Below are 144,179 nucleotides of genomic sequence, written 5' to 3'. Positions count from 1 at the left end.
TTGATGAGATCTCAGTTTCTTAACGAGCACTATGGCACCATTATTGTCGCAGAAGAGTGAAACGACATTTGATGGTATCGCATCCAGCTCTGTAATGAACTTCTTGAATTAGAATCCTTTCTTAGTAGTCTTCGATGCGGCAATGTACTCTGTCTCCACGATGGAATCTATAATAATCGGTTGCTTGAAACTCTTTCAGCTAACCGTACTACCGTTACACAGGAATAGAAAATCTGATGTAGACTTTCTATCATCAATATCATATATAAAGTCTGAGTCTGTATCTCTATGCTCGTAAATCTCTTCTTCTAAAGATCAAGAAGAGATCCTTAGTCCTTCTCAAGTACTTAAGGATATTCTTCACAGCAATTTAGTGCTCATCATCTGAATTCGACTGATATCTACTTGTGACATTCACAGTAAGAGCAATATCAGATCGAGTACATAATATAGCATACATGAGATTTTCTATAGTAGAAGCATAAGGGATATTGCTCATATGCTGAATCTCCTCAGGTGTGGCACATCTTTTTGGAGATATGAATTCCATACCTGAAGAATAATAGATCATTCTTGGAGTTTTCCATGCTGAACCGCTTTAGCACTTTCTTTATGTATAGTTGTTGTGACAAATCTAGCATCTTCTTAGATCTATCTCTATAAATTTTTATTCCTAAAATATGGACAATCAAATTTTCACAGAAGTCATCATGGGAATTTTATTCTCAATTAAGAGGATGTCATCCATGTATAATGCAAGGAATGTAATAGGCCTTCCACTGACCTTCTTGAACACGCATAGTTTCTCATCCTTCTTGATGAAATCAAATGATTTGATCGTATCATTGAATCGAGTATTCCAATTTTTTTTTGTTGTACAACCGTACGATCATACCGGTTTGTTGGGAGTACAGTTCAAAAAATCAGCATATAAAATATCACACAAAAAGGCAACAAATGAAGCAACCTAATTCATGGCGCCATTCGTCTTCTGGAAGATATGTCGAATGGTCATCACAATGAGATGATTGAGGGATCTTCAGATGTCTTGGAGTAGAAGATGAACTTTTAGATGCTTCATCTCATCTCGAATCCAGCCAATAATAATAATAGAGTCATCCTCAATGAATATGCTCTCCACCCCCTAACATCTATCATGCGCAGATGATGTCCGTTCAGATAGTACGGAGCACTGCTCCAAGAACCGACAACTCCAGCGGGGGTGAACCCCCGGCAGCCAATTGTCTGGAATCTGTGCCCCAGAGAAGAATCTGACTTCATCTAAACTACTTTTTAGTGATACCGGCGTACAAAGTTGGGTAAACTCAGATTACTATGCCAGGTTATTACTTGGTTTAGAAACAACTTGATGCTGAATTGGGCTGGCGAACTTGACCCAACTCGTCTCAGGTGCATCTTTCTAAGGATTGCATCCGGTCTGGGATCACTCTTTATCAAACAATTAAGCTATAAAAAAAAAAAAAAATCTTGCAATACTAATTAAGCACACGTCCCATTTGTATATTGGATTGCTCTATTTCCGTGTTTAGTACAAAAAGTCAAATAAGCAAACCAAACTGCTCATATTAAGGTAGCACTTTCTCTTCAATAGCCTTTAATGTTCCAATTGATAATGCCATTAATGAAGGTTGGTTGACCCGCAACCACCTTACGGTCCTTACCAATTGGTGGTCACCTGCCTCTCCCTTATCTGATGTTTGGTTGAAGTCATGGGAGAAAGGATGGATGCCCCCATCTACCATGGGACTAAAATTATTTTAAAAAGCATGGGTGAGAAGGAGAGATTGCTTATTCATTATTGTACACTAATATATATTGCTCAATTTAGAAGGATATAAAGATGAGTAGAGCATATAAAAGATGAATTTTTATATTGACAAAGATAAAATTATATTTCATTAATTTTTTTTGACAAAATTCTAATACTTTTTCACTCTTTATCAGGCCATAGCCCACCTCATTATTGAACTATTTAAATTAAATTATAAATTAATTAATTATTTATATAATAAATATATAATAAATTAATTCATATATAATTAATTTATGAAATTATTTATTTAATTAAATAAATTAAAATTAAGTATTTAAATATTTTTTATATAAATAATAAATTATAAAGATTATAAGTTTATATCTTGTTCCAATTTTTTAGTACGAAAGAATAGTTTATAAAAATATTAAATAAATTAGATCTGTCAACGGGTCGGATTCGGATCTAAACCTGGATATTCAGACTTGGATCCGATCTTGGTTACTGGTATCGGATCCAGACCCGAATATCCGACGGGTCTAGCTTTGAAGTACCACATCTGGATCCTAATGGGTCCCGAATATCCGGACCCAGTTTCGAGATCTGAAACTCATATTTAAAGTCTAAAAAAAATCTAAAAATTATATAATAACTTAAAAAAATCTAAAAATTATACAATCATATGATCATACAAATAAAAATATAAAAATTATTTAAATTCAACAAGTAAAACTTCAATTAAAACATCCAAAAATATAATAACAAACAATTATAATATATATATATATAATTCGGGTTTCGGATCTATCGGGTCTGGGTATTAAATATCTAAATTCTATCCGTTTACATGATGGTTTATCGGATCCGAATTCAGATTCGGATCCGGGTAAACGGATCCAATATTAATACCAGATCCGGATCCGTCGGATAAATATCTATGGGTTTTGGATCTGGATCCGATCTATTGACAGCTCTAAAACAAATATCATTCATCCATCTCTTCATTCTTTCTATACTAAACAAAAAAAGGAATCCTTGATATACATTCTTCTATATTTCATCAAATACATAAAGAGAATATATGGAAGATTCATTTGCTGCGGCTCAAGACCTGACTTGATAGGGTAGAAGGATAGGTTGCTCTATTGGGTAGAGATGCAGGAAAATAGCACGATGTTGGGATGGATCGGCAACTATAGAAAATAGTTAGAGGTTCATCGGAGCGAAAACTGTTTGATGCTTAAGTTAGAATTTTAGAAGAAAACAGAAAATTTGAAAGAGAAAGAAATATTGTATGTGGGAGTTTTTTCGTCATATGTGAAGGTCCCTTGTTTCTGGTATTCATAGAGATGAATTAAGGATCTTTATGATTGAGATCACAAGATTATCAGACGAGTTGTTGAGCTTTTTCATTGTCTGTTAATTGGGACAATGGAGACATGTCTTATCTGCTAATTGCGAAACTTTATGTGTGTGTATGTGTATAAATGTATATTGAAATTAGTAGTACCGATTCGCCAATTGGTTATCAAGCATTTCTTTGGTCAAGTCCTGGTTGTCAGATCCACGCATCAGGCTTTCTTACCAAACGAGTGACCGTGGACTTGGTGACGAAATGCATTGACAAGCCCTTTCTGGCATTGGGCTGCCGAATGGACCTAATGGCTTCAGCTCAGCACCAGGAGAGCTAAACAAAACCAACCTCGAACTAGCAGAACATATTCAAAATTAATTTCAGCCGAGAGAAAAATTAACTTGGTCCAATCTGACTCAATCACATAAGATTTTAAAATATTTATATTATACATATTCTATTATATATCATATATTGTGTCTGTTATATAAAGGACCATTACGTTCAAGTTTTAAATGGTTTTTCCTTTCTTTTGTTCTTTGAATCTATCGCAAGTTAATTCAGGCTTAAACCAAGCTTGAAATCAAGAATCAAGTTTCCGTTCGAGCTCAAATTGAGCTTAATTCAAGCATGAACTGGTCTCATGTAGAATTATAATTATTTAGCTAATTAATTAGGTTGATGTTCCCCTTGACTCAAAATTAAGCTCCAAATAATGGTACAAGTAAAAGAAAAATAAAGTTCAAGCTCAAAATTAATTCCAAACGAAGTTTGATTGGACCAAGGCTCAATCATGCCTGGCTTAATAATACACCTATTGCAGGGAATATTGAACCCAACTTTTATTTGACATGCCTCCGCTCTTATCTATTGCTATATTTTTCTGTGCTAAGATATTTATCTGTTACTGTCTTTCTCCAGACAAAGCTAAGAGAACCATTATTTTTTACTACTATATTTCTCTGGACAAGTTTTTTTGGAGAAATAGGAACAAAGGTCACCCACTGTGCCAGTTGGCTTAGTTATTAAAATCATTGTATATTGATGCCAGTAATCTAACAAATTTTTCAGTTGGCCAGGCTTCCTCTCTGTTCCTTAAAAGGCCCAATGGTCCCCCGATGTTGTTGGTTCCTGGACCTTTAGGACTAAATAAATGCTTGGTGGTAGATTCAGAAATTTGCATTAAATACACCAAAATGTTGAAGGAATTAAATATTAAATAACGATTAATGCTAAAGCCTGCAGCTTGCACCGGCAGTAATTACTGTTAAGGATAGGCTGCCTTACCGCCAACCCTCACTCAAGCATTACAAACAGGAATTGAAACCGAACTGGCCACATACAAAATATACTAAGAACCGGTCCAAAAAAATTCGATTCGATTTGGTTCATCCGATCAAATTGACATTCCAGTAGTTGGGCTAAATGGATTGGACCAACTCTAAACACCAAAATTCTATTTTATACCGGATTGATGTCTAACAGACTTGACTAAATAGATTGGACAATATTCAAATATAAAATTTCTACTTCATATATAAAAAAAATTTTAAAAATTATAATATATGTATACATGTGCATATCTAAGTTGGGTCGGACTGGTTTGAATCCAGTGTCTAAAAATTTGAACTGGAACTGTGATGAACTTTTTTGGTACAGGACTTTCTCAGACCAACACCAAATTAAACTATTATAAAAAAAATAAAAAAAAAACCCGTAATCCAAACAGACCGGTTCGGGTTGGATTTGCAGTACGGTTGATTCTTTGCACACTTCTGACTGACCGCCGTCTGAGCTTCTTATTTTCTGTTGTTGAGGTAGCTCATAATAGTTATATTGTATGAGTGTCTATCTGTAAATAAAATATATATTTTTGGACGGACAGCAAACTTTGCCTACGTTGTTATACTCTTTTGTAAATGCGTAACGTGGGTGGCGAATGGCATGCCGGCTTTGTGGACTTTAGTTTATTTCTAATATTTACATTTTAAGAGGGTTACGTGTCGATATATGTTTTTGTTATCGTAAGTTGACAAAGTTTAATTATAATATTTATATGTTATAAGGAGTTATGTGTAAATATATAATATTTCGTTGGCAATCAAACTAATGACTTTCCCAACCTAAGTTGGGTTGCAATATTGACATTAGATGAGGGGTTTTGTATAAATGTATAATTTTCCATCTAAAGCCAATAATCTTGTTGCCGCCGACTTTGCCAACTTTGTTTTACTATAATATTCAAACTTGATGAGGGGCTATTTGTAAATATGTAACATCTTCAGAATTTGCAGATTATTGCTGGATTCGGTTCGAATAAATCAAATTAAATAGACATGCTGAATTGAATCAAAAATTAATTATAATTAAAAAAATTTTAAATTTTTTTTTGAACTTCAACTTAGTATGATAAAATTATTTAATTTTTAAATTTATTTAATCAGATTCTGCCTATAAATTTTTGGCTGTTGCGATGAAATTGTGACGGAAGAGATGATGTAAAAAATGATATTATATGATAATTTCGTCAAAATAATTAGAGAAAATCTATTGTCAATGTCCGACCTAAATGAATTTATAAGCCGAATCATGCGGTTGTATTAAATTGAGCTTGATGATAAAATTGGAAACTTCACATGATTTAGAATTTTCTGCATAATTAATCCTTAAATCAATGCGATATTAATTAAGTTCGTCTCGAACTTAAACCCAAATTCCCGACATTTGATCAGTTTTAGTACGGAGTTTAAAGTCCCTTCCCGCTTTCTCCTCCCCACTGTCCCTCGTTCGTCCTTGCTCTCTTTCTATCTATGACTTTGGGGAGAATCCATCTCTACTCGGCTCTCAAACCCTCCCTAAATCGAAACCCTGGCATTAAACCCACCATCAATCTCTCCATCCTTGAATCCCACCTTCAAAAATGCCGGAATCCCAGAGAATTCCTCCAAATCCATGCCCAAATGACCATCACCGGCTTCATCAAGGACACCTTCGCCGCCAGCCGTTTCCTTCGTTTCTCCACCAACTCCCCCTTCTTCGATCTCGACTACTCTCGCAGGCTTCTCCACCAGATTGAGAACCCCAATGGGTTCATCTGGAACGCCCTTATGAGAGCCTACGTGCAGAGGAATTCGCCCCAAGACTGCCTCCAATTGTACAAGTTGATGCTGAGGAGCGATTCAATACCTGATAATTATACTCACCCGATTCTAATCCAAGCTTCGGCTATCCGATTATCGGAATTTGAGGGAAAGCAGATCCATTGCCATGTTTCAAAATTTGGTTTTGATTCAGATATCTACGTGTTAAACACATTGATCAACATGTACTCGGTCTGTGGGAATTTGTGTGATTCTCGACTCGTGTTTGATAAAAGTCTCATCTTGGATTCTGTTTCTTGGAACTCGATTCTTGCAGCATATGTCCAGGCTGGTGATGTTGAGGAAGCGGTTCAAATATTTAATCAGATGCCAGAGCAGAACACAATTGCTGCGAATTCTATGATTGCTTTGTATGGTAAATGTAATAGGGTGGATGATGCTCGTAAGTTGTTCGATGGAATGGATGCAAGAGACGTTGTCACATGGACTGCTATGATTTCTAGTTATGAGCAGAATGGGATGTTTACTCAGGCATTGAAGATGTTTGCTGAAATGAATAGCTATGAAATTTTGGTGGATGAGGTTGTGATAGTGACTGTTCTATCAGCTTGTTCACAGTCAGAGGCAGTTAAAGAAGGAGAAGTGATTCATGGGCTGATTGTTAAAATTGGGCTTGACTCTTATGTTAATGTTCAGAATGCTTTGATTCACATGTATTCAAGCTGTGAAAATATTAATGCAGCGCGACGATTGTTTGAGTTGGGTGATTACTTGGACCAAATATCTTGGAATTCTATGATATCTGGCTATTTGAAGTGTGGGCTTGTGGAGGAGGCTAGGGGATTCTTTGATGCAATGCCTCAGAAGGATGTGGTCTCCTGGAGCACTATGATTTCAGGTTATGCTCAACATGATCAATTCTCGGAGACACTGGAACTTTTCAATGAGATGCAAGTTAGAGCAATTAGGCCAGATGAGACTACTTTGGTGAGCATCATTTCAGCTTGTGCTCGTTTATCTGCTCTTGAGCAAGGAAAATGGGTTCATGCATATATAAAGAAGAATGGATTTAGGATTAATGTGTTTATTGGGACAACTCTTATAGACATGTATATGAAATGTGGATGTCTGGAAACTGCATTGGAGGTTTTCAATGAGATGGAGAAAAGGGGCACTTCTACTTGGAATGCAGTTATATTGGGGCTTGCTATGAATGGGCTTGTTAAAGAATCTCTGGAGAAATTCTCAGAAATGGAAAGGTGTGGAGTGGTGCCAAATGAAATTACTTTTGTTGGACTTTTGGGAGCTTGCCGGCATGCAGGCTTAGTACATGAGGGGCGGAGGTATTTTAAATCAATGCAACAAATTTACAAAATAATACCCAATATTAAGCACTATGGATGCATGGTTGATCTCCTTGGCCGTGCAGGCTTGCTTACTGAGGCTGAGGAGCTGATCGAGACCATGCCTATGTCTCCTGATGTAGCCACTTGGGGTGCTTTGCTTGGTGCTTGCAAGAAGCATGGTGACACTGAGATAGGAGAGAGAGTTGGAAAAAAGCTTATTGAACTCGAACCTCAGCATGATGGTTTCCATGTTCTCTTATCTAATATATATGCTTCCAGAGGGAGGTGGGACAATGTCATGGAGCTCAGGGGCATGATGAAGCAACGAAGGGTCATAAAAACACCAGGCTGCAGCATGATAGAATCCAATGGTGTTGTTCATGAATTCTTAGCAGGCGATAGATCTCACCCACAAATAAAGGAGATTGATGAGATGCTTGATGAGATGGCTAGGAGATTGAAGAAGGAAGGATATCAACCAGACACTACAGACGTGGCCTTTGACATTGAAGAAGAAGAGAAGGAAACTACTCTTTATAGGCATAGCGAGAAGCTTGCCATTGCCTTTGGGCTTATCAGCACATGTCCATCAATCCCAATTAGGATAATGAAAAATTTAAGGATCTGCAATGATTGTCATGCTGCAGCTAAGATCGTATCCAGAACTTTTCGACGTGAGATTGTGGTGAGGGATCGCCAACGCTTTCACCACTTCAAACAAGGTGTATGCTCATGCTCAGATTATTGGTAGTATGTAATTATTTGAGATGCATATTTGAGGAGGCAACAAATTGGTCTTCAAGACAAGCATGCTAATCATGCAAGAGAGAAAATCAATGATATATTCAGTCCATTCATGGTAAAAATGAAAGAAAGTCTTCCATTTTTTTTGGTAGGACAGGATTAAGTTATCCAGAATGGCAATGTGCGCAGTAAATTGACTGCTGGAGCAGGGGTTACTGTTCTTTGAGCAACTGCTGTCAGAGTTGCATAACTGCTTGAAAGTTCACAGTGCTCCTGAGTTTCACCTTTTCAGTGCCACCAAATCTCACCGTGTATTCTGAGACTCAAAAAGTGGGATGCCTTCCCAAATTTGAGATGCTCAAGGAGAAATGATGTGGTGCATTTTCTTCGGATGCTCATGGCCTATTGATGCTCACAAAGAGCATCGGAGAGATGCTTTACAGCACAACATTGTCTGGCTTTCAACAACTCCAGTTAGAAAAATTTGATCCAATGAGAAGAAATTTTTTCTCTAAATAATGCAGGGAATTTTGCTAAATATTTGCAGCAGAATGTACCGAAAGGAGTGTCCTACAGTGTAGCAAGCAGTTATTGAAGTGTATAACATGGTGTAAAGAAGAACTAAGGCTTGTCAAAATTGGTTGGACAACTCATGGAAGGGAAAAGAGAGAATTCCAATTTGTTTTGTGGTCATTCTGGGGCGGCTATTTTCTATGTTGACATTCAGAGGTTGCTAAACTACTGTAACAACTAGCCCGGTAATAATTGAAGTTGAATCGTTGGCTCTCTGAAGATGCACTAACTTCTGCTAAATTTCTCTCAAAACCTAGTTGTTGAACATGATATTGTTTCATGGATAAGTAACCGGGAATGTGTGAATGATATGATGATAAATGGGCACGTGACCATTTTCTGTGCTAGCGAACAAAAGAAAGATGTGAAGCCTTGTTTGCTCTGCTTCCAGGGAGAACTAGAAAAGAGGATAACCTGGGAAGCCTTGATGAGCTGACAAATTTTGGCTGTCCCTTTACCCTTGATTTGTTCATAATGGAAAAGTTAACCTGTTTGCATGTACAAAGTACAAACCTTATTATGTAACAGGTGCTAAAGCAAATTCTCTTCATTCGATTAGATAAGAAATTATATGTCCCTCTTTCCTATTCAAATTGACCTCATTCACTCTCCATCATTGTTTCTTTATTATATGTAATTTCTGCTCCTTGATTACATATCTGTCTATCTATCTAGCAGCAAAGGCTTTATTGAGACTTTAAAAAAGGGAGCTTCAAAAGTATGCACCCTGAGTTGGAAGGACTTCAAATGCACGTGATCTGCTGGGGAAGAGAAGCAATGCAAGATAGTCAGCTACCTGACTTCCTTCTCGAAACCACATGCTTGTGTGAAAAAAAATGGAGCAATCAATAGAATTGATTTGAGATTTCTTTTGATGTAAACAATCTATGCTGTTATTTATCCAGGAGGCTACTGTAGCTGAATCTCTTTCAAGAATAATGCCATTTAAATGAACTAAATTGATTGCTTTCTGAACTGCTTGGCATGCCACTACTAATTTTGCATGTGGAACATAGTGGGAATGAGAAAGTCTTTGTGCACCACATGCGGTGCAATAAAATTAATGTGGAGTGCACCATCCAATCATATTGGAGTACGTAGCCACCGCTTTTCAATGCGCATTTAGTGACTGCAGTTCTGCTTTTTCATTTAAAATTTTGAATGACAAAAATGCTCCATATATTCTGAAAAAATTATGACATTTTGTGATCATATTATGACATCCTGCGGTCAAATTATAACTTCCTAACACAGAAAATCATAATTCTTTTTAAAAGTCGTGAAGAAGGTAGGATATTTCGTCATTGAAAATTTATGAAATTTTTAAATGACGAAAATATCCCTTCTTTTCTTATGACATCTTGCAGTCAAATTATGAATAGAAAGTCATAATTTGACTGCAGGATGTCATAATATGGTCACAGGATATCATAGTTTTTTCAAAAAATGAGGGATACTTTCGTCATTCAAAATTTTAAACGAAAAAATGGAACTGCAGGCATTAAATACACGTTGAAAAATGATGACTACGTGGCCCAATCAGATGCGGTGGTGCATTTTTTCTACACCGCATGCGGTGTTGAAATAATTATTCTAGTGGGAATATAAAAAAGCATATAAGGTGTGTAGTCCCAAATTACATATCCTCCCCCTGCACCATCTTGCCCTCCCACATTTGAAGGATATGTGGCACCATCTTGCCCTCCCACATTTGAAGGATATGTGGTCTTGTATTATAATCAGCTGTTAAAATTCTGGAAGCTAATTACCTACCGTTCCATTTTTAAGGAAAAAAAAAAGGATGGATGAAAGTGGCACATAATAATGTTAAGGATGAGAATTGTACCAGTTCAGCTAGTTAGAACCGTCCGGATACTCATGAATTCTGATATTTGAAGCAAAAAGATGTTCAAAAATAAACTTTTAAAAGGAAAAAGGTGTGGTCCAAGCTTGTTATTGTTGTTTGCACATTTTACATGACCTCCTAGAAAAGCCATAATCAAGCACATTGGGTGCTTGGTAAGTCTATTCAGACTATTAAGATGGCAAAGTATAGCTAGCTTGCTGTAGTTTAAATTATCATCTGACTGAGTCACAAGAAAGATGGCTCACAATAAATTTACCAAATTCAACTCAAAGGTTATTATCTAAGATATTATCTATGCTACATTTGAAGGTCTTTGGTTTAAGTTCATGAATTTATCTTTTCCTTGATTCAGATTTTATTTGAATTTGAGAATTAGATTTTTCTAATTGTTTGGAAACTAAAAGGAAAAGTAAGGATATAAATATGAAAATCAAGAAAGTAGGAATTTCCCTATTGGCATGAAGAACTTCAGAAATTTTATAAGAATAAAATTCCTAATTCCGTAATTGCAAAAATTTCATCGATATTTGATGCATAACCAAATGGCCACTCATATGAAATATCTACTCAAAGTGCTTAAACAGTCATAAAATATTAGGTTATTTTAGTACATAGAAATGCATCCTTATTATTTTAATGTGTTAAAAAAAATAAACCACCAATTTCTTCATTGTTATGTCACAAATTAAAAATTCAACATGACATATTTAATTTAGAAATTTATGTAAAACAGTTTTATAATTTGATTTGCTTTAATATGCACTAAGATACCAGGGGAAATCATTTACAAATGAGGTTGTCCGTTTATGGTCACCAAAAACAATTGGGCTTCTTCTTCAGTTCATGTGTCGACTAAGCATTTTGATGCATTTGGATGAATGGGTAACTAAAAGAATATAGAAAGAGGTGAAATAAGTGTTTAAAGAGAGACAAAATACTGGATCAAACCAACCGCTGCCCATGATACACATACTTTCTTTGAAAACCAACGGCATATTTTTTTTTATATTATTTTATGGTAATGTTTATATCAAAAAAATTGAAAAGCAGAGTTTATTCAGCAAGCATTTTAATACTGAATACCTGAAAAGGTATATGATTTTTTTTTTTTTTTTTTTACTGATATATTTTTTTTCATTTGTAAACAATAACTTATGCTCTTCATTGATTTTGATTGGCGAAAAAAATGAAGTAACATGCGAGAAAGCAAGATGTCATATACGAATAAAAAAATAATATTTAAATTGTAAGGTTAGATTTATCATTTAATTAATTAAAAATCGTAAGATATTTTATATCAACGATATAAAATTACTTTCAAAAAGCAGAGGACATATAGCTTTACATTTATTTCAAACATTCTTGTTTATAACTCAATTATCATTCACCATACCGTGTTAAGATAGAACTAAAAATTATTAGAGATCTCACCATATGGATTCCAAAGGAATAGTCGAGATCATGGATTCTCGATGAGCTCTTCCATCCTCCATGCCAAATTTCCAACGAGACCGAACCCTCCTTTGTGAGTTCTACCAATGCTCCATCACTACTCCTGATCAGCAGCTGCTGCTTTGCCTCTCTCTCTCGCCCCCCTCCTATTTTTCCATTTCTCCCATCTCTGATTAGTTGCCTTTGAGCTCAAACTCTGAGATTAACAAATGATAATTAGCACTTCATTCACAATGACAGCTAGTCTATGGGGTTGATGTCCTCTTCCTCGAGGAAAAGCAACCAGAGGAAATTTTCTCTTTCCAAGTCTATTATAATGACGTGGTAGTCCCCGACTACTTCCATTTCCATCTAAAAGAACTGGAGCTATCTAAACCTTGCAGGATTGAAACAGAGCTTACATCAAACCTCAAAAATCCAGCACATCCTACAGTCCTCCATACTTGCAACAACGCATTATTTTTCACTTAATATTGGACTACTTGTTCTCTGTTACAAGAGTATCAGCTACTACTTTCAACCACCTTGACAAATTAATCAAGAATGGCACGTATATAAAATAACATGTGGCAGTCCAACTGATTAACCCCTGCAAGTAGTGGAAATCCCTTATTTCAGTCCTTGTGCAAATCAATTGTAAGACCAGTCTTCCAGAAACTTGGCATCTGTTACTGATTACAAGATTGCTTACCTCTCCGAATAGTTGGATGTCAGCGCTGGGGTAATTCCAGAGATGAAACAACCTATTAAAATCCAAAGATTTAGAAACACCAGTCAGTACCAACATGATCTGCAGCAGTCTTTTATTGAGAGAAAAGGGAAAAACAAATGGGATTTGAGCATGTTGTTAGAAATGTAGGCCTCACTTGATTAATGGGACCTCAGCAAGAGGGCATGCAAGACCAACAAAGCAAGCCGAAGCAAAACCTTGCCAAGTGCCATCCAGGAATAACCATATAAACTCTGCCAGGGCAAACAAAACATAGGCTTCGATGTTGCTGGGTACTCCACCTTTGTACATTTCAGCACTCAATTCAATGAATACCACAAGTATTCTGATCATCAAAGAACAGTTAATTGAATAGACCATGCTCAATGTTTTGGTTCTTCAAAAACTCCTAGAAGAGGGCAAAAAAAGAAAAAAAAAAAAAACTAAACACATACATCAGAGAAAGTGCAGTTCTCTCCAGGCTCCCCACTGCAGCCTTTGATCTGGAAGGGAACCTCTCATCCAGAAAGAGTTGCAACAGGCCAACAGTGCAGTAAAAGGCTCCAAGCAAAGGAGGAACCTAGTCAACTAGATGAATAAGTGAATAGAGGAGAATTAATGGTAGAATAGTACAGAAGAATTTCTTACCCAGATGTTGGTATGCAGAGGGCCTATATCAATTGCTCCATTTTGGTAATTACAAGCTTCACCCTTGAATGGAGTCCATCAATAAGAGGACCCAAGATGAAACCTGATGCGAACAATGAGATAGAAATGGAGGGCCAGGTGTCTTTAAGGCCCTTCTTGTCCACCTTCCTCAGACTGCACAGGGTATTGTGGAGAGAGCAGGACTTGAAATGGTGAAAGCAACGGAGTGGGAAAGTACGATGGGAGGTCAAGGCTCCAAAGGATTGCATTCTTCTCTTCTCTCAAAACCTCGGGCATCTCAAGATCTTGAGCCAAAAAAATACAAGAGCTGGCCTGAGCTCTTTGGCTGTTATTCAGGAAGTCCAAAATATCTAACTAATTACAGGGGAAAGAAGATAAACGAGAGGCTGTTGTTCTCCTTGAGCATATCTTGTGTGGTGACTACCCCATGTCCACTTTGAGCTTGAGTTCAGAACCAAACTTAACTGAGTAGGAATCAACAGAGTCGACTCAGACTTGGGGAATACGTTACTGATTGACTACCTCATTATAGTTTGTTTCTCCCAGACCTACATCAACCACTCCTTATATTTACATGACGGAAGGCTTGAGTTGCTTCTTTCTCCATATTGGTTTCTAATATATGATCATAACAAGATACAAGCCCCCTCTTCTAAGTCAACAACATATATCACTCCGTGATCTACTCCACACCCCTTCAAAATTCCACCTGACCCCCAAAAGACCACCTCCTATCCCTTCAGATATATCTACACCACCTCTAACTCTCAGCCACCCCATCCTATCCACACTGGAGGCCTGCCCAAACCTGTGCCAGTTCGACCCAATCCATGCCCATGTCATCGATTCACCTATGGCTTGTTCCACAACGTCATTGCCGCAAGCCATTTGCTTAAGTTCTCTACTGCCTCCCTGAGTCCCACAGACCTCCAACTCACTAATCTTCTCTTCTCCAAATCGGATCAATTCTTACCGTTACAACTTGGTCTTAAAGGCTCTCATGGGATGGGCTTACGGAACTACATGCCCATCTTAACAAGCATTGGCTACACACCACCACCATCTCTAGCACTTCACTCATCCACATAGTGGGAAGGTGCTTAAGTTGTCCCGGGAGATGCGGAGTGTGGGTGTTGATCCCCGTAATGCGACAATAGTTAGCGTACTTGGTGCTGTGCCGAGCTAGGGGACTTGGTTAGCGGCCTATCCGTGCATGGCCACGTTGCCTAGGTTATCTTGCCAAATATGAAGCATTATGGGTGCAAGGTTGATCTTTATGGTCGATAGGGAGGGCAGAGGAGGCCTCATGCAGGACTCATGGCCATAAAGAGTTTTTTTTTTTTTTTTGGGTAGACATGGCTATAAAGGGTTGGGAGAACCATTGGCAGCATAAATTATGAAGATGGCACCTTATCATACATGTGGATATCTACTGCTGTCTGAAATGTATGCATTGAATAGGCGTTGGGATGATGTAGTTGGTGTGAGAGTCAACTGTATCAGAGCAAGGGGATTCAAAATCGCTAGGCTATTAATTGGATAAGAGGAGAAATAATTGCAGAATTCATGAGCTGTAAATCTCTAATCTTGGCGAAATTTATATAATATCGATCACTAAGTTTTGCATTGGACAGAAAAACATTAAATTAAGCTTAAGCCTGAATGTAGCTGAAATTATGCATGGAATTGCTACAGAGTTCTGTAATTTAGCAGACTTGTTAAATGGATCGGTCCTCTTGGAACATTCAGTTTTACTTCAGATGTTCTTCTTACTTGGGCTGTGTGGTGCATGAGAATCATTATCTCAGCTAAACACCTCATCAGATTAAACCGATAATGATACATCTCAACAATCATCAGAAAGTGGCAGGTAGAGGGAGTAGATTTACATCATATCTTTAACATGAGTAAACATAAACATTGTTAAATGGTATCATACAGCAGATCATTGTGCACATTTGTATGCTTGACATAATAATAATAATTATCTCCTATTAATCAAAAGAAAATACAGCATGTTAAAGAATAGATAAACAAATTTAACATGTTTTCATGTTATCAAGCCCGACAATGCGCTTGAAAGAATGAACTGCAGAAAGAATGAATAATTCTCCATCACTCTTTTTCATCAGTAGCATCTAAGTATCCTCTCTATTACATGAAAATCTCATGATCAGCAGCTTTCTTTTTGCCAATTCATAAAAGTGTTGTTTTTGTGAAATCACACAGTCCTTCTCTTGGTGACAATATGCCATTGTTCACATTGTCATGTCAGTTCTTCCAAATCATGCAGCAACCCATCTGAATTGTAGTCACATTCAACTTCAGTCATGTGCTGAACCAGCATTTCTAATATCTCATAAACCAGATCAACATACGGATTGCTTCTATCACCAGCAACAAAGCTACATACCTTATTCCTCACTTCAATCCAACTCATTCCTGCCTCCTTACTCCCCATCCCTCTCAGTAACCTCCTAGTCTCTGCAAACTCGCCCCATTCACTTCCAGCAGCATATATGTTTGAGAGTAAGACATAAGTCTTTGCTTCCTTTGGCTTCAAATCCATTATCTTCCGAGCAGCCAACCTACCCAAATCCACATTATTGTGCATCCTGCTGGCCCCGAGCAAAGCACCCCAAATTGATTCATCAGCTTCAAAAGGCATTTCTTTTATCAACTCATAAGCCTCCACAAGCCTTCCTGCTCGGCCTAGAAGATCGATAATGCACCCATAAACCTCGCTATTTGGACGAATATTGTATTCAGTATGCATCATATCAAAGTATTTCAAGCCTTCATCTAGTAATCCAGCATGGCTGCAAGCACTTATAACAACCATAAACACTACATGGTCTGGTTGGATTCCTAAATTAATCATCTCATCGAAAAGTTCCATTGCCTCCTTCCCATATCCATTTATTCCATATCCTATCATCATAGAAGTCCAGGAGATCAAATCCTTCTGATTATCTCGGTGAAAATCTTTCTTGAGTCAGTTATGCTTCCACACTTCGCATACATATCTACAAGGGCATTAGCTATTTGGAGGTTCCCACTGAATCCTCTTCTAACTATAGCTCCATGGACTTGCTGCCCACAATGTAGAACTGCCAGATTTGTGCAAGATGATAGAATGGTAGTAAAAGTAAAGCAATTTGGTTGCAGATCTTCTGAACCTATCTCGAGAAATAGTTGCAGGGCTTCCTGTGAATTGTATCGCTCCAGCCCGGCAATCATTGCATTCCAGGTGATCAAGTCCCTTTGTGGCATTTCATTGAAGTACCTCCTAGCTTCTCCAAGGCTCATGCATCTGCAGTACATGTCCACCAAAGAATTGGCAACGGGAAGATTGAAGCCATGACCAGACTTCTCTACCATGACATGAAGTTGCCTCCCGAGTGTTAGGCTGCCAATTGAAGCACAAGCCCGAATTGCAATAGAACAAGTGAATGGATGCACCTCCCCACCCTCCTGGTTTCAGTAGGAAATTTCATGTTAGACTGAACTTTAGCATCTTGTCAACACTAGCAACTCTAAGTAGTGATTTTAAAAGTAAAAAATAAAAAATTCCAGTAAACGTTGAGTGACAGAATCCATTTGAATCTTAATAGTTAAACTCTAGGTGCTTATGTTCATTGTTTACTTTGTTTTAATTGGGTTCATGATGAGCTTAGAGTAGGATAAGAAATTTGTTCAAGTGATTTATATATTTAGGATGCATTTGCTTCCGATTTGAGTTGGGAATTGGCACTGAAATCGAAATGGGATTAGAATATTAGAAAAGAGTCGGGATTGAGTTTTGGGGGATTGGGACATTTCCATTTCCTTCTGAGATAGGAATATAAATGGTACTTCCCCTAACTAAATGGCTAGAATGGGTCACTAGTTTCCAATGTTTTTTTTTTTTTTTTGGAAGATACTAATTTTCAGTCTCATTCCAAAGCTTAACTTTCTTCAACCAAACACCCTTGATTCTTCTGAAGTTTGCCAATAATAAAGAACTCATCAAGAGGCATGAAATAAATAATTAAGAGCACCGCCATTGATCACCCGTCAGATCACCACTCACTTCACTAGGCTGACATGGTAGTCGACGATATGACAGTGCACATCGGAAGTCTACTGCTCAGCCAATCATCAATTTCTATATCTGACCGGTGAACTGAATGGTGATCTGGTGGGTGATGTTTTGACATTTTCCAAGAGTTACATATTCTAAGAGGAGAAAGACTGAATCAAATAATGTTTAAGCCTTGTTATGAAGCGCTTGATGTCAAAATTTTAACTCGCCCATATCGTCATAATAACTCTTCACCTGGACCATTCGGCGGAACACCAGAACACCGGTGCACCCGTCTCCTCTGTGGGTGCATCCAGCGATCATTGTAGTCCACGAGACCGCCGTCCTCTCTGCCAACCCCTCGAACACCTTCCATGCCTCGCCCATTCCGTCGCCATCACCGCCGCCTTTTCCGCATGATGCGTAGACGTCGAGCAGCGCATTCTCCACGTACGTTCCCCGGTCCACGCCCAGACGCACCGCTACGGCGTGAACCGCCGCCCCGCCGCGGCGCCATCCCAGGCCCCTGCACGCCGTTAAAATGCTGGACACGGTATACGCGTTGGGGCCCACGCCGTTGGCCGTCATCCGGCGGAAGGTCTGCCACGCGTCCTCGTGGCGGCCGTTGGATGCGTAGCCCGAGATCATGGCCGTCCACGCGACGACGTCTCGGTCGGGCATTTCGTCGAACATCCGGCGGGCCAGCGTGGGCGACCCTTGCGCGCAGAGGGACTTGATGAGGTTGGTGGCGGCAACCGGTGAGAGGGTTGATGGGGTGGTGGACTTGGGCTTGGCAGAGCTGTAATGGGCCTTCCTGAGTGGGCATATTGTTCTTTGATTTAGAGAGAATGGTAAGGTCTGGAAGGAAAGTTTGGTCATTTCGTGGTTACTTTTGAGTAATGCGTGGAGGGATTGCAAGTTGAGGTATAGATACGAGTACGACCTTCTATTAGCCTCTAAATTCCATAGTCGGTTCTCTGGTAGATCAGGCCATCGATAACAAAGGGAAAGTGGGATGGTGAGTAGTTCGGAGCTGGAAATCTACTTATAGTGTTCATATCCCAGTTTAGCTTTATAAAGGTTTTGCATGCGCACATATCCATGCTTCTACAAAATTTGACATAACTCGAATTTATCGTTCCAAAAATCTCGTCTGAAGATACTTAGCATAACATGTATCCAGTGAAATTAATGGCCAATCAAATCTTTGAACCATCAGCAAAAATTATAACTTAGCATAATTTCAATCCATCTAAAGATACATATCGTAGCTAGATAGCATATAAAAAAAATCACTCAAATCATAGCGGCATCCAAAAGCAATATCCTCACCATCCCGATTTACAATATGAAAAGAGCTCAATTGCTTGTCCACAATTCTTGACCTCAATCATGTAGATTTGCATCCTCAACTCTATATATATTAGGCACAAGGGATCTAAGTTATGAGCAAAAAAATTTCTACACTATACTATCGAGCTTCTTTTTTTTTTGATCTTTCTTATTTTCTTTCGGAAGTCTGTCCAACTTAAGCATCCAAAGATCCATAGGCCACATCCCAATAATTCCTTGATTGTTTTATTGTTGCAGATCCATTCTTGTGCGGTGCCACATTCCTCAAACTCCAAAGAGTAAATAGCTTATTGGTCCACTTATCAGGCCAAGTTTTGAGTGACAATGTAAGTATTTTAAGGAAATAAGGAAAAAAAAAAAATAAAAGGGTAAAAGGTTCAACAAAGCTTGGGTTGAGTACAATGGAATCAAAGCCAATGGTATCCAATACCAAACGACATTGCTCACCCAACCAATTTGGACCTTCAAATCTAGATAAAATTATATGTACACATAGAATGCTCTTTTATTTTGACTTCTTCATGGGGTATTGAGAGTACCAATGTGGTTGGCTTCACAAGGAGCATCTTTTTGCTTGTTGCATATCATGCATTATTAAAACTAATTAGTTCAAATCATAAGCAATTGTATACGAATCTTGAGGCATGCTAGATGACATCCAGCAAGAAGAGTCAGCATGCCCTACAGAATCTTGACACTAATGCGAAACAGCCTAGCTATCTTAACATTCAAAGCCATCTAAAGTTATGACTGTCAAATTAAATGTTATCGAGTTATTATATCCTTTCGCTATTGTTGTCAGAGAGCCAGAGTGATGCCTGGCTCGTAGTGCCGTTCTATTCCCCACCAAAGAGATCGTTCATAATTCTCTCTTTTCCACTTATTTACTATTACATCTCCTAACCGTTCAGCTAACTTCTGGCCTTTATTTTGACCACCGTTTAACAGTTAGTTCCTGTTGACAATTTTATTCCCAATCTCTATTTTTTGAAAGCCAATGAATCATTAGCGCGTGATAAATAAAACGTAAGTGTGTCCAAAACACGCAGAATTATATACCAAAAAAACTCAGAATTAAATTCAAAAGAAAAACGGTTGGATCGTAATTGCTAAATGACAATCAAATTAAAAGTTAAGAATTAATATTCAGTAGATTTTTTGGATTTTCTTTTTTTTTTTGATAGAAGGACATTCTTTCTCTTGAATAGAAGATGAAGATTAAAGAAACCAAAAAAATTTGAAGCCTTCTGGATTTCATGAAATAATACCCAACCTGCAGCCTTCTATAATATTCTACGGAATTTTTTAATTCAAAAATAAAATGAAGCAAACCAGATTTAAGCAATTGTCAAAATAGATGCAATCAGACATGTACCGATGCAATTTTAAACTTAAATTAATACAAATTAAAAAAAACTATATTACATACAATGGGTTGTTGTGAGAGAAATTTAATAAGAAAAATGTTATCATACTGAGATGGAAATTTTAGTCTGCAAAACACCCACAATCAAAACTCAAATTTGAATATCGAGTAATTTTGAATGGTTTAATTTATTGGTGTCAGAAGAGATGAACGCATCAAGTAAACAAAATAGGAAAAAAAAATAGAGGAGTAAGAGTGATATGCTCTCTTGTTTATTTTTTTAAATAAAGAAACTATTTGCTAATTTCTCAATTAAGTTTTTGTCTGAGCTATGACTCAATTAAGATTGTATTTCCAAAATCATCTGAAATGCTTAGGTTCCGATCTGGAATTTTGACTAATTAATGAACTAATCAGATTCAGATTAACAAATTTTTTGATCTATTTGCAAGTGAGAAATTTTGTCATTTTCCTCAGGACAACAGACATCAATCCAGCCAAGGTCTGGCGACCAATGTGGCTTCATGAATAAATGGTTATTCAGAATTAAAGCAATTTGAAGTACTCTTCGTTCTGGTTGAGGTATCAGAGAGCAAGTATATATTTTATTTAATTCATTCTAATTTGCTGATTCAACAGTATTTTATTTTATCTTGCTTATTTCGTTTAATGACTACTCAGCAGTATCTGTAGCCTAAGATTATGTTGATGGAACGGTAGATCACTCGATCCTTTACCAAATATGCAGATGATTGGGAAATCCAGACAGGCTCTGGTTCGCTACTCAGAAAGATTTTATGTGCACCATTCGAGCAGCTTGAAAGGAGTGAAAACAGTAGCAAATTATTGAATATGTTGTACCAAAAAAAAAACAAATTATTGAATATGTTCAGATATTGCCGGAGTCGTACATGGAACTGCAACAGGCATTGGCACCTTGCTGCATATATTAACTGATTTGTAATCATAAATCTAGGTAAAAAGTGAATTGAAAGTACGAAATTTCTCTCTCCTCCTCTCCTAACCATTATCACCTACGACATCAAATTATTGTAAATCCCTCTCCATTATTCTTAGCTACCATTACAATCTTAAGCTGTGGCATCTAAAATGCAGTTAGTATTTCAACGAGGAATGATACACTACAAGAACGTTTGATTCATGGGAATTTTTTTTTTCATTACAATTTTTTTTTTAGAAAGTTAATTCTAATTTTAACATATTTGATTGACTATAAAAAATAATATTTTTCAGAATATCTTAGATTTGATTATCTAATTTTTGAAAAAATTTTACAAGATACCTATTATATCTTTAATAAAGAAAAAGATCTTACCTATGCTATTCATGGTTTGAAGATATTTTAATTTGAAAAAAAAAATCTTAATCTATTTTTTGAAAAAAATCAAAAACTTATGTTTCATATACATTTTTTTCCATCAAATATAAAAAATATGTTAATGAAAATACTATTTTTCAATCTTTTTTCTAAAAAAATTTAATCAATTTTTTTTATCATATTTTTCCTCCTCCTATTCCCATCAATCAAATAAGTATACTCATTTTAAAAATATAGAAACTGGTCCTGGTACCTCCTTTAAATTCTTCTAACCATTACGTGGTGCAGGTGGAGTCTGATTACGTTTAACGAGTCATACCAATCTTGGCTAATGCATGCAGCGAGAGGTACAAAAGTAATGAAAAAGCTGAGTTTGACCTGAGAAGAAGAGCAGAGGGATGGCAGGAATGGTTCAAAAGGTGCCAAGGTGTGGGGGAGAAAAGAGAGTACCGGAAGGCCGACCGCGTTTGAGTGTGCGTCCACATAATTGACCTCTGTTTCGACACGTCCACGTCACTACGCCAACCTCAACGTATACCTCCCCTGGCATCACCGGTTTAACCATCCAGATTGGTGTCATGGAAAATTGGAAAACCATGGAGTTTTGAGCTCTTTGCTGGATTTGCTGCCACCATATTAAGGTGCATGAATGCACGATCAAACGCCAGCTTATGCACGTCTCGTGCTGGCAAAACGCACACTCTTCTAGCTAGGTGTGCGTCTGACATCGTCCTTTAAATGTTAAACTCTGTGAACCATGTCATAAGACATGTATAAGAGCATTTTTCATGCTTGAGAGCTGCAATACATTTATTGTAATCAACGACGAGTTGCATGGGACAGGAGTTCGGTCCATAAGATATTATCTATTTTGATCCATGAGCTCAGAATCGATGTGGTACCGATTGATATCCTCTACGTTATTAGAACCACAACAGAGTTTCTCAATCAAGAAAGATTTCGATGTGTACAGTCCGAAAAATCTTACAGTCAGTCGAGACGGACTTCAATCCCAAAAATTCGAGACGGATCTCGATACATACGGTACCATTATTGTGGATAAAAACTCGATCCGCCACGTGAGGTGTTGTCCGCTCTAGTCTATGGTCTTACGATTTTATTCTTTAAAAGACGTTTCACGTGAAAAAGATTTTTTTTTCTTTATAAGTACGAGTCTCTCTTGACTCACAATCGATGGAGACTATTGGTGTCCTCCATATTATTAGCACCATAATACAATGAATATAATATATTTGATCTCGATCATAAATATTATATATAATAAAAATTGTTATGTCCATTTTTAATTCTTATTGCTGTGCTTTGTCACTTCGTTTTTCTCTTATGATAGAGTTACAAGACTCATGGATCGGCAGTTTAAGATGACGTTGGTTGTGATTGAAAATAATAGTGATAGGTGTCCTTTGAGATCTTAATGCTGGCTTACAGACTCAAGGCTCATGAGAGGATGGATCGATGAGATCTAATGGCATGTCATCATACGGTGATTGTGTGGTACAACTATTTTTGGATGTTACCACTAGTTTTTGGATCGGTGCCCCGTGATCACTCGACGAGCGTGGTGATGGCATATCTATCCGAAAAAAAAAAAAAAAAAAAAGGGGTGTCTAGCTCGTGATAAGTCTAGCTGGAGAATTATTAATCAGGTGCCCTTCAACAAGATCGCAGTCAGTACAGTTTAAACGAGAGACCATCCCATGGTACGTGCTGTCCGTGGGGACCTGGCCTTGAAAAGTCTCGTGACCAAATAGCAATTTGGCACAAAGGGACCAGGGGTACATTAAAGGAGTTGGTCCTAATTCTGACGAAAGGTCCCCGTCAACCTGCCTACTTAGCCCAGGATGTGCATACGTGAGAGAAGAGAACAACAAAAAATAGCAGACTTGCCAAAAAGATGATAGAATCCTCGGGAAGAGAGAATTAAAACAGAGAGAGAGAGAGGGTGCGTTGAGGCGGTGAAGAGCAAAATTTTGCGAGAGAAGGAAAGCACTCGGTCTTCGGGAAGAGAGAATTAAACCGAGAGAGAGAGAGAGAGAGAGGGTGCATGCAATACGGAGGCGTGTGCATGGGGGTGCTGAAGAGTAAAATTTTGCGAGAGAAATGAAAGCACTTGGTCTCGACCTTTAAATAAAAGGCAGCAATGAAGTACCATTAACTCTTATCCAACTTGAAGTGTGAATGCTAATTAGTCATTTAATGGTTTTTGTTTCTTGGCGCAGTACCATATATATCATTGAAGTCAAGGGTTTGAAAGATGCTCACTTGGTCTTTATAATCTTAAGTGGGGCCTTCGAATTATTTTATTGCATGCAACTAATGAACTGTTACATAAGTATGTGCTGTTAGAATCAGCTTATATGAGTGCAACCGAATGTTGTTTGCCACTAAACAAAAACTGGGTGGTTTTTGGCCTCCCTTATCATCGAAATAAAAAAAATAAAAAAAAAAATTTGTTTGGCTGCATTCATCATGTGTGATTTAATGGTTTGAACCAAGCCTTTGCTATCAGTTTGAATCATCTGAAAACCAGCCAGTGGAATTTTCTCACAATTTGGATACTTGGAGGCCCTTATCATGACTTTGCATACTTCTTATAGCGGATATACTGAGTATTGGAGGCAAACCTATTTGCGACGCCACTAAATATACAGTATCCCCTCTCAAAACTTGCCATATAACTGAACAGACGGGAATTTCTATAGTTTGGGATACAAAGGATTCACAGACTTTACGAATTAAATTTGTTTACAACAAAAATATTTCCAAATGACTCACAAGTCCTTAATAAATTTGTTTGGAAAAAAGAGTAGTTATTCAGTTTCCCTGCAATGCGGAATTGGCGGGAGACTTGAGAGTCAAAGCGTAGGAAAGCAATGCGAAGCTTAGCCATATACCAACAAAGATTATGGTGGAGCCAAGCGACGGGGAAACCATTTTCTTTTGTTTCTTATGGCAGCTTTCGTGTGGTTCTTATTATCTTTCCAGATCTCACACGTGCTCACACATGCGTGTGTGCATATTCGGATGACTATTCTTTAAATTCTTAATCATTCAAAAAGAGAATTTCAACTCTTCAGAAATAGTTGCCCTTGAACAAATTAAGCATTTATTTTTATTTTTTTTGGTTTTAAGAAAAGAATAATTATTCTTGTTAAATATTTGAGAAATATGAAGATGTTCCCGTTTAAGTCTTGAATGGTGCATCCTCAGATACATGGACAAGGATAATTATCAAATATATATTAAATTATATTTCGTGACCCATAATGATACTTTATCAAAATGACGACATTTTGATCCAAAATCTCCTTGGACATGGAGTGCTCTAATTTCATTTTTGGAAAAAATTTTCAGTTATTTACATAGAACGAGTCGGAGCACGGTGTCTACTGCAGCACTTGTCACTATATGCCTTGGCCAGTAAAATAATCCATAGCATATACGCTCTGTCGAGAAGTAATTAATATGCTTTTAAAAGTTTCTAGTTACCACAAAAAATATCAAACACACGGCGAGGGGAAGATCGTGCCAAGAATAAGTCAGGCATCAACAAGAATCCTTCATGGTAGCCCAGTGTTAAACTAAAAATTATTCATCTCTGAACAATAAATGCACTAGATTCACACTTGCAACAACTGTATGGTGTTCACCCACCGAGTTCATATCATGACTTGTTAAGTTGGTGGGTTTTTTGGGATCACTTTCACCTTTCTCTTCTTCTTTCCTAACTTTTCCACAGTCGTATATAAAGCTTGGGGAAGGGTGACATGAACGCTCCGATCTCATTCTCGTCGCAGCCAGGTTGTGCAATCGTACCACGTGGTCCTCTTCGCAGATCTTACGTGATTGGGGCAAGGTACGGGCCCCCGGGGCCGGCCGAGAAGGTCAACCGTGCCGCCGTTGCCTCGTCGGCGCTCGCGGGTGTCGTAAAGGGAAGGAAGGTGGGCCCGCCTTCTCTTTGACTGGTCCCGTTCTGGAAGACCGCGTCCTCCGCGCCTGCTCAACGCGTGCCCGCATGGAGAGAGTATATAAACCTATTAATTTTTGGTGTTAGCCCACGTGTATGTCTACGTCTGGTTGAGTTGTTCAAAATCTGCGTGGCACGGCACCCATGATCCTTGTGCTTAGAACCATGTTTCTGAAAGCAACGAGGCCGGAGTGACAGCCCTTAACATGATGCACCTGATTTATCACCAAATCTTATAGTTTGGATGGCACCGACTTTGCCCTTAAATAAGAGGTGGATTCTGAGTGGCTTTATCTTTGGGTCCCAAAATTATTCCCCCGAGGATCTAGGTCGAGCAAGGGTTGTAGCTTTCACTTGAATCCACCGTTAGATCATGCAACGATAGCTTCAAGACCTGCATAGATGGTTGAATGAACAAGTTCGGATGCTTGAGATCGATCTAAATAGGATGCGATCCTATAGTTGACACTGTGAAAGAACGATCATGTAAAAGATGCAACTAGAACCCATCTAGGCTTCAGTATAGATGGAGGGGGGGTGTGGATTCAGGATAGGGTATAGGGTTAGAATCCCTCATCGTTCCAGGAGAAAAATATCAATTTAGAGTTAACTAGATCATTTTTCCACAACTAAGCATGATATATACTTTGTATGCATTAAAATATTTAACATTTTAATGACAAAGGTTAAAATGTTAGATGAGACTTCGTCCTCAATAAAATCTTAGCTTAGGCCTGCATCTTACCATACCTTAGCTCTGTCGACACAATCTATATAGATAGAGAATTAATATATGAAGATGTGGCTATTGGTTATATGCTAGTAGATAAGTATGAGGTTGACTCTTCCATTGTCATCAGATGCAAATTTTGTTCATAATAACAAATCTCTGTAGGTTCTAAACCATATTATATTACTAGGAAACATGCTTTGTAGAGCTTTGATCTTTGCCAAATCAGCTATCAAGGTTTCCATCTACGAACCCATACACATGTAATGATCAACCAATATAGGAGATGATATATAGATCAAATTTTTATCATCCTATAACATGATGCAAATTCTTTGACCAGCAAGATTTGCTCCTCTTCATCGCTGTGACAGAAAGCAATTCTCCACTTAGTATATCAAATCTTATCATATACTTCATCCTTTTATCTATGGTCAGACAACTTTAATGCTTCACTGAACACAATCATCTAATGCTAGTTCTCAGTATTAAATTTAATTAATCTAGTTAAGGGAATTAAACAATTCAGAAATCTGTTAAAATCAAGAAAAAAAAATAAAAAAATGAAGGCAATGCTCTAATAAAAGCAGCATCCGAAACATAGCCTTCGGTAGTCATTTCAGACTCTAGTTAAAAAGCGGTGGCCTTTTATTGGGCCTCCCTGGAATTTTCCGAAGAACAAGCGAAATCTTCTTTTGTGCGTGAAAAGCACACGCTCACCGGTGGCCGCGAAGCACGTGGCAGCTACGACACGTGTCAGCCGATCCTTAGCTTCTTCGCACGGGCCAAGGGGCCTGGCGGGCAACCCGGTCAGTGCGAAACCGCGTACGAGCACCCTCCTCCTCAACGATACTTGTTAGGCATCAGCAGTAACATTCCCTGCCTTCCTAACCTTGACATATGGCGATCCAGGTACATCCCCGGGCACTCAGTCACTGCCCCAACCCCAACCCTAACCCTTAGTACACCCCAACCCTTGTTGTAGCTCTTCAAAAGCCCCAGCCATCAAGGTCTCCCTGGATGGCCTTATAGCTCCTCTCTTTATTAATACTCTATGTAAGCTAGCCCACCCCACTCACCAAGGCCAGGACTCTCTCTCTCTCTCTCTCTCTTTCTGAGATTTCTAACTACATATCTTCTAGTTGTTACCATTCCTCCGTTCTCTAGCTCTTTCCATCTCTTTTGCTACCATCTCCCTTTCAGCAAGGTGAGGAAGCTATCAAAAAAACAAAAACAAGGTGAGAAAAGCTTGTGGGTAAGTAGTCTTGTTTTCCATCTACATCATATATATGCCTTGAAGACTGGGTATACAACGAACCTTGTTGCTGCTCTAATATTGTTTTCCATATAAGCTAGGAGTCATGCAGGAGATTGAGATTTGTGTGCGTGTTGTCTGGCTTCCATCATCTTAACACTTAACCGGTCCCTTCCTCTTTTTCTCTCTTGCAGGTCCTTCAAATTTGTTCCATGGAGCATGTAAAATCCCATCAACTCCTCTTTCTAACCTGTAGTCCTCACTTGGTAAGGAACAAATGCAAAGAAAAACATCCTTTCTTCACCCTTCCTGTAAATAAACTTCGAATAATTCTCTCTCTCCTTCAAGAAAAAAAAAAAAAATTGTGCATTAAATCGTATATATGTTCATTGCAGCAATTATTCTACTCCAGGCTCACTACAATGAGCAAGGTCAACCACGATACCAAAGTTGCCATGACAAATTTTGCGAGAATTGGGGTATATGGTAGTGGGATGCTCGACTTCCTCGGTGACTTCATCCATGGAAGCAGAAAGTTTTCAATAAAACCAGCCGAGGTTCCTTGTTACTAATGCCTTAAAAGGTGCTATCCTACCTGTGCTTTTCCGTCGACGTCCACATCTACCCTTATTCTTCTTCAAACACTCCTCTCGCAACCTTGCAAGTTTGGGGTTTTCTTGACCTTGTAAGACCTTTTCTTGACCTTGTAAGACCCTACTCTCGGTTGGTTATTCTCTTCTCCTTCTCTACCACGAGCCACCTCCTTGCCCTCATTGACCAATTCTAGATCTCTATATTCCTCCCTTCTCCGCCACCTCTTGCTCTCCTTTCCTGTCTATCCCTTCTGAGCTGAGCTGTTAAGAATAAAAATATGGGAATGCAATATTCACCTGGCAATATGTAATATATATACAGTACAAAGCAATATATAAATATGATCTCATGATTTATTGGAATGTATATGGTATGCCATCCCAACGTGATCCCATGATTAATTGATGTATGACACTACATGGTATGTGATCTCACAATATTCCATGATTGACTGGATGTGTGTGGTATATGATCCAACAAATATTTAGACAATTGGTAGGATTGGGTTGTATATATATATATATATATATATATATATAGCATCCATCCTAATTAGTCATGATTTTCCAGGAGCCTAGATATCAAGAACGCCAAAGTAGCCCTTTAAAAAATTGAAATTGGATTATATCCAAAGATTTTATAAAGATGTCTGCCAATTGATGAGAGGTGGAAATATGTGTACGATATAATCGACTCTATAATTAGTGCCGAATAACATGATACTTGATCTTGATGTATTTTGTGCATTTATGAAACATTTTGTTGGTAGCAATGTGCAAGGCAATTTGGTTATCACAAAAAATGTAGAATAGGTATTGAGTGGTGGTATATATCAAAATCAGCCAAATTAATTAACTAACATGTCGTCACAGGGTAGGGAATAGTCATAGAGTGCCATGTCATAGGATAACTAGCTCAATCAAAGTCATCATGCTCACAATTGTTAGGGATTCTCAGTAGATAGCAAAATACCTTGGCTAGGAGAACCCTTTAAATTAGCATCCATATATGCTTCTCAAGGTCGATTCATGAATCTTCTAAATATATTAACTATATGAACCATACTAGGCAGAGTAATAGAAAGGTAAATCAAACAGCTAAACAAGTGTTAATAACGTGAAGGATTTTAGATGAGTTCATCATCAATGTTGTTCAATGTATTTGCCGTTCTATAGTAGTTTTGATTATTCAATCCACAGTAAGATCGGCATCTTCATGGTTATCAACGGTATATTTCTGTTGGCTAAGATATGTCACTTGTATACATTTAGCAACTTCGTGCCATGGAAATATTCGACTTGCCCAAGATCTTTTATGTGAAAACTAATGATGGAGAAAGAACTTAATAGTGGAGATGGAAGATGGATCATCGTCAATAATAACACTGTCATCTACATACATGGAGACAAAAATGGAAGGAATAATCAAACTTTGATTGTGTGAAATTAGTATCTCAAAGAGTAGTCGAATTTGGAGTAGTTGTATCATGTTTTCTTAAGACTATAAAGAAATTTGTCAAGGCAAATAATTAACATTCTCCCTCTTATTGCTATATCCATGTAGAAGGATCAGATAGACGTCTTAATTCAGGTCATCATGCAAGAAGGCATTATATACACCAAGTTGGCTTAATGACCAATAGTTAGTAGCTATAATAGCATGAGCAATTATATATAAGCTTCACTGCTAGAGCAAATATTTCATGATAGTTGATGTCTTCAATTTGAATATGGTTTTTAGCTATGAGATAAGCCTTATAATGGTTGATAGACCCATCGGAATGTCTTTTAATTTTAAAAAGTTAAAACTCACCTACAATCGATGAGCTTCTTTCTGGTGGACAATGGAATGAGAGATCAAGTAGTGTTAACTTCAAGTACTTTAATTTCAACATTCGTAGCATCTATCCTCATTAATTAGTCATGATTTTTCCAATATGAAGATGGTAGATTTGGCGTTTCCACGAAAGAAGAAAAGAAGTTCCATGGAAAATAACATCCCTACTAGTGTAAATTTTTTGAGATTAACAATGAAAATCCCTGGGTTGGCATAATGATCAAATTTATATTGGACATTGGTGTTATGATCATAACACAAGCAACCATGTGAAGATGACTATAAGATGGAGTTTGGTGAAATAACAATCCATATAAAGTTTTGCCATTTAACAGTTTTGTAGGATATACACCAATTTATAAGATAAGCAACCTTGAGAAAACATGCTTCTCAAAAATCTAAAGGTTGGTGAAGGTCATGAAATCAATTCGCCAAGATTGATAGGAATTAATATAAATGGTGTGCCATCGCAACGTGATCCCATGATTGATGGGAACTTATTATGTACCCCAAAAGATTTATGGGCTATAAATGGTATGTGATCTCCCAAGATTCCATGATTGACGGGACGCATATGGTATGTAATCCTATAAGATTGTGTAGATATCTATGGTGGGCTTGGATTACAAATTTAGCATTTATTTTAATTAGTCATGATTTTCAAATATGAGCTATTTACGCGGAAGTTCTTTGATGCTTATTCTCTTAATTTAATATGTATATGCATATATAGTATCATTCTCCTAGAGATCTCCATTGCTCCAAGAGCTATCTCTTGGTAGTTCCTCTATGATTTCCCCTGGAATATGCCTTTTAATGAATAAGGTTCTTTTGGTATGTCTTCTTGTGGCCTTGGAGCCTATCACAAATGAGCCTGTTAAAAGGCCAGAAAGGTTTTCTGTACCTCCGTATGGAGGCTGCACGCATCACGAACTTCTACATGAAGAGTTTAATTACCTATTTGCTTTAGATCTTAGACAAATATATCTTGCTATTTGCTTTAGATCTTCGACAAATATATCTTGGGATGCGTGGGTTTAGAGATGATGTGGAACTAATTAAATACTTTTTTTTTTTGTTAAAAACAAATACTATTTGTTTAGGAAGCACTATTTATCATCAAGAATACTTGAATCTGTCGGTTGGCATCCGTACATCAGTCGCGACACAAATCAGTACTTATATCATTCTATGTTCATATCATGGATTAGTTCCTATATACTTATGCTTTTATAAGCAATGTGATATTCTCAATGTTATATTAAGATTGCAAATGCTGAAACAGTGGAAGGTTAATTATGAGGTATTTATGTACTAAAGTTTTAGAATATATATGAATTCACCAAAGCGTTGCAACCATTATGGGAAACACAATCAGTAAAATAACTCCACAAAATCAGCTCCCTCTTTTGCGAGAGGTGTAATATAATTTGTAAGTTGATAAAGATGAGTGCGTTACAAAAACGACCTGAACTCAATTTAGTACAGCTCAAAGCAGGAAATGTCCAAATCAAATTTTTTCTCTAAGGAAGCTTTGAGAGACAAATGAGGAACACGTTCATGCCATTCTTTGGAAATAAAGCATCAATTTTCAATGGTAATGAACATAAAAAATTAATACACACCATGTGATAGTTGATTTGATTAATTACATAGAGTTACGGGGAGCACATAATGCATTCTTGAAAAGCATAGGGATCTCTTTCTGTTGGTTGTTATATTAGTACCTATGTCACGCCCCAAATTCGGGACATAACACGGCCATGCTACCGAGGGATGGAGCCCACGATAACACGAAACCAATCCTATCATAATCACCTAATATCTGTCAAATAAAAAGATTCAATTCTATTATTCATCAAATAATCGAACCAATAATGGTTCAGAGCATCTACATCCAAAAGCAAGTACTAACCCGAATATCAACATTCTTAAATAACTACAGATCCATGATTATAAAATAAATTAAACTTCTGCCGTCAAATTTTTTTCAGCTTGCTATGCCGATCTTCAAGCTTGGATTCCTTTTGCCGAACCTAACCTTATTTCTCTGTTTAAACAAAAAGAAAATAAAAAGAATATGAGCTACGCTAGCTCAGTAAGTAGACTTCCGCTTCCTTACCGGATCAAGCATAAGTTTTCTATGATAATGCATCATTTAGCAAATAACAATTATTGCAAAAATAAATATTTCATAGAGTATATAATAAAATAAGTTATAAGCTCATCATGCATGCATAAATCATGTATATTTCATAGTTATGAATCGTAAATCATTTTCATCATGTATTCATGTCATGTTTCAAAACATTGCTCACAGATATTCGTGCTAAGGTCACTATTATACCCGTGACAGGACCATGTTTCTTAATCGATAGAGTTCTTAATTCATATGCCAACTTTATACCCGCTGGCAGGGCCATGTTTCGTGTGGATGCTAGCTCCGGATGTCGACCTTCCTGAAGGGATTCATTCATAGCCATCTGAGAGCCTTTGAAATCTTTATATCTTTTTCTTAAAGCATACATATACATAGATGGAAAAATAATGAAATTCATGCTTCATAATCATGCTATTTTCATAAGACATATTCATGAAATTAATGCTCATAATAAAACATGCTTTTTCATATCACATATGCCGATCCTCATTTTATGAAAAATTATGATTTCATCAATAGCAATTCTTTGCATAAAAACATGATCATTTAAAAATAAATAAGGAGCATAAGATCTACTTACCTCTTTCATCTAAGATCTTTAGGCTTTGTTAGAAAAATCAGCTAATCATATTTAAAACATCAAATCATCATCAATTTCTACTCCATAAATATAATAAGATTAAATCATAAGGAAAGAGGATTATTATCCGGAGGTGTCGGTCCATCCAGATACCAGGGCAATTTAGGATCTTTGATCTGAGAGTCAGATTCAAGTGATTTGATCAAGAAATCGTGAGGCACAGATCGAATTAAAGTCAAGATCAATCAATAGGGTTCTTTAATAATAAATTTGAAAGATCTTTGATACGATCAGATGAGGTTGACATACAGCATGAATATCAAAGCAACTTCAGATCATCTTGATAGAGTCAATATAAGCTTCTAAAAGATGAAGGCATGACTCGATACAGGATTCATAGATCTTTTTTTAGAGAGAGAAAGTCGGTCATGAGAGAGAAAGTAGAGAGAGAAAGTGGAGAGAGAATCTTCGTATCCTTTAAAAATGGCAATCATGATTGAGATCGTCAGAGGTTATATCAGGATGACTTAATATAGATTTATCATGATCGATATTATCAATTTCAAAAAAGAATCGGATCGAGATCCGATCTACTGCACGAATTTCAGAGCAGTCCCAGATCATCATATTTTCATCTCAAGTTTATCCTAGGGTCTGTGATGTAATCAGAGAGAGAGAATGACCCTAGAGAGACGAAATCCATAATGAGAGAGAAAGGTCTAGAGAGAGAAAATAGGAAGAAAATTTAGAGAGAGAAAATGTAGAGAGAAGGTAGAGAGAGAAAATCTAATTCTAGAGAGAGAAAGACTTAAGAGAGAGATGAGAAAAACTTTCTCTCATATATATATTTTTTTTTATTATAATATATATATATTTTTTTTCTTTTTCTTTTTAGAGAGAGACAATAGAGAGAGAGAAAGAGGGAAAAAGAGAGAAAGAGGGAAAAAGAGGGGAGAGAAAAAATTTTTCTCTTTTCTTATTATTTATTTATTTATTTTATTTTTCTATTTTGTATTTTCTTTTCATTTCTTTTTCTTTTTCTTTTTTTCTTTTCTTTTTCTTTTTCCTTTTTTTTTCTTTTCTTTTCTTTTCTTCTTCTTCTTCCCGGGCTTTCATTGGGCCGAAACAGAGGAGGGACACGAGGCGGGGGAAAACTTGGTGGCTCGTGCTCCGGCGAGGTACTGCGGTATGGCTGGAGGTCCAACAGTGGCAACCGACGGCGGGGGCAAGAGATCGCCGACAGTGAGGCTCGGCCGGCAGGAGTTTTATAAAAAAAATCAGAAAATAGGGAACCCGATCCCTTTTCTTGAATTTCTCCGGTCATTGACAGATCACCGACGGCCATAACCCTCGGAGAAGGAAGGTAGGGAGGTGGGGGTCATGCTACAGGGGTGTGGCACCACAGGCGGTGGTGCCGGTGGCCCGAAAAAAGGAGGAAATGGCTCGACCGAACAGGACAGAACAGGGTCTCGCTTTTTCATCAATTTTTCCAACGATCCCGACGGCCGACGAGGGTGCACGAAGCCATGGGAAGGAGGGGAAGGAAGAGAAGAAGGAGGGTCGGGGCTTACCTTCGACTTCAGTGAGGTTTCCGGCGAGAAATCGCGACGAGCACAGGTCGAGGGTCAGCGGCTTCAAACGGGAAAATCAGAGAAAAACTCCGACGATCGTCGGTGACCGAAGGATCTACACTTAGAGGAGAAGAGGGGGTTCTTATAGAGCTCGTCCTAGGGTCTTTTAATGGCCCTAGGACTCCGATTTTTGATCGGAGACGGGGAAGAGGAAGACTCCGATCGGGAGTCTTCCTCCCTGCTCTATTTTTTTTTTTTTTTCTTGGGCTTTGTGAGCTGGTTTTGGGCCCAATTGGGCCGGATTATCACATTCTACCCTCTTAAAAAAAAATTTCGTCCTCGAAATTTAACATACCTTCATTTTCAAATAAGTATGGATATCTCGTCTTCATATCATCTTCAAGCTCTCAAGTGGCCTCTCTCTCTTCATAATTACTCTAATGAATCTTTACATATGAAATGATACGCCGTCTTAGAACTTGCTCTTTTCGATCAATAATTCGGAGGAAAAATTCTTCATAGGTTAGATCTTTGTGAACTTGCAATGGCTCATACTTTATCATACTGATCTGGTGGTAAGGCTAGTTCATAAGCAACATCTCCTACTTGATTTAAAATTTCAAAAGGTCCATTATATCGCGGACTCAGCTTGCCATGTCTCCCAAACCTCATGACACTTTTTGTAGGTGATATTTTTAGAAAAAAAATATGATCATCAAAATAAAATTCTAATTCTCTTCTTTTTCTATCTGCCCAACTCTTCTTTCTATCCTATACTGCTTTGAGTCTCTCCTTGATCAGATAGATTTTCTCTCTAGCATCCATTTATTATCAGTAAAATCCTTCCTTATTTACAACTAACGTATTTCATAATATCTTTAGATTTAAAGGATTAATATTTCTAATCAATTCAGACCACCACGCTTTTGCTGCGCACTCTGATCTCAACTTACCAAATTATCTAAGTCTATCAAAAATATCTTTGTATATTAAATCAATCAAAGTTAGATCCAACTTTTAGATTTCATATACAATTTAGGATAAAATTTAAGATTTCCTTGTCTCTTAGGCATAGCACATCAAAATTAAATCTTCATCCACCTTCTATGTTTGAACTTATTACATAAGCTTCACCACCCCTCAAGAATCTAATATGTCTAGAATTAATTTGAGTTAACCTTCGATTTACCTTACAATCATTTAGACAACTTCCAAACCAACTTTTCTTTACAACAAATTAACATCAAAATCAGCAAAGTTATCATGTCCTTTATCCATATAGGTTTAGCATTCCAATGTCATCAAATATATCTAACATAATATATCAATACCTCCCACGTCATTCTAGGGTCAACACTTCTCGTACTCAGATCAGCCTTGCTAATTGAAATCTAAGATATAACTCATCAATTTTATTATAGACATCATATGCCCTTTTGCATAAATTTCATCATAATACCTATTGATTTGAAATCAAATTATTGAATCCTTTCTTTTATATCTATCATGTTCCTCATGATCTTAGCCTCAAGTTCACATATCACTAAAGTCACAATCCCGAATAATGATAACTTTAAGCTCAAATACCACTTAAGTCATATTCTCTAGTAATCATAATCTAAACTTTATATCATTCTATCACGTCCTTAATGATCATAATCTTAAGCTCTGATGTTATCCATTATACTCCACTCGGTCATATCCTATTGATCATACATAAAGTTTTAATATCACTTTATAATCTCAATGATCTTAAATCTAAGCTCTGATACCATAAAATGTCACGTCCCAAATCCGAGATATAACACGGCCATGCTACCGAGGGATGGAGCCCACGATAACACGAAGCCAATCCTATCATAATCACCTAATATCTGTCAAATAAAAAGATTCAATTCTATTATTCATCAAATAATCGAATCAATAATGGTTCAGAGCATCTACATCCAAAAGCAAGTACTAACCCGAATCTCAACATTCTTAAATAACTACAGATCCATGATTATAAAATAAATTAAACTTCTGCTGTCAAATTTTTTCAGCTTGCTATGCCGATCTTCAAGCTTGGATTTCTTTTGCCGAACCTAACCTTATTTCTCTGTTCAAACAAAAAGAAAACAAAAAGAATATGAGCTATGCTAGCTCAGTAAGTAGACTTCCGCTTCCTTACCGGATCAAGTATAAGTTTTCTATGATAATGCATCATTTAGCAAATAACAATTATTGCAAAAATAAATATTTCATAGAGCATATAATAAAACAAGTTATAAGCTCATCATGCATGCATAAATCATGTATATTTCATAGTTATGAATCGTAAATCATTTTCATCATGTATTCATATCATGTTTCAAAACATTGCTCACAGATATTCGTGCTAAGGTCACTATTATACTCGTGACAGGGCCATGTTTCTTAATCGACAGAGTTCTTAATTCATGTGCCAACTTTATACCCGCTGGCAGGGCCATGTTTCGTGTGGATGCTAGCTCCGGATGTCGACCTTCCCGAAGGGATTCATTCATAGCCATCTGAGAGTCTTTGAAATCTTTATATCTTTTTCTTAAAGCATACATATACATAGATGGAAAAATAATAAAATTCATGCTTCATAATCATGCTATTTTTATAAGACATATTCATGAAATCAATGCTCATAATAAAATATGCTTTTTCATATCACATATGCCGATCCTCATTTTATGAAAAATTATGATTTCATCAATATCAATTCTTTGCATAAAAACATGATCATTTAAAAATAAATAAGGAGCATAAGATCTACTTACCTCTTTCATCTAAGATCTTCAGGCTTTGTTAGAAGAATCAGCTAATCCTATTTAAAACATCAAATCATCATCAATTTTTACTCCATAAATATAATAAGATTAAATCATAAGGAAAGAGGATTATTGTCCGGAGGTGTCAGTCCATCCAGATACCAGGGCAATTTAGGATCTTTGATCTGAGAGTCAGATTCAAGTGACTTGATCAAGAAATCGTGAGGCACAGGTCGAATTAAAGTCAAGATCAATCAATAGGGTTCTTTAGTAATAAATTTGAAAGATCTTTGATACGATCAGATGAGGTTGACATACATCACGAATATCAAAGCAACTTCAGATCATCTTGATAGAGTCAATATAAGCTTCTAAAAGATGAAGGCATGACTCGATACAGGATTCATAGATCTTTTTTTAGAGAGAGAAAGTCAGTCATGAGAGAGAAAGTAGAGAGAGAAAGTGGAGAGAGAATCTTCGTATCCTTTAAAAGTGGCAATCATGATTGAGATCGTCAGAGGTTATATCAGGATGACTTAATATGGATTTATCATGATCGATATTATCAATTTCGAAAAAGAATCGGATCGGGATCCGATCTACTGCATGAATTTCGGAGCAGTCCCAGATCATCATATTTTCATCTCAAGTTTATCCTAGGGTCTGTGATGTAATCAGAGAGAGAGAATGACCCTAGAGAGACGAAATCCATAATGAGAGAGAAAGGTCTAGAGAGAGAAAATAAGAAAAAAATTTAGAGAGAGAAAATATAGAGAGAAGGTAGAGAGAGAAAGTCTAATTCTAGAGAGAAAAAGACTTAAGAGAGAGATGAGAAAAACTTTCTCTCATATATATATATATATTTTTATTATAATATATATATTTTTTTTTTCTTTTTCTTTTTAGAGAGAGACAATAGAGAGAGAAAAGAGAGAGAAAGAGGAAAAAGAGAGGAGAGAGGAAAATTTTCTCTTTTCTTATTATTTATTTATTTATTTTATTTTTCTATTTTGTATTTTTTTTCTTTCTTTTTCTTTTTCTTTTTCTTTTTTCTTTTTCTTTTTCCTTTTTTTTTTTTTTCTTTTCTTTTCTTCTTCTTCTTCCCAGGCTTTCATTGGGCCGAAACAGAGGAGGGACACGAGGCGGGGGAAAACTTGGTGGCTCGTGCTCCGGTGAGGTACTGCGGTTTGGCTGGAGGTCCAACAGTGGCAGCCGACGGCGGGGGCAAGAGATCGCCGACAGTGAGGCTCGGCCGGCGGAGTTTTATAAAAAAAATCGGAAAAACAGGGAACCCGATCCCTTTTCTTGAATTTCTCCGGTCATTGACTGATCACCGACGGCCATAACCCTCGGAGAAGGAAGGTAGGGAGGTGGGGGTCATGCTACAGGGGTGTGGCACCACAGGCGGTGGTGCCGGTGGCCCGAAAAAAGGAGGAAATGGCTCGACCGAACAGGACAGAACAGGGTCTCGCTTTTTCATCAATTTTTCCAACGATCCCGACGGCCGACGAGGGTGCACGAAGCCATGGGAAGGAGGGGAAGGAAGAGAGAAGGAGGGCCGGGGCTTACCTTCGACTTCGGTGAGGTTTCGGTGAGAAATCGCGGCGAGCACAGGTCGAGGGGCCGCGGCTTCAAACGAAAAATCGGAGAAAAACTCTGACGATCGTCGGTGATCGAAGGATCTACACTTAGAGGAGAAGAGGGGTTCTTATAGAGCTCATCCTAGGGTCTTTTAATGGCCCTAGACTCCGATTTTTGATCGGAGACGGGGAAGAGGAAGACTCCGATCGGGAGTCTTCCTCCCTGCTCTATTTTTTTTTTTTTTTTCTGGTGGGCTTTGTGGCTGTTTTGGGCCCAATTGGGCCGGATTATCACATTCTATCCTCCTAAAAAAAATTTCGTCCTCGAAATTTAACATACCTTCATTTTCAAATAAGTATGGATATCTCGTCTTCATATCATCTTCAAGCTCCCAAGTGCCTCTCTCTCTTCATAATTACTCTAATGAATCTTTACATATGAAATGATACGCCGTCTTAGAACTTGCTCTTTTCGATCAATAGTTCGAGAAAAAATTCTTCATAGGTTAGATCTTCGTGAACTTGCAATGGCTCATACTTTATCACACTGATCTGGTGGTAAGGCTAGTTCATAAGCAACATCTCCTACTTAATTTAAAATTTTAAAAGGTCCATTATATCGCGGACTCAGCTTGCCATGTCTCCCAAACCTCATGACATTTTTGTAGGTGATATTTTTAGAAAAAAAAATATGATCATCAAAATAAAATTCTAATTCTCTTCTTTTTCTATCTGCCCAACTCTTCTGTCTATCCAATACTGCTTTAAGTCTCTCCTTGATCAGATAGATTTTCTCTCTAGCATCCATTTATTATCAGTAAAATCCTTCCTTATTTACAACTAACGTATTTCATAATATCTTTAGATTTAAAGGATTAATATTTCTAATCAATTCAGACCACCACACTTTTGCTGCGCACTCTGATCTCAACTAACCAAATTATCTAAGTCTATCAAAAATATCTTTGTATATTAAATCAATCAAAGTTAGATCCAACTTTCAGATTTCATATATAATTTAGGATAAAATTTAAGTTTCCTTGTCATTACTATCTCTTAGGCATAGCACATCAAAATTAAATCTTCATCCATCTTCTATGTTTGAACTTATTACATAAGCTTCACCACCCCTCAAGAATCTAATATGTCTAGAATTAATTTGAGTTAACCTTCGATTTACCTTACAATCATTTAGACAACTTCCAAACCAACTTTCTTTACAACAAATTAACATCAAAATAGCAAAGTTATCATGTCCTTTATCCATATAGGTTTAGCATTCCAATGTCATCAAATATACCTAACATAATATATCAATACCTCCCACGTCATTCTAGGGTCAACACTTCTCGTACTCAGATCAACCTTGCTAATTGAAATCTAAGATATAACTCATCAATTTTATTATAGACGTCATATACCATTTTGCATAAATTTTATCATAATACCTATTGATTTGAAATCAAATTATTGAATCCTTTCTTTTATATCTATCATGTTCCTCATGATCTTAGCCTCAAGTTCACATATCACTAAAGTCACAATCCGAATAATGATAACCTTAAGCTCAAATACTACTTAAGTCATATTCTCTAGTGATCATAATCTAAACTTTATATCATTCTATCACATCCTTAATGATCATAATCTTAAGCTCTGATGTTATCCATTATACTCCACTCGGTCACATCCTATTGATCATACATAAAGTTTTAATATCACTTTATAATCTCAATGATCTTAAATCTAAGCTCTGATACCATAAAATGTCACGCCCCAAATTCGGATATAACACGGCCATGCTATCGAGGGATGGAGCCCACGATAACACGAAGCCAATCCTATCATAATCACCTAATATCGTCAAATAAAAAGATTCAATTCTATTATTCATCAAATAATCGAACCAATATGGTTCAGAGCATCTACATCTAAAAGCAAATACTAATCCGAATCTCAACATTCTTAAATAACTACAGATCCATGATTATAAAATAAATTAAACTTCTGCTGTCAAATTTTTTCAGCTTGCTATGCCGATCTTCAAGCTTGGATTCTTTTTGCCGAACCTAACCTTATTTTTCTGTTCAAACAAAAAGAAAACAAAAAGAATATGAGCTACGCTAGCTCAGTAAGTAGACTTCCGCTTCCTTACCGGATCAAGCATAAGTTTTCTATGATAATAATATTTAGCAAATAACAATTATTGTAAAAATAAATATTTCATAGAGCATATAATAAAACAAGTTATAAGCTCATTATGCATGCATAAATCATGTATATTTCATAATTATGAATCGTAAATCATTTTCATCATGTATTCATGTCATGTTTCAAAACATTGCTCACAGATATTCGTGCTAAGATCACTATTATATCCGTGACAGGGCCATGTTTCTTAATCGACAGAGTTCTTAATTCATGTGCCAACTTTATACCTGCTGGCAGGGCCATGTTTCGTGTGGATGCTAGCTCCGGATGTCGACCTTCCCGAAGGGATTCATTCATAGCCATCTGAGAGCCTTTGAAATCTTTATATCTTTTTCTTAAAGCATACATATACATAGATGGAAAACAATGAAATTCATGCTTCATAATCATGCTATTTTCATAAGACATATTCATGAAATCAATGCTCATAATAAAATATGCTTTTTCATATCACATATGCCGATCCTCATTTTATAAAAAATTATGATTTCATCAATAGCAATTTTTTGCATAAAAACATGATCATTTAAAAATAAATAAGGAGCATAAGATCTACTTACCTCTTTCATCTAAGATCTTCAGGCTTTGTTAGAAGAATCAGCTAATCCTATTTAAAACATCAAATCATCATCAATTTCTACTCCATAAATATAATAAGATTAAATCATAAGGAAAGAGGATGTTGTCCGGAGGTGTCGGTCCATCCAGATACCAGGGCAATTTAGGATCTTTGATCTGAGAGTCAGATTCAAGTGATTTGATCAAAAAATCGTGAGGCACAAATCGAATTAAAGTCAAGATCAATTAATAGGTTCTTTAATAATAAATTTGAAAGATCTTTGATACGATCAGATGAGGTTGACATACAGCACGAATATCAAAGCAACTTCAGATCATCTTGATAGAGTCAATATAAGCTTCTAAAAGATGAAGGCATGACTCGATACAGGATTCATAGATCTTTTTTTAGAGAGAGAAAGTCAGTCATGAGAGAGAAAGTAGAGAGAGAAAGTGAAGAGAGAATCTTCGTATCCTTTAAAAGTGACAATCATGATTGAGATCGTCAGAGGTTATATCAGGATGACTTAATATGGATTTATCATGATCGATATTATCAATTTCGAAAAAGAATCGGATCGGGATCCGATCTACTGCACGAATTTCGAAGCAGTCCCAGATCATCATATTTTCATCTCAAGTTTATCCTAGGGTCTGTGATGTAATCAGAGAGAGAGAATGACCCTAGAGAGACGAAATCCATAATGAGAGAGAAAGATCTAGAGAGAGAAAATAGAAGAAAATTTAAGAGAAAAAATATAGAGAGAAGGTAGAGAGAGAAAGTCTAATTCTAGAGAGAGAAAGACTTAAGAGAGAGATGAGAAAAACTTTCTCTCATATATATATATATTATTTATTATATATATATATTTTTTTTTCTTTTTCTTTTTTTTTTCTTTTTCTTTTTAGAGAGAGACAATAGAGAGAGAGAAAGAGAGAGAAAGAGAGAAAAAGAGGGGAGAGAGAAAAATTCTCTTTTCTTATTATTTATTTATTTATTTTATTTTTCTATTTTGCATTTTCTTTTCTTTTCTTTTTCTTTTTCCTTTTTTTTTCTTTTCTTTTCTTTTCTTCTTCTTCTTCCCGGGCTTTCATTGGGCCGAAACAGAGGAGGGACACGAGGCGGGGGAAAACTTGGTGGCTCGTGCTCCGGTGAGGTACTGCGGTATGGCTGGAGGTCCAACAGTGGCAGCCGATGGTGGGGGCAAGAGATCGCCGACAGTGAGGCTCGGCCGGCAGGAGTTTTATAAAAAAAATCGGAAAACAGGGAACCCGATCCCTTTTCTTGAATTTCTCCGGTTATTGACCGATCACCGACGGCCATAACCCTCGGAGAAGGAAGGTAGGGAGGTGGGGGTCATGCTACAGGGGTGTGGCACCACGGACGGTGGTGCCGGTGGCCCGAAAAGAGGAGGAAATGGCTCGACCGAACAGGGCAGAATAGGGTCTCGCTTTTTCATCAATTTTTCCAACGATCCCGACGGCCGACGAGGGTGCACGAAGCCATGGGAAGGAGGGAAGGAAGAGAGGAAGGAGGGCCGGGGCTTACCTTCGACTTCGATGAGGTTTCCGACGAGAAATCGCGGCGAGCACAGGTCGAGGGGCCGCGGCTTCAAACGAAAAAATCGGAGAAAAACTCCGACGATCGTCGGTGATCGAAGGATCTACACTTAGAGGAGAAGAGGGGGTTCTTATAGAGCTCGTCCTAGGGTCTTTTAATGGCCCTAGGACTCCGATTTTTGATCGGAGACGGGGAAGAGGAAGACTTCGATCGGGAGTCTTCCTCCCTGCTTTGTTTTTTTTTTTTTTTTTTCTGGTGGGCTTTGTGAGCTGGTTTTGGGTCCAATTGGGCCGGATTATCACAACCTATATATGCATTTTATCTAATTTTTCAACACATGCACGTAATGAAACTTAAGCCCAATCTTCAAGTAGCAGACAAAAATATGAACAATTTAGAAGAGAACTCAAATTAAAAGAGGATTGAAGCACACTACAACTCACTTCAAAATCAAAAAAATTTGCCACAATTTTGTAGATCAAATCAGAGAATTAGAACACTAATCGTGAGAATTTCTCTAGAATCAGTTCAATTAGATTATAAAAAAAATGAAAATCTATAGCCTGCTAGGATCAAGGGTTGTGGTACAATGAAATTTTTTTCAATTGCAGGTCAAATCAAGAAACAAAAAAAAAGAAAAAAAAAATTGATCGGAGTGTATTTTCCTAAAGTCCGTATGAGATTAATACTAGTAATGATATATCCTTACTAGATCAAAAAGATCCCCATCAAAAGCTCTTAGATCCAAGAATAAAATTTAATCAAATATGAATAGTCAGACATATATGATCTAAATAACTCTTAGATTCAGTAGCAATGGCTGTGTAAGGGAATGATCAAAGGTACTCGATGGCAATGGATAAGGGGATGATTTCAAGCTTGGTGGCAAAGGACAAGAAGCCAACAATAAATGGCTCTCCAACTTAGCAATAAGGAAGGCTCTTAGCTCAATGGCAGAGGAGGGGTCTTAAGTGTTCTCAAGATTAGCAGCAAGGGACAACTCTCAGAAAACTAACAACCTAGTCATTAGGGTAATGTTTGCAATTTCTCATAGGAAGAAAATCCAAAAAATCCAGCACTGGCTTTGAATCATAGTATGGAGTCTAGTTCTATGGCATAATAAGTGGAGAGAAACCCTAGCAGGGGTTGTAGGAAAAAATATCTCCAAATATGGTGATTCAACACATAATAAAAGAAAAAGATATTATATAAAACTCTAGATCATCACTCATGATCATTGGAGCTCTCACTTTGAGTGTATATATATAAAGAAAAAGTCTCTATTTGATCTTCAAAACCTCACAATCTCCACCAACTCCATTTCTCCTTCATTGGTCCTTTAAAAATCCCAAAATCATAAATTAAAAAAAAAAGTATGAAGAAACAGAAATGTATAAATAAAATGAATAAAGAACAAAATTTCATGCTTGATGATGGGAGGTGGTCCACCATGCTCGAAAGAAGAGAAGAAGTCATAAAGACAAAGAATGGAGGTGCAATAGCGGAGATTTAGATACTAAAAGAAGATTTAGCACTAAAGGAGAAGCTTGACAACGGAGGCACTGGAAGGAGGAGGAGGATCGAGGAAGAAGACGAGATTTAGGGTAGGTGGAGGGGTTATTTTATTGAATTCTAATGATATTTATAAGCATCATCTTGAAATCTCATCTAATATATTTATGAGCATCATTAAGAGCCATTTCACCTTCTTAAATTTTGATACTTTTAAAAAGCATCAGCAGGTGAGCGGAAGGTTTAAAAATTATCAATACTTTTAACTAGCATCAACAAATAAAAATTGCAATTTTTCTATTTGTAGTGCATCATGAAATATTTTTTTTACTATATTTGCAAAGAGAAAGCTATTTATCAAAAAAATAGTAAACAACTATAACAATTAGTTAGGTACAATGTTAGAGGAAATGTTGAGACAAGAAAAATTAATGAGGATTTTTTTGGGATAAATCAGGTGCATTAAAATAAGTTGAACATGAATAGATACGTCTATAAGAGTTAGAAAATAAAATATTTAATAATTTAATAGAAAGATCAGTAAAAGAAGTCCATAATATTGATCCAGTATGATTGGTCATATAAGATGCTATCTAGTTGATAGTACTATTAATCTATCTGGATGAAAAAATTTTAAATTATTATGCTAAGCCAAAACATTAGCACATGCTATGTTACACTAATAATTCTTGAATACGGCAAGAACATTATTCTTTTGTCTCTATAGCAACTAGTGTTAGGATAGATATCCTATAGTGATTTCCTATGTACATATTCAAGCACCGACATATAAGTTTTGTTCATCATAATTAGTGGTGGATCCAAAAATTTTATTTTATGGATCAATATAATAAAAAAATGAAGAGTCATGAAAAAAATATATTATTTTAAAAATAATAAAATTTATAAAAAATGATGATGTTAATATCTTAAATATTTTTTAGAATAAAATATTATAAAGGAGTAGCATGCATACCATCCATCGCATGATGGATGACTACATGAGGTCATGCATGGATGCATTGTACATCGTGCAATCCCGTCATGCTCCATACAGCCATCCATCATACGATGGATGATACGTACTATCACAGCAGAGGATATGCGCACTTAAATATAAGAGGTGAATAGATGGGATTAGGATGGCATATTAAAGGATAAATCAAAAATAATTAATAAAAAAGAGAAAAAAAAAAGAGAAAAAGAGGGAGAGAAGTCAAAGTGATGTGAGACAGGAGAGGCAAAAAATGATAGAATATATAAGTCATTAAAGAGAGAGAATATATACAATAACTATTCTTTTAATGTTTTTTTTTATCTTTTACTTTTTCAAAATGTTACATAAGATATGTGATTAATTCAAAAAATTAGTGAGATTATTTTTCATTTTTTTCACTAATATATATACGTACCTAATAGTTTTTTACTTTTTTGGGGGTCAATTGACCCCACATTCAACCAAATGCATCCGCCAAGTCATAGATTACATTGTCATCGACTTTGTTGCATGGTAATAATAATATGTATGGATTTAGTGCCCCATTTGACTTATTGTATGTTTAGTTGATATTTCTTATGTTAAGCTTTTGCAAATAAGAATGGCAATCCCCTAAAGCAAAATGACCAAAGAAATGATCAAGTTATAAGATGGAAAAGGAGATGCTTACACTCCAGATATGTGATTTAAGTCCAAGATACTTAAATTAAAATCAGACCAAACATCAAATAACAAATTATATATCAAGGTGCCAACAAAATGCCCTATCGGCTTGGAAATAACAAATTAGCATACGGTTCTCCCTTTGAGAAAAATTCTTTCTATTACAGTAATTGTGGCCATATATAAAGTATTATTCTTTGGATCTGGTAGAACAAATCCACGGAGACAACCATACCCATCATTTTATAGAGGCCAAATGATGAGTGCTGATGGTCTAAACAACACCAAGATTTAACTCCACTACCATGATGAACATTCATATCAATCAACTAAGGACTGATAATTAAGATTCCTCTAAGAAGCACTGCATTGGATCATAGTGCTGCTGCTTCTTGTTGCTTGACCTTGTTTACTATTTAATACCATTTTTTGTTTTTTTTGGTAGAATGGATGGTTCATACAGTTCTAATATGAATACATCCAAAAAGATTAGAATAAAGAATCTCTCAAAATGTCTAAAGAATGCTCCATATCAATCCATACACCGAGAGCTATAGTAACAAAGGCTCCGCAAGTTATACCATTCAAACCCATTTTGCTAGACATAGCGGCCTAATATTGTCCCAGCGTTACCCCTACATAGATCCACTAAAAATGATCCTTAACTGCATCTAGAGGGCATTTGGTATGGAATGATCCACCAAAATTAAAGATGATATAGATGGAGACGATGAGATCATCATGTTTGGTTGTATCACGATGATTCTATATGATCGTGATTTCAAATCACTCATACTCTTCAAATCATCGTCTAACGTGGTGATAAGAAATCCACTTTTGAAGATGGATATCCAAAAATCACTCCATCACGTAATATTATATTAAATATTTTAACCAAAATATCCTCGTAATTGAGACACTTCTTAAAGAGTAACCTATATATTTTTGCCGGATATTTTTTCGCATGCGTATGTGATATTCTTTACATATGCTGAGTAAGTAATTGGGGCGTCATCTCTACGAAAGACAAAAAAATCCTTTCTTTTCTCACTATGGTGATTAGAAAGAGGAAAAATCTTTTAGATATTTTTCTAACTTTTCTTTACACCAATCCTTAATCCTAACTCTCAAAGCTTTGTTGAGAGGATGACTTGAAGCGATGATTTTATTTTCTAACCCAATCACGATAATTTGAATTTTTCTATTCTTCCATCTCTCCTTTATTATTTTTTTCTTTTCATTTGAGATATGGTATTATATGGTCAGAGATATTTTTAGTATTATATGATCGGTGATTTTGGATTCCTGTAGCATACCAAATAAATTACTTATACATATCCGAGATTTTTAATTACTGCACTATGTCAACCAAACATTATGATCTTAGATTACTAAAGATTAGATTATTCCAAAATTTTGGATCATCAATGATCTTAGATTACTGTAGTGATCCCAATTAGATCATCAAACGCCTCCCTATACATCTACTAAAGCTCTCAAAGTAACCCACAGTGGGTAGGGTCATTCATGTAACTCGAGGAACAAAAAATAAGCAAGGAATAATGCCTACGTCTTCTGCAAATGCTAATGGTTAATGCATGTCTTGATGGTGTCCACATGGTGCTCTAGAGCTTAAAGGCTATGGTCATCATGATTAGCATTCACACTTTTGTTTCCTTTGCTTTTGTAAGCCACTAGACCTTGTCTACTACGAGCAGCACATCAACGTTCATTCAACAAAGCTTTTCTATTATAATAAGGCCTTTGGATGCATTTATGAGGTGTCCATCACCTCTTGCTGCCCACCAACCTTGGTCGTCTAATATGTTGATTTGTTTAGCTTTGAATGATTGCTTCCCACTCGAAACTTTTCAATGAAAAGCATTAGTGTGAAACATTTGGAAGCTATCATCATTAAGGATATGACTCACTAAGCTGCGAGTTGGACGCAGGTGGTCATCCGGAGGGGTTTGTGGTGCTTAAGAACAAGGGACCTACGATATCCTCTTCCAAGTTAGAATGAGAGTTTAGAAGCCATCCTTTCTTATGCATGTCTTGCTTGCTTCACAAGCAAAAATTTATAAAATGAGATGCCAACTAATTATCCTAACAGTTTTTGGGTTGATGCATATCTAGATTAGACAAAGTAGATTATTTCATTAAAAAATAATGGCCAATCTCATGCATGGATCCCACTTGTTTCTCAAGGTGCCTACATTGTCATGAGACTTGCAGCAGCCTCCATTTATGTGCACCATCCGTAACCACATTGCCTTAGCCATCAACGTCATCCATTAAATTTCTGCAGCTTATCTTAATTTCTTTTCTTTTTTTAAGGGAATTTTTTTTTTTTCCTCTCATGTGAAATTCATATGAATCACCTCCTGGGCTAAGCAGATAGGCTGATGCATGGGACCTTTCATTTTCCACTGCTTGTCATTCTCTGCTTTATATATAATATCCTTCTAACAACATTTTTTCTTGTTCCAAAGAGATATCTCCTAGCATTGGAGATATCCCTCCTAAGTTCTCCATGGTGTAGATGGATTTTGTTCCCACTCTGCTGCATATCCATCAGTCATAAGCGGCTTTGAGTGATAAACCGCCGCTAGCAAGGTTACTATGAGGCTTATTTTTCAAGACTAGGTTAGTATAAAAAAACTAGTTGGCTACACTCTGTAGTTCATATCTCACACTTAAAAAATTAAGCTAAGTAAGAATCTACTACTTGGCTCCCACTGGGTATTTAAAGCTCAGCTCAATTATTGTAGAGCTCCATAAAAAAAGCCTCTGCTCGATGTAGACTAAATTAAATATGTTATCTTTAAGATGAGATGTGATTTTTAACCAATCGATGTGCAGGTGATAAATTCCGGCTAAAATTTGTGGATCAGCTGGGCTAACTAAAAAGCTCATGAATCATGCCTTAGCACGTGCCATCCGCCGGCCCATTTCCCTCACTACATTACATCAAGAGAAATTCCTTGTGCACCACGGAGGGTCATCCATGATGATTGGTTCATGGGCAGGATTGGAGACGATATATGAAAAAAAAAAATTTTCTTCCGATTCTTGCGTGAGCCGATCATCACGGATGGCACGTGTGTTTTGCACCATTGCAATGCATAAATTTTTTTTTTATATCAATCCTTGGGTGTGGCCCAACTTTGAGTCTGTTTGGCGCACGTACATAAAACTGTATTGTAAAATTAATTTGTAATTAATGTAATTTGAGTTTCTAGTAGTTTGCTACATTAGCTCCATCTCCCTCTTTGGATAGAAAAGAGAGAGGAATTGGGGTTGGGGGACTACCTTCAACTGGTCGGTGTCGGGGGTCGGGTTGTATCTTTGGTGCAAAAGAATGATTCATCTTTTTTTTTTTTTTTGCAAAATCAATTGGATTACTGACGACTGCCTTAAGATTTTTGCAAATGGATGGAAAAAAAAAGTTATGGTGCTTTAAGAGCTATATAAGATGAGTCCCCAAGGTTAATGTCACGAAAAAAAAATCAATCATTCTTTCGCAGGAAAGAAAACCCAAATCTTGGTGTTGGTGGCTTTTTCAGCAGTCGCCAACAATGAGAGAGGAGAGGGTAAAGAGAAGGACATGTCCTCAGGAGAGCTCTGTTGCTCAATTAAGCTAGATACAAGTTAATCTAGACTGCGGATCAAATTGCAGGCCACTAAACAACTAAGTTGGCATGTTCGGCAGCTAGAATAGCAGCTCGCCAAAAAGCTCCTCCGGATAGGCTCAATTGACATGCAGCACCGATTAGGTTCATGACTTAAGCTGACCTGTGCCATGTTTCAAAGATGAACCCATACTTATGAAGTCATTTTCTTGTGATTTTAGCTTCTGGTTTCCTTCTTTTCCTCCTTTCTTTCTTTCTTTCTTTCTTTTTGCATTTTTCCCCCCAAAGCAATATTAATTCTTTTAGGACAGATTTATGCCAATTATGGCTGCAAGTGTAATAAACCAATTTCATAGAAATTAATCGTTGGATTCATGGTTTTTGAACCTTTGGACTCACTAACAACACCTGAGGAGGCTCTTAATGATTTATACGAATTCTCATCAATCCAATATACTTTTGAACACCAGATTTTATCTTTTACCATCTAAATGTTAATGAAGCGGGCCAATATAACACAGTTTTCAATTTTTAGTGCTGGTTTCCCATTCTTTCACTCACACACACACACACACACATTAGACTCATCCTGGCCCATGTACTGCCCATTTTTTTCAGCCCACTCTTATATCAATTGTTTAGGACTTCTAACCCAAGGAAAGCACGTAACACAAGATTTCTGTCATTCGAACCACACCAGGCTAAACACATGAAGCTAAATCTCTTCACCCCAACCAAAAAGGATAAGCCCATTTCATTTGTAGTTACATACCTCTTTCTTAAAGCTTCATTTAGGCACCAATTATCATTATTTTCTCGTGGACCGTATCTACCATCTAGTATTTGATGCGTTATATTATTTTGCAGCATCGAAAGATAAAAGTAAAAATCGTTTACACATTTTCTTTTTCTTCCCAATTTTTGTCTTTCTTCCTTCTTCGTGTCCATCGGAGTTTACTTCCATCCTCCATTTTAGTTGCAAAAATGAAGGGACAAAACGATTCCATTGTTCAGATATTCCTCAACTTACCCTTTTCGTATTGTTTAGTACAATCACAGTTATTGCAAAATTATATTATCTTTGATTTTTAATTATAGTATCCAATTGATATGACTGCTAGCTTCTTATGAGAAAAATCTAAATATGTGTGTCACGTATTTACATGAGGTCTGCATAGTCCTGTTTGGATAGAGAAATTACTTCGAAATTATCCAATGCACAGATGTGTAGAATTGGCATTTGCTACTTATTTTGGCCAATAGGGAAGAGCACACCAAAAATTGACTTATTTTTCCGAGCAGGATCAACGGTATCTAAGATTTAATGTGATCCCACGACACCTTCAACAATTATGATCATGCAAGTTGCACATGTGTATTCAAATTGACCAACAAATTGATCAATATTTCAATATTAATTTAAAAATATTTATTCAATATAAAAATATTTATTATTTAATAATAAATTAATCCAATACTATATATATAATAAATATTTATAATAATATAATAATAATAATAATAAATAATAAATAATTAAATAAAAAATAATAATATATTAGTTATTATATAATTTATTAATTATTATATAATAATATGATAATTATAATAAAATAATTAATAATAACATATTAATTATAATAAAAATGTATTAATTCTAACAAAACTAGATTAGAATAAATTTAAATTATATCAAAATATCAATTAATTTATAAATTGATATTTTTAATATAATATAATATCTAATAGATTAATATTTCATGTGATATTATGTATTTTATGATCATAACTAATTATTCAATAATTCTTCAAAAAAAATCCAGCACCAAAAAAAATGAAAATGAAAAGAAAAAAAAATTGTTACTCGACATAACTCACACCACAAGTGTAACGTCTGACATGATGGGGGCGTCAGGAGACTTTACACCAAAAAATTCTATATTATCAAAAAATTAATCTAAAAAAAGATCCAACCTTATGAATCACTCCAATTGTGTTAAGCCAGTTACGTTGGGCAAGAAACTCCATCAGATAAACTAATCTCATAAAACATAAAATAGATCCACCACAAACTTTATTTATTTATTTAGGGTGGAACTGGGTCGGGGGGAGGTGAAGGGGTGGCGTTATACAAATATTTCTTAAATCAAAGCTATATGGAATCCTTTCAAAAATTTGGTTTTACAATTGAAAAGTGAGCAAAAAGTTTTCTAAAAAAAAATCTAAAAATTGTTTGTTCATGATTTATCTAAAAACATGATAATTTGATAAAATTATTAATTTAGTATATTGATATATTGCCAACATATATGTGACTTAGAAAAATCTCAAAAAATATCACATAATTTTAGAAACTATTTTGTAAGAAGATATTTCTTTCTTGCAAATGAATTATTTTTATAATATTATTGCTGTTGCTTCTATTTTTTTTGTAGTTTCTATAAAAACTATCTGTTGGGACAAATCAACCGACTCCCGACTTCGATTTTACATCAGTCGAATTAACATATTACGCCGACTCATAATCGATTGACCGATCAAGAGTCGGCTATTATCGACCAACAACAGATGACTTAATTAACTTCCGATCGAAGATTATCGGCATATCAGAATTACCAGCCGATGGACATTCGATCTTCTATCAACTTATCAGTATTACCGACATACAGTCGGCTTATCTGTTCAACATACTCTAATCGTTTTGAATGGTTATCAACTACGTATCACGGCCATTAGTGAGAATAAATGACCCACTAACTCTATAATTATAGCTCGATTATTTAGCGGTATAAAAAGTGGGACCACGTGCTCGACGATTACATTAGAATTATTTATAAAATAAGAGGTAAACGAGCAGCACGGGTAAGGACAATTCTGGCTGAGACTCTGCTACATTTTATATTCTTATCATTGTTCACCAATCCTGTCTCTGACTTAAGCATCGGAGGGTCTCCGTCGGACACAACTCCGATCTGTGAGGACTTGATTTTACAGTACTTTTCACCAGTGACAGACGACAGGGAGTTGGTCGTAATACTATCTGTTGCAGTTATAGGTCAAGGGGTCGGATCTCCGCATATGTGAGGTATTGTCCGCTTTGGCTCATGACCATCTTTGGCTTCAGTGGGCCTTAGGCTTTAGTGGACCTTGGTTATTTAGAGCCTCACGATTTTGTCCTTTAAAAGATGCCTCACATGGGAGAGAAGATTCTAATCTATATAAGCCATATTTTTCTTGACTCTAACCGATGTGGGACTAAAGAAGCCTTCTCTATACCACAACACAGCCCCCAATCAAGAGGAAGTATGTGTGGATAGGAGGCTTCCCACAAATGGTGCCAATATTACGGTTATGGGTCAAGGGGTCGGATCTCCGCATACATAAGGTATTGTTCGCTTTGGCTCATGACCATCTTTAGGCTTCAGTGACCTTGGTCATTTAGAGCCTCACGATTTTGTCCTTTAAAAGATGCCTTACATGGAAGAGAAGATTTTAATCTATATAAGTCATACTCTCTCTTGACTCTAACCGATGTAGGACTAAAGAAGCCCTCTTACACCATAATACTATCTATTTTAGATTTTGCTAGATCATTATATTTTTTTCTCAAACAGATACATGTGTTCAGCTCCAGCTTAGTCAATGTATTCTTATTTGCAGTAGATGCATAATAATATATATAAATGCATAAATAATGAGGTAATATAGTCATTAAAAAAATTAAAATAAAATAAATTTTATGAATTTTATTTCCAAAATATAGTACATAATTTTCATTTATGGTACTATTGGAACTCTTTCATGGGCCATGCATGTGACATTTTTTTCTTAAGCGATTCTTTGTGCACCACGTGCGGTGTAGAAATTTAGCACCGCGTGCGGTGATTGGTCACCATGAATGGGGGGGTTTCGTGTCAATCACCGTGCATGGTGCAACTCTTCTGCACCACGTACGGTGCAATAAGAATTTTATTTTTTTCTTTTATGTAAATGGGTTGTGCAAGTGTCAGTCCAACAATTGATAGTTTGTATTAATGATGGATCCAAAAAGTGGCAAATCACTAAAATCAACCTCACCATCATCCCTCGTATTATCTTATGCTGTTTGATAAGGATGATATTTCACATCATCCCAGTGATATGAGTTAGATGATGTGATCATTTTGTTTGACATTACAACATCTCATCCAGTGTTGAAGGATCCAATGATAAATTTAGTGATTGCATCACTACATTATGTAGAGATGCTATGACCATATGTACTTCAAGTGATAGTACATGACTAAATATTGATGATATGCTGAAGTTATTTTGGGACAAAAATATCCCCAATCAATAAGTTGGGAAAAAAAAAAATCTTCCTTGTCTCTTTCTATAGATGCCTATCATTAGATGCCTATTTTATTTGTATTGACTGATTTAGTTAAATAGTATGGATACTTTTTATTTATTTATTAGATGCCTATTTTATTTCTATAGGCAAATATAGTTAATTGGTATGGATGCTAAACTTTTCATACTTTTTTTTTTCTCATTTTATTTTGATGGGCTAAATCATTTCTAATGGACAGCCCTAATATTGATGGTCAAAATTGACTAAGTCTAACCAAGTTCGATTATATATAATATTATCATAATATCATTTTAATAACTTAATCAAAATAGATACCTATAATAATAATAATAATAATAATAATAATAATAATAATAAATAAATAAATAAATAATATTATTACTACATGTTTATGTGAGGAGTTGTGAATGCAGAATGTTTAATCAATTAATTTATAAGTAAGTAATTATTTATACATGCTATATATGGTATACATAGGGTTTATTTCATGATATTTAATAATATATATATAATCATCTAGTATTTAATCATCCATCATCATATCACATCTGGTGATGATATACCAAAACATAGAGGTGAAGGATGGATATCCCAATTACCAAAAGCTCCTCATCTCACCCATGGTTGTGTGAAGGGCCATCATCTCCTTGTCCCCCGTCAATGTCCATACATGAATGTAGCATCATTAATCACATTGCTTCTAGGAACAAAACTATCGAATGGTTCCGTATGAAAGTATGCAAATATTTTATTTATTATTATTATTATTATTATTATTATTATTATTATTATTATTATTATTATTATTATTATATAGAAGAGAGGATATCGTTAGTCTCATATTGATTGTGAATCAAAAAAACTCTACCACGCAAGTGGTAGCTTAGTTGATACAAGCTTTAAATCCCATATCTCACCTCCAGATTCGAGCCTATGCGGAGTCGATTAAATGAAAGGATTTTCTCTGAATATATGGATGTCTAAGGCGTGGGATGATGATTGGACCTCTGACGTTTGGATGGTACTGGGATGACGTACTCACCCGACATGGTGGCCATAGGGCTCCATGCGTGGTGGGGAATGGGTTGAGTGTTTGTCGGCCCCATGTATAAACATTCTCCATTGGAATGAGGGCTCATGGTCATGCCAAAGAGGATAGTTATGCTGATCCCCCCCCTCACTCCTTTATTGTACTAGAAAAAAAAGAACTCCGACTTATACAGAAAGAGACCATCCTAGACAATATCTCATATGCTAAACTATGTGCTAAACTATGAGTCCTTGATTGTAACAGTGGTGCACAGTAATATTGCTGCAACTATCTAACTTGATCCATGAGAAAGAGAAGGATTAATAGGACCAAAAGAGGGTTGTAATGCAAACCACGTGCCCTGCTGCTTCGTTGGAGAGAGTTCTATTACTCTTCTCATTTCATGAAGAATGAGAATATAATAATTTTTAAAATTCAATTCTATTTTATCTCATTATTCAAATCTCATTCCATCATAATTATTTTAAAAAATATTTTTCATAAATATCTTTTTATTTAATTATTTTTATAAAATTATTTAAAAATATTTTAATTTTGATTCAAATACGAGTCAAATATGTTAAAAATATGATTATTCTAATTTTATTCATTTTTGATTTTTATTTTGATTGTAAATTAAATACACCCTCAATATCTGAGAATATAGTATGTTGAATGCATCATAGTTTCTTAGAGTTACAAGACTTTTGATCGGGAGCTTGGAGAACATTAAAAAAAAAAGTGCCAACTTATTGTATCCATCAAGTGGGTGTTGGATGTTAGTGACCTACTTATTCTATACAATCGAGCTTTTTCAAATTAAATAATAATAATAATAATAAAATAAAATAAAAAAAAAAAAAATAATAATAATAATAATAAAATGGCCTGATTGTTAAATTGCTGCAATGCATTCATTAAGGATAATGCCCTATTATTTTCAACAATGGCTTGATTTTTAATAGGAGGTTAACTTATTGCAAAATTGTATTAGGTAATTTAAGTTTTTTGCAACAATTTTTATTCCTCAATAAATTAACAACAATTTCATTTCTAAAGTTAATGGCTCAAAATTTACTAATAAAATAAATCTTAACAAGAGATACAATAAAAAAAAAAAAAGGAATGAGTACAACAGGCGTAGATTGGGAGGAGATATTTTAGAAAATTTTGAAATAGATGACTGACAGCTAATATAGTATATTTAAAGAAAAAATCAACATATTATATTTTTTTTGCTTTCTTTTAAATATTTAATTTTTTTTTCTAATAGATGCTTTTTATGTTGCAAAAAAATTTATGTTGCATATACAACATACGTACGCGTGCTTGAACCATATTTTTCCCACTTAAGAAGTATAATGGAAATATTAGCCTGGGAAATGATTTTTTTTTTTTTTTCTGAAGCACATGGAAAATAATTTTGGCTGGCATTATTTGAGAAAATTCATACTTAACATGTCACTTTCCACATAGAAGCTTCCATGCGTCCTGTCACATAATAATTCTCCTCCAATCCTTAAAAGTAATCAAATTTATTTATTTTTTAATCTGTAATTTTATGGAGGCTCGATTACCTGGTACCCCCTAATTCCGGCAACATGCTGTAATTATAGGCGACAAAAGAAGCCTTCTCAATTTCTAATCTTGACATCTAGGTGCCAAGAAACCGCTTCAATACTGCTTTATTTCCCGTCAGATTTGAGGATTTGTGCTGGAAATGCTACTTCCCTTCTCATAATCTGAGAATTTTGTGACACAGGACGTACTTTTTTTTTTTTTTTTTGCCCTAAGGAAAGGCAAGCGTCATTGTACCTTGCAATCCCACTATTACTGATTAGATGAGCGTGTAGACTTCAATGAGTTGTCTGCAAAAATATAGACTGCTACAATTATTAAATCACACTTATGCTGATCATAGTAATGTCTTTTATGCAATGTCTCAGGAAAAAAAAAAAATTGGTTGATAATTGATAGAAAATAGGTAGACAGTATGTGTAGATTTTAAATTTTTAAAAATATACGATAAAAATAAATCGAATCAAACTTTTAATCTCACATGTAAGATAGCAGATCTAAACTACCCAAGTCTAGAAGAAAGCACATATAATTAATATGAAATTTAAGAAAAATAGAGATTATATCTCATTACTTTGTGTGGATAAAAATTCACCGCTTTAGATGATCTCGGATTCGTAGAAGATGGAGCCGCACTCATGTCCGGCTTTACAGGTATCCATCGGGATCAATCTCAAACTTTTCTTCTCGTAGAAGATTCTTCTTCTCAAAAGAACCTTGGCCTTGAGGCTTAACTGAGAGATCAACTCCTTAATCTGCAGCCTTCTTCTTCTTCTCCTCGATCTTGATTTCTAAGTCACCAGAACTCTTCTAGCGTGTGGAAGAGAGAACACCCAACCTTTGGGCACGGAAAGGAAGAATATGAAGAGAGGAGGCATGGAGATGGAGAGAGGGAAGGTTTTCTTGATGAAAAATTAATACTAAGAAATTCTAGAGACCTCCCTTTAAATAACATAAGCCTGACACATATTAGCGACCTGTCATCTTAAAAAGGTAGATCCTTATCTCACAAGAATCATTACCTTTTAAATATGATTTATGTCAAATAAAATCAGATATAAAAGGTAATTAATCGTCCTTTTAAGCATGTACAATAGCCATCCATTGAATACATATCAGGTGGTTGGGATGCCAACTCTCGGGCCCCACAAAGGGATCTCAGTCATAAGAGATGGGGCATGGACCCCACCCTCTCTCCTTCACGCCATGACATATAAGAGGGGGTGGGCCCTCTAGGATATGGTGCTCAATAATTTTTAAAAAAAAAAATTACGCCACCCATTTTTCAACTATTCCACATGCATATTTAGAGATAATTAGGAGATATGAAGAGATAATATTAGGATAATTATGTCAACTAATTAACTTAATTAAATCCTTTGGACTTATAATTAAGAGCTCAATTAAACCAAATGAATTTAGGTTATGTTCAAGGCTATGGACTGGATCAAATCAAAGTTCCGAGAAGAATTAGATTTAACCATGTGCTAGCATGATTTTCATAAACCTAATAGAGTTTCAAATAAATCTTAACCCAATTGAAACTTATAAGCCCAATTGGCAAATTCGAGATTAAATCCCTTAATGTGTGATCCCATATATTTATTCTATCTGGTAGTGAGATATATTGTGATCTCTATCACAATATCATCGAAACTCTTTTCGATGGATTAGAATATTTTCAATTCTACTCTTCGAGGGTCATCGATCATCAAGATGACGCCCGATGAGTCTCACAATCCATCAGTGATACCTAGCAGTATGTAGTGGCGACCAGTAGAATAAAAAAATGAACCCCTCCCTAGGTCAGTTATCGTATGATTTAGTCTTTCTATCGTGAGTCCCGACTTGATGGAGGTCATAGAGAACTCCTCAAATCCCATCGTCAGTCTTATGTAAGATTGGCTCGACTCGAGTTCGTTTGTGAATCCATGAAAACTCTTTTCCAGTATTATACTTGTTTTGGCCAAAGACTTTTGAACTCAATCTCGCAAATCACATAGATTCTCCTTTTCTACCAAGGTCGATAAATTCTATCTAAGTGCATCCTACTCCAAACAGCGAACCTGAACCTACTGAACCAACATACACAGCAAGGATCCGAATGGCTAGGGACCAAGGAACGTGCAGTCAAACTCAGTAGCCTCGCTGCGAATAGCCAATATAACCGTAGGTCAAAGGACCACTTATACCCTGCAGCATCGAGAAGATCACTGATGAGTGAGTAGACATCTATGTGGTTCTCGTGTTGGTCACGCTCAGTGCAAGTTGTTCTCTAACAACCATCTGCACCTTCACCCAGTGTCTCTACACTGCAGATCCAAATCATCTGCCCACAAGGAGATGAACTGTTTACCGATCTAAATAGATTGATCACTGTCCTCCGTGATGATCCTTGATTGGGAGCATTTAAAAATTAACCTCTAATTAATATATGTCTCATCTTTAAGAATATACAACAATCATCTTTGTTAATTTTTAGGATAAATCATGGACACATAAGCATGATTGGAAAGAAAAAGCCCTTTATTTATAATGAAAATATTACAAGTACAAATTTAGATCCTGGAAATAATAATGTGTCAGCCAACAATTGCTTCTAGAACAAAATCCAACAAACCTGGTCTTCATTTTTTTTTTTGGCTGATAACCTTGTGTTTAAAAGTCAATTTAGGTGGCCCCTGGTTCCCCAATCAATATCAACATTTCTTTATTTAAACTCATTTTGTTTAGCAGGTCATGTTGTCAAGGAACCAAGTTATCATAGATGATATTGTTGTTCTCCATAATGCATCAACCACAGTGCAAATTGAGGCCTAATTGGCTTCATAGGAATATATCATTGATTAAGACATTGAAAGGAATGGGCAGCTTGCCATAACCTCCAAGTATGGCAATCCGGAGGCATGACGATGGGTATAATAACGATGTTCGACATAAGAAATGGACGTCATATAATTAAGATTCTTATACTTAGCTTACATTTTGTATAAAATAGAAGTTGCGTGGTATTAGAACAAGAAGATTGTGGCGGTGGTGAATAGAAATATACAAACATTGAGCAATTCTTTTGCTCTCATTTTGTCATAAATATAATGGGTGGTTGTGTTTTGAAGGTAACAACATGTAATTTTAATTTCAATGTTAATATAACAGGAGGGGTTGGTGCAGGAGTTTTGCATAAGAAATGGTCCAAGTGGATGGTGGATGGGGGGCTAATGAGAAAAGAGACTGTACAGCTTTGAGTTGAGGGTTTAGAGGTGGCTTTCATCACCAAATTCTCTTCTTTTTTCTTGTTGATAGAGACTGCCATCAGTGTCATAGTTGGCGTTGCGGTCTTGCACGGCAAAGCAAACCCCAGAATTCTGAATGGCAATTACCCCTTCTCTACGGAGCTCTGGTAGCGTTTTCAGTCTACGTCTATCAATTTATTAGAATTTAACAAAGAAGTTGGACTAAGTTCGAAAAGGCTTCATCTTGATTCTTAATTTGATTTGGAGGGGCCGAAAATACTATTCTACCTTCTTGTACCATAAGTTTAGACCTAGATCATCTTAGAAGAATGCAGCGTGTCGTGATTCACCTCCCAAATACCAAAACGCAAGCATTACACCAAATGCTTATAAGAAACCAGGAACATATATTGGTATTAGAAGTTATACGTTACTCTGTGCCAGACCCGAAAAATGTTCTCGAGAAATATATAAAAGACTGGAGAACTATTCGGACTTTTCTATAAAAGTGGACTGAAAATCTTATAGAATATATGAATTGGATTAGTACATTCAACAAAGATCATAGACTACAAGATGAGCTAAACGAAATATCCAAGTTTTGAAGTTAGTCGGCCCCGAATCTCATAGAAAAAAAAAAAAAAAAGAATCCCAGTGTTATTTTATGGGATTCAGGCCGATCTACTCCAAAATTATTTCTAGATATTTTATAAATACAAATCCAATCCAGCCTTCAGTATGTGATCTTACTGGTTGTACAGATGTAGTCTAGGAATCCTATAGAATTTTCCATCTAATCTCATTGGAAAATTCAAATAGATGCTAAAAGGTATCGATTAAACTATATTTCAAAAATAAATTAAGTAGTTTTTAAAAACTTTATAAGAATTAAAACAATCAATTTATGATGATATGAGTGCGTGTCAGGATTTCCAAAGAGCAAACCTGGGATAAAACAGTTAGGCAAACACTGTCATGAATGAGACCAAAAATGACAGATGTTAACAACCAAGAAATTGTAGTTTGGTTCAGCTTCAGCAGACCAACATAGCATGGCAGGCTGATGGGCATGTGCCACCTACATGCCAGAGCCCACCGTAATCCCCCACCCATGCCCTGGGACCAATATTCCATGTTCCCACATCGCTATCTCATGTGGCCAAACATCGGTGTCGCACTGATATGGAGTGCAGCAGAATTGGGGGCTTATTTTCCAGCCGCCAACGAACCCTGATTATGTCGTGGCCCCCTCATTCATTCTGTATTCACTTCTTTTATTGAAAGAAGTAGTGATTCTGTTTAACTCTATAACATATTTACATGGTATAGTTGTAGCACTGCACCAATTTTTATTAACTAGGCAATTAAAATCTGGAGCTGGAGGACCAACAAAATTCTAAAACCAAATTAACATATAAGCGACCAACTTTATACTATATGTTTACACCACCATAGTGGAAACCTAAAGGTTGATTAGATATTTGCTACACAGTGAAACTAGAAGCTGAGTAATGATAAGAGAGGCTTCATCCTTGGTAAATTAAGATTGATATGCCAGAATACAATAGACATGCGGAGCATAATGTCTGATTTGTCAGGATAAGTGCAGAGGCCATCAATCGGAGTCAAAGAATGGGATAACTGGCCTACTTACACCACATCTTAATCTCAGGTATAGAGATCCTCTAAGATGAGGCCACGTGGGATGGTTTGAGGGAGGCCGAATAATTGTAAAAGGACAAAATATGAAAATAAATGATATAAATCTGGAGGCCCATCAACTTACCATGTAGCATTATCTAAGGTAGGTTGAATGAGCAACATTTGGAATAAACTGAATGGTGAGTCACTCGAAGTGGAGACCAACTGTGGTAGATAAGTTGTGGTGAAACATAGGCTGCTCGCAAATACGGCCTGCTTGAGAAACCAAGTGTGATTGTCTAAGAGTACCATCTGCTCCATCTTGTTTATATCGTCCAAAAAAGTCATTGGCTTGATATATATATATATATGGTGAAAACCTGAATAGTTGAAGTGGTTATTGAAAGATTGGGATATGAGAAGTGGAGATAAAAATGTTCGAAGGCTAAAATTGATTTGTGCTAACATTGAGAGAAATTAATCAAAATGGTGTTAGTTAAAGATGACAAGCACCGGTGCTGGAGAGAGACAGCTATCTAGTGATCAAAGAGAGGATATATAAATACTAAATTATAATGTAGAGCAAAAACTTTTCACCAGTCAATGAATGATCAGTAGTTTTATTATTTTCATCAGTCCATTAACTTTTTGCAATCATGTAGTTGCCGTTCTCTATTTCGAGAATGTAGCATTTCATTAATAAAAATTCTTCAAAGTCAAGCTAGTGGATCTCACTATCATCTATTCTTCCTGATTCAGACATCGATGACATACTCATGCATCTATTGAGCCCAGCCACTTATTGCTCTCCACAAGAATATATATTTTGTTAGTTTTTGAGTAAGAAAATGGTCGGGGCTCCTAAACGTACATTCAACGTGATTGCAATTGAAAAGATATATTAAATCTAGAAAGAAAATTAGATCAATTACATTGTATAATTTGAAAAAAAAAATTTAAGACATTTTATTTTTTGAAAAGACCATTCAAGGAAAAAATGGATCAAATGATTGTCGGATCAACCAGCCCTATCCTATCTTTGACAAAATCTGTCGATCCCCCTGAGTAACAGAATCACATTTCAATTCCAAGCCGGTCTGGTTGGTCCGATCCGGTTACCAAATACGTAGCGTTGGTGGTCGAACCGGAATTAATGCTTGACCCGGTCAGGTGAATTTCACGTGTGAACACCGCCGAATTAAAAAAAAATGTTACACCACCAGCGGGACCCACGGGCCAACAAAGTCGTCCTGCATTTGGAGAAGTCCACGATAGCAACGGACCACGACCCTTGGCTTGCGATAGAGGACCACAAGCACAAACACGGATCCACAACTTCTTAACAGCTCAAGGCCTATAGTTTATGCGTCGTAGCCTCAATTTCATATATATATATATATATATATATAAAGAGAGAGAGAGAGAGAGAGAGAGAGAGAGTCCTTCATTTTTTGAGTGCATGTGTAAAGATCATAATAATTCTCTTATTATTTTAACAACATTCGTGTAGCTAGGTTGCCAATTACGTAGATCAAACATGCAAGTCTACACCAGATGCCATTGCATGGTAATGCTTAAAGGCTTCGGTAATAGAAAAACAAAGTAATAGCTAAAGTTATACATAGGGAATGAGTTATTCAAATTTGTATCTGGAAATATATTTTAATTCATTTTACTGTTTTTGAGAGTTCTTTGTCCATAACACAAACAAAGATCAAGCAGGCAAGGCTAATAGCAATAGACTATTTAGGAATGCATGATAGATTTTTTTGAAATAGTTGTGCCGATTAAGCTTCCCACTCCGGGTTGGAGTTGTACCTTTCATCAAAAAGGAGGATTCACCTTCATACGAATCCATCATTGGATCATCCATTAGTCACTTAAAAGGTATTTGCATGTGGATGAATGACAGAATGTGATGCACTTTAAGATATGTGCATGTGGATGATCCAATAATTGATTTGCGTGAAAGAACAATCCTTCTAAGGAGAATCTTTTTAAATTTCATTAATTTTTAATTCTATCACTGCTAGTTCATGTAGTGGCAGGCAATCCGGGACACCCGTACATAAAATTCAAAGATAATAAGGAACGTTTATTAAGAGATTTAGTGAGATAATGAATAGTAAAAAATGAAATTAGTAAAATAGATCTACCATGGAGCATGCTAGTTCGCCCATGTGGTATAAAATTTCTTGGTATTGGTACGAGATCCCTGGATTCAGATTCTACCGTTACTATATTTCATGATCCGAACAAAATTTGGAGACTCTCCCCCACTCTGTCCCTTAAAAAATATTAGTACGAGTAAAGAATATAAACCAAGCGAAGAGAAGCAAATATGGTCAAAGGTTCTCGTGTGCAATGCATGACTCTTCGGTTTGTGGTTAACAACCGCCTTCAGTACATGATTTCCCACACATACACACCTATTAAATATCCACACCACCCTCCTCCCTCACACCTCAGGATACCGTTGCCCTCCTCCTCTTTTATCTTGCTGTAGTATCTTCTCTCTTCTAACCAAGCCACCCTCTCTAATTCTAACTCCTATAGGTACACAAACATAAAGAGAAGCAGCCCTTAGCTAGCCATGGTAGTGGCTTCTTTGAGTCCTGTGCATGGTGATCACATCCGGTCGCTTTCCATCCCGATCGTCGACCTCTCCGGTCATAGAGGCCTCATCTCCGAGCTCATTGTGAAGGCCTGCAAGGAGTCTGGTTTCTTTAAAGTGATCAACCATGGAGTGCCTGCCGCCGTTATCTCGCAAATGGAGACCATTGCATTAGATTTCTTCTCTCTGCCGGCTGTCGAGAAGCAACGAGCAGGGCCTCCGAATCCACTTGGATATGGGAGCAAGGCCATTGGGCAGAATGGAGACTCCGGAGAGGTGGAGTACCTCCTCCTCCACACCAACCCCTCCATGTCCCAGAGAACCAGTACAATATCAAGAATGAATCCAACCAAATTCAGGTATCACATGAACTAATCTCTTAAATGATAGTATTTGTGATGGTGGACTAAGAAATTATTACTTGTATGCGAAGAGTTTTTTCCTATGGTTTTGATGTCTACATAGTTTTTGCTATAATATTTCGAGAGCTTAGGAGGAAATCTCAAGTCGTTCGTTTTGTATGTTCATGTTCGTTATATATGCATGCATGTCATTTTATGTTATCGAGTTCAAAAACAGTGTTTTTATGTGTGTAGCTTTGTGATTATCTCCACTAACTGACAGGTCTAGTTATCCCATGCCATGAACTCTTCACTCCTAGAATAGTTTAATCACTTCCATATATCTGAAACCCCAACACCCCCAACCCCACTCCTCTGAATATATATATATATAATGGCTTTTATTTGGACATTTTAAATCAGTAGTCGACTTTTCCAAAGAAGTCTTTGTAAGATGAAAACCAATCAACATTTTTTAATCCTCCTGGGTATGGTTGTTCAAAGTATTGCATTCCACTTCCAATCAAAAGAGAAAAAGGAAAGAAAAGGGGGAGTACTGCATTCTTTGAAATTAAGAGATCATACATAACATGTTTTAGTTGTAGTTATTAATTTGCTACCAGAGTGGAGGGTCACGATAAAGATGTGGTGATAACTAATGGCAGGGATGGTCTTGGAGGCCATCAGTCAATCATTGGTTTGGTAGATCCTTACCAAGAACAACAGAAATTAAAGGGGAAAAAAGATAAATAACTAGAGATAGTGTACGCATAAGGACTATCGACTACATGTGATCAATCAAGAGTCGATAGGTAAATACAAATTCAATATATCATATCATTTTGGGTGATGCCCCGAAATATGCTTCTCACTCCTCAATTGCTTTATATATATATATAAAAGCAAAAAATAGTCTTCTCAATCCACTACATAAGTATTTGCTTCTGAAAAAAATATTTGTAATCCACTTAATGTAGACATACTTCAGTACAATTATTTACTTCATACGCGCTTTCATGTTTCTCTCAGCCATTACCAAAGATGATGCTTCTTTGGTTGAGCAATCACATCAACTGAAACTATATGAAAATGACTACTTTAATTGGAACCCGCTAATCTTAATCTTCCATAGTGAAGTGGATCACTTGTAGGATTTGTTATTTGTGTTGTAGCATTCGATTTTGCGTAAACACCAGCATAACCTGGCAAGCACCAGTCAGCATTGACATTTTTTAAGGAAAAAAAAAAGAAAAGAAAGACTCGCCTAATGTAAATTAGTCTAACAAATTTGGTATGCATCACTCAGAATGCGACCCACCCTGCCTCAAGGAGAGCAGAGGTGTGACCACTAGGGAGCTACTCAATTCAAAGGACCCAGTTTAATTAGTTGAAGTATGCACCATGAAGGTAGGTCTTTCAATTAATCACCGAATGTTTTGGGAGTAGAGCACAAAATGAAAGCACTCCCTAAACCATTCTTAGCCATGGATCACCAACTATGGCTCAAGCTCCATCCTGGAATGATTGAGCACAAATGGTTGTATCATCCTCTAGATGAGCTTATCAGTAGATATTGGGTTAAATCCAACCAACTTACTTGCTCAGAAACATCCAAGACACCCAGAAAAACCCATAAGAATGGGTAGTGAGACTATCACCTCAAAACAATGTCAAGAAAACAAGGTGAGAAAATCCCCAGGAGCCCCACTAAGGACATAGTACGCCTGAATGAATGATGCCATATCTTGCCATGCTATCTATAAAAAAGCAAAGTCTTGGCAGAAAACATACAGCAGAAGCTCTGTTAACACAATTGCCAGGAAAAGGTCTCAAAAATGGCAGACGTGAAATGTCTTTCCCTCCATGACTGCCAGTTAACTGACCAATCCAATTATCTCCTTTTAATTTTTGTCCTTCTATTTACAGCTGTGCGGTGAATGAGTACGTGGAGACTGTGCAAGAGCTGGCATGTGAGATACTGGAACTGCTGGGAGAAGGGCTGGGGCTGAGAGATGGTAGGGTTTTTAGCAGGCTGATAAGAGACAGAGAGAGTGACTCACTACTAAGGCTGAATCACTACCCTCCATGCTGCAACAAGGAGGATATCAACAATGACATGGATGTTAGGAGTGGTAGGATTGGATTTGGCGAGCACTCGGACCCTCAGATGATCACCCTCCTTAGATCCAATAGTGTGGGAGGACTCCAGATACTGTCTACCTCATCATCGGATGGTGCAGCTTGGGTCCCGGTGCCACCTGACCCTAACACTTTCTATATCATGGTCGGCGATCTGCTTCAGGTTGGTCTCTTAGTTTAGCCTCCCGCGGGTTACTGTCTCTGAAAAATGAGACTGCTGTCACTGAAAAAGTTTCACACCTGTAATGCTTTCTTCAAGGAATTTGGCAGAGACTGTGCCATCTTCTGAAACCTGAACACGTGCAAAGAGCTCGTGTGCAGGCCTTCGATCCATCACCCCTAGGGACAGCACTGCTTAGATGTGAGACCCTACTTCTATAAGATAGGATGCATTACAAAGGAAAAGCAGATGAAGGATGCAGAAATTGTTAATAAATAAATACATGAGTTTAGAAGATAGCATTGTCCACTTGGAAGACCAAAGCCCCTGATTTATTGGCCTTAGAACAGAAAATCATAATCCAGATACACTTGTTCCTACATTCTTTTTTTTTTTTAATGAAAAAATAGAATGATATTAGGAAACTGGCAAGAAGGATTACTATTTGTCCATCTGTTGTGAGATTAATTAATTTCTAAAATGGCTTTACTCTATTGACATATTATTTAACACCTATTTCTTGGCTAACTACACCTTAATTCCACCTTGAGTCAATTCATCCCTTGGTGGAAAGCCAAAAGCCATGTTAGAATTTAATTGTCTTGTTGAGTCAAATTAAAAACTTGCTTGACCGAATTTAACTCAAATTGGTTGGCCAAGTTTATTTACATACGACCATATCGGTTTTCTAAGTTATTTTAAAGACTTTCTTGTTTTTACATTCGACTTTAACCATCTTATGATTTTGTTGACACACTCTTTAAACATAATAGCTATAGTCCAGAGTATCGACATTTTATTGATTAAGCTTTATCTTTTGTATATTATCTTATTGAAGGCTATGACAAATGGACGACTAGTTAGTGTGAGACATAGGGCCTTGGTTAACTCCTACAGCTCAAGGCTCTCCATGGCTTATTTTGGTGCACCTCCCCTCCATGAATGGATTTCCCCTCTTCCAGAGATGATCACACCCCAAATGCCTCGTTGCTACAAATCCTTTACTTGGGCTGAGTACAAGAAGGCCATGTACTCACTCAGGCTTGGACACAATCGCCTTGATCTCTTCCGCAAAGATACGGTGGAAAAATACCCTTAGTAAAATGATAGTAGAGATTTCTTAGGATAACATTTTGTGCATGCCATGTGTATCAATTGGGGGTTTATTTTTTGAAATAGTCCCCCAAATTTTGTTAATGTTTGTTGATTAGAAGCAGCGGGGTGACTTCAATGGTCTATGTAGTAATTAGATTACCAGTGTCATGTCAAAGAAGGAAGAACATGTATTGAGAAGAATATCTAAGGAGATTTGCAGTGTTGTATGCTTTCAAGATTGGGTAAAACTTTTTTTTCTCCATATTCTGCAACAATCAGAAAATTTGGGTTTTCCAAATGCATTTCAGTTGGCATAGTTATTTATGTTTAACTAATAAGTTTGAAAAGTAGGTTGTTTAACTATAGCTTAAAAAAATCGGTTAACTTCTTTTATACACACACTTTTAATACATATACAGATGCATCATGAATTATCATGATATGAGTTAAATTTCAAAAGTGAGGAGAACAAGTGCCTGGTCCCAAAATTGCATTCTCTCCCCGTTCTATACAATCGATTCTTCCCAAATTTTAAAGGAAAATATGATAAGAAAGAAGTAAAACCAGAACTAGATGTCCCAGATGGACAAGGTATATGTCTGGTAAAGGAGTCAAAATGATGCAACTATTGAGTTATATTAATGTAGTGAAATGGATGTGAAAAAGAAAAATAATGAAAATGTAGTAGGGAACATGTACTGAATATGCTGACAAATGAAGTGTCCTGAATATGCATGCAGGATAAAAGCCTGATCAATCCTGAAATTTAGAAACTGAAATAACAAAATAAAATAATAAAATATCCTCCGATAACCAAGAAAGAGTGCTATGCAGATGGAATTATATTCGGGCAATCAGGAAGCATATGCCAACCAAAACAAGCATGCCTAAAAGAGTGGATTAACAACCATTGACCTGTTAAAAGGAAATCCTACTTTGTTAGATGACCAACCATGTTTTCAACACTTAAACAATAGTATAACAGGATTCTTGCATGCAACCGAAAGCATTTCCACATGAGCTACCAAAAATTGTCTGGGAAGAATAACCCACCTACCTGATACCCTACCAATAATAAACTTGTGAAGTACTCCTGGAATATATTTATAGTGGAAAAGCTATGCACCTGTGGGCTTTAGATGCAAATGGCTTCTATCCTCTTGTTCTTGAGAGCTCTAATGAAGAGAGAAAATGATGGTGCCCCTGCAGCATTGGAGGGGTTCGGCAACCTCGATCAACATTCTGCACAGCAACATGCAACCAAGAGGCAGAACTGGAGCACCAAAACGGCTACAGAAGAAACGTACTACATTGACAGCAGCAACAGCACTGGCAACAAAGATGATCTGAAATGGGAGATAGCTGAATGCTTCATTTAGCTTCGCATGCGTGAATCAGCAAACATATAATTCTGAAAGGAGAGAAGATTAATCCATCAAAGCAATATCTGTTGGTGAAAGTGAACTCAGCCCAGCTCAAGCCCGACTGGGCATTTATTAGTTTCATTCAATGTTTTAAGCACCATAGAACCAATGAAACCAGCAGACATATTCATAACTGAACAACCTGTACACCTCTAGAACCATTGTATTGGCAACAGTCAGTGGTGTCCCCATCTATTTTACATATCCTTAATCGAACTAAACTGTTTGCAGTACATGAATAAGTAGATCTTGTTACAACATACAGAAATTGCCAGCTCCAGCACCACCACCGTACACTGGATTTGATTAGTCCTTGATGGAAGCTCCACAAAACTATTACAAGCACTGACAAACCTAGATGAAAGAATAAATCTGACCTTGACCTATATTATAGAGGCTGTATGTCCTGTCTGCAGTTTCAAACTAGTTCCTCTGCGTTGATGCTTTCTTCTATACAGTAGGAATACATTCCAGAAGTTCAGTAGATTGGCATGGTTAAACAAGAATCTGCGATCTGGCTGCAAGACAGGAACACTTGGTCCAAGAACTCTTGCTTAGACTACAAATACAGTCTTCAAGAAGCTCAAGATCCTCCTTGCATGTCCATATCAATGCTACCTCTGGACCTTCCCAAAGCATTTTAGAGACAAGGAACCAGCAATGGTCCATGTCTGATATAGGCATGACTGCTTTCCAATAAATCTTCCATTTCGCATATCATAATATTCTCGCAGCTTGCCATTTGAAAGATGCTTCTCAGCCACTGCAACAGCCCTCTGGGCAAACTCCAAACTAATGTGAACTGTAATATAAAACAAGAGGAAACAATAAAGGTTTATGGTTAGCAAAGCTAAAATGCTAAACAGAGTACCAAAAGAAGAGATCACAAAAAATAACCTGACCTTCCATAGTAGCGTAGGCCAAGATCCACCATTGTCATGACTCTACTTGTTAAAAAAGAGTTCATGCCTATTTTTCTAAAATTCCTGCATCACTAGCAGGGAAAAGTCCTGCTAGTGGTTTTATAGCCACTGAATGCTTGCTTAAGCTGCCTCAAGCTTAATAACATGAAAAATTAAGAAGAAGAAGGATGCCTCAGGAAATCATTTCAAAAGCTCTCTGAAAGGTGCCAATTAGAAGCATCCATCACGTATAGGAATCAAAAAGTTAAAAGCATGTAAAAGAAACAGTCATGTGTTCTTTGGATCACTGCCAGTGATTATACACCATTGCCCCTATTCTAAATCAGAGTAGCATATTTTAAAGGCATATCTGCCACAAGATCATCCCACTTATCTTCAATAACATTGAGAATGCCCTCAGCTTGTCTTGAAGTTGTTAGAGAAGAAACTATGGCCCAACAATTGCCAAGAAAGAAGAACCTAAAGTCCATGTGAGCTGGTTGTAGATTCCCAATAAGGTAGCCTCCTTTCTCAGGAATCCAGTCCACTAGCCAAGAAGGAATTTGCTCTTGATATATATTAAACTTGTTAACAGCATCATGGGAATATTCTTCAGTCTTGTAGCAATAGATCTCATTGATTTTCTTCATATCCACCCAATAGTACTCTCTTAAGTGGAAAGAGAGAGCACCAAGCCTGGTATCAATAGCATGGACCAGGTTCTTAGAAGTATAAAAGTAGCAATTATTTCACAAGAGCACCACAGAGCAGAGTAGAATAAAGCCTGTGGAAGGGAATCTTTTAAGCAGATGATGATAAAGCTTATTGCTAATAATGAAAGACATTTTTTCAGAGAATACTACTAGCTTAAAAGATGCATTTCAGGTCATGCATATTGGAGCGATAGGAAAGTGAAGTTCCCCGTATTATCTACTAGAAAAAAAAAAGGCGGTGTGGGTATTTGTGTTGGGAGGGCAAAAAGAGTGTAGGTATGGATGAATCAAGCAAACTGCTTGTAGAATTATCTCAATAAATCTAAAATTTTCCAAAATGGCAATTATTGAATAAAGCAATAGCAAGCTTCAATAAATTTTATCCTAGTGTCTAAAGTCCAGAAATTCTCTTGAAGCAAAACGAAGTCAACAAGAAGTAATAATTGTATGAGTAGTAAGGCCTCACATATTGAATTCCACAATTTTTCTCACAGTTATGGTGTTAGGTCAAAATATCACATTTGGTGTTTTAAATATGGTGCATGTGGCTGCATGTGCATATGCGGTCCTATGATCACACCTTATTTTGGCTGTATGCAGTCCTTTGACCATACTGATTTGCCTTTGTGTGGTTATTACATGCATTCATACCGCATAAGGACCAAAAAAGTGGTCTACTTAGCATTATGCAGCAACATCTGCAGCCAACTCTCATATGAGCCTAGGTGGATGAAGCAAATTCAGGCTATCATTAGGTTCAAGATGGGCCTGATATGGGTATTAATAATGGTTAGTTGTTTTAATATTAGCAAGAGCAAATTGTTAGTTGTTATTGTTATTAATATTGCTATTTTTTATAAAAAATGATTACTATCAATATTTTTGTTTCTTATAATGTTTAACATGCATTACCTATTTGTAAATAATTAAAAAAATACTAACCACATATGCACTCACATATGTGGCCTGCATACTGCAACTGCCTTTTAAAACAATGATCACATTTGCTTTTACCCAATTGTCATACATATGAAGTATGCTTATCTATATTTATCTCTTCTACTACATTCAAGTATAGTCAAACATAACTAGGAATAGATTAATAAGGTTGGGCTCTGCACTTCACAAAACTAGTCTCTCATTAAGTGGGTCCATATGCATGATAAGCTCATAATCAAAGATGTCTGACATACACTTAAATTCTTATGGTAAAAATTTGCTTTGTAGATACATTCTTCAAAGGAAGTCCAATCATTAGTTGTGAAATAACACAATTCTGCTTCAAACTTTTAAAATTAAATCTTCTATTGTGGTATACGAAGCTATTCGACTGTGCCAAGACTAACACCAATGGTCCCTAAGCCCTTTCCTCATCATGTTTACTTAGACAGCTCCAACCACTGTGTCAACATCTAGACAATACCAGACACATTGTTGCATGGTCGTTGCACATGTCATGCATGTTGCACCATGTCACCTGAAATTTCATTCCACAGAAATGTTCAGATGTGAGAAACCCCCCAAATTTGGTGTATCTATGTGCATCAAATTTAACATATTCATCTAAGCCAGTTGACTAATGCACGTTCACACCCTTCATTTTTCAATAATCTCAAACCATACATGACAGTGGTATATGAATATATCTCTTACAGATTCTTCAGCATTTCTTACAAACTATGACTGCCCTCATTACTTAACCTTTAAAAAACATAACTCTGTTTCAAAGACAGCTTCTTTAGCTTGAAGCCTACCAGCTCTGGTACAAATTCATATCAAAGAATTTATTTTAAATGGTCCATTGGTGTTGGGAACTTAAAGAGAAAAGAAAACATACATAAAATAAATGACAGTAGTTTAAGAGTGTCAAAGTCTATGCAGGTATCTGGAGGAAAAGAGTGTGCTAATCTTCAAATATAACAAGTGTACAGCATGCTCATACAATCGTATGGGTTTGTCAGAAAAGGTGACACTTCAATCCCACATGGAAAGAAATGAAGAAAAAAGGGACATTTTTGTTCCTTATCTTTCTTGCTTTGTTAAGGAGGATCCATATCACTGGTTGTTGTCACCAAACAGTTGTTAACTCAGCTGGTTGGCACCCCTTCTTTAGAGCTTTCCCCTCAGAGAGGGGAAGGCCACTAGGCGATGTCACCTATAAAAACGAAAGAGATACAGAAGAGAGCATACACAGCATAGCATGAAGAACTAGTTTTCTTTATAGTGATGGAAGTTCAAGTATCAGGCACGATTTACAAAATGAACTAGCAAGATATAACCCCCCTGCACTAGCACACCACAACTAGGTGACTTTCGTTTTGTTTTGTCCATTTCTAAATCAGAACTAAGATGATGTCATAAGACCAATATATACACAATGATAAAAGATATTCTGCATAGAATGCGCTGGCATTTTTTGTACACAAATGACAAGGTTAAAACCATGTCATCACAAATCTCATAACTGAGATACGGATGTGCTGTAAGAAAATCTTGGCAGGATAATTTGTAGATAATGGATTCACAGATCATATCAGAAAAAGAAAAAAAAGAAGAAGAGAGGATCAGACAAGTATGATAATCCAGGATACCATACATAGGGTCTGGAATATTCGTTAGGGCAAAGTATCAGGTACATTATATGGTATGCAATCAATTAAATGGATGCATAAAAATGCCCCATAACCTGACCTAGTTTTGCTATGTGCTGGAACTATGTACATCTTTCAGTGCGTCATGTGACCATACTCCAAAAATTAGCAATAGCATGCTAAGTCTAGATAATCAAGTATTAAAATAATTTATAGTGCATAAAGAATAGTTATGGTCAGAATATGAGTTATTAAAATGTCAGTTTAGTGAGAAAAGTTGCAAATTAATACTTTCTTAAGAGAGAATCCATCAATGCTCAACTTAGAATGCCCATCCAATGGTCTATCATACATGAGCCATCAGTGACTAGAAGGGAACATGTCAAAGCCACCGGACAAACATAAATTCAGGATCAACTTAATGCCTGTTTGTACATCATTCTCTCTTGTAATGCATAATCTCCTGTGATCTTTCCATAAGTTGTCAGCAAAATAATCCACCAGAATCCTCTTAAAATAAAATATAATAATAATTAAAAGCCTTCTAGAAGGCATCATGTCATTTAATTGCATGTCATTAAATTGTTGTACAAAGTGTAGAGGGCTCCATCTTAGGCTCACCAGAATCACAATGGATGCTATAGACCCAATTGCTGAGTCTGCAAAGTCAGGGTCCAAAACCTCCTGAAATCCTTCATTGCTTCCATCAAAAGGAACAGTTCTAACCTTAAAACTAACGGGCATTAGCCCTTGTCTGGGGCTGTGGCAGCCTAGTCTTCTCCCAGCTCTGACTAGAATAGAATACAAGAACATTAACATGACGAAAAAATTGAGAGATGGTTAATTCATGATGGCTATGAATTTGAAGAGGCCAACAATTTAAAAGTCTCTAAAATCATATAGAATGCATGTGCAGGCTTTTTGTTTAGAGTTAGTGAAATAAATTCAAAGTTCAGCATGGTAATGCTGAGTCCTGATGGTGGCTCTTAAATGATTGCATTTGGTTATCAATTGTTAAAATGCTTTTATGAAATACTTTGCATCGGAGCCAGTGTTACCAGAAACTTCATTTAAGAGGTAATTAATGGGTGCATCTTAATCATGAGGTGCTTCAGTGAGGTTGAAGTTCCTGACTGTAGAATCATGTCAGCAATACTCACTAGCACCTTGTTTCACTTAAGTAGCAAAGACATAATAATGCTACATGAACAAAGTTTATCGTTCAGCCCTATAGCTTAAATCTAGGACAACTAATTCAATTAGGGAGAAGAATTGCCTTCAACTTGCTCAACTAATTGGCAAAAGTATGGTCTAGATTCCCTTTTCTTTTATTAATTTTTCATGATTCATAAACTGTAGTACATATTATGAGTGGAAAGTAGAGTCCATACTCTTTACTTTCACTCTCTCTATCCCCTTCTTCAAAACTATGTTATATGCCCTCTATTTATACTAATGAGGTCCTCCTTATTAAGTTGGATTCTTCTTCTAGCTAAAAGAGAAAAAGTTGCAAGTTCTCTACTATTTTACAGAGGTCCACTCTGTTTACTTGTCAGATTACTCTTCCAGCTGGACAAGAATGAAAACTTCTCTCTTTTTATGCTAGTAAAGTCCAGTCCAAATTAGATGCATGCAGAAACGCTCTTTTTTCCATGTTTCTAACCTATGACATCCACGTCATATTGGGGCAAACTTATTTTTGTGCCTAAGCTCACCCACATAAAATTATAAAAATATCTTAAAATTTTTTTAATTTGCACTAAAGCTGGACCTTAATTTTTACCTCAACTTCATCTTCAATCGCATCACCAAATTCTTCCCATATTAGAAGTTATGCCTTTTCAAAGTTTGGTACCAGATAGAGTCCTAGATATGGCAGATTTTGCTCTAAGCTTGTCCAAACCTATCCAAAATGGCAAGTTGGTCCCCAATAGGTCAGATGATCCTCCTGGATCAAAGCTCCCTTGTTTGGGAAATTTAGCTCCTACAAATCCTACAAAGTTAAAAATAGGGCTGGGAAAATGCCTGCTTTCAGATCCTGGGGCTAAAGTCTCTTAGCTTTCTCATTTGAATTCATCCTTCATAGTGAAATATACACATTTTTTAGCATCAATAGAACAAACATTTCGTCATCTCTAGTTTGGAGTTGAAGCTAAAGTAGTGGTTGACTCACAAGCCATCAGTTATACGATCTTCTCCAATTGACTAACATAAGACTTCATTTCATCATCTACCAAGGTCGAAGTCATTCTCATCTTTGTCCTTCAATTACTTCAAGCACCACAAATCATTCTCCCCTCTACTTATATTGCTCATGAGTTTAGATCATGAACTCGGACTCCACAAAATAGGGATCCTAGGCTTTGACACCAACTTGATCCAATTGGAAGAATAAATGATTTCCTTTAACCCACTTAACTCAAATATTTAAAATAGAATAAAAAATAAGATAGAATAAAAAATAAGATCGTTGGCAACAATATAGTCTACATTTACAACCCTTTTTCTTTTATTAATTTTCATGCTCCAGAAATTATCGTACATATCTTGGATGGAAAGTAAAGTCTATGCTCTTTTCCTTCACTCCTTTTGTAGGAGTTATACTGGGTATATACCCTCTATTTATAATAGTGATATCCTCCTTATTTGAGTGAAATTCTTCTTCTAAATAAAAGAGGAAAAGTTTCAAGCTCTCTACTATTCTATAAAAGTTCACTTTCTTTAATTGAGTTGGATTCCTCTTCTACTTAAAATAGGATAAAAAGTTCCCTCTATTTATGGTGATGATGTCCAGTTCTAATCCGATGGATCCCTCTCCTAATTAAAAGATTGACATAAGTTATAAAATAATAAAAATATTAAAGCCTTTAAATTTGGGCAAAAGCTAAACCTTAATGTTTATATCAACTTTTTTTTTTCATTTGAAATGATGATTTTCATTTGAATTAAAATTAAAATTTTTATTTTTTTTATATTTAGAATTATAATTTTATTTCTTTTTAATTCTTTTTATGGTATTTTTAATTTTTTTTATGATAATTTTTTATGTATTTTTTAAAAAAATAATTTGAAATGGGATACTAATTTGGAATGATAATTTTTATTTTTATCAAATTAAAATTTTATTTTTTAAAAAAATTTTATTTTTATTTTTTTTCATTTTTTTCATTTTTTTCTTTTTTTGGGGAAAAAAATTAAAAATTATCAAATAATATGGTATTTTTAAAAATATCATTTAGAATGGCATTTTAAAAATATCATTTGAAATGTTATTTTTAAAAACACCATATTATTTGGTGAGTTTTATTTTATTTTTTTTGACGTCGTCTACGTGGAAAATAGGGGTGACGTGGCGATAATAAAACGTCATTCAAAATTATATTTTATCATTTTTGCATCAATCTGATAAATAAATTAAAAATTTGATTATTTATGTAAATAATTTTTTTATATTAATTAGAAAAAAATACTATAGAATTGTTTATCCTTTGATTCCGAGAAAGAAACAACAATTTTTTTCTAGTCCTTAAACTTCAGCCCGCAAACTCTCTACTAGGAAATTTGCATCGTTTAGTGACAAGTCTAGATAGGCCACCTAACTCTGGCAATTCATTAAAAGAGTTGTCTATTCGATCTGTCTTTCAATACTTTCTTTCTATTTGGGATTCAGTGTTTGTCTCGATCGCCCATTTATTCTTTTTTTTTTTGTTTTGTCGCAATGAGAAAGTCTTCCCATATTAATCTTTTTATAAATTTCTCTGACATTGGCTATCAATCCATTCCGATTCTTTTCCTTGCAAGTGTTTTGTCTTCATTGATTGGTATTCTAGGGTGACTTGGATCTATCTTATGAAATCTAAGAATGAAGTTATTTTGAGGCTCTAGTTATTTCATAAGGTGATAGAAATTTGGTATGGTAGAAATGTTTAAATTTTTCTTCCAAAAAAAAAAAAAAGAAATGTTAAGATTTTAATGGAGGAGAATATTAGTGCTCTAGAAACTTTCAAGCTTATTTGTAGGATCAAAGTATCGACTCTTGGTATATAAATCAGCCACCTTATCATTGATTGATATATGGCTAGCAATTCTATAAAGATTTGAATTTCGAAAAGTTATAATTTTGTTATTAAAAAAAATTTAGAAATAGAAGGACAATTATGGTAGATTTAATTTCAAATAAAAAAAGGGATGATGCTTCATAATGAGGGAGTTATATTTTATCTCTTAGTTTTCATCTCCAACTATAATAGATTCTTACTCTACACCTATATAAATTGAGCCAAGGGACCAAAAAAAGGCCGACTCTGAGAAAAATAGACTCCCACAATTCAAAACTCTTATGGTGAGAGGTCCATAAGCCCTCATTCATCATACTTTTTTCTTTCCTTCTTGCAAATCCATAGCTCATCAAAAGATCGAGAATGCCGAGAAGGTCAAGAAAGTCGAGCTCATCATAAAACCGACTTCAGAAGGTCGAAAAAGTCAAAAAGTTAAAAAAGTTGAGCTTATCAGAAAATCGACTTCAGAAGATCAAAAAAGACCGAGAAAGTCATGCTCACCAAAAAATCGATCTCAGAAGGTCAATAAAGTCGAAAAAATCGAGCTCATCAAAAAGTTGACCTCAGAAAGTCGAAAAGGTTAAAAAGATCAAGAAGATCGAGTTCAACAGAAAACCGACCTTAGAAGGCCAAGAAGGTTGAGAATATTTAGCTTATTAGAAAATCGACCTCAAAAAACCAAGAAGGTTGAGCCCATCAAAAAGCCGACCTTAGAAGGCCAAGCTTATTAGAAGGTCGAGAAGGCCAAGCTCCAATAAGTCGAGCTCTCTAAGACAAAGCTCCTAAAGATTGATCTTAAGGCCAATCCAAGAAGTCTAAAGTGAGCTGACTAAGGCAGGATTACATTTTGCACTATAATGCCCTATTATATTCTCTTTATTACCGTTTTTTCAAAATCCGATTTAACTTAGACATCGGAGGGCTCGATCAGAGCCAATCTAGTGAATTATTTTTTATTCATTTTGTATGTAGATCTGTGACTCCTAGACAGATCATATTCTATAATCATAGGTCCACTAGCACCCTCTGGGTGGTTCTAACCGAGCTGGATTTTGGCTGCAACAACTCTTAAACTATCTGTCCATGTATCCTCCAAAAAAAATGGAGTAGTTGAGCAAAGAAACCGGCATCTTTTGGAGGTTACCTATGCTCTTCTCACTAAGATGTAATACTGGTAAGAAAAAAGTTGTGTTTGCTAATTGATTAATTGTATGGCTATTCTAAGTGGTAAATCTCCAATTTGAGTGTTGGAATCTGACCCACCTCTATCTTCCTATTTCTCCTCGTGTTTTTTGTTGTGTTTGCTTTGTTCATGACTTGGGAAACCTGAGAATTTCACAGTTCCTTCAGCAGTCCCGGGAGCCTCTTAATACGGTGCCAGATTTTTTCCATGTTCGGCCAGTGATTTATCCTTACAGAGATTAGACCAGAGGTCGAACAATAATTTTTAAGCGGAAAGCAAAACCAAACTACAAGCAATAGAAGTGAATCAAGATGTATTAATAATTTCACATCACTAGAGCAAGAAAGAACAGAGACAAACGCAGAATGGAAAAAGGCACGATTTTTACCTGAAGCTGCAAGGTGTGGAGGAGAAAGTTGCGGACAATCTCTCTCTCTCTCTCCCCCAATGAGAAGAAACGCTATCGAAGAGGGAAAAAGTCCCTGATGAGCACCTGGTCGTAGCAGAGCTGGTTCGACGTCGTAGGTCATTGGCGGCCACAGTCCCCACCAGGCTCCCACAGTAGCTCATCGCCACCTCATTCAAATGTCTCCATTCATCTCCGATACTTCCCTCTTCCGTCCCACCTCCAAATTTCCCCCCGGATTCCTCCAAATTCCCAACCCCACCACCGCAAAACCTTCTTTTTCGTCCCTCGTCACCATCGCCGCCCGTTCTTATTCCACTTGCTCCTTTACCGCCTCCTTTAGGGCTTCCACCTCGACGCTCTCAACCACGAGAGGCTTCACGGCCATGCCCTGGATGATGTAGATCCTATCAAAGGCCTTGTCGCCGCCGCCAGGATCCAATCGAAAGGAGGCGGAGAGGCGGAGGAGATACCCGGAATGCCCCAGCGGGCCGAGGTAGCCCAGGAGCCAGGCCGGGTGGGGTCGGGGTCGCCGGCAGTGGCGGTGGCGGTGGGCACATTTTGGGAAGAATTCGGCGGTTATTGTGCACCCGATCGGGAGTTGGTGGCAGGGTTTGAGGGTGAAGATATCAGAGTCTTTTTCCTAATTAATATTTAAAAAAAATATTTACTTAAATAAATTAATTTTTAATTTATTTATCAGATTGATGTAAAACCGGTAAAACATCATTTTGAATGACATTTTATCATCTCCATATCACCCTCTATTTTTCATATAGACCACATCAAAAAAAAAATTAAAAATAAAAATATTAAATATTATAATATTTTTAAAAACATCATTTGAAATGAGTTTTAAAAACGTCATTCTAAATGATATTTTTAAAAATATCATAATATTTGATATTTTTTATTTTTTAAAAAAAATAATAAAAAAATTAAAAAAATTTAATTTATAAAAAAATAAAAATTTTAATTTTGATAAAAATAAAAATTATCATTTAAAATTAGTATCTTCATTTCAAATTATCTTTTTAAAAAAATATCTAAAAAAAATTGATGTAAAAAAAATTAAAAATACCATAAAAAGAATAAAAAATAGAAATTATAATTCTAAAATTAATTTAAAATTAATTTTTTTAAAAAAATATCACAAAAAAATCTTAAAAAATACCATAAAATAAAAAATACCATAAAATTAAAATTTTTAAATTATTTTTTTTAAAATATCATAAAAGAAAAAAAATTGAGAAAAAATTGAGAAAAAAATAAAAATTATAATTTTAAATGAATTTTAAAAAATAAAAATTTTAATTCTAATTCAAATAAAAAAGAAAATTTTAAATTATTTATCCATTTAAAATTAATATTTTCAAAAAAATATCTAAAAAATCTTTAAAATTTAAAAATAAAGAATACCATAAAAAAGAAAAAATGAGAAAGAAATGAGAAAAAATAAAAATTATAAATTTAAATTTTAAAAAAATTTTAATTTTAATTCAAATAAAAACCATCATTTAAATTAGTTTTTCTGTTTCAAATTATTTTTTTAAAAAAAAGATATTCAAAAAAATAAAAAATAAAAAAATAAAAGTACCATAAAAAGTCAAAAATTTAAAAAAATGAGAAAAAAATAAAAATTATAATTTTAAATTTATAAAAAATAAAATTTTTAATTTTAATTAAAATAAAAACATCATTTCAAATTACTTTTTTCATTTCAAATTAATTTATTTAAAAATTATTTCAAACAAATGAAAAAAATACCTTAAAAAATTTCATAAAAATAAAAAAATGGTAAAAATGAAAAAAATAAAAATTATAATTTTAAATTATAAAAAAATTAAAATTTTAATTTGAATTTAAGAAAAATAAAAGAAAAAAATGCCATAAGAAAAGTGAAAAAAATATGAAAAAAAATAAAAATTATAAATTAAATTTTTTAAAAAATAAAAATTTTAACTTTAATTAAAATAAAAAATGTCATTTCAAATACTTCCTCCATTTCAAATACTTTCTCCATTTCAAATTATTTTTTTAAAAAAATATCGAAAAAAAATTAGTGTAAAAAAATAAAAAATACCATAAAAAATGAAAAAGGGAAAAGAATTGAATTGAAAAAAAATAAAAATTTTAAATATAATTTAAAAATAAAAATTATAATTTTAAATTTAAAAAATTAAAAATTCTAATTATAATTCAAATAAAAAATGGTAAAAAAATAAAATTTGTAATTATTAATTTTTTAAAAAAAATTAACTTTAATTTAAATAAAAAATTATCATTTCAAATTACTATGCCCATTTTAAATTAATTTTATTTATTAAAAAATCACATAAAAATAAGTAAAAAAATTAAAAAAATTAAAAAAATCATAAAAAAGGAAAAAAAGAAAAAAAATGGAGGAAAACGCCAAAGGGAATGGCGTTTTTGAAAACACCATTCCCTTTGGCATTTTTGAAGCTTAAATTCCAAAAAAAAAAAACCCTCTCTCCTCTTCTCCGATGTTTCTCCGACGTTTTCTCCTCTCCGACGGCGAGCTCCCGACGGCGGTGAGCTCTCTCCTCTCTCTTTCATCTTCCTCTCTCTCTCCTCTTCTCTCCTCTTCCTCTCTCTCTCTTTTTCCTAGACCATCGGCGACAAAGGGCTGGCGGCGGGCCGGCACGCCCCAATGGTGGCCCCCCATGGCGGGCCCCGACCCTCCCCTTCCCTTGGCCGGCCCCCTTCTCTCCCTCTTCCTCTCTCTCTCTCCCTCTTTTTCTTTGGCCGCGGCGACAGAGGGCCAGCGGCGGGCCGACACGCCCCGACGGCGGCCCCCGCGAAGATGGTGCACTAGAGGAGATGGTGCAGCAGTATGTTAGGGTCAAGTGCTGCGATTGTTAGGTGGTGTCTTGTTGCCCGATATTTCATCGAATAAGATGAAGTTAATATTTTTGCCATTATTAGAGGATTTAGACTTCACTCGTAGACTCAACTGGGGCAGTACAGTACTAGCTTGCCTGTATAGAGCTATGTGTCAGAGTTCTTATGCTGATCAGAGCGAGATTAGTGGTTATCTTGTATTATTACAGGTATATGAATTAAAAATTTTTATTTTTAATTTTTAATTATATTCCAAATATTGGATATATCATGTATGATTTTTTTGAAATTTGCAGATTTGGATATGAGAGCGTATGCTGACTATCAGTCCATTACGACGACAGTTGCTCGAGATGTCATCAGAGCAGCATGATCTTGATGTTCCATTCAGACTGGATGGACTATTGGGATATAGGTATAAAAATATTATTTTTTTATTTGAAATTTACTGTTTTAAATTTGATATAATTTATTTAACATGAGTAGATTGTGAAATAGATGGAACGTTGCATTCAACGTTCATCACGTATCGATAAGAGTGGCACGGGTTTATAGGTGCCAGTTGGATACATTAGTTGATACATATAGACGGATAAATTCTGAATTTTTTATAAATATTATTTTACAGTATTCATAATCTATTAAAATTTTAGCTTACTAATTTTTTTTATTTTAACTCTATCAGTTTTTGTGGGAGCCATATACAGATGAGATATTGGCTATATTGCCGCAGATGTGTACAGTTGGACATAACATATGGACTGCTAGGGTGCCACTTATTTATTTTGATGTGGTAGAGTGGCATCTTTCTGATCGTATCCTGTGGCAGTTTGATCAGATTCAGGGTATCTCAGAGCAGTTTGATACCAGCCAGGGACTTCATCGTATTGATCGACGAGAGAGAGCTCGCATTGACTGGCGTATCAGATATGCAGAGTACATCAATATTTGGGATGCACGTCGAGATCACATTGTTTATGGTGATCCCATTTTGAGAGGTCGTTCATATACCGATGACTACATGGCTTGATTTTTTAGTATTACAGTGCGAGTCATTGGACAGCCTCGGTATGCAATTTTCAGATACGAGGCAAGAGTTCTGCTGTGTATCTTTTGATAAGACTACGAAAATTAATTTATATTATTTATGTTATATTTTTGTTTTATATTTTACAGTATATTTACTGTTTTATTTTTATTTTGTAGACTGATTCTATGTCGGATCTTATGTTGGATGCTCGTCGTGCTTTATCTACGACTGATGAGGACAAACGGATTCAGATACTGCGTGAGATAGAGAGAATAAGTTCCAAAATATTGGTGGCGATTGGTGTTGATCCATATAGCTGTGCGCCTTGGTATGGAGCAGCCGATACACCAGATATGAGATATACGCTGTCACTATATGTTCCACATATACCATCACCGCATATTCCGCAGATGTCATCACTAGATGCTGCACAGATGCCATCGCCTTTTGATCCACAGATGGCAGTGCCTTCTTCTTTTATATCCCCCAGATGACATCATCGGATACCAGTTGGCCACCTGAGTATGATACTTTCTTTTCAGACCCATTCGTGTATCCAGATGAGAGGGTTGAGCGGGTCACTCAGTCCGTAGATGATCCGACAGCATCCGTTATTCTTAAGCAGCATGACCAGCAGACCTCCTCCACTGATATAGGGGAAAGCCATCACAGCAGGAGCAGCCGTTGAGGACCTTCCTGAGAAGGTCCAAGCGATCACGAGCACCACAACATCTTTGTGGGACTTAGTCTTTTTTAGATTTGTACTTAGTATTTTTGAAACTTTTATTATACTATTTTTTATACACTTGATATTTTTATTCTATTTAATATTATTAATTATTAATTTTATTTTATATTATTTAATTTCAAATGATCGGATATTATGCTTTGTGGATATAGTTACACATACTCTAATATGTCTCAGAACATTAGGAGAGAAAAAGTTATGCTAAAAGGGCTATAGAAATTATAATGTAAATAATAATAATATATCGGATAATTTAATTATGAGATGAATCAGACCGCATTGGTACATTTCGATCTGGTACGGGCACGAACAGCTACGTACAGTGCGGTATGGAAAAAATTTTGAATTAAAATTTTTATTTTTTAAATTTAAAATTATAATTTTATTTTTTTTTATTTTTTTGATATTTTTTATGATATTTTTTATTTTTTTAACCCCCACAATTTTTTTTCTCATTTTTGACTTCTTTGTTTGGAATATTTTTTTAAAAAAATAATTTCAAATGAAGAAAGTAATTTGAAATGGTATTTTTTATTTTAATTAAAATTAAAAATTTTATTTTTTTAAATTAAAAATTATAATTATAATTTTTTTATTTTTTAAATATTTTGCTCTTTTATGATATTTTTTTATTTTTTATTTTTTTGACATATTTTTTTAAAAAAATTAATTTGAAATGAGGAAAGTAATTTGAAATGATGATTTTTATTTGAATTAAAATTAAAATTTTTATTTTTTTAAATTTAAAATTATAATTTTTATTTGGCTCTCATTTTTTTTCATTTTTTTAATGATATTTTTTAATTTTTTAATTTTTTAAGATTTTTTGAGATATTTTTTTAAAAAATTAATTTTAAATGGACAAAATAATTTAAATTATCTTTTTTATTTGAATTAAAATTAAAATTTTTATTCTTTAAAATTCATTCAAAATTATAATTTTTATTTTTTCTATTTTTTTTTTTTTATGATATTTTTTTAAAAAAATAATTTGAAAAGGAGATTATAATTTAAAATGATGATTTTTATTTGAATTAAAATTAAAATTTTTATTTTTTTAAATTTTAGAATTATAATTTCTATTTCTTTTCGATTTTTTTATGGTATTTTTAATTTTTTTTTACATTAATTTTTTTCAGATATTTTTTTAAAAAGATAATTTGAAGTGGAGATACTAATTTTAAATGATAATTTTTATTTTTATCAAAATTAAAATTTTTATTTTTTATAAATTTAATTTTTTTTAATTTTTTTAATTTCTTACCTTTTTTTCTTTTTTTGGTAGAAAAATAAAAATACCAAATATTATATTATTTTTAAAAATACCATAATATTTGATATTTTTTATTTTTAAATTTTTTTTTTTGATGTGGTCTACGTAAAAAATAGGGGTGACGTAGTGACGATAAAATGTCATTCAAAATGATATTTTATCAGTTTTACATTAATCTAATAAATAAGTTAAAAATTAAATTATTTAGATAAATAATTTTTTTATATTAATTAAAAAAAGACCGGTGAAGATCACACGGAGGAGAAGAAGAGATCAAAGATTGGACGTTTACCGAGGGAACTGGGATCAGATTTTCCTTTTTCCTCGGGTATTGCGCGGACAGGGAATAACGGTTAAGATAATGTCCGCCACGTCGGAAGGGCACAAAATCCAACGGCCCGGGTTCGTGGATTTAGAACACGGCAATACGTGTGGCCTTGACTTGACGTCATCTGGTTACCGACTTAACTTTTATTTTAACAAAATGCAGCGTAAGACTTGACAAAGTGCAACAAAGATCATCAAATTTTAATTGAGGTAGTACCATCTCTTGCCCCTTGGACAAAAAGATAGAAGATAGTGTTTTTTTTTTTTTTTTTGGGAAAAGATGGAAGATAGTTAGGATCGAACTCAAGACTGAAAGGGGAATGAAGACAGAAATACGAGGATTAGGCCCTTCTGATATCAAAAATAACAAAATGTATTAATAATGTTGCAATTGGTAATATTTTTTAAAAGCTATTGATCCGAACCAAACTCATATCATGCTAAAGGTTATTAGAGTGCAGTACATGCAAATGTCCATGGTCACCTGGAAAATACAAAAATATGATTAGAGCCATAAGCCACCCCCACTCACCCTCTCCTTTTTTTTTTTTTTAAGCCTTCAGGTCGTTGAAATGGATCGAAATTTTTCTTGGCAATGGTCAAAATCAGAGGAAAAATGCGTTGGAATGCATTCTAGGGCACACAAAAAGATCTGCAGATCTATCTCTTGGCAATGGTCAAAATTAGTTCGGTATCATGTCATCCCCTGTTTCTAACTCATGAGGGACACATTAGTCCTGTCATGCCACATGATAAAAGAAACCTCTCACCGAGCAAACACTCCCTTAGCATTCGAAACCATGGACAAGTCATCTCTAGGTCTAATTAGGTCGTCGCTTAACTCAACTGTGAGGATTGGAGTCCTTTGCGAGGCCGCCTAATCTTTATCGAAACTAGCTCATTGAAGCCACGTATTCCCCTCGTCACTTTAATCCACCTCATGACCAGGACTAAGATTGAAATGCTCTAGTTGGGTCGGATTTGTAGTTGGAGACATTTTAAACACTGAAATGAGGTCTGAGGAGGTAGATGCCTGGAACAACAAAGCAACAGGTTAGTCAACAATCTTTTATTTCCCCTTATCTATCATCCAATAGTCTTCATTGATCAGCGATTCTATAAGTTAATTTTCTTCTGAAAATTTGTTGGAGATGTAAATTTCTGACTGTGCGAAATCATGTTAATTGATATCGAACTAGTACCGGCACTTTTGGTAAGAGCAGAAAAAATTTAATGGATACTATTGCTCCTGATCTTCCCATCTGAGGTCGGACGTCGAGATGGAGAAGACCGAGATGAGACTGCTGCTGGAGCTTCGTCTGAATATCTATAAAAAGTCCTCACCAGAATGTTCTTTAGTGAAGACCGTTCGACGCTCAAGTCAAGAGATGGAGAACAATGAGAAGGAAAGAGCGATAAATCGAGAACTTACTTTGAGGATCTTGGAGTCTTTTTATTTATAGGGAGGAGTTTGAGTTATATCCATTTCGGAGTCTTGATAACTTTCTGGATATGTCGTGTAAATTGATTCGAAGAAGTTGTTTCTTTTTATGGGAGTCTCAATCACAGAGGAATTCCACTCTATCTGGATTTTTTTAATTTGGGACAGAGGTAGATCTGGTGATAGAGAGCTTAGCTCGGCTACGGATGAGCTAAAATAAATCGCCTGAAGCCGAAGTTCTGGAGACCATGGAGCACGCATTGACCTTTAGATGATTTGGGATTAGTCGACCATTGACGAGATATAATAGATCATCTTAAGTTGAGGTGAACTAGAGACAAGCCGAAAAACGGGAACCAATGCCAATTCGATGGGATGTTCAACAATCTTCGTGTCTATCATATACACATGATCTGATAAGTGTTCATCTTCCATAGCTCGGTCGGAACCGAAAATATAAAAGTCAAGACCGATGCACAAATCCACAACAGATACTATAATGATAAACCTTCAGGATTTTTGTTTCTCATCTAGGAAAACTGTCATAGCCCAAGCCCATAATGTCAAGACCCAAGCCCACAAAAAAAAAAAAAAAACAGAAGAAAATCGGGAAGAAGACTCCCGATAGGAGTCTTCTTCTCCGGCGAGACTCTAGCAATTTGGGAGTCCTAGGACCTCTCGAAGTCCTAGGACCCTCTATAAGAAGACCTCCCCTCTCCTTAGAAATCGACCATCGGCCCCTTCCCTCTCTCTTTCTCCCTGTTTTTCTCGATCGAAGCCGCGGACACCGTCTTGATTCTCACCGTGATTGCTCGCCGGTGGGGTCACCGGAGGCCGAGGTGAGTCTTCCTCTCATTCCTCTCTTCCTTCCCTTTCCTCCCATACCCTTGCGCGTGACGGCCGGCGACGAGTGTCGCCGATTTTCGATCGGAAAAGAGACCCCTGTTTTGGACCTCTTTTTCTTTGATTTTCCGACGCCGGCGATCGCAATCGACCGCCGGCCATGCTCCTCCGTAACCGGGGGAGCAGCCTCCCTCTGCCGTCGGCCTCCGCCGCGGCGGCTGCGGCCTGAAGGGTCCGGTAAAAGGAGGGGACGTCGGTCCCCTGTTCCGGCGTGGAAGGAGCCGAGAAGAAAAAAAAAAAGAAGAAAAAGAAGAAAAAGAAAAGAAAAAGAAGAAAAAGAAAAGAAAAGAAAAAAAGAGAGAGAGAGAAACTTTCTCTCTCTGCTCTCTCTCTCTCTTTTAAATTTTTAGAATTTATGAAATTAATTAAATAATAATAATAATAATAATAAAATAAATAAATAAATAAATAAAATAAAGATAATTAGGGTGTCCATGGATTAGTCCGAAAATCCTGGATGCTGTCATCAAGATTGATCCTTATGGAGATATTAGATTTTAACAATTTTAGTTATTTTTAATTTGATAAAATTTTGATTAAAAATATGATATTTGACGTATCAAGTTCAGAGAAGGATTTTCGAGATTCCTAGAATTTCTAGTTTGGATTTTCTTTTGAGGTAAGTAGTGTTTACTTTTATTGAATTTATCTGATAAATTATAAAATTTTGAATTAAATAAATTTATGCATGCTTGTGATTGAAATTATTTATTAAAATAATTATTGAAATTATTTATTAAAATAATTATTGAAATTATTTATGATTAAAGTTAATTGTAAAAAATTATTTATGATTGAAGTTATTTGTTGAACAATTATTATGATGATATATGATCTTAAAGAATGATATGATTGATTTGATTCGAATATCATTTATTTATATTATTTTTGAAAATAATATATGAATTGGAAGACAATATTAAATTGACAACCTGACTGTATTGAGGATCCCGCCAATGGGGGCATATACGTTGGCAATTGACTGTCCTGAGGGTTTATGTCGCCAGCGAGACCAGCGACATGTCGTCAGAGAGACCAGCGACAAACCGCCAGCGAGACCAGCGGTTCCAAAGGACTTGGCTGCCAGATGATTCACAGCCCACCGCAAGCAGATACGCGGTATTATGATCCTGCCACAGGGATAATGTGGTCATAGTCATGGTTGGTAAGAAGAACTTAAGAAATTGATGAATTTAAGATGAAAAGCATAATTGAAAATTATGATGAATTGACTTTTATATATATGATTAATAGTATGATTATGATTTCATGAAATTACATATTGATTTTGTTATATCAGTAAATCGATATGTATAGAAATAATTGTCTGATTTATTCAGTTAAAGGAATACACTGCTTACTGGGCTGTTTAGCTCATGATGAGTTTTATGTTTTTCTTACAGATCCAAAAAATTAGCGTGATGCGGGATTTCGGTTGGGAGAGCGATTAGAGATGGAGTTAGCTCATTGATTTAGGATTTTTCTCAAAATTGATTCAAGACTTTTAGTTTTTTTTTAGTGTTGACTTTGTCAGACAGTTATTTTCTTTTGAACACTGAGTTTTGATTTATTATTTGAACTAAGATTTGATTATTAAATATTAAAAAAATTATTTAACTTTGTGTGAAGATATCATGATGAGATACCTTGCATGCTTATGGAAAAAATATTCTATGAGTATGCGGCGGTTGCCATGACCCTCGATTCAAATCTCGGGTCGGGGGCGTGACAATTAATATGGTATCAGAGCATAAGTAGATAGATAGAGACATGTAGAATAGAGTGAGTGAGTGATGGGTAGATATTAGGAAATTGATAGATCAGTTATGATGATTATGATTTGACCTGTCACAAGTAAGTTATAACCTTATTAAGGATAAGTTATTACCTCAAATCTATCATAGGTCAATATGCCTCCACGACGAGCGAAGAATACTCAAGGAGCGGTAGGAGGGACATCAAATCCACTTGGCGATAATACTCCTCAATTAAATAGCGGCACAACTCAGCAAGAGGGAATCCTTGATCCTACAGATAATACTCCGACAGTACAGGAGGAGCCGAACATGACTCAACTAATGCAAACTCTGATCGGAGTAGTTCAAACACAGCGACAATTACTTCAACAACAACATGCACAGCCATGTCAGCATTTTTCACCGACACCTGGACATGGAGAACATCCGATGCAGAGAAACAATATCGTCGAATTTAAGAAGCTAGCTCCTCCAGCCTTCAAAAGGACCATCAAGCCACTAGAAGCAGATAACTGGATTATGAAAATGGAGAAGGCCTTCGCCGTGCAAGAATACCACGATGAAGAGAAGATCCGCTATACAGCATATCTGTTACAAGGTGAGACATACAACTGGTGGCGTATACTGAAACAAAAATATGAGCACGATAGGATATCACTCACTTAGGAGAGTTTTCGAGGTGAATTCTTTGACAAGTACTTCCCCCGAAGTGTCAGAATACAGAAAGAGCAAGAGTTCATTCATCTGAAATAGGGAAACAGATCCGTTGCAGAATATGAAGCTAAATTCACGGAATTAGCCAAGTTTGTTCCAAGATTAGTTGAGATTGAGCAAGACAGAGTACACAAATTTGAAATGGGACTGAAGACAGAAATCAAAAAATAGGTTGTACCCTATGAGCTAACTACCTATGCCTCAGTTGTGAACAAAGCTCTAATAATTGAGAGAGAAGTTAATGAAGCTCATGCGGAGCGAGAACGGAATCAGAAGAAGAGAAATAGGTTTAGTGAAACTCAAGGACGAAATCAGAATAATAAGGGTCCAGCAAAGAAGCCAGCAATTGATAAGAATCGTGAGAATGAGGCAGCTAGATGTACGAGATGCGACCAAAGAGAGCACGAGTCTTCAAATTATCCATGGAATACTGGTTCGTGTTTTAGATGTGGACAGAAAGGATACAAGATTGCGATTACCTCCAGATGGATGAAAATAAATCAACACAAGCAAAGGACGGAGGTCAAAGACCGAAAACTCAAGGAAGGATCTATGCACTCACTCAACAGGATGCTCAGGCCTCCAATGCTGTGGTGACCGGTACCATCCTGTATCTGATATTCATGCTTCAGTTTTGTTTGATTCTGGTGCTACACACTCCTTTATATCCACTACTTTTATTAGACAACATGATATAATATGTGAACCTATGAAAACCAAATTATATGTTGAGACACCTGTAGGTGGTATTCTGAGTACCGAAAGTGTGTGCAAGTCATGTAGTATCAGAATAGGAGAAAGAGAATTACCGATAGATTTGGTGGTCCTAAATATGCATGATTTCGATGTCATTCTAGGAATGGATTGGCTGGCTACTTATCATGCCTCTGTAGATTGTCATGGAAAGAGAGTGAACTTTCACATACCGGGAGAATTAACTTTTAGTTTTGATGGAAGTACAGGAACCACCCCTCCACGTATTATTTCATTTGTGCAAGCTAGACAGATGCTAAGAAAGGGATGTAGAGGTTACCTAGTATCAATAAAGAATAAAGAACATGATGAATTGAAGTTACAGGATATTCCTATTGTAAATGAATTTTTGGATATATTCATTGATGATTTAGTCAGACTACCACCAGACAGAGAAATTGAATTTACCATTGAGTTGGCACCCAATACCAGTCCGATTTCTAAAGCTCCTTACAGAATGGCCCCTATGGAGTTGAAGGAGTTAAAAGATCAATTACAGGATTTATTGGATAAAGATTTTATAAGGCCTAGTGTATCTCCTTGGGGAGCTCCAGTCTTATTTGTGAAGAAGAAGGACGGTAGTATGAGACTTTGTATCGACTATAGAGAGTTGAATAAAAATACTATCAGAAATAAGTATCCCCTACCTCGAATTGATGATTTGTTTGATCAGCTGCAAGGTGCACAAGCCTTTTCTAAAATTGATCTTCGTTCAGGATATCATCAGTTAAAAATCAAAACAGAAGACATACCAAAGACTGCATTTAGAACTCGTTATGGACATTATGAATTTCTAGTAATGCCTTTTGGGTTAACCAATGCTCCAGCAGCCTTTATGGATTTAATGAACAGAATATTTAGATCCTATCTTGATAAGTTTATTATCGTATTTATTGATGATATCTTGATATATTCAAGAAGCAAATTGGAGCATGAAGAACATTTACGGTGTGTACTACAAATATTGAGGAAAGAAAAGCTTTATGCCAAATTTAAGAAGTGTGAATTTTGATTGGATAAAATAGTCTTTTTAGGACACATCGTATCTAAGGATGTAATTTCTGTGGATCCAGCAAAAGTGGAAGCTGTGATGTAGTGGAACAGACCTACAAATATTTTTGAGATTCGAAGTTTTCTAGGAATGGCAGGATATTACAGACGATTTGTAGAAGGATTCTCCCGCATAGCTGCACCTTTGACTCGTCTTACTCATAAAGGGGTTAAATTCGAGTGGACCGAAGATTGTGAACAGAGTTTTCAAGAATTAAAACAACGATTAGTTTCAGCCCCTATCCTTACGATACCAACAGGAGATGAAAGATTCACAATATATAGTGATGCATCTAAAAAGGGACTCAACTGTATTTTGATGCAACATGGTAAGGTAGTGGCCTATGCCTCAAGACAATTGAAACCATATGAACAGAATTATCCGATACATGATTTGGAATTAGCTGCAGTGATTTTTGCCTTAAAAATTTGGAGACATCACTTATACGGTGCGCAGTGTGAAGTGTTTACTGATCATAAGAGTTTGAAGTATATTTTTATACAGAAAGAATTAAACATGAGACAGAGAAGGTGGTTAGAACTATTAAAGGATTATGATTTAACAATCCATTATCATCTGGGAAAAGCTAATGTTGTTGCTGATGCCCTTAGTAGAAAATCTATGAGAAATTTGGCAGTTTTAATTACACATCAAAGTCAATTATTACAGAATATAAAAAAACTAGAATTAGACATCCGAATATATGACTCAACAGTACGATTAGCCAACATGAGGGTTCAACCAACACTCATTGAAAGAATTACAGTTGCCCAGAATGATGATCCACAACTAATGAAAATAAAAAATTCAGTGGAAGTTGGTGTTCAATCTGAATTCAAGATACATGAAGATGGTTCGTTGAGATTCGAAAATAGGATTTGCGTACCCAATGATTCAGCACTCAAGCATGAAATACTTCAGGAGGCACATCAGACCGGTTATACAGTTCATCCGGGAGGTACTAAGATGTATAGAGACTTAAGGAAATGTACTGGTGGAATAATATGAAGAGAGAGATCGCTCAATTCGTGGCTCAATGTTTGGTGTGTCAACAAGTTAAAGCTGAACATCAGAGACCTGCGGGACTACTTCAACCTTTGGATATTCCAGTATGGAAGTGGGAACATATCACTATGGATTTTGTAACTGGACTACCGAAGACTCCCAGTAAAAATGATGCAGCCTGGGTGATTGTGGACCGATTGACAAAGTCTGCACATTTTCTATCAATTAGAGTTGGATTTACTTTGGAAAGACTAGCAAAGTTGTATATGAAAGAAATTGTAAGGCTACATGGAATTCCAGTGACCATCATGTCGGATCGAGATACCAGATTTGTGTCACAATTTTGGAAGAGCTTACACAAGGCATTAGGAACAAAATTGAACTTCAGTACAGCTTTTCATCCACAGACTGATGGTCAGTCAGAGAGAACTATTCAGATCTTAGAAGATATATTGAGAACCTGTATTTTGGATATGAAAAGTTCATGGGATGAGCATCTACTTTTGATTGAGTTCGCTTACAATAACATTTATCAGGCTAGCATTGGTATGGCACCTTATGAAGCTTTATATGGTAGAAGATGTCGATCACCGATTCACTAGGATGATGTTGGTGAGCGGAGAATATTGGGTCCCGAACTTGTTTAACAAGCAGTCGAGAAGATTTAATTAATTAAAGAACGACTTCGGGCAGCACAAAGCAGACAGAAAAGTTATGCAGACAACAGGAGACGAAAATTAGAATTTCAAGTTGGTGACCACGTATTTCTCAAAGTATCTCCTTCAAAAGGAATCTCAAGATTTGGCATTCATGGCAAATTGAATCCTAGATATGTGGGTCCGTTTGAGATTTTGGAAAGGATTGGTGAGGTGGCTTATCGACTTGCCTTACCCCCTTCACTTGCAGGAGTACATAATATTTTTCATGTTTCTATGTTAAAGAAATATTTACCAGACCCAAGTCACATCGTGGAGCTTGAACCAGTACAAGCCAGAAAAGATCTATCATATGAAGAATATCCGATACGGATCGTGGACCGTAAAGAACAGGTGCTGAGATGTCGCAATATTCTTTATGTCAAGGTACAGTGGAGTCGACATTCGGAAAGAGAAGCTACTTGGAAGCTAGAGGAAGAAATGAAGCAAAAATATCCCAGCTCTTCGAGACTACAGGTATGAAAAATTTCGAGGACGAAATTTCTTTTTAGGGGTGAAAAATGTCATAGCCCAAGCCCACAAAAAAAAAATAATAAAGGAAAATCGGGAAGAAGACTCCCGATAGGAGTCTTCTTCTCCGACGAGACCCCAGCAATTTGGGAGTCCTAGGACCTCTCGAAGTCCTAGGACCCTCTATAAGAAGACCTCTCCTCTCCTTAGAAATCGACCATCGGCCCCTTCCCTCTCTCTTTCTTCCTATTTTTCTCAATCAGAGCCGCGGACACCGTCTTGATTCTCGTCGTGATTGCTCGCCGGTGGGGTCACCGGAGGTCGAGGTGAGTCTTCCTCTCCTTCCTCTCTTCCTTCCCTTTCCTCCCATACCCTTGCGCGTGACGGCCGGCGACGAGTGTCGCCGATTTTTGGTCGGGAAAGAGACTCCTGTTTTGGGCCTCTTTTTCTTTGATTTTTCGGCGCCGGCGATCACAATCGACTGCCGGCCATGCTCCTCCGTAACCGGGGGAGCAGCCTCCCTCTGCCGCCGACCTCCGCCGCGGTGGCCGCGGCCTGAAGGGCCCGATAAAAGGAGGGGACGCCGGTCCCCTGTTCCGGCGTGGAAGGAGCCGAGAAGAAAAAAAAAAGAAGAAAAAGAAGAAAAAGAAGAAAAAGAAAAGAAAAAGAAGAAAAAGAAAAGAAAAAAGAGAGAGAGAGAGAGAAACTTTCTCTCTCTGCTCTCTCTCTCTCTTTTAGATTTTTAGAATTTATGGAATTAATTAAAAAAATAATAATAATAATAAAATAAATAAATAAAATAAAGATAATTAGGGTGTCCATGGATTAGTCCGAAAATCTTGGATGCTGTTGTCAAGATTGATCCTTATGGGGATATTAGATTTTAACAATTTTAGTTATTTTTAATTCGATAAAATTTTGATTAAAAACATGATATTTGACGTATCAGGTTCAGAGAAGGATTTTTGAGATTCTTAGAATTTCTAGTTTAGATTTTCTTTTGAGGTAAGTAGTGTTTACTTTTATTGAATTTATCTGGTAAATTATAAAATTTTGAATTAAATAAATTTATGCATGCTTGTGATTGAAATTATTTATTGAAATAATTATTGAAATTATTTATGATTAAAATTAATTGTAGAAAATTATTTATGATTGAAGTTATTTGTTGAATAATTATTATGATGATATATGATCTCAAAGAATGATATGATTGATTTGATTCGAATATCATTTATTTATATTATTTTTGAAAATAATATATGAATTGGAAGATAATATTAAATTGACAACCTGACTGTGTTGAGGACCCCGCCAATGGGGGCATATACGTTGGCAATTGACTGTCCTGAGAGTTTATGTCGCCAGCGAGACCAGCGACATGTCGCCAGAGAGACCAGCGACAAACCGCCAGCGAGACCAGCGGTTCCAAAGGACTTGGCTGCCAGATGATTCGCAGCCCACCGCAAGCAGATACGCGGTATTATGACCCTGCCACAGGGATAATATGGTCATAGTTATGGTTGGTAAGAAGAACTTAAGAAATTGATGAATTTAAGATGAAAAGCATAATTGAAAATTATGATGAATTGACTTTTATATATATGATTAATAGTATGATTATGATTTCATAAAATTACATATTTATTTTGTTATATCAGTAAATTGATATGTATAGAAATAATTGCCTGATTTATTCAGTTAAAGGAATACACTGCTTACTGGGCTGTTTAGCTCATGATGAGTTTTATGTTTTTCTTACAGATCCAGAAAATTAGCGTGATGCGGGATTTCGGTTGGGAGAACGATTAGAGATGGAGTTAGCTCATTGATTTAGGATATTTCTCAAAATTGATTCAAGACTTTTAGTTTTTTTTTAGTGTTAACTTTGTCAGACAGTTATTTTCTTTTGAACACTGAGTTTTGATTTGTTATTTGAACTAAAGTTTGATTATTAAATATTAAAAAATTTATTTAACTTTGTGTGAAGATATCATGATGAGATGCCTTGCATATTTATGGTAAAAGTATTCTATGAGTATGCGGCGGTTGCCATGACCTTCGATTCAAATCTCGGATCGGGGGCGTGACAAAAATATTGTAAAAGAATCCTCTACGATCCACAAGCCACCCAAATCTAGTGCATTACAATCTCCTTTAATTCCTCCCATGCCACTCTTAGTTTAGCAAAACGTCTACATCTTCGATAAATTGACATTTCCAAACAACAGAACAATAAAAATTATTATTTATCAATCATCAGCAATGTCCCAACCAGGAAAATTCTTCCAAAAGATCTTTGAGTGCAATGCAACAGTCATCATAAGTCCGGTGTCTGTTTCAATTCGGTTAATAGAATTTGTGACACAACAGACATGACAGAGTATATGACCATGAAGAGCCATGGTGGAGATGTTGCAGAGCTTCTTCACAAACACACTTATTCGGAGTTTGGACCATATAGTAGACTCAACGATAGAAAACATGAATTTTCTTTGCACATATATCAATCTCTTTTTTTTGTAAATTTAAATTTATCATACCAATCTATTATAAATATACCATGAGAATGGATAAAATATCTGAAAATTCAGAAGGAATGTTTGTCGCAGCAGTCTCCGAAGTAGTTCTCAATGTGATTGGCTACATATGGTGCCATCCAGTCACATATATCGATCTCTCAGTATATATGTAGTTAAAATATTAGTTTATTACTATTGCTGATGAACGGGGAAGGACCGAAGGAGCCGTTTTGTGTGTTTTGGGCTGCCGTGGGCTTCTTTAAAAAAGTGTAGGAAGGTCTCTGCATTACGTTTGGGGTGCTGGGCCTCCTCTGCCAGTTGGCTCCGTTGTCAGATTCTGCGACTCTTCTCCTCTCCTGCGGGCAAGCTCAGAAGAACTGCTTCCATGCCGATCCCATAACTCTCTTCAATTTCTTAAAGAAGTGTGGGTTTTGGAGCTCAAAAAGGTAGCTAGTAATTTGTGTGGAAGTATGACTCACCTTCCTTGGCACCAATCCACCATCGGGTTGATCATGCAAATGTCGCTCTGAGATCTGTGCAGGCTGATGAATGAGAGAGTTCGACGTGCTTTGAGAGCTTTGTGGGGGCACGATCCAAGGGACACCATTGCAAGCGAAGATCAATCGTTTCGTGCGAAAGATACAAACCAAAACCCAGTAATTTGTGGCCAGTAGTCATGTTTTACTTTAAAAAAGAAAAATCACAAGTTTTGCTTGGATTGTCACTTGATTCAGAGATGCACTTCCACCACTCCATCAGACTCGTCTGCTGCCATCTAATGGATAATGTAGCCTCTCCGAACCCCTTCCCCTCCAAAGAAGGAAAATAAATAAATCAGCGGATAGATGCACTTCTATGATTCTAACCGACTTTGCTGCTACTACATAATGGACATGTACGCCATCTTCTTCAACCAATTGTGGCCCATTTAGAAACTAGAAACGAAGATTTCTTGGGCCAGGCCAAGATGAGAGGTACCAACGAAATTGCCGGCCTATTACATTAGATTTTTTTTTTTACAAAACTTTGTTTCTTTTCTATTTTAAATTATAAATATATTTCATATAATTAATTATTCTAAAAATATATGTGATTTGGTGATTGAAGTAGTGGAAATAGCAATGGAGATGGTGAAGGTATAGCAATGCTGGTGATGACAGTGAGGTATACTCAAGTAACAAAGAGCATGGTTATGGGATGTTAAAGCCTAAGGACATGAATTAGAATGATTCTATATAATTGGATGGTGTGTTTCATTGCAAATAGATGCAATTCAAAAACCAATAGAAATATTCTAGGCCTGTCAAGGTTGCCATGTAGCATGTATGTGCTCTGGTAGCCAGAGCCATTGTTGGACTATGCTAGCCTACCCTACAAGCAAGATTATACATGCAATATCTCCATAGTGCTCCTTCATCATCCACACTAGCCCAGAGAATGCGGATGCAATTAATACATATTTGGATAAACATATTCGAAGCTTCGAGGCCATGAACAAGAACAAGAACAAGAACAATCAAGGAGCAGAGGATTATGACTATTTAGTCAAAATAACATGTGGAGTAGGAATATGTAGAGGAGTGCAAGCAGACTCATTTCCGATGCCATCTAGGTTGTAAACTGGTCGGATTTGGATCCATGCTGTATCCACGTCCAAATTGAATGAGAAAATCAACTTCAAATTTGGTTCAGATCCATCGAAATGGACAGACTATGAACTTGTATCCCAGATTGTAAGATAATCAGATTGGGGTTGAAATTTAATTTTTCCACGATTCAATTTAGCACATAATTCTAGCAAGCCAACTAACTAAACATCGACAATTTACCAAAATAAAAGGACTCTCACAATTGTCTATGGCAGATTATAATAAGAAAGGAGCATGATATTGGATGTGAATGATTGGTTTTATGATTTCTATTTACATAATCATAATCTAAATATCGGTCGGGATTTTGGAATTTAAATAGCAGGGAAGGAGAGCATACGTAAGAAAAATATATAAAGCCAAATATAAAGAAAAGAATTAACATACATCTTATAGCTAATTTTCTTTATATTCCTATATTTCCATATACTAAATAAATAGTTTGTTTTTTAATATTTGAGTTATCAAGTTTTTGGATTCGAACGCAGTTAAATCCAAGTTCAATCCGCTAAGAAAATAAATCATAAACATAAAGATTTAATTCAATCTCATGAGACCATAGAAATATAAAAGTTAATTTAATTAAACCAATACCTGATTATTATAAAACAATCAAGTTATCTCATTGAGTTTTCGGGTGCCATTTGCATCGCTATCTACTGGATATGATACCGAAATTTACCAATCTCTGCTTTCAATACTCTGAATACTTGTATGCCCAACTCTATATGTAACATCAGACAATCACACTTAGCTTGTTATCTATTGCAAGCAAATGAGCTGTCACATTTCAAATGAATCTCATAAATCTTACTCCTAACGTTCACATTTGCTCTCATTGCCAAAATTGGATGCATAACGAAGAAAAGTACTACATCCATACGGAAGCATTGGTGTCTCAAGCTACCTCAACGGTCTAATCAATACCTTCCTTGATATCATGAACTCGCAAGAACCCCCCCTGTGAAAGCCACTCCTCCCATGTTAGGCCATCTCTGGGATAAGGTATCCTGGGCCACAAGACAAACCAACTTGTGGCTCCCAGTGGTTGCTACGAAAACGGGGAAAAAGAGTGTTTTTTTGATGGATTGGATTCTTTGGAATCCTAATCATTGGTGGAGAAAGGAGGCACCAATTAGCGTGCATACTACGATGTATGTATCTTGACCATTTCCTAAAATTGTTGCGGCTTGGCAATGCCTTCTTAACACATATAGCAATTCTTTGCAGGATATCATAGGGGAGACCACCAAATGTCCTTACCATTTGAGGTATACCTGAAGGTGAGGCCAAAGTGAGTATGTGGATTTCTCTTGGACATACCAATCTTTCTAGTTAAGGAAACAAAAGTCAAGAGAACAAAATAAAGAAGTTCTAGCTGGTGTCAATCATGATTCATTTGATCCATTGGGGTATGGAACTTGCTTGCAGTGCCCAACCACAAATGGTGCAGTCAATGCTGAATACGCATTCATTACCCGAAAAAAAAATGTTGTGTTGGTAGAAGATAAAGCTCTTAATAGTAATGAAAGATGAAAGATCATTAATCATTTGGATAAGGCTGGTTGGTTTTGGTTATTATATAGGCATGATAGTTCTAGGTCTTCTTTAGATTGGACATAGCTAATCTTATTGCGTATATACGGCTTGGTTAGCTTGAGATGATACTACTTTTGTATTACATGTAGCATTAAGCAAACTGATGCTACTTTATGGATCACGAAGGCCTTGTTTGGACAGCCAATTAGCTTTTACGATGAGCATTATTTATGCAGTTTGTGGTAGAAAAATCTTAGCAGCAGGAAGCAAGAATCTTTTCTGATCAGAGAGAGTTTAAGGTAATATAATTCTCCAAAGAGGAAGACAAGGTAAATCATCTTTCACACTTAGCAAGTACTTCAGATTCTTTTGGATTGTGTGATTCGGAAGGTATCAGCTAGATTGAGCTTGTTTCTTTCCCTAGACCGTTCACTCTGACATAGGCCTCTATCCCAAGCCTAAGTTCTTCGGCCATCCAGAGTCCATACATCCTCTAAATGATTGTGGGGTGTTCCAATATTGCTAGGATATTTTGAGAATTGCACGAAACACTATTTCTTGAGATGCAAGCTTTAATTACTATAAGATGGTCTCCGACGTGCCAAATTACACCTAAATCATCAATGAGGAGAGCAAGTATATTAATTGTTTACTAGAAAAATTACTCCTGCATACTTTTTAATGACCGAACCTTTTTTTTTAAAGTAATATCATGACCGAACTTAAGCATAAGGTCACTTGTCCGTTATCATTTAATTTTTAGTCCTACGGATACTCATAAAGGATTTGCAAACTTACACTTATATTGCACATGCTTATGCCACTTCTTATGGAGGATTATATTCTTCGTGCACATGATTATATTGTTAGGGATGGCAATAAATCTAGCATGGATTGAATTGGTTAATATCTATACTCATCCGAGAATAAAGAAACTTCATACCTGTTGGGTATAAAATATCCACAGCCGAAGTCCTCAGCGGAATCGACTACATGACAGCTCCACCCGAACTCCTACGGGAGCCGGGCTCCGTCACCGACAATTTCAACAGCGAGCAGACTCCGTCCGGACTCCTACGGGAGCCGGGCTCCATCCTCAACATCAACTGCCGGTAAGCCTTGTCCGGACTCCTACGGGAGCCGGACTTTGCCTTTGACTTTAATTGCAGGAAGACTCCGTCCGGACTCTTACGGGAGCCGGGCTTCGTCCTCAACTCCAACAGCTACAAACAGCCTTCGTCCGGACTCCTACGGGAGCCGGACTACGCCGACAACTTCAACCGCAGGTAGACTCCGCCCGGACTCCTACGGGAGCCGGACTCCATCCTCAACATCAACTGCCGGTAAGCCTTGTCTGGACTCCTACGGGAGCCGGACTTTGCCTTTGACTTTAATTGCAGGAAGACTCCGCCCGGACTCTTACGGGAGCCGGGCTTCGTCCTCAACTCCAACAGCTACAAGCAGCCTTCGTCCGGACTCCTACGGGAGCCGGACTCCGCCGACAACTTCAACCGCAGGTAGACTCCGTCCGGACTCCTACGGGAGCCGGGCTCCATCCTCAACATCAACCGCTGGTAAGCCTTGTCCGGACTCCTACGGGAGCCGGACTCCGCCTTTAACTTTAATTGCAGGAAGACTCCGTCCAGACTCTTACGGGAGCCGGGCTTCGTCCTCAACTCCAACAGCTTCAAGCAGCCTTCGTTCGGACTCCTACGGGAGCCGGACTCCGCCGACAACTTCAACAGCAGGTAGACTCCACCCGAACTCCTACGGGAGCCGGGCTCCATCCTCAACATCAACTGCCGGTAAGCCTTGTCCGGACCCCTACGGGAGCTGGACTTTGCCTTTGACTTTAATTACAGGAAGACTCCGCCCGGACTCCTACGGGAGCCGGACTTCATCCTCGACCCCTACGGCGGCAAGACAAACTTCGTCCGGATTCCTACGAGAGCCGAACTCCGTCATCAGCCCCGACCATTGCCGAGCTTCAGCCAGCAGATCTGCACTCCCAAGCCACAATCACGGCCACGATCCTGCTCCACTTCCTGCGGCGGATTCCGCGCAGCTCCATCACTCCCTAACAGGCCGCAGTAACAGTCGCAACACTGCTCCACTCCCTACGACGGATCCCACGCCCACGCGGCTCCATCACTTCCTGACAGGCCGCAGTAACGGTCGCAGCACTGCTCCACTCCCTACGATGGATCCCACGCCCACGCGGCTCCATTACTACCTGACAGGCCACGATCCTGCTCCACCTCCTGCAACGGATATCGCACGATTCTCCCATCCACTGGCAAGATGCGACAACATCCGCGCCCCACTTCCCGCGGCAGATTCCACGTGGCACGCCCCAGTGATGGTCACGGGCCTACTCCCCTACTCTCCGCAGCAAATCCCGCCTAACCCTGGGCAGCCCACTACCGGCGGTTACAAACGTCGCCATCAATCCGTTACTTCCCCCGCCTATAAAAAGGGGGACCCAGATACGTTATTCTATAAGCTCATTTCTTATCTCAAAACTCTGCTAAATTCTCCGTTCGAGCACTCCATTCTTGTTGAGGCAGAGAACTAACTTGAGCGTCGGAGGATCTTGCCGGAGCAACCCCACCTCCGGTTTAGACTTCCCTTGCAGGTCCCGACGGCGACCGCGGCTTTTCCGACTCCAGCTTATCCGGTGCCAGCAGATTTTTGCACCAACAGGATTGGCGCTAGAGGAAGGGCGTGTCTTCGCAGCACCCTTGTTCTTAAAGGAGTGTTCAACGGAGCCGCCTCCGATCGTCTCTCCGACACCCACTCCTAATTTTCCCCCGTGAGATCCACACTCGATGCCTCCACGCAAGGCATCCACACGACGGTCCACGGCCTCCGCGGCCAGATCTCAGGCTCCAGCCTCCCCTCCTGTTTCTCAGCCTCCTCCTCCTCCTCCAACGGCGGCGGTCGGCATGGAGCAATTTGACTTGCTGGCACAGCAGGTCAGAGGCCTCGTCGAAGCTGTGCAAGCAATGCAGCAGCAGCAACCGCAGGCGTCGGCGCATCCGGAAAGGGCATCTCCGGAATGCCAGAACCCGGCGGCGGGGCGGGCCACCTGGGCCAGCCGCCCCGTCCTTCCCGGGAAAACAAATCCGAGGGTAGAGAGCCCTCAATCGGACCACGACTCCACCCCTAGAAGATCCCTGCCCCTGCTCTGCCAAAGGACTCTCGAGACTCGTAGTCGAGAGGATTTCCTGGACCGGAGGCTCTAGGAGATGAACCGGTGGATTGAAGAACTCTGCCACGCGCCTCCCGCTTATGGTGAGGATATTTGCACTGACCCTCCCTTCTCCCAAATGATCATGCAGGAGCCGATCCCGCCAAACTTCAAGCTTCCCCAGTTCGAAAGCTACGACGGGACTTCGGACCCGGTTGATCATCTGGAGGCCTTCCGGACGATGATGCTGCTTCACGGCGCTCCTGACGCCATCTTATGCCGGGCTTTTCCGTCTACTTTGAAGGGAGCAGCGAGGAACTGGTACTCGACTTTGAAGTCGGGTACCATCTTTTTCTTCGATCAAATGAGCCACCAATTTGTGGCCCATTTTGTCAGTAGCCGGCGCCCCCGGAAGGGTTCGGAGTCCCTCATCAACATCAAGCAGAGGGAAGGGGAGTCCATACGGGCCTACGTCAACCGCTTTAACATCGCGGCATTGGAGGTCCGGAACTTGGACCAATCAGTTGCCATGGCCGTCCTGAAAGGTGGCCTTCAGAAGAATGATCTTTTGTTCTCCCTGGAGAAGAAGTACCCCAGGGATTTTGCCGATTTGCTGGCTCGGGCTGAAGGATACGCCCGAGCAGAAGAAGCCTTCAAAATGAAGGACGAAGAGACAGCAAGGAAGCGGCAAGCGGGAGATTCGAGTAAACCCGCAGTTGAGAAAAGGCCAAAGAAAGCCCGGCCGCGTTCTCGATCCCCTCCTGGACATAAGCGCGCCCATACTCCACCCCGGGCGCGCAGGCAGAGAAGCCCGGACCGCGGGGTTCCCCACCAGGAAGATTTCGCAACTACGCCCCCCTCAACGCATCGAAGGCCCAAGTATTAATGGAGGTCAGGGAGCAGCTCCCTAGGCTGGAGAGGATGCGCACACACCCCGGGAAGCGCAACCCCAACAAGTTCTGCCTCTACCACTGCGACCACGGCCACGACACAGAGGAATGCATCCAGCTCCAGGACGAGATCGAGGAGCTCATTCGGCGAGGTCGACTCGACAGATTAATCCACCGCAGGCCTGAGGGTAGAAGAGACCGGCCAAGAGCTCTTCCACAGCTTGAACCGCAGAGAAGGGAGGAGCAACCCGGGGACCGGCCTCCCATCGGGACCATCGACTCCATCACCGGAGGGCCTCAAGAAGGAGCAGGAAAACTGTAAATATATCTCTTACGATTTCACCTTGAATCTAATTTTCTTTCTACTTAACGTGCTCTTCCCACCCGGCGTGAATTTATTATGACTGGATATGATCCCTCCAAAAACAAAGCCATGTCAGGAACAGGAGGAGAACCTCGTCCTGACATGAGCAAAGTCAAAGGCCCGGTTCTTTTAGACCGGATGGGGGGAGAGGCCTTACAACGCCCTAATGTGCCCCCACAGCCATGTCAGGAACAGGAGGAGAACCTCGTCCTGACATGAGCAAAGTCAAAGGCCCGATTCTTTTAGACCGGATGGGGGGAGAGGCCTTACAACGCCCTAATGTGCCCCCACAGCCATGTCAGGAACAGGAGGAGAACCTCATCCTGACATGAGCAAAGTCAAAGGCCCAGTTCTTTTAGACCGGATGGGGGGAGAGGCCTTACAACGCCCTAATGTGCCCCCACAGTCATGTTAGGGACAGGAGGAGAACCTCGTCCTGACATGAGCAAAGTCGAAGGCCCGGTTCTTTTAGACCGGATGGGGGGAGAGGCCTTATAGCGCCCTAACGCGCCCCCACAGCTAGGCTGGTAACGAGAGGAGAACCTCACACCGGCTCGAGCAAAATGGAAGGCCCGGACTCCTACGGGAGCCGGGTTCCGCCTACAAGGAAGACTTCACCCGGACTCCTACGGGAGCTGGGTTCCGCCCACAAGGAAGACTTCACCCGGACTCCTACGGGAGCCGGGTTCGCCCACAAGGAAGACTTCACCCGGGCTCCTACGGGAGCCGGGTTCCGCCCACAAGGAAGACTTCACCCGGCTCCTACGGAGCGGGTTCCGCCCACAAGGAAGACTTCACCCGGACTCCTATGGGAGCCGGGTTCCGCCCACAAGGAAGACTTCACCCGGACTCCTACGGGAGCCGGGTTCCCCCACAAGGAAGACTTCACCCGGCTCCTACGGGAGCCGGGTTCCGCCCACAAGGAAGACTTCACCCGGGCTCCTACGGGAGCCGGGTTCCGCCCACAAGGAAGACTTCACCCGGGCTCCTACGGGAGCCGGGTTCCGCCCACAAGGAAGACTTCACCCGGACTCCTACGGGAGCCGGGTTCCGCCCACAAGGAAGACTTCACCCGGCTCCTACGGGAGCCGGGTTCCCCAAAGACCCCGGCTCCAGCGGTTCCACCCACAAGGAAGACTTCACCCGGACTCCTACGGGAGCTGGATTCCGCCCACAAGAAAGACTTCACCCGGACTCCTACGGGAGCCGGGTTCCACCTATAAGGAAGATTTCAGCCGGACTCCTACGAGAGTCGGGCTCCATCCACGACTTCTGCAGCAAGGGTTAATGGTGGCGAAACCTGGCCGGCTAACAAGATCAGATGAAAGAAAAAAGCCCCCTCCCAACGACGTCTACATCAGGCAAGTCAAATGGCAAGAAAGGTTCAGCAGACAGCGATATTAGTGCAGCGCGCGGATGAGGTAACGCAAAATGCTCTTTTTATTCCATTTCCGATATACACACTACAAAGCCAGGAAGGCCAAGGAAAGAAGGGCAAAATGACAAAAAGGAAGTAACTACATGATAAGACAGAAAGATAAAAAGAGCTCTAAGGAGGCCCTGCTCCCTCCGACCTAGAGTTATCTATTCCATCCCTCAACCAAGACTGCCTCAGATTCTCTATTTCTCCTTCTAGCTCTTCCCTCTTCCGCAGCGCGTCCTGGAGCGCCCGATAGAGTCGCTGGCTCTCAGCCTCCGCCTCTCGATGCCTCTTCCTCAAAACTTCGGACTCCGCCTCCGCGTCTGCGACGGCCCGCCGCTCAAGTGCCAGTTGGATCTTCACTTGTTGCAGCTCGGCTGTCTTCTCCCCGAGGGAGACAGAAATCCCTTCAACAGTGCCTCTCAGGGCTTGGAGCTCTTCAGAATCTTGGGCGGAAGTAAGCTGCACCCTGTTAGCCAGCTGCCTCTGGAGACGAACGACTTCGTCGGCCGCAGTCCGAAATCTCCCTTTATACTCTTCCACCTGCCGGCGCCAGCTAGCCCGCTGCACGTCGTGGCTCATCTCGGCGTCTTGAAGCTGCTTCTGAAGGTCGGAGACCTTCTGCGACCACTTCTGTTCATCATCGACTCGGGCCAAGAGCCGGGATGAATTTTCTTCCAGCTGGTCGATCTTCCTCTTCGCAGCTGACAGTTCCACCTTAAGGGCGCTGATCCTGGCTTCTTGAGCCCAAATTCGATCGCTGGTGCTCTTCTTGCATTCCTCGAGTTCCTTTGCGAGGTTCGCCTTCCTCCGGCTGTAATCCATGATCGCCTTCACATGGAGACTCCGAAAGTGGGCGGCCTCAGCGGCGGCTTCAGAATGGCCTTCTCTCGATTTGCGGAGCTCGCCTTCCGTCTTCTTCAACTTCTTCGTCAAGTGAAGGACCTCCTTTTTCAACCGCTGGATTGTCGATTTCAGTGAGACCCCCAGGGGCAAGGGGAGTGCTTCTGCAGGGCACTGCCATCGGAAGGTAAAAGCATCAAAGAATGACTCATTGCAAGAAGAGAAGCAGAGAGAAGGAGGAGGGGGAAGGAGAAGCCGTCCACAACAAGAAATTCGACTTTATTGATTGAATAATTTTGAAGACAAACAGAAAGGAAAAATTGCGACAAAATAAGGACACAAGATCGGAGGTTTCAGACCTCAGGGGCGGGAGGTGGAGAACTCGACGCAGGGGCTGCGACCGCAGTGGCGGCAGACGAGGGGCCGGCCTCGTCTTCAGACTCCTCAAGGAAGCCGAGGTCGAGCTCGGGGAATTTACTGGCCACCTTCTCTTGGCAGAGATCGAACCCCTTGATGAACGCCTCCTGGCCGAACTGGTCATTCAGGTCCCTCATCTCCGCGGAGGCCTTGAATTCCTCCACCGCAAGGGCCCTGGCCTCCGAGACCAGGACCGGAGTTTGCTCGACCAAATGGGCGACCTCGGCCTCCACCTTCCTCGCCGACTCCTCCAAGATCTGCCTCTCCTCCTCCCGGGCTTGCTTCTCTCTTTCCAGGGCCTCCTGGAGAGCGGCTACTTCAGCCGTCTTCGCTTGGAGGCGAGCAACCTCGGCTTGGCAGCGTTCCTCCGCTTGGAGGATGTCCCTCCTCATGCGGCTCATCGCCTCGATATAGGCGAAGAGCTGGTGCCCAATCTGCAAGGACGGATAGAGAATTACGACAAAGGCCGAGTGACCGTGTAAATAAAGATCCGTTTATCTCGAGAAAGGACCCCAAAGAGTCCCAAGCCCGCTGCTCAGGATCGGCGCGGTCGATCCTCTCCACGACGTTGGACAGAATGCAGCCGTCGATCAGCCACCTGATCAAGTCCCTATCGTTGAAGGGATTCTCCGACCCCTCCTCGGAGCAGACGGACTCATCTGCAGCAGCTCGGTGGCTACTCACCCTACGAGCTACCGATTTCCTCCTCCTCCCCACGGCGGGCGCCTCCGTGGAGCGAACCCCTGGAGCGGGGGTCCCAATCGGCGGACTCCTCGAGGAAGCCCGGGGGGCCGCTGGCTCGACATCTGAGGGAATATCGATGGCCGGGGCCGCCTGGACGGGCGCAGCCAAGCTCGTCTCCTCCGCCCTGGCCCTCTTCGCCGATCCGGAGGTCGCAGCGCCCTTTCTCTTCTGAGCCCTCATGCCCCTGGCAAGCATCCGCATTGCTTCGGCGTCCATTCCTAAAAAGGAGAAAAGAAAGGGGAAAAAAGAAGCAAACCAATCAATCAAGAGTCAGAAGTCAAAAAAAAAAAAAAGAGAGAGAGAAGGAAGAAGAGGTAAAGAGAAGAAGAGAAGAAAGGCAAGAAAAGAAAAGATAAGATGAATACTCGCTGGATCCTGGGGGCTCAGGCCGATGTTGAAAAGAAGCTACTCCCTCAGAAGATTAGGAAGGGAAGGAGCGGGATAAGTTAGAAGCCTCTGGGCGGCTTGGAGGTCGTCCTCCCCCAGGCTGGGAGCCCGGCGGACAGAATCCCTCAGAGAGCCCCAAGGGGGCAGGCCCAGTTCTAGGATCGGGCAGTGGACGAAGAGGTATTTCTCCTTCCAATTGTGGATCGAAGAAGGGGCGCCTTTCAGCAACCCCTTCTTACCGAACTGGGAGGAGAAGTACCACCAGTCCTTCATCGAAGGATGGCGTTTGAAGGTATAGAAGTGCCTAAACAAGGAGAGAGACGGCTGAACCTCGACTATGTGGCAGAGGGAGAGAAATCCTATCAAGAACCTAAAAGAATTCGAGGCCACAGAAGCCAAGGAGATGTCTAAGAAGCGAAAGAGGGCGGCAACAAAGGAAGGAAGCGGAAGCCGAAGTCCGGCACGGAACGCTTCCTGGTACAAACAGAAGCGACCGGGTGGAGGATTACTGGCCCGGTCAGAAGGGCCTGGCAGTTCCAAGTCGTACTCCGGAGGAACTCCATACTGAACCCTTATCAGAAGGAGTTCCTCCGAGGTCAAGGAACACGGGATGGTGCCCGGCGCAAAAACCGGGCGGGGTCCGGCCCCAGATGCAGGTTCGTCTACAGAGACGGGAACCTGAGGGTTTGAGGCGGAAGAGCTCTCAGAACTGCTGGGAGCAGAAGAGCCAGAAGATATTTTGAGTAGTTTCAAAGGGGAACTCTAAAGGACCCTGAGAGGGCGGACAGAAGGGGGAACGAGAGACCGCAGGCTTACTCGGAGGGATGCACAAAAGTAATGACAGGAAAAAAAAAAAGCCCCTAGGCGGTGAGAGGAAGGTTGGCACTAACCTATATTACTCTGAGGGACCTGAGGGATGAAAAACGGGAGGCACCTACGGCTCGAGAAGACGCTCACTGAAGCAGGGCTCTCGAAGAGAAGACAGACGCTGGTGAGAACTCAGGAGCGGAGTAGGACGCCTAAAGGTGGGAGGATGGGTTTAAATAGACCCTGGGATCCGGCGCCATAATGATCGCGAATCCCCCCAAGCCAGTCCGCATCCGACACGTGTCCCACTCCCACTGGCAGGCGGCTAAAAGCGGCTGACGGTTGGCAGGATCATAATTGCACCGTACCTAGGCCAGTGTACCTGCGAGAATTTCGAAGCGCCCCCTCGTACCGCTCCAATTCGAAAAGACTCCGGCACGCGCACGTTTAATGCCAAAATATCTGGGGGCGACAATGCGCGAGATTCGAAAGGACGGCTTCGGCTGTGCCCATCTCTCTCTCTCTGTACTTTCTTCGTTTGAAATTCAAACTCGGAAGTAGGGGGACTGGTGTTGGGTATAAAATATCCACAGCCGAAGTCCTCAGCGGAATCGACTACATGACAGCTCCACCCGGACTCCTACGGGAGCCGGGCTCCGTCACCAACAATTTCAACAGCGAGCAGACTCCGCCCGGACTCCTACGGGAGCCGGGCTCCATCCTCAACATCAACTGTCGGTAAGCCTTGTCCGGACTCCTACGGGAGCCGGACTTTGCCTTTGACTTTAATTGCAGGAAGACTCCGCCCGGACTCTTACGGGAGCCAGACTTCGTCCTCAACTCCAACAGCTACAAGCAGCCTTCGTCCGAACTCCTACGGGAGCCGGACTACGCCGACAACTTCAACCACAGGTAGACTCCGTCCGGACTCCTACGGGAGCCGGACTCCATCCTCAACATCAACTGCCGGTAAGCCTTGTCCGGACTCCTACAGGAGCCGGACTTTGCCTTTGACTTTAATTACAGGAAGACTCCGCCCGGACTCTTACAGGAGCCGGGCTTCATCCTCAACTCCAACAGCTACAAGCAGCCTTCGTCCGGACTCCGCCGACAACTTCAACCACAGGTAGACTCCGCCCGGACTCCTACGGGAGCCGGGCTCCATCCTCAACATCAACCGCTGGTAAGCCTTGTCCGGACTCCTACGGGAGCCGGACTCCGCCTTTAACTTTAATTGCAGGAAGACTCCGCCGGGACTCTTACGGGAGTCGGGCTTCGTCCTCAACTCCAACAGCTACAAGCAGCCTTCGTCCGGACTCCTACGGGAGCCGGACTCCGCCGACAACTTCAACAGCAGGTAGACTCCACCCGAACTCCTACGGGAGCCGGGCTCCATCCTCAACATCAACTGCCGGTAAGCCTTGTCCGGACCCCTACGGGAGCCGGACTTTGCCTTTGACTTTAATTGCAGGAAGACTCCGTCCGGACTCCTACGGGAGCCGGACTCCGTCCTCAACATCAACCGCTGGTAAGCCTTGTCCGGACTCCTACGGGAGCCGGACTCCGCCTTTAACTTTAAATTGCAGGAAGACTCCGCCCGGACTCCTACGGGAGCCGGACTTCATCCTCAACCCCTACGGCAGCAAGACAGACTTCGTTCGAATTCCTACGGGAGCCGAACTCCGTCATCAGCCCCGACCACTGTCGAGCTTCAGCCAGCAGATCTGCACTCCCAGGCCACAATCACGGCCACGATCCTGCTTCACTTCCTGCGGCGGATTCCGCGTAGCTCCATCACTCTCTGACAGGCCGCAGTAACGGTCGCAACACTGCTCCACTCCCTACGACGGATCCCATGCCCACGCGGCTCCATCACTCCCTGACAGGCCGCAGTAACGGTCGCAGCACTGCTCCACTCCCTACGACGGATCCCACGCTCACGCGGCTCCATTACTACCTGACAGGCCACGATAAACGACCGCGATCCTGCTCCACCTCCTGCAACGGATATCGCACGATTCTCCCATCCACTGGCAAGATGCGACAACATCCGCGCCTCACTTCCCGCGGTAGATTCCATGTGGCACGCCCCAGTGATGGTCACGGGCCTACTCCCCTACTCTCCGCAGCAAATCCCGTCTGACCCTGGGCAGCCCACTACCAGGCGGTTACAAACGTCGCCATCAATCCGTTACTTCTCCCGCCTATAAAAAGGGGGATCCAGATACGTTATTCTATAAGCTCATTTCTTATCTCAAAACTCTGCTAAATTCTCCGTTCGAACACTCCATTTTTGTTGAGGCAGAGAACTAACTTGAGCGTCGGAGGGTCTTGCCGGAGCAACCCCACCTCCGGTTTAGACTTCCCTTGCAGGTCCCGGCGGCGACCGTGGCTTTCCCGACTCCAGCTTATCCGGCGCCAGCAGATTTTTGCACCAACAATACCCATGCATAACCTATACCTACCTAAGGTTAGAGTGGATCGGAGAAAATAGATGGTGTGGGTCAAGTTGGGACAGATCGGATATACAAGATAAATCAGATCGGATCGAATAATGTACTCACATCATATTAGGATTGAAACTGGATCGGATATGGATTGGATACCAGTATATTCATATTCATATTTATTTTGTCTGATGAATATAAATACGGATACAGATATTATTCGGATGCAAAAATTTATATTCATATTTGTTTTAAATATATAATGATACAATTCGGATACTAAAAATATAAATATAATGATGTAGGGTTACATATAGATCCAGATATTCAGATATGGGTGGGATAGTTATCTATCCATATCTATATCTATTTTTTTTCATAAATATGAATACAAATTCGGATATTATATAGTTGGATTCTCAAATTTTTATCCATATCTGTATTGATTTAGATACGAAAATATATCCGGATGAATAATATCTATACCACTTTCACCCCTGCATCATATACTTATCTATCTATCTAATCCATTATCTTTATGGTAGGTCAGGTTTGGGGGGAGGGCATACCCTTACCTGCACTTAACTCAAACCTGCTTCAGATATTGTATATATTTCCTATACCTGCCTCGAATGTTATATGTGTTGGATTAGATTGGGTATCTAGCTAGTGGCTTGGATATAATTGTTATGCCCAAAAATAATGGAATTTGTTTATAAAAAAATAAAAAAAATAATAATAAAAAGATAACCAAACATATTTCTGCATTCTATATTTTTATTCTTTTTAAAGAAAGAAAAAAAATGGTACAAAACAAATCCTTAGTTTTTTTTTTTTTTTTCAGCGTTGGATCAACGCTAGAGGAATTCTAGTTAGACGGAAAACTTGTGTGCGGCATGCTTAACGCGCATCCGAAGAAGTAAAAATAGCTGCCTACCTCGTTATCCTTTCTTGCTTGGTTTGGTTTTTGCTTCCCACCGCCACTAAATGTGCTTGGCCAGGGGCGGCTCAACATCTTTGGAGGCCTAAAGCTAAAAATGAAGGCGGGATCAGAGAGGGGCCTTCTTCCGGGCTCCGACTTTCGAGAAACGAAAGCGGACCGGCGGGCCGCCAGCCCGACGCACAATCGGGGTGGAGGGGGAGTGTCGAAAAACAAAAAAAAATAAAGAAACTTACCGGTGGAGGTCGGGGGGTGGACCGCCGCCAGGGAGGGGCCTTCTTCGGTTCTTCCGGGCTCTGGCTTTCGAAAAACGAAGGCAGACCGGCGGCCTGTTGGCCGCCGGCCCGGCGCACCAAGCGGGGCGGAGGGGGAGTGCCGAAAAACAAAAAAAAAGAAGAAACTTACCGGTGGTGGTCCTGGACGGCTGACCGGACGATGTCATCGAGCCACTGGACGGCGAGGCCGCAGTTATCGCCGTCGGAGAAGCAGCGGAGAGCCTCCTCGAGGTGCTTGAGGACGGAGAGGTAGCCGGGGAGCCGGGGAGGTCGGCGTCGGGGTCGGAGAGGAGGGGCCGCAGCAGCCGCTCGAGGCCGTGGACGGCGTCATTGCGTCAAACACCTTGAGAACGGCGGCAGCGGGGCTGACGGCGCGGTCGATATGGCCGCCGACGGCAGCGAGGGCGTCGCGGTGGGCGCGGATCGGGCGGACGGAGGCCTCGAGGGAGGGGAGGCGCCTCCCTGGTGGATCTCGTCGAGGCGGGGGCCGTCCGGCCGGAGGCGGAGCCGCGGTCCCGCGGAGACATGGAGGCGGAGCCGCGGAGCGTCGGAGGCCTGGAGGGTGGCTCAGGCGGGACCAGGATGCCGGAGACGGAGGCGGGGGGCCTCCTGGGGGCGGGGGCCTAAGGCAAGGGCTTCGGTGGCCTTACCCTTCAGCCGCCCCTGTGCTTGGCATCAAATAGGAAGGCACTGGTTCAATGGCAGAAGAATTCTAGTTACGCACGGACTGGCGTGGTGCATGCTTAACGCATATTGGCAGAAGTAAAAATAGCTGCCTACCTTGTTATGATTTCTTTATTATTCATATAGGTTAACATAACTTTATTTTTTCCAGAGTTGCTCTTATCTCCTTTCTCTTTATCATATTAAGAATTTAACCAGACTAGATATATTTACAATAAGGAGGAAACATATATATAGATGAAAAAAAGTAAAAGAATGTGCAAAGAATCAGGATTATATGTGCACTTTATATTATTTTTTTATAAAAATAGTTAATGATTTAGAACCAATAATTGACCATCACCATTGAAAATGTAAATGGTTGAACGTGTTTTACATTACAAAAAATATCTAGAAACCACAATTTATATATTTCGATGACCCCGCCTATGCTTCAAGCTGACACAATATCAGTTGCCTTGATATAGTAAAATATATAAAAGAAAAAAAAAATCTAGAGAATCTACTTCATGAATCATAATATATGCATCGATCTTAAACTATAAATAAATGTAAATTCATTCGGCTTTAATGATTAGACCATAATAAAATACGATATCATGCTATTGAAACTGTTCCTGGCACCTGAGTACTTGATGACTATATTAGAGGCTATTAAAATATATAAATTTTAATTTTTAGATATTTTCAATGATGTAGATTATATTTAACTGATTTGTTTCTAGAGTTTGGATGGTCCATTGATTATTTTCAAACATTAACCTGTTTTCCAATGAGTTAGCTTAAAGTTTTTATTCTAACTAACTAGACACAATTTTTTTTAAATTTTTTTTCTTTCCGCAACATTTTCTGTTCCACAGGTAACATCTCGTGCCGCTCCGAACCGGATTTGTAGCTTTTGAGTTATCTGCCATACATGAATATATATGGAGGTAACATCTCGTGCCGCGCGGAACCGGTTTTGTATAGCTTTTGTGCTATCTGCCACACATGAATATATATGGAGAATACTACCACGGTCAAAGTCAAAATTTAGCCTAACAATGCTCGGCATCACATATTGCAGTGCTCGTTTCCCTACTAAATACAAGTGCATAGAGTCCAAAACCTCGGACAATCACTCTCTCCAATGGTTGTAGATGCCAAGGCCAGAAAGTGATTGAAATATCTCTCATCATATTAGACAAGGATGGCATTGGAAGGCATCAAATCATCCATAGATATAAGTAGCACAAACAAAGATGTTACCAGAAACCAGGAAGCTCGAAGACACGTAGCATTTTGTAATATTAACCAAATGCTTCATTCCTATACTATCATGTAACAAAAAAAAAAAAAAAAAAAAAAAAAAATCTAATGAGATTGATTTGATAGCAGTGAGTTAGCATGACGTAACATCCAATCCACCCCTGGTTTTGTTTTGTTCTCCTCCACCCATTGTTTTCTTGGTAAACACGAAGCAAGAGAAGGGTCAAAGAATGTTCTACCGTTGGACGACTCGGATCGTGGAATGCGTGTAGAATCTACAAGCCGACGCGAAGGTGGTGGCCACGACCAAACTCGCACGAGGGGGCTATCCGGTCGTCGTTGACCAGAAGACGAAGACCAGGATTTACGTAGTCCGATGGTGGGGCCTGTTCCCCTCGTTAGAAAGCCGAGACCTTCGGACCGTCCAGATGGTGCCCTCCAGCTCATTCTGCGGCGGCCGCTGCCGCAGCGCCGGCGGCTGGAAACCTACACGTGGTGGTGCCGTAGGCCCTCCTTCGAGAGTCTGAGATGGAGAAAATTATCGGTTGTATCAGATCCACCAGCTCAACGGTGAACCAATCCAACCATGAAAGGATACACACAAGATATGCACAACATGATATATATTACTCCCTTTTTCTCTATGTATGTCTTTTTATTATCAAACTCGCCTACCATTGAACCAGCGAAGCAATAGCTTTTTCTGAAATAAATTGTTTTCGCTGTTGGATATAAATATCATACCGGTGAGCTTACTGCTTGTTCGGCATTGCCATCTCACCATCTCCCTTAGTTAGCCTCCTGTCTTGATCTCTTTTTATTGCTCTGATTATGATAGCTATCTAGCTATATATAGATAACACTAGCCTTTAATTTTCCATTGTTCTCTATATTATTTTCTTTTGCCCATGTTTTGTTGGACTGAAGGAGGGCTAACCTAATCATTAGGGTGTATAGTAATGGGGTGGAATTAAGTGGGTCATTGCTTGCGTAGGCAGAGATGTAAGCGCTAATGAATAGCACCTAACACCACTGAATTCTGATTGCGTCATTTTATGATGAGACAATTGACATTTTAACCATGGGCGCACGCATGGTTTGCATAGTAATTAAGGGAGGGGTGTTATGCTAACTTTGTCACATTTGCATAGGATAATCTTATCACGAGACAAACCTGATTTGTCAAATTTTAATATTATTTTTAATAATTAACATTTATGAGAATATCAAATTTTCATAATTGATGTGATTTATTGATTAACATGGTTTTGAAACCTTATTGACAAATTCTGTGCAACTAGGAAACAGTATTCAACTGATTCTTACCTTTTTTTTCCAATTTAGAGACCTCAGGTTCAAATGTAAGTCATGTTAAACAACCGTCATGTACTTAAAAAATAGAAAACATTCTTTTTAAGCATTTTGTAATATGCGCTTGACGTGCAGTTAGAGACTTTGAACTTGAAAGGTTAAAAGTATGTAAAACATTGAACACCGGGATTGATTCATTGTCATATGTCATATATTTTAGAAAATGAAAAATATTTTTTTTTCTCACTTAAATAAGTGATCTGTCGTTTAATAATAGTTTTTGATGCAACTACCGTTTATTAATAGTTATCCAATAATAAAGTAGATATAGAAAAACTTGATGGATGCCTAAAGAAAGGGAGGTTCGTACCTTTTCCCCTCCAAGTGGCAATATAAATACATTGGAACGCATCCATGCGCCCAATATAATTGAACTCGATGGAGACCTCCACTGACTAATGGAAGGTCTCCACGTGTGGAAACCAGCACTTCCCACAATTAGCTCCCACTTCTTAGATTCAGTGATTTGCTATTATAATATATATATGTTGCTGTTTATTTTACTGGTTAAATAATTTTACCTGTGCAATTTTGAGTGGCAAAACTTATTTAATTTTACTTCAAAACTCATGGACCGGTTTCAAACAATAATCATCCATACGGGATCGATTGTGAGATAGATCAAACTGGATGACCGCCCCAGACCCAGATCTCATGCTCAAATGCTACATTGATATTTAATGAAGTGCATGATTGATTTTTTATAATATTATAATAAAAAATAATTAAATATATTAATGATAATTTTATATGCTACTTAGTAAACATATTTATAAAAATATTACATATAGATTAATTTTTTAATAATAATTAATATTTAAAATATATTAATTTTTAATAAAAAATTTTATTTTTTAATTTGATCTCAAGCCTAAAATATGCCAGGGACGGCTCTGCATGCACATATATTTGTTGCTGCATGTTTATTATTAGCAGTTTAGTAAAGCTAAGATCTAACGATAAAAATTAAACGACGCATGATGACGATTCCATTCATCCGGGAGTGATGAAAAGAAATGGACAAAGGCCCCACTCCTTTATTATCATCCTTTGTTCTTGTTAATGGAATCAAGTTACAGTTGTAGACCTGTAATGGTACAATTAATGAACAAGTACGCTGGATTTATTACAAATCTAGAAACAAGAGTTTTGCAGTGACATCTTTATCATAAAAAGAATGTGAGTAAATTAAACTTCAAATCATTCTATTAAAAAAAAACAAAAAATAAAGAAGAAAGAGGTCGGAAAACTTTAAAATTTCCACTATTCTTCACAAAAAGAGATTGGAGGACTTCAAAGGTCCCAACTATTCCCCCTTTTCCTTCCTTTTCTTCCTCGCTCCTTTCTGTTTTGTTTTCAGCAATCCAATCTATGCTTGTGTATCTTGCTTCGGTCTTTACAAGCCATCTTTCTTTCCTTCTTTTTTTAGAACTACTGCTGCAGCCAAATGTCCTCCACGCTCCACAAGTTGTCACTCCATGCGTTCTGGTCGAAGTCCGGCAACCCCACGTTACTGTAACCGCCGGGGCTGGGCAGCGACTCCGGCCACCACCCGCCCATCTGCACGTCATGGATCCAGTCACCGCCCTCGTTCTCACCTTCCTGCATGCCGCCGTAGCCGTCGGTGAAGCAGTCAGCTGGGAGCGGAGGAGGTGACGAGAACTGCATGCCGACCGAGTCCGACGACGACCCCGCAGCGCTGGAGGTCTCCGGGCTTGGCTTCACCTGCCCAGACTCGCTGCCCGGCTCCACCGGCTGGTGAGCACCGGCCATCGGCACGCCAACATTCGGATACACGGTGCCGGCGGAGCTGCCCGAGGCTGCCCAGATTCTCTCCATGAGGCGAGGCATCCACTGGTATCGCATGATGTCTTTGAACTGCTTGCTGTTGACGTCGCATCGGAGCTGCTTTGCGTGTTTTTGCACTCTGGTCCTCCAGTAGTTCTTTATTTCGTTGTCGGTCCTCCCTGGCAAGTATTGCGCAATCTTCGACCACCTATTTGTTCACGATCCAAAACAATTAATTTGGTAAGGACTAGAATGTAAGGATCATTTGATGACCAAGGGGTTTTCAGTAAGATTAGTTACCGGTTTCCCCATCGGGAGTGGAGCTCGAGGATGAGCAGCTGCTCTTCAGGGGTGATGTTGCCACGCCGGACGTCCGGACGGAGATAGTTGAGCCACCGGAGCCGGCAGCTCTTGCCTGTTCTCTTTAGTCCTGTTTAGCAGAATAAGAAGGATAGAAGATTAGCAGGTATTATAAAAAAAGAAGGCCATAATCTTGTGTGGCATATTAAACATGACACAACTTGCAAAATTTAATGTTATGAGTGTTTAATTATGGCTCTCTCTCTCTCCTTCCTCCCAGTTTAAGCTTTTAAGAGATAAAGAAGTAGAGGATTATTCGATATTTTTTCTCTCTCCTTAACATGTTAGAAGAGGATCCTGCATGTGAAGAAACATGAAGCAATCCAGAGGGAATGAATTAGATCCAATACCTGCGCAACGAGCAAGAGAATTCCATCGGCCCTCACCATGGGCAGCGATATAATTCATAAGTATGAGGTCTTCCTCTGCAGTCCAAGGCCCTCTTCTCAAATCCATGTCCTCTTCACTTGGTGGGGTGGCAGAGCTGCAAGTCCTTCCATGGACCTCCCCTCCTATTCCTACCCCCATCTCCATAGTTTCTTCTCTGTCTTCTAGTTGTATCAAGAGAGGCAAACTATAGAGAAAGTTGGATGAGGAGAATGGTAGCTAGAGAAACACACAGAGAGAGAGAGGAGAGATGGGATTGGACTCGATGAAAATGGTGGGGGAGAGAGGGGGTCGGCTTTTATAGAGGGGCTTCAGGGAAATAGACATGTGATGGAGCACGCCGCAATGAGATTATGGTTTAGTTTAAGCTTTGTAAAGCCAAAAGTGGTGGGATTTTAAATCTTAATTAATTCAAACAGCGTAACGAGGGCTTTGAAAGTTGACTCTTCCACTTCTCATTCCGTGTCTTTCCCCTGTCCTCCCTCTCTATCTCTCTGCTCTCCATGTGCGGGTTTTCTTCTCCCACTTGGACTCTTCTTGCTGTCAGAGAGGTTTTTCATGAGTGAGAAGAGCAGACCCGATTTGGATTCCCCTTTTTGTTTAAATTGCATCCATTAGTTTGATGGCCGCAGCAAACGCCGGAGGCGCCTGAGCCTGGGATGGTCGGTTTCCACGGGTTGGGGTTGAAAAAATTGGGTGCAGTGCATTACGATATTTTGTCATTGGCTTGGACTCTTTTGGCATTTGAAGGAGGGAATGGTCTTCCATACGACACAACCGTATTCTACTTGTTTTCTTTGTTAATCATTTAAATAATAATAGGTATGCTAATATATAGAGCCAGATTTTTTTTTTCCCTACTTCATCTGCACAGGAGAGGAAAGATTTCTCGCAGTTCGGACCAAATTTCTCTCTTTTACTTAAAATGAACATATCTCATAAAAATAACTTAAAAAAAATTAAAATTTTTCATAGATAGATCTCAACTTCTAAATCTCTACTAGCTTCTTGTCGAATTAGAAAATATTTATATTCGGTCAAAATTTTATCTTCTTCAAAAAAAAAAATCAATTTGACGAGTCTATTTCAAGCCATCAAAATGATAAAATTTCAGTCCAATTGTTAAGAATGATACTATCTAAAAAGATGAGATGTCATGATGTGGATCTCAAAAAGTTATCTAATTTAAAAAAAAAAAAAGATAATCAAAATCAGACGTCGCATGACCAAATTATGATCTCTGCAAATTTGGCTTGTAATTCGACTTTTCGATATGATGGGTTTTACTCCAATTCTTATCCAATGGTGTTCGTAGTGGCTAATGATATACATCAAATCCGATGATTCTTTCGGATCGTTACCACATTGATGCAAGTTGGTGGATGAGATAAACTACAGCCTTTTTAAAAAGAGTGCAGTAGTCGTGACATGTCTGTGTTGGCCATTTAGCTTCATTAAAAGAAAAGAAGTATGACAATACACAGTATCAATATTCGGATGTGACATGCAAGCACCAACTAGCTTGATTGTTAAACTAGATGTTGATATGCATTACCTAGTTTGAATTGTCAATTCAATTCTGGCCAGGCTTCCTCCCAACTAGATTAAATCCTTCAAACAAATGGTGAGAGAGATGGGTCACTTACATGCGCTAATAGGCTATATTGCAGCTTATGCATGGGGTGTCATTATTTCTTTTCAAAGTTTTGAAACCCAAATAACACAGAGCACTCGTCTTACCAACAATTTGAAAATATTATAGATGTTGAAGGTTATGTTGGAAACAAGCTGTGATAAAGAGTGCTTGTGATCCGAGGGAAACTCCAAAGGACACCTTTCCTTGCGCTTAAACCGCAAAGAGAGCAAGGAACAAATTTATAATTATTTGTAAATATTACTAGCAGCCTTCATGATTCCCACTTATACTAATACAAGATAATAGTCCACATAAGATGATTCATACAAGGTAAAAGTACTCTAAGAGGATGATGGATAATCTTCTACAAGCTAACAGGAAAGCTATTGTGACATAAATAATGAGTACTCCCAACGGTCAAGACATACTTGCGAATTAATTTAGGCAAAAATTTTCCTCTCCGCAGCTGTCAGCTGAAACATTATGTCCAATATAATTGTTTGGAATCATCATTTGTGACCACTCCAACATGAATGTTACCGATACGATACGATACCTCCGGCACAAATGATATAATGACTGCTGCCATATTAAAACTCAGGGCAATGGATTCTTAGTATAGCTAAAGAGGAACTTGATTAAAACGGTGCACTGCAATTTGCTTGAGCAACTCACTTCAGCCAAATATGACTCCACTAAGGGTGCATTTGGTTAGCCATTAAAAAAATATATATTTTTATATTTTTAATTTTTAAAAAATAAAAATTAAAAAGTAATATTTGGTAGCATCATGAAAGCAAAAAATAAAAATAAAAAAAATTAAAATAATTATTTTATATGTAAAAAAATTATTTTTTACTTTTTAAAATTTATTTTTTTACTTTTTTTTTGCTTCCGCACATTTAAAAAGCCAAATCAAAAAGTAAAGAATCCGAACATTTCTTTCTTGTCGAGCTCTTCACCCCCCACCTCCTTCTCCCTCCTTTTTTGAATCTTTCTCCCTCATCGAACTCTTCACCTACCATCTCCAAATATTATTTTTGCTTTATAGCAACGAAATTACCAAACATATTTTTTACTTTTTTTTTGCTTTTACTCAATAGCAAAAATAAAAAAAATAAAAAATATTTTTTAAAAATCAAAAATCAAAAAGTGTAACCAAACGCACCCTAAGTATATATATGGCTGATTGCTGCATTCGCTTTCATGAACCAACTAAAATAGATATTCATGTCTCATTTTGTCTAACCAAGTTGAAATATTCCTCTTTCCTAAAAACAATATATCTCACTATTGCCAAGATGACGGGAAGAGATACATTCGAATCATTCTAGCGCATTCCTATCAAGCATCAAATACTAGACGGCAATATCAATCTTGCTAATAAATTTATCGAAGTTTCTTAGGGTAACTTCTGCATTGGCCATGTTAATTTCATCGAACTAACTACTTTAGGGTGATATAGAATCTAGAGCATTGCCAAGAAACACGGTCGGCAAAGACATTGCAATACCTTTCTAGATGTCTGATTTTGATTAAATTAGAGGCAATGTTCCCTAAGACGCACTTGCTGACATGGATAATGTTATAATAATATTATGTTCACATGTAAAATGTCTCATATCTAGGTTTATAAATTGACTTTTCATAGTTGATGTTGTGACAATCTTGTACGGCCTATATATCTTTTTTTATAAAAAATTTTAGTAGTGGAGGAATATGATGAAGGTTGCCCTGAGGTCTCCCCTGCGTGTCTCTCGAAACTGGACATTTGAGTCATGAGGATAAAAAGATGAAGTGAGAGTTGCGGAAAGGAAAATTCACCAAACAAGCAAGTTGAAAGACACTTGCCTTGGGGTCAAACAAAGAAGGCCCAACCCCGGGCTTCAAAACCCATGTACTTCCAAAAAGGAGCTTGAAGGGAAGTTATTAAGTTCTTGTGGGGTTAACACCAAGTCGGCCATGACTAAAATAAGAGATTGATGTGCCCATGAGTGAGAGAGAGTGTTCTCTCGGCTTTTACCTAGAGCTTGATGGCATCCTATCCTTTGCCATTAGTTTAATTATAAGTGGGGAACATGAGATTAGAGGAGAAAAAGGACGATGCAAGGGCTGAAGCATGTAGAAATAAGCATTGTAGGAGGCTTCTTTTTCGTCAGTTCCAAGGAGATTCAAAGGTGGTTTGGATGGTGGCATCCAAAAGAACCTTTTGAGGACATTGTCAAAAATAATTTGGTGGACATAAAATCAGATAGATGCTCAGGTTGACGTGGGTAATTTCCATATCATTCTATCGACATGATTGATGCCACTCGCATTATTTTTAGAAAGAAGCTTCATCCTATTAAATTAATTTTCATGTATAGATCGATATAGCCAATTGTTGAGAAACATACAATGGAAAAAAATAATAAACTTTAGTTGCCTGCTCGAGTTGACTCGAGGAAGTCTTCAGGCAACTGAAACATGTTCATCAATTCATGTGAACACTTGGACCTCCTAATTAACTTGGTTCACATCATCGATCTAAAATCCAATACTCAAAGTGGCTTTGGGAAAAGGTTAATATCACATTACAAACAAAAGAAAGGAGTTCCTCATGCTTTGAACATATTACCTTGCTTTGTATAAATAAAATGCATATAAAAAAATTAGCTAGCTTTATTTTTTTTTTATTTTTGGTATCAATTAGCTAGCTTTAGTTAATGAGACAAAAATATCAATTTGTAACTCTGCATCTTCGTATTTTAAAAAAAAAATGATGTAACATAATAATGAATGATGACACAATAACTTGTATTATAAGCATTTGGCGAAAATTCGGTAGACTTTTAAGAAATACATAATTATTAGAGAGGGAATATTCACATTATGATAGTCTCTATGTATGCCAAAGGCTTTCTCTCACTTTATTCCCCCGATGGGTACATTAATATATGCATGTCTAGTTTAGAAGTTATCCCACACTGCAATAAGGCTAACTGGCTGGACCGTAAGCTACACGACGGTCACTCTATGGGCAGATTGGTTCCCATATCTCATGTCATTTGCACCATCAAGCATGTTCCACGCTTAAATTATGTATTGAAGTGAACCTCGCATGTTTTGGTCATGGATTAAAAAGCGAATATGCTGTCATTGGGGGAAAATGGCATCAACAAAAGCACATTCCATCTTTTTCTTTTTAATTTTCCATTCGCCAAAAAGATGGGTATCCATGCTATGCCATTCCTTGATGCAGCAGAAGAGAGAAAATCTCCAAGCAAAGCTTCCTTTTTTTTTTCTTATTGCAGTGTCTACTCGTACTTGCTTCTTAAACACCAAAGCAAACACACTTTTTTTTTTTGGAAAAAACCAAAGCAAGCACACTTAGCAGCATGTCATAGCACTGCTTTAGCTGATTCCCTTGTTGTTATTGGTCTATTATTTTATCACATTGTTCTTTCTTACTTTGGATGCTGTAGAAAAGAACACCTTTCCTCAGCAAAAGTGAAGAACAAACACCTTCGCTCTAGAAGAAGCAAATGAGGCTTGTGATACAAAGCGGGTATACTTGGGAACAACTTTTGAGGAGACATAAAGCGTTTTAAGTTAATGTTATATAGCATTACGAGGATAAAAGCATGTGAAAGAGGAAGTGTTCCGTCCAATTCCAGGACGGTGGGTCATCATAGAGAAGAGGGTTCTTCTTTGAGTGAGTCCTTTTAAGGATGCTAGCTCTCAAAAGCGGACCTGAAGTCTTCTAAATTATAATAGCAGAAAATTTGATGGAAAGGAGAGGAGAAAGGGCAAAGGCTGGGAGAGGCCGAGGAGCTAGGTGTGCTTAACTTTTGGAGATGGCTGAGAAACTCAAAAATCTTATTCAAAAACTTCACCTAATGTGATAGTTTCATATTGTGTGCTCGTGATAGCAGCTTGTGTAGTGATGATGAGTGATTAAATGTTTTTGAGTGGAATATTAGCAACACCACATAAAGCACAGCTCCTTATCCTGACCTTCTCAAAGCTTGCCTGTTAAATTATTGAACTGAATGACATATTATACATGGATATTGTCTTCTTTTGATTTTTTTTTTTTATTGGATATATTTTTCATTATAAGAAGGTATAGATACAACTTTTCTATCTTGTGGGGCATAATAAAGATATCCTTTCTATTGTCTCAAGCTGACTTTTGATACGTATTGTAGAAATTACTTGAGATTCCAATCATAGCAATACGCCGAAACACTTTTCTTATACGTTTGATTAAAAAAATCATTGTTTTTATGCTTAGAATATTTTGGTCCTTTCTGCTTTTAATTGCCAAAACAAAAATATCTGATTCTTGTAAGTAGGGGCAAAATATGATTACAATTGCATGAAGTTTAAGCTTAACTTTTGATACATTTTTGCAAAAACTAATCAGACTCCCATATCTTAGCATCTTTTACTATAAATTTATGAAAATGATTTTTTTTTTTTTTAAACTTTTAGAAGCCTAGTTTGCTCCTAATACTCCAAAGGTGCTTGACCAACCAAGTGAGGTCTTTGATGCAAACAAAGAAAAATACATCATGCTACAGGATGGACAAAATTCTTTCAATTATTCTTCATTGGAATTTATATACATCGATAGGTTGTTAGTCCCAATCATGTCAATAATAGACAGGAAATTAATCCATCCCTATCATGGTGCACCTTGTGGAATAAGCAAGCGACCTCAGGGTTTTCCACGCCATTACCTATCATTATGCCCATAGTTTAATCTACTTAAGTGTACTTCAACAGTTAATAGTAATGCAACAAATCAATGGCATAATAACCTTTCTTTTGATTCTTCTCTAATGGGACAAAGGCTTAGTTGGGTATGGTGGGAAAGGATGGGAAAGAGAATGAAATGCCGTGCCATATAAAAAAAACATTTAAACCAAGAGTACGGATCCATCTTACCCCAAACATTGGTTGCCAAAAAAAAATTAGAAAAAAAAAAAACCCAGACATTCTAGAAAGGGCGTACCCCACCCTTTTCCCTCTCTCACTCTCTCTTTTCTCCACTGTTTGTACTTACCAGAGGGAACCGGTGGTTTAAAAGACAAACAAAGTCGGACCAAAGAACCAGGAACTTGCAACATGTCCCAGAAGGAAAGGGACACGCTTAACCTTCTTTTTTTTCTTTAAAACCAAGGCAATCCTGTCTCCCATCAGCCTCGACTTAAGAGCAATTAAAGGACGATAATTTATTCCACTCCATCTGATGTTTGATCCGATCCGGTAGGTTTTACTGGATTATAATGAGTTCGAATGGGGTATAGATCATAATAATGATATTTGATATCGAATCATCCTGTAACAGGATAAAGATGATTGTATCCGCTAAAATGACAAAACAAACGATTACTCGTACTCAAAAAAATGGCAGCTGAATCGAAGTTTGATGTGATAGAAATAATTTTTTTCGTCCAACGTGATAAACCACATGACAATATACACGTTGGTTCATCTTGGACTTGAGAGTGGGGGACAACTGTTAGGATAAATCGATCGACCCCCGATTTTTGTCACCAGGACTCCGATTGTGCATCGGCTGAATGTGCAGTCCCGACTTTTCATCAATCAACTGAGCAAACCTCACCGATCTATGATCGGCAGATCGACTAATGTTCAACTACTACCGATCAACAACAGATAATCGGAACCGTCAGTATAACAGAACTACTAGCCGACGGACGCTAATAAATCCTACCGACATATGGTCGATAATCTGTTCAACTTACCATAACCGTTGCGAACAGTTATCGACTACGTGTCACGGTCATTAAGAAAAATTAATGGCCCACTAACTCTACATTTATGGTCCGATGATTTAGCGTCATAAAAAATGAGATCCCGTGCTCGACGGTTACATCAGATTCATCTATAAAAAGGGAGTAAGGGAACAGTACTGGCAAGCCACTTCGAGGCCAAAACTCTGTTACTCTCAAATCTACTGTTCACCAATTTCCTCTCTGACTTAAGCATCGGAAGATTCCTGTCAGACACAACTTCAGTCTATGAGGACGCTATTTTGCAGGTGCTCATCATCGGCGACAAACGACAGAAAGTTGACAGCAATAGATCATAATAAAATTATTCTGAATCTAATCTAGATATATGTTATTCTTCATAATTTTTTTTAAAAAAATCCCTTTATCTAACCTGATCCATCTAACCTGCATCATCTAGCCTACTCACTCCATCCTATCACGAGTATTTACCCCCTTCAAAGCAAGTATGAAATGGATACGATAATAATCTATCTAATTCATATCTAACTTGTTGCCATCCCTAATAATCACCCGGAGTAAAGAGATCATAATTTTTATCGGACGAAATTACCATGAGTGAGGTGGGTAGAAGTGTCAAAATGAAGCACACTTGACGATGGTTATTTCCGTCAAACAAAAAAGGTGCCCGTGTTTTCATGGGGCGATGGCAACCCATTGGCCTGCTTTCCTTTTTGGGATCGCGGGTGAATTTGAGCGTTTGTTCTTTAGCTGAAGCGTCTTTGACCCAATCTCTATTTGGATGATATTGTTGTTTATTTCTTCCCCTTCCTTTTTTATCTTTTTGACCTCCAAACGCTTATAGAAATATGGTATGGATTTATTGGATTTATACCTGTACATCTCTTGCAAATTCTACTGGTTAGACTAGCATTGAGTCCCACTTTGGACCTTGGCATGGATGAGGACTATAGAATCCAAATCGGACAAGAATAATCGAGCTTGAGGTAGTAGTTTGACCAAAATGTGCTCAAATTCAAACCTATATGATGTTTTTTTGGTTTTTTTAGGGGTTGGATTCAAACATATATGTTTTAGTAACCGATTGGAAGACTTTGGAGCATTGGGATCAAAAGACGTTTAGAGTCAAAGGACGTACCCACCAAGAAAAGCCAGAAGATGTTGGAGGCCGCGTATTCCAGCTTAATAGCAGTAATCAACACTCTTTAGAACATATGACATCTAAGATTGTTGAATGTGCAAATGAGAAGTAATGCCATAATTCTAACCAAAATTTACTTTAAATTGGTTCTAGATTGAGGCTGATTTAGCCTACAAAGAGTCTTGTTCCAAAACGATGTTCATACATGAGATGTACTAAATTTTGGGTAGTTGTATATAGAGTTATTATGCCATCATGGATGAGTTAGGATTCCTAATGGGAAAGTATTTAGAACTTGGAAACTTCTAGATGTTGTGTGCTTAATATAAAGCGTAACAATGCAAATAGATTCATACATACCATTCATCACTTTCAAGGTTTGTCAATTATATAACAAAACTACGGCTAGAATTTTCCCTTGTTCTTGAAAGAACTGTTCGGCTTTCTTTGTCAGTTTCAGTTATTCACCCAGCATCATCCATCCAAGTGGATATGGATCACCAATGGGGGGAATGAACAAGAAGACATGCTCTGCAAGTCGGTCTCATTAGTTGTTCTCTTCCCCGTGATAGCTCGCAGTGGTTGAAAAAAAAATCCAACTAAGAACCAAACAAAACATAAACGCATTCGTAGGATTTATATCTCTCTTGTAGAAAGAAAATGACTTAAAAAAATTTCTGGTTATGTGCCAAGTGTAAGATAAATATAAGATGTACCATTGACATACCTGTAGCTAGGTTTTAGTGGTCAACTCATAGATATTTCAAATAACGTTATAGCTACAAACTAAATCAAGTAGATCCAAATAAAACAACCATGATAATGAGGTTCCTTCTCACACCGCCACAGGGTTTTTCTAGCTTTGATTGCCGAACAAACAAGTTTGGAATACATACATACGTCTCTTCCTCCCTCTCTCTACACACATACATAGATATAGATAGATAGCATTTCAGAAGAAAAGGAAGTCAGGGTTTTAGTTCTTTATTTTTGAGATAGCCCTTCCATAAACTGTGTTCATGAATAACCTCTGAATTTTAATGTAGATATGCTCAAGTGAAATCTTAAGAAACCCAGCATGCCAAGTTTTGGTCGAATATATCTTGACTGTTTCAGTTTTCGGTTTAATTTTCATGGAAGAAGTAACGGCACCTGCAAGGATGAGGGTTTCAAATTAGGTGGGCTTCACCAATTAGTGCAGCAGAAGTAATTGGCAATGGACGGAACTTAATGATGTCAAAGATGTTTTGGTACTTGTATTTCGCCAAATCCAGATAAGATCTGGTCAATAGAGTCATGTTATACTGAACCCCCCGACCAACTTGTTGCAACTCGGGTTTTGGAGATGTCCCATTAAGTGACAACTAACTAAATATGAAAGAAAATTTTGTTGAGATTATTAAATGGAACTAGGTCGATCACATTGGATGTTTGGAATAGTGGTCTTCACACAATAGTTAGGGCTCTATGTAAGTAAATTTGACAAAAATAAGCTCTTTTGTATGTCCAAAGTATATCAAGGGTATGATTGGAAAGAGGGAAGAATAGAAGAAAAAGAAACCAGAAAAACCTAAAAGTAACATAGCCTCGGCTTTCAAAGAAGCCACATTAAAAATGTGCAGATGAGACCCATAGGTGTTCTTGTGTTAGCTGCTGTCTTTACTTGCTACCACACAAAAGCCAAACATGGATCTTCTAGTCTCTAATTCTCTATTTTCCTTTCTATAGATACAATGGCATTCATACTGCTTTAACAAAAGGAAGCGTTCTTTCATGGAGCATGTTGTTGCACCACTAGGCAGGGTTATCATGAGCTTAATTACTAGTTTAATTATATGATTGTACCATGAACAAAAGGTGACTCCATTGTCCCTCTCCTTCCCTCCATCTCTCTTCAGCTTGCGTCAATGGAGAAGAAAAGGGAAAACAATCATCCTTCTCACTCTCCACTACATTCTTTTTATCCACAATAACAATCCATCTTCCTCTCGATTATACGTCCTAGTCAGAGCTGCAACAGTGATGTGAGGGTTCTTTTCCGGCCCTTAATGTAGTATCGTTTGTTCGCTTGAGGAGCCACCATGTGTCACCAAGGGAAGGTTAAGTGGCCAGGTGCATGAAAGGAGTCTTGTGAGAGTGACTTCCAACAAAGTGGTTCATTGGCGTGGGATGATTTGTTAGGACCTAATAGATCTCTTTCACACGGCTTTGGTTCTTCTTAGTTAATTTTTAGTCTTTGAGAGTGCCAAAGGCCAAGAAACGCTTGGAGAAAAGAACATGGATGATCTCTTTGTAATCTCTTCTTCGTAGCCACCATCACCGCCATTCTTGGTCGTCGGTCGACTCTTTTCGCATATTCCTCTTTTTCACGTTAACAAGAAGGTATGGTTTGTATTCACATGATTCAACGATGATGAAGATGACTAGAATGATGATCCAGGTAGTAAATGTAGCTTTAGTGGAGGTGAAAAGCTAAGGATGGCGATGTATTTGATAGAATTTCAAAAAGGATTTTAGTAGAAATGAGGATTGAAAGCTTAAAAGATTTTTCTTAGATTATCTAGATATAGTGCATTTGTCGTGATCTAGGTATACTTTTCTAATCTTACTTTCTTTGGAATCTTCTAATTTTGTGCAAATTCATTCATGGATGACTAGGGTTTAAATCTTAATAACTATAATTTTAATGCAAAATTCCCATTGTGTGTGGCTTTTACCTCACGCTGTAACAGAAGGCCATAACATATCATGCAATAATACCTACCACTAAAGTTAATAATGGACTGAGTCTCAAACCTCAACTATATTCATTTTAGTCTGGCTTTAGGTTGAGCTTACGTAAAATTTGACATTTTCGTATCCAAATCTGACTTACGATCAACTCTACGGACACCATGTGTCAATTTTCTCCTCTGTAATATCCATGTGCCCACTCAATTCCTTGTGTTAGTTGGTTACTAATTAACCAATACTTTGTTTCACACCTTTTATGCCCATGCTCTCTCAGATTGAGGAATGGTGACTTTAAAACAGTTTGAGGGTTGATGAAGAGTTAGAATTAGTGACGCCAACTGTGGCTTATCCATGGCAAAGGAAATGGACCACTTTATCTTCGGATCGCGTCCACCGGCAGTCTAGCACCACTGTCAAAGGAGATCAACTACAAGTGTCATCGGAAGGATTTTCTTCCTATACCATAGGTGGCACGTCTAACACTTGGTGGACGGAGGCAATTGTTGACATTGAAGTCACTTTCTGATCTGTTTCCCTTCCATAACACGTGTCGATAAAAAAAAAAGCCTTCAAATTTCGCTAAAGTAGGTAGAAAGCTGAGCTAAAGAAAGGCACTCTTGGTCCATGTTTCCAAAGTGCCAATAGCGCATGAGGGTGCCAAAGTGAAGGCCAATGATAGAGATCATGTTAAGCGAACAATCAATGAGAGACAGCACAAAAGGGTAGCGGTGAGCTTAAATTTGAAGTCACTCAGTGGTTGTATCTTTCATGACGTCAACCATGGGATCGAAGAAAGAGATTGGATTACTTTAAAAGTTGTGCAAAGTATGATTCAATGCTTGGCGTCGGTGGCAAAAGACACAACCCGAACCCGAGATCTGTTCATACTTCAAAACCATCGGAGCGGGTTTATAAAGATGGTATGACAAATGGACCATAGCTTGCATGGTTCCTCCACTGAAACCATATTTGATGGTCTCTTTTGTATTACAACTGGGAAAAATAGGGGGATAAAGGACTATATAGAATTCATAGCTTCCAAGTTACAGATGAAAACTGCTGCACCGTAAGTTCTGGAGTTGAGAGTTGGCAGCTCAATATGACACAAGTTTATGAAGTTTCTACGTTCATGTTTGGGCCTGGCAGGCCTATTTGTTTGGGTAAGAAAAATCAGATGAACCATTAGAAATACCTTCATGGCAGCTGTAATGTTGGATTAGCTATTTAATTAAGAAATGATTTCATCATTCTTCTTCCTAATTATGACAGCTCTTAAATGGTGGAGAACATGGAAATTGTTTGTAAAAATCTTAGTTCATTTAAAAAGGTCATTTTATAATTCTTGAGAAGGTATGATTTATGGCATGTTGGATAGGATGCTGCTGATTAAGGGGCCCTTCATTAATATTCTTATTTTACTCTTAAAAAAACAAATTGAGATTACAGTTTTCAATATTTTATGAATTCTCCGTTCAGTATGCAAGGCATCTGTTATATCCTTCTATATGTATCATTCAGCAAAGATTACATGCTATCCAAGTAGCAAGGTTTGATGATGCGAACCCTCATGCAGATGCTAGCAACTCGACACAGGATTAGTTCAGTTGTTGATGTCTGTCTCCCAAAATTTACAAAACAAATTAACAGTTGTCAATCTCTAATTAAGAGACGTGTCAAAGTCAAGTCAATGCTGGCATATACAGTGGACATATCTAAACTTCACCCTCTATAATTAATCATTAATTAGTAAGAACACAAGTAGGTTGCTGATACATGACTTGCATCCAAGTCATATTTGGAGTTAGACCCCTAAATCAAGCATGAGTTACGAATTAAGACCCACCTTCTGCTAATCCGGCATGGATCTTGCAAAGCAGTACCAAATCCAAGAAGGGACCATACCTGATCTGAACTAGCAAAATAATGGGTCAGATCAGGGTGTAAATGCCATACCCAACAAGGACTTTTTCAACTTTTTAACATCCACCATGACTATAAATCACAAAACAAAACAAAAAAAATAATAATAAAATAAAAAAAAAAAAATGCCTGAGAGATATGATAGACTTGAAATATCTTATTTCTGACCCTTCATATCAACTAAAAAGGAAGAAGGAAAGATACTATTTCATAAGTAGATCATTCCAAAAACAAGTACATTACCCAGTGCTAAAATTAGCATACTGATAATAACACAATCGATTCCAAGCAGACTCTCCAACTAGAAGCACAAGTTGTCTTCATGCAATAGATCAATCATTTTGGAGATTTACATCAAATGATTCTGAACTGTAATAAGTGGCATCAAACAGGAACAAAAACCTTGTGAACTTATTGTACAACAACTAAAACCAAAGACGGTCAGAACGAACTCAACTTTGCCAAAGGAACCATGAGATCTTTGCCAATTCAATCTCAGATGGCAGATAAAGGGGCATGCACATCAGCCTAGTTACGAATCATTGCTCTGGATAATCAATTGAATGGTGCAAAACATAAGCGGCAATGGATGCCAACATATTTATAGCATAAAAGGTTCTGTAGATATAGTTGGAAGCTCTTCCATTAATATACAACAAGATACATTTAACAGGTGGTCTGAGAGCTTCGCATGATGTGGTTGATGAATAAAGCAGCAGGGAAACCTGTTATCAACTGCCTTGGAACTTGATATTCCAAAATAAAAGCTACAGGTTATGCATGCACTAAGATGAGTGCCTATCAGGACCTCACTTCATACTCCCCAGCTTGAGTGAGGGCTCGGAAACCTTTGTATGGACGGCTTGGCGTATTTTTGATGTCTAATTTATCTATTTGCAAGCCCGAGAGTGCAACCCCCATGATTTTGAATCCAACTTTGAAAACAGGAAATACATGCAACCGATCTAGCCCTGCCTCGAGAACTAGATTACCTGAGAGAGATGGGGATTTATCTTTTGGAATTCGTCCAATTGACCAATTGCAGGTCTGCAAAAAGGAAGAAACATACAATAAGAGTCAAATCTACATGCTGCAGGTGTAGCATGTGAATCTATGTGGTGATACAACGAACATTTACAAAGGTGCATAAAGTCCAAGGTCTAACATATACATATAAATCTAATGTTGTAATACATTGTCATTCTTTCCTCCTCTTTTTTTTTTTTTGCTTAAAATCTTTTTCACCCTATATTCAATAAAAACTCAATGCATGTTAGCATCATTGAAAATGACATATAGAAAGTCTGGAAGGGCCATTTACAAACCTTATCAGCGAGGATGTCTACTGTGCCATGATTTGAGGTTAAATCTGCTGAGGCAACACATAACGGCAGTTGAAACTGTACTGTAATTGAGTCAATTGTTTTTCCAGGATCATTGCGTATTCCAACTAAAACATTAATGCGACAACTTCCAGCATCTGAAGTTAGCTGTGGCTTCACATATATTGGTGTGCTCTTCAGCTTTTTAACCCTGGTCCAAGTCAGAAACCATTGTAAGTAATGTAAACAGGAAAGGCAGATGAAAGCAAAAGGCAAAAAGTTAAAAAGGAGTCAAACGGATGATGGGTCACCGGTGTCCACAAAATGCCATATGTAATTGAGGCAAACCTGTAACTCATAAGCTTAAACTGCCCATCAGGAGGCACAAATGACAGAGTTTGATCTGATTCCCAAGGCCGAAATCGAACACAAGGATGGAACCTCACATCATTCAGGATAGTAGGATTTGCAAATGACAGAGTCAAATCAGGAAGACCGGGAAGGTGTGAGTTTACTTGAATTTCACCATAGATTTCACACTTCACCAAAACCCCTTCTCTGAAGACCAAAACAAAAAAACAAAAAAAAACTCAGTTCTAGAAAAACCAACACAACAGAATATAGAGAGATAGAAGCTTAATGATAATATCGCACAGGAATGTCAAAGATCACGGTTGACCCCAATTTCTTACAAATTGGTGTATTATAAGGCAAAGCCTGAACTATGTATGTTTGGCTCAGAAGCTGAACCATTAAAAAAGGATATAGAGAGCTTCGAGCTTTCTGATTATATACTAAAGTGATGTCAAAAGTCATAGAAACCTCAGCTCTTCTACAAAAATTGGCCCTTCATAAAACTGAAGGACTATTTGGTTCGTATGATGAACCTAAGCTCTTAAAAATGGCTTGGATGCAAAAGGCACCAGAGACCAGCTAGGTGGGCCCAAACAAGTGAGCTTAGTATTAGACACAAAAGTTTATTTATCTCAGTTTGGTTGTTCTCCAGCCTCTCTCTCTCTCTCTCTCTCTCTCTCTGTGACAATGTAGATACAACTATTGTAGATTAGGTGGGCCAAACAAAAAAAACAACAGCTAAGCCTAAGCCTGAGAAAAACCTAATTCAAGCCAAGTGAAGGAAAACTTGGGGCCAAGTTCTACTTAAATGAATATCTGGGTGAAACTCTATTCAGCGTACATTGTAAATGGCCTTGAATTTATTGCATTTCCGGACTTCTTATGCCTGAGACAGATGCAAAGCCATGCACTGCCTTAGTAATATCCTGACAACAAAACATGCATAATTGTGGAAACCACTGAGAAGGGTTAAAGCTAACAAAGAAGGCTGTTTTTTCTTTTTTTTTTTTTTTTTGAAATAAAACAACAAACAATCTAACAACACAAGAATCAACAGCTGATGATTTATAAGCAACAAAACCATGCATTCTTCATCCCCCAATAAGAGGCAGTAAAAGTGGAAACATAGGATGATGGAACAGAAGGTATAATTAATAGCAATAGTAAAGACATTCCAGTGGCAGGTAATACTCTTAATGCCCATCATAACGGACAACCTCAGAAAGCATAATGGACAGATATAACCAGCCCAGAATTACTCACGATGAGCAATATGATAAATAAGTTACTTAGATATCTTGGAAAGCAAAAAAAAAAAAAAATCCTATGGAATAAAAGAATTGTTCATAGAATAGAGCACCAAAGTTCCAAAGTCCAAGTGATAAATGGGACCAAGAATCAAGAATAAAAGGCTAAATTGTACAAGGACCTGTTTACAACTGCATCCATTTCTTCAACAAGGTTCACATAAACTTCATTGCTTGCATTCTTCATGTCAGATTTTCTCCAGGGAATAAAAGATGATGTTGCATCTGGAAGTGTATTGCTTACATTGGAACTTTTACCGTCACAACACTCAACATCTTACTAACAATATTTGGTGGAGCTATCATCTCCCTCAAGATGCTTGGTTCTGTTGTCAGAGGAAAACCATTGTCCATCATTTCATCCAAAAGCTGCAATTTACACACAACACTCTATCACTGTCCTAAATCAAAGACAGCTGGGCATTAGTAGATCAATGAAAGAAACTACAATCAGCCAATGTTCTATATTATGAGGATCAAACAGGAGTAATATAAGGCACATACAAGACAATTCTTTTTTCTGAATAAGCGACTCATTGAAAATGGTATACTTTCCCTAAGATAGCCCCTGTTTAACTACCATTTCATGGTTAGGAAGAGTGCTTAAAATCTGTAGATTGCAGTTTGGTATTCAGAGATTTTGGGGCATGTACCTCATATACAATTACAAAATTATCCTTTATCAAGTCTTCATTTAATCCTCCAAGATAATCGGTCAGAACATCTGCAACTCTACAGAGGAACTGCAAAACAGAAGGTCAAAGGTTAAGATCATTAATTGCCTGTTCTAGATAGCAGTAACGATTAATAGCATAGTTCTATGGAAAACAGAATATAACCCAGATGAACACATGAAAGTAGAAGAAATATATAATTGACATGGTTTGCACATGAGACCTAGCAACCTAGGCTCGCAGCACCAATACACATGCATCTATTATTCTGCACCTTGTGCATCATCATTGCACCGCAATGAATGTTTTGAGTCGTATCACATTGCAATATATATTGCATATAAAGACAGACTAAGGCTACAAGCATGCACAATTGCACATCTACCTTAAGTGCAGCATGCAACAAGCCACCTGGGACCTTATGGGCCTCAATCTTCTACTTATGATGGCATGGCCACCTTGAATCTTGCTTACTATCCTATACCGTCTCCATAATAATTTCCACCCTGCTATATTTCACCAGCAATCTCAGCTAAACAGCAGATGTGCCATTGACCATATTATCATTAATTTTAAACCATATATCTTATACAGTTACATAGGCCGACAGATACACTATAGGAAGGAGCGATTTGATACATATAAAAGGAAAAAGGGATAGAGATGGACTGAAATCACATGGTATGAAGTAATAAGCAAGGATTTGACATCTGAACATCACTTAGAAAGTACGGCCCTAAACTAAACAAAATGGATGAAAAGAACTAGTTTGGAATTAAGGCTTACGTGACTAGACTTGAGTATATCTCATGTAGTTCTTCAATATGCAATAACCAAGTGAGAAAACTTATATCATCTCATAATGACACTTTATTCTATATCAACACTTCCTACATGCTTCTATGCCACAAATTTCTTTGTACTCTATTTGCCTACCTTCATATCTAAATTCACTCCAACACCTAAATCCAGCCCACCTAAGTAAGCTCGTATTTCACTTATTCCTCTCCCCAAAAATAAACATCTGTCAAGCTTTCATACATGGCAAGATTCTTCCGTGTAGAATCAAGCCATGCAATTTCGCAATAGTTCCGCTCCACCATTTAACATACCATATTCTAACAAACCCTCCATTCCCCTGCAACCACCACTTCACATTTTGCCAAACGACATATCCAATGGGTAAGCAATGACTATTTCGTCGAGATTATTGAGCAATACATATAAATTTGTACATGTACGGTGTTTTGCGCAATCAAAAAAAGCAACAACATTTTGCATCACCAACTTTCACGCCATTCTCCACCAACAAGACAGACAAATGAATTTAATTCTTGCCAACACTGTGATCCATTACCAAACTGCAGTTATAATTCATTGATAAGTATTGAACTTGACAGAAAGGAGCTCACCTCGATGCCCATGAGCGGAGGCATCTCGACCTGCGCGCACGCCAGGAAGGTGATCCCCTCGCGAAAGATTTGGAAGAGGTAATGAGTCGGCGAGGCAATCACTGGCAAGATCTAGAAATCACCAGAGAAAGAATCAAGGGATAATTCATTCAAATTAGCCAAGTTGCTAAAGAAGAAAATCTTTCTGCAACCATTCGCATCTAAATCAGTATTTTATTAATAAAAAAAGGTGAGGGGAGGGGCGTTGGATTACCTTGGAGGAATCGCCGCCTTGGGAGAGGACATAGTCCCAGAACCAAGCGCAGATGGAGCGGTCCACCCTGTGCGCCGTCATCTGTTTCTCTAGCATCACCTCCCTGTTTGTTTTCGCGGCGGCATTAATCCAAACATCTAAACTACCTTAAAATTCCAAATCCAAGCGAGAAAAATAGGATATGGAGTAGTTGTGGCGGAACAAAGAGTCGGGATTGAAAGTGGGATTACCCGGAATCCGACAGTAGAAAGATGCACTGCAGCATCTTGCCCTCCCTCGATTTTCTTCGAGCGGCGACGCGATCTCTGAAGGGGAAAACAGAGAGAGTACGGAGCAGAGGAAGGGGGTCGGTTCAGATTTCTCGTGTTGGGCTGAACTTGGGCCGGATGTCTTTCGGATTCTCGATTTGATTTGAGGAGAAATTCTCAGTGCACGGGAGGCAGCGTGGAAAATTCAACGTGGAGCATTATTTTTTAATATATATTTAATATTTATAATTTTATTTTTTTTATTTAAAATTTTGAATGATAAAAATATTTTTATTTTTTAAAATATTATGATATTCTATATCCATATCATGACATCCTGCATTCAGAAAGTTATAATTTTTATTCATAGAATATCATAATATAATGCAGGATATCATAATATGCACAGAATGTCATAATTTTTTTTCAAAGAATAAGAGTATTTTTATTATTCAAAATTTTTAAATAAAAAAATAAAGCTATAGATATTAAATACATATTGGAAAGTGGTTGGACAAAAATGCCCCTTCCATATTGTGATATTTTTGGCTAAATTATAACTTCCTATGTGCACAAAGATATAATATGCCATAGGATGTCATAATATGTCATAGGATGTCATAATTTTTTTGCACGGGATGCCATAATATGACGTAGAATGTCATAATTTTTTTAAAAAATAGAAGTATTTTCATTATTTAAAATTTTTAAATAAAAAAAAATTATAAGTATTAAATACATATTGGAAAGCGGTGACTATGTGACCAATCGGATAAGGTGGTGCACTCCACATCAAATTTTTTGAACCACTCACGATGCACAAAGAATTTCCCTTGATCTGAATTACTGGATACCTAATTCAAGCCCAAACCGACTTGAAATTATTTCTACCGAGGCAAAATTCTTTGTACACCATCTACGATGTAGAAAATTTGATGTGGAGTGCACCACAGCCACTGATTGATACACGTAACATAGAGGAAACATCCGTCCTAGCCATCAACTCAGCATCTGATACCACAATTGATAATAGGAGCATGCCGTTTTCCAATGTTGTAGAAATTTAATGCAGCTGGCTTAATTTTGAAAATTTGAAACTGATAAAAATATTCTTTTCCTCCAAAATACCCTGAGGTGCTTTATTTTGCTCATACTTGGATATTTTGAATGATGTTTTTTTTCGTCTTTCTCATTTTGTTCTATTTCTATCTGAGCATTGGGCGTTCAAGATTTTTCTATAGTGAGCCTTGCGTCTTCGAAGTTATACTAACATTTTACATGTTCCAATTGTTTCAAAACAATATATCATACCCGTAAAATTTATTTTTTTCTATATAGATTTTTTTTTGTAAATCCTTTATTATATCAACTCCTTTGGCAATTAAATAGAATTAATGTATTGGTAGGTTGAAATTGAGTTTTTTTTCTATTAGTACAATAGGAAATAATAATATTATCATAAAAAGTCATAAAAAGCAAACAGCATATCATAAAAACTATCGAAAAGTCATCTAAATTATCAAGAAATAATATAGAAATCTTTTTTTTGCATCTTATGACATCTACATCAAGAAATATGACCTCCTATCTCTTGGTATGGCATCATATAGTCCTATATGAGTTCTTGTTTTGTCAAATGAGTATTTTAGAGGCATATATCACTTTATATGAACTTGTATGAATATAAATGACTCTTCATTACTTAATAAAATTGTATAAATAATAGCTATATCTTCATCTTCTTAATGGTATGCTGAAATAGAGATTTTTTTTCTTTTAGTGCAACAGGAAACAAGAATATTGTTACCGAAAGTTATAAAAAGTAAACAAAATGTCATAATAACAATCGAAAAGTCACATAAACCATCAAGAAGTAATATAGATGCCTTCTTTTTCATTATGTAACATTCGGATCAAAAAAATATGACCTTCTATTTCTTCGTATGACATCATATAGCCTTGTATCACTTTCTATTTTATCAAATAAATATTTTAGAGATATAAATCACTTGATATAAACTTGTATGAATATAAATAACTCTTTATTACTTAATAAAATTGTATGAATAATAGCTATAACTTCTTCTTCTTTTTAACAGTATTACTGAAATGGAGTTTTTTTTTTCTGTTAGTGCAATAGGAAGGAATAATACTGTCACAGAAAGTCATGAAAAGTAAATATCACTATAAAAAATAGCTAAAATTGCAACAAAAATTAGAAATGAAATTTTTTTATTTCTAATCTGCAATGGATTTGAAATGAAAAAAAAACAAAATCTAATAAAAAGTGTTAGAAATGGTTTAGAAATGGATTTGTAACAAAATTTAGAAATGAAAAACTTTCTGTTTCTAAATTAAGCATCAATATTTGGCGAAAAATTTTAAAACAAATCAGAAGCAGAATTGCAACGAAAATTAAAAACAGAAAGTTTCTGTTGCTAAATTTAGAAATAGATAATAATTCTTTTTCTAATTCTGAAACGAACAAAATTTTTATTTTAAATTTAAAAATTGAAATATCAATCGTTGCTAAATTTAGAAACGAAACCATCGACGGTTGCTAAATTAGGAACGAAATTTTTTTTTATTGCTGATTTTAGCAATGGATAGTGTTTCTATTTCTGTTTTAGTAACGAAAAAGCCATCAGTTTCTAAATTTAGAAATGGAATAAAATTACGTTGCTAATGTTAGCAACGGAAATGTTTCTGTTTCTAATTTCAGAAATGAAATGAGATTTCATTTCTAATTTATCAACAGATAGTTAATATCCATTTCAAATATTAACAATAAATTTTTTTTTATTTATAATATGTTTTGAGATTAAAAATTATTTTAATATTATTTTATATTTTATAATAAATTAAAATAAAATCTTTAAGTATTACATAAATTAACTTAATATGTTATTAATTAATAGATATATAACTAATTCAGTTATTTTAATTATTAAAATATTTGATGACCATCTTTTAATTATTCTCATATCGACAATTTCACCTAGCTATCTCATATCTTCCTCCCTCAATTTTTTCAACTTACAGAGCAACCACTACCCCTAGCACCTCCTTCAACCTTAAGATTAGCCACCACGTTTGGCTCTAACTCAATCACTTTCAACTGCTCCATCAAGAAATAACTGCTCTATCAAGAAATATCTTTATATGATTATGCAAGTAATTAATTGCTCAATCAAAAAATTCATCAATGTATCCATCAAAATTAATTTAGTGATTTTTTATTTACACCAAAATATAAAAATGGAATGAATTTTTTGCTTTTTAAATTAGACATAGAACGATATTTTTGTTTTCATTTTAGCAATGAAATTATTTCCATTTCTAATTAGAAACAGAATCATAATTCCGTTGCTAAATTAGAAATGAAAACATATTCCGTATCTAAAATTTGAAATGGCACTTTGATTCCATTTGTAAAATTTGAAACAAAATTTTTATTCTATTTTTAAAATTTACAATGAATTATATTTTTTGTTGCAAATGTAGAAACAGAATAACTTTCTGTTTATAAATTTTGAAATAGAATTTATTTCTGTTTCTATTTTTTCATAAATATTGTGAATATCTCCCTTACTTTCTCAATTTCTAAGTATGCACCTAAAAATAAAATGAGGTACGAAAGATTCATGACTGGGTGAATAGAACATTTTTATCTAAATTTTATGAAATTTTGATATACATCATGAACAAAAATATCAAAAGTAAAAAATAATTTAATTTTAATTTTTTAAAAATTTTATATTATTGTTCTAAAATATCCTTGCTATCAAGAAATTAATTAATATAACTATTTAGGCTAAGATAATATATAATTTTTCTATGATAAAATTTAGCATAACTAATAATTAAAAATTCTGAATCCAACCCGTACCCATCTCAAGTCGGTGTTGGAATAGTAAGCCTGATCCATCCCCCTTAACTCGAGTCTTATATGGACGGCTGTGATTTTCTTTTATTGTCCTATTGGAATGGAAATAAGTTTTGAATAATGATTGAAGTCCTATTAAGTTAAGATGTAGTTAGCTTTTTGTGATCTAGACTTGACTCAGATTTGATTCAAATCCAAAATTTTTAAGTTGAGGCCTAGTTAGATATAGATCGACTCAGCACAAATGTTCTATTGAGTCGAAAATTTTGATTATGGACCGAATCCAATTTGATCCAATCTTCTATTAGGTTGGGTTTGAATCTGACATTAGGATAAGTTCAAGAAATAGATTACTCATGACTAGATCTAATCATTGGACTTAAAATCTTTTATCTAAAAACCCTTCTCACTAAGAATTTTTGCATGCACCTGGTTCAAGTAGACCAAGGCAAATCCCAGAGCACATGCATGGTGGAGAATGCACAATCAGGAATTGGTGAAACACAAGGGGTGGTGTGGCGTGTTATCCACCATGGGATGGACTGATGGGTTAAGCCTTCCCATCGCCTAAGCAAATAAAACATCTGACCCATGGCTTCTTGCCTACCATGATACGTCTTCTCACCTTCTTCTTCTTCTCTTCTTCTGGGCGACGGCATTTAGGGTTAGGGATTGATCGATTGGGGGGACCACGTCCAGTGAGGTGACTGGCATCCAAGCGGTGAAGGAGGAGAGAAACAATGGCACTGGCATCAAGACAACGTCAGCATGCGGTGAGCTGGCGATAGCGAGCTTCGAGGCTTGTGAGTCCCTCCTTCGATGGTTTTTTTTTTTTGATTTTTCTCTTTGAGATTGAGACATGGATCGGAGGGGGGAGGCACGGAGGAGGCAGGACAGTCGGGGGGGTAGGAGGAGGGCACGGAGGAGGTGGGACCGCATGGAGGGTTAGGCCATAGAGGAGGTCGGAGTTGCAAGAGTGAGAAGTCCTCCTTCGCCGTTGCATGTCCTGCCATCCTGAGAGTTCTCCGGCTCTGAGGGGTCAGAGGGGGGAGGCGCAGAGGAGGTAAGATGGCCAGGGGGAGGGGAGGGGGAGGGCACGAAGGAGGCGGGACCGCATGGGGGGTTAGGCCGTAAAGGAGGCACGGAGGGGGAGGGCACGGACGAGGCAGGGAGGAGGTAGGGCACGGAGGAGGCAGGGACCGCATGGGGGTGAGGGGGAGGGGGAGGCAGGACACGGAGGAGGCAGGGGGAAAGGGAGGGCACGGAGTATTATTTTATTGTATATTTTATCATATATGCTAGTTATTTGACATGTTGGAAAAATAATGTTTGAAATTTTTGATAATGTTTGGAATTTTTATATTAATTTTTATATTAAATACAGAGGGCACCTGGTTATTTGATAATGTTTGATTTTTATATTAATTTTTTGATGATGTTTGAAATTTTATGAGAAAAATCTATCAGATTTTCGGTAGAGTTTTCCTTAAACTTAGAAACCCGTTCAGTATCTTACTCATGAGTGATGTGAGAGGGCACTGAATTGTCCAGTTGGATAATTTGGAATTGCTTACTGTACTTGTCAATGGGATGGATTTAAATTTTTATTCATATATTTGTATAATTTTGGTATCATCTCTCCTTGTTCTCTGGGTGCATATTTCATATCGTGCACTTGGAGAACTTAAGGGAGATACTGCTAAAATTTATATAAATATATGGACATATATTATCCATCTTTGTTGGAAGTGACGGTGCATTTCTGAATAGGCTAGGTCCTTACCTTTCAATGTAAGATGGAGCTATAAGGGGTTTAGGTACATGTTATACATTTAATAATTGCATGAAAAACTAATATTCTCTGATAATAACACAGATTGACAACATGAGTTCGGATCGGAGGTGGATGTATTTTAGGCTTAAGGATGGCCTATTAAATCAAGATTTCTTGCAAGTTTAGGAGAATTTATTGATTTTACTAAAAGGCATCCAGAATGTATGGATGGGGACAAACTCAAGTGTCCATGTAATTTTCCTAAGTATCAGAATCGTAGCTTTGTTGATGAGAATATAGTGAGGTATCATTTGATGAAGTATGGCTTTGTACCGAATTATTATCAATGAATTCTACATGGAAAAATCAGAAGAGTGAATGTTGAAGTTAATCAAAACATGCAATTTAGGATAGAAGTGCCTGTTATAGATGTTGAGACTACATCATCCAATGCATACCAGAAGATAGTAATGGATGCTGCAGGTCCTGATTTCTTTTTGAATGATACAGAGGAACCTCCAAATCCATCAGCTCAGAAATTGTATGACATGTTAAGAGCTGCTGAACAAGAGGTATGGTCGGGTTGCGAAAATTATTTGCAGTTATCAGTTGTCGCGAGGATGTTGAACATAAAAGCAGAACATCATTTGTCTGAAAGATGTTTTGATGACATCTATTAATTTATAAAAGAGATATTACCGATTGATAATGTAATGACAGACAACTTCTACAACACAAAGAAGTTGGTCCAAGCCTTGGGACTACCAATAGAAAAGATTCATTGCTGTAATAATAGATGTATGATATGTTGGGATGAAGATAGTGAATTAACAAGTTGTAAATTCTGTGAGCATTCTAGATACAAGCGACGAAGAGGAGGATCTTCTAAGCATAAAATCAATGTTCCATATAAGAAGATGTATTACTTTTCTCTCATGCCAAGGTTGCAAAGATTATATGCATCGAATGTAACAGCAAAAGAAATGAGATAGCATGCTGAGCATGAAGCTGAAGAAGGGGTTATGCATCATTATTCAGATGCACCTGCATGGAAGCATTTCAATAAAATAT

The 144,179-nt window shown here is 37.8% G+C and overlaps 6 protein-coding genes, 1 long non-coding RNA gene and 1 other non-coding gene across 8 annotated transcripts; 3 read left to right on the top strand and 5 right to left on the bottom strand.

Annotated features, from left to right (window-relative positions):
• Nucleotides 1-5,922: 5,922 nt before the first annotated feature.
• Nucleotides 5,923-9,663, top strand: LOC105045112 (pentatricopeptide repeat-containing protein At3g62890-like). The gene has a single exon (XM_010923270.4). The coding sequence runs from the start codon at nt 5,939-5,941 to the stop codon at nt 8,324-8,326; it is 2,388 nt and encodes a 795-aa protein (XP_010921572.2). The 5' UTR covers nt 5,923-5,938; the 3' UTR covers nt 8,327-9,663.
• Nucleotides 9,664-12,578: 2,915 nt separating this feature from the next.
• On the bottom strand, nt 12,579-13,934 carry LOC105044977 (uncharacterized). Its single transcript, XR_012141399.1, has 5 exons — nt 13,569-13,934; nt 13,376-13,500; nt 13,078-13,266; nt 12,903-12,954; nt 12,579-12,800 (listed from the first exon to the last, which is right to left on the bottom strand). It is a non-coding gene; the product is annotated as an uncharacterized protein (transcript).
• Nucleotides 13,935-15,564: 1,630 nt separating this feature from the next.
• LOC105044976 (putative pentatricopeptide repeat-containing protein At1g56570) lies at nt 15,565-18,866 on the bottom strand. The gene is given in 3 exon segments (XM_010923099.4): nt 15,565-16,562; nt 16,565-17,063; nt 17,908-18,866. Coding segments are annotated over 3 exon segments (1,830 nt in total). The 5' UTR covers nt 18,532-18,866; the 3' UTR covers nt 15,565-15,855.
• An 8,447-nt stretch (nt 18,867-27,313) lies between these two features.
• LOC105044975 (uncharacterized) lies at nt 27,314-28,708 on the top strand. Its single transcript, XR_831979.3, has 3 exons — nt 27,314-27,683; nt 27,878-27,949; nt 28,079-28,708. It is a non-coding gene; the product is annotated as an uncharacterized lncRNA (long non-coding RNA).
• Nucleotides 28,709-64,218: 35,510 nt separating this feature from the next.
• Nucleotides 64,219-68,420, top strand: LOC105044974 (gibberellin 2-beta-dioxygenase 2). Its single transcript, XM_010923098.4, has 3 exons — nt 64,219-64,728; nt 66,637-67,012; nt 67,848-68,420. The coding sequence occupies exons 1-3, from the start codon at nt 64,349-64,351 to the stop codon at nt 68,106-68,108; spliced, it is 1,017 nt and encodes a 338-aa protein (XP_010921400.1). The 5' UTR covers nt 64,219-64,348; the 3' UTR covers nt 68,109-68,420.
• A 1,134-nt stretch (nt 68,421-69,554) lies between these two features.
• LOC105045111 (neutral/alkaline invertase 1, mitochondrial) lies at nt 69,555-116,500 on the bottom strand. Its single transcript, XM_073257352.1, is given in 16 exon segments — nt 69,555-70,330; nt 70,431-70,792; nt 70,795-71,166; nt 71,169-71,228; nt 74,057-74,106; nt 74,108-74,174; nt 74,177-74,242; nt 74,356-74,362; nt 74,365-74,506; nt 74,508-74,521; nt 79,364-79,503; nt 79,506-79,571; nt 79,574-80,024; nt 113,189-113,468; nt 115,146-115,300; nt 116,459-116,500. Coding segments are annotated over 15 exon segments (1,986 nt in total). The 3' UTR covers nt 69,555-70,330; nt 70,431-70,718.
• A 749-nt stretch (nt 116,501-117,249) lies between these two features.
• LOC105044973 (transcription factor JAMYB) lies at nt 117,250-118,922 on the bottom strand. Its single transcript, XM_010923096.4, has 3 exons — nt 118,647-118,922; nt 118,237-118,366; nt 117,250-118,144 (listed from the first exon to the last, which is right to left on the bottom strand). The coding sequence occupies exons 1-3, from the start codon at nt 118,828-118,830 to the stop codon at nt 117,580-117,582; spliced, it is 879 nt and encodes a 292-aa protein (XP_010921398.4). The 5' UTR covers nt 118,831-118,922; the 3' UTR covers nt 117,250-117,579.
• Nucleotides 118,923-132,442: 13,520 nt separating this feature from the next.
• LOC105044972 (AP-3 complex subunit mu) lies at nt 132,443-137,603 on the bottom strand. The gene is given in 9 exon segments (XM_010923095.3): nt 132,443-132,925; nt 133,204-133,411; nt 133,549-133,758; nt 134,984-135,122; nt 135,125-135,230; nt 135,515-135,604; nt 136,948-137,058; nt 137,201-137,303; nt 137,431-137,603. Coding segments are annotated over 9 exon segments (1,248 nt in total). The 5' UTR covers nt 137,466-137,603; the 3' UTR covers nt 132,443-132,679.
• Between the last annotated feature and the right edge of the window lie 6,576 nt (nt 137,604-144,179).

Source organism: Elaeis guineensis, chromosome 5, assembly GCF_000442705.2.
Source record: "Elaeis guineensis isolate ETL-2024a chromosome 5, EG11, whole genome shotgun sequence".
Lineage (NCBI taxonomy): Eukaryota > Viridiplantae > Streptophyta > Magnoliopsida > Arecales > Arecaceae > Elaeis > Elaeis guineensis.
The sequence above is the reverse complement of the archived record's forward strand: the minus strand, read 5'-3'. Positions and strand labels throughout refer to the sequence as shown.

Coding starts and splice junctions, on each gene's coding strand:
- LOC105045112 (XM_010923270.4), top strand. CDS start 5,939: ATGACTTTGGGGAGAATCCATCTCTACTCGGCTCTCAAACCCTCCCTA.
- LOC105044974 (XM_010923098.4), top strand. CDS start 64,349: ATGGTAGTGGCTTCTTTGAGTCCTGTGCATGGTGATCACATCCGGTCG. Junction 64,729..66,636: donor ATGAATCCAACCAAATTCAG/GTATCACATGAA, acceptor TTCTATTTACAG/CTGTGCGGTGAATGAGTACG. Junction 67,013..67,847: donor TGGTCGGCGATCTGCTTCAG/GTTGGTCTCTTA, acceptor ATCTTATTGAAG/GCTATGACAAATGGACGACT.
- LOC105044973 (XM_010923096.4), bottom strand. CDS start 118,830: ATGGAGATGGGGGTAGGAATAGGAGGGGAGGTCCATGGAAGGACTTGC. Junction 118,367..118,646: donor TTCTCTTGCTCGTTGCGCAG/GTATTGGATCTA, acceptor TCTGCTAAACAG/GACTAAAGAGAACAGGCAAG. Junction 118,145..118,236: donor CACTCCCGATGGGGAAACCG/GTAACTAATCTT, acceptor GTGAACAAATAG/GTGGTCGAAGATTGCGCAAT.